The sequence below is a fragment of the Podarcis raffonei genome, chromosome 14, assembly GCF_027172205.1.
Source record: "Podarcis raffonei isolate rPodRaf1 chromosome 14, rPodRaf1.pri, whole genome shotgun sequence".
Taxonomy (NCBI): Eukaryota; Metazoa; Chordata; class Lepidosauria; order Squamata; family Lacertidae; genus Podarcis; species Podarcis raffonei.
Window position 1 is genome coordinate 41,421,873 of NC_070615.1, and position 144,179 is coordinate 41,566,051.

The 144,179-nt window shown below is 45.5% G+C and overlaps 1 protein-coding gene across 2 annotated transcripts; it reads right to left on the reverse strand.

Annotated features, from left to right (window-relative positions):
* Positions 1-17,898: 17,898 nt before the first annotated feature.
* On the reverse strand, positions 17,899-116,175 carry FAM20C (FAM20C golgi associated secretory pathway kinase). 2 transcript variants are annotated; one of them, XR_008327471.1, is made up of 11 exons: positions 114,008-116,175; positions 98,366-98,544; positions 74,730-74,808; positions 36,375-36,467; positions 34,274-34,389; positions 29,198-29,378; positions 26,166-26,275; positions 25,436-25,517; positions 24,390-24,449; positions 20,056-20,826; positions 17,899-20,019 (listed from the first exon to the last, which is right to left on the reverse strand). XR_008327471.1 is itself a non-coding variant. In XM_053364453.1 (10 exons), exons 1-10 carry the CDS (start codon positions 114,805-114,807, stop codon positions 20,574-20,576), a joined length of 1,953 nt encoding a protein of 650 aa, XP_053220428.1. In that variant the 5' UTR covers positions 114,808-116,175; the 3' UTR covers positions 17,899-20,573. The 2 variants fall into 2 exon arrangements, 1 of the variants encoding a protein (XP_053220428.1); XM_053364453.1 differs by having other exon boundaries at positions 17,899-20,826.
* Positions 116,176-144,179: the final 28,004 nt, after the last annotated feature.

Here is a 144,179-nt window from a genome sequence, read left to right on the forward strand (position 1 = left end):
GAGACTATGGGGTTGTGGCACTCATTTTGCGTTCAGGCCGAGGGAGGCGGCGTTTGTCCACAGACAGCTTTCCGGGTCATGTGGCCAGCATGACTAAACCACTTCTGGTGCAACAGGACACTGTGATGGAAACCAGAGTGCACAGAAATGCTGTTTACCTAAACGCCGCAGTGGTACCTATTTATCTACTTGCACTGCTAGGTTATCTACTTTTGAACTGCTAGGTTGGCAGGAGCTGGGACAAAGCAATGGGAGCTCCCCCCATCACAGGGATTCGAACTGCTGATCTTCTGATCAGAAAGCCCAAGAGGCTCCGTGGTTTAGACCACAGTGCCGCCCGCATCCCTTCGCCAGTCAGTGTAGACAATACTGAAGTAGACTGACCAGGGAGTCTGGCTCAGTGTAAAACAACTTCCAATGTTCCTATTAATCTGCAGCCTTTCTCTCCTTCCCGGTGCAAGCATAGCCCCCCAAAAGCCCCAAAGAGAAACCCTGATATCAGCTTTCAAACTCATAAAACCTTTCGTGCCAATTTAGCCAGCTCAGATTTCAACACTTCTTTTTCTTTTTTTCCAAATGTGATTTTAGAAGCAGGGAAGGGAGAAGCGGGGAGTCAGGGGAGGGGGGAGGGAGAGGAAAATTGTTTACTCTGGAAGAGAAAGCCTCATTGATTCAGGCTCCGAGGCAATTATGAAGAACACACGTCCCTCTCCCCCCCCCCATATCCCTGCACCTATCAAACAGAAACAGCAAGAGGCATAACCATTAATCAGACGAGCCGCTGGAGATAACAGTGAATTCAGATCAGCTCTGCTCCCTGAAGCTGCTTCCCTCTGCCTCCCCCTCCTTCATCCCCCCCATCTTTAAATATATAATTAGGCCTTTGTTATTAGTTGCAGAAAGTTCGGGGAGGGATGTTCTGTGGCTGTTTCATTTTCTTCTGGGAAGCCCCAAGTCATTCTGAAGCAAGGACTGAGCATCGAATTAGGGCATCGAATCAGTTGGAAGGGGTGCTAGAAGGTCATCTGGTCTCACCTCTTGGCCAGGATTCGCAATGCAGAATGCAACTACAGATTCCTCTGCTTAAACAGTTCTGGTGATGTAGAGACCACCGCTTCTGGAGGCAACCTGTCAAGAACATAGAAGAGCCTGCTGCATCCGGCCAATGGACCACTCTAGTCTAGAATCCTGTTCTCACAGTGGCCAACCAGTTTCCTGCGGGAAACCCGCAAGCAGGACTCAAGCATAAAAACACTCTCTCTTCCAGAGGTTTCCAGAAACCGGTACAGCAGTACCTCTGGTTACGTAACTTAATTCATTCCGGAGGTCCATTCTTAACCTGAAACTGTTCTTAACCTGAGGTACCACTTTAGCTAATGGGGCCTCCTGCTGCCGTGCGATTTCTGTTCTCATCCTGAAGCAAAGTTCTTAACCCAAGGTACTATTTCTGGGTTAGCGGAGTCTGTAACCTGAAGTGTATGTAACCTGAGGTACCACTGTATTCAGAAGCATTTCTGCTCCTGGCAACGGAGACAAAATTGCATATCACTGGGCTAAAGTGTGCAATGAAATGCATATATTAGTGAAAGCAGCATACAGAACTGCATTATATTAAGGGAAATTTCTTTGCAAGCATGTGTACATTCGGACTTAAACGCTGACAAACTTTCCTAAGGACTTTTTCAAAGGGAACAAAACATTGCAGAAATGGGGTGGACCAAACTTAAGACTACGGAAAATGAGAAACTGGTGGGGAAGGGAGATGAAATGGACAGATTTGCCCAGATTGTCTGGGTTCTTCCCACCACAATCTTCAGCGGATTGATCCCCAAGTGACTCTTGACAGAAAAATGATTTTGCACTTGTGGTGTAGACAGTTCTGGAACCAAGCTTGGCGTCGTGGTTAAAGTGTTGGACTAAGACGTGGGAGACTGAGGTTCAAATCCCCACTCAGCCATGAAACTTACTGGGTGACCTTGGGCCAGTCACTGTCTCTCAGCCTAGCTTACCTCACAGAGTTGTTGTGAGAATAAAATGAGAAGATGGAGGCCCATGTACACCACCTTGAGCTCCTTGGAAGATAAAGGTGGTATATAAATGTAGTAAACAAACAAGGCATCTTCCTGCGTTTCAAAAGAGACTTTACTAAACCCATTTGCACTTGAGAAGGCTGGTGTCTTTTTAAGCAATTACCTCAGCTCAATGCCTTCCTCCTCCTCCTCCTTGAGAAAAATGTAAGAAAAACGAGGAAATGAAGGTTTTGCTTCGCTTTGAAAGCCTTCCCTCTAATTTATGGAAGAAGATGTGTTTGTACGAAGAATGTATAGCCTCCTCCCCTGGGATTCCCTTGAGAACGATATCTATAGCAGTATAATCACAGTGCATTAAAAATAAGAACTAATGAATGAATAAATAAGCAGAGGCATGTGCCAGTTTGTTTGTTTTTTAAAAAAATTATTGGGGAGATTCGAGGAAGCTAATTCATTTTAAGTGCTAGGAATGTATTTGTTATGTGGAGACAGCCGAGCAGAAACAGCTGTTCATCAAAAACAGATTGGAAATCACACCTTTTCTCACAGGGGACAGTTGCGCCGTTGGAACAGGGTGCAACTAATTTATCTTTCCCCCCTCATGGTGTGAACTTATTTGAATATGCCTCCACCTCAGCTGCTTGTACAAGAAGTCTGGGTTTTTTCCCCTTGATTGGGAAAGCAAACTAATTCATGCAGGTCCCAAGCCATAATATCTAAAGAATGCCTGGTTTTAGCAATGCCCTGGGGAGATGCTAGAGTTGGGTGTGAGCAGAAAGGCCTTCTAATAGAAATTCTGGTGCATCAGCTGAAACTCTTCCCCAGGCAGAGAGAGCCTGGCCAATCTTACCCATGCCCTGGTTGACTGTGAGCTATGACCCTATGGAGCATAGGGAAGACAAGGTAGCTCGTCTGCTCTGCATGCAGAAAATCCTGGGTTCAAACATCAGCACAGCCAGATATAGGGTTGCTGGACCTCCAGGTCTAAAGTGAAGTATCCAGGTTTTCCTGGTCCTCATCATGCAGCATGTGGAGGGCTTGAATCTCCATGTGGGCAAGAGTGATATACACACATACATACTTGTGTATGTACAGTGGTACCTCGGGTTACAGACGCTTCAGGTTACTTACGCTTCAGGTTACAGACTCCGCTAACCCAGAAATAGTACCTCGGGTTAAGAACTTTGCTTCAGGATGAGAACAGAAATCGTGCTCCGGCGGCGCGGCGGCAGTGGGAGGCCCCATTAGCTAAAGTGGTGCTTCAGGTTAAGAACAGTTTCAGGTTAAGAACGGACCTGCAGAACGAATTAAGTACTTAACCCAAGGTACGACTGTATGTGTAATTATGGCACATGCACTCTGGAGGGTCTGCCCTCCTTCCCTCCCCTCTCCCAATTAACCTCCGTCTCCAGGGCCCATCCCCATGACATCACCAGGGTCTAGGGCTCAAATTTGGACTCTGCAGTCTCAGAGTCCAGGATGCTCCTGACTGGGCAAACCTATCCAGGTATGGCTGGCTGGCAATGTTCCCTGTCTGAAATCCTGGAGAGCCTCTGCCCATCACTGTGGACACTACTGAGCAAAAGGGGCCAATGGTCTGAATTGATATTAGGCAGCTTCTGCTTCAGCTGCTGCCTCTGATTCTCGACTCTGTGATCTCTGTCACAGAGTCTCTCAGCTCACTAAGCCCTGTTACCTCCTAGCTTCCAACACCCTCCCTTCCCAGTCTTCTCCCTCTGACCCAGTGGCATGGGAAGGGGTGTGTGTTGGATGCAGGCTGCCCCGGGTGTCATCACTGAGGGGGGGTGACAAAATGGCAAAAATAGGTGTTTTTGAAAAAATAACTTCCGCACCCACCGCACGCCCCTTTCTACGCCACTGAAGGAGCATTCTCCCCTTGAGTGATTTCCAGAAGCCATAAGCATTGCAGAGCACAGCCTTTATGGCTAGTAACCTTCGATGGGCCTCTCTTCCATGAATCTGCCTAATCCAGAGGTGTAGCTAGGTGAGGCAGGGGGCACTGGGCATCACACTGTGGGGCCTGCAGTGTGCCTGAGCCACGCATCTCTCCTGAGGGGGATGTGGCAGGCAGACTGCCGGCAAGCTTGGCGCTGCTTTTTCGAGCAGTGTTGGGCTTACGTCTGCCCACCACCTCAGCCACCCTACAGCTGAGGGGGAGGTTGTGGAGAGACTCCATGCAGTGCGCCTTGCCTTGGCACGCCCCGTCCCATGGGCCGCTTGCCCCGCCCCTACGGGTGGCTCACACCGCCCCCGGCTGCAGGGTGCGTGCGCTGCCCCAAGCAACTCAGCAGCTAGCTACACTGCCTCTCTAACCACTCACCATCATCCTACCACCATTCCCCAGGCTCTGAGCTTCTTCCCTTGATGGTTCCCCAGCCAGTTCCTCCTACCATTCCTCTGTATCCAACTAGTCCATGACAGTGAGCCGTAAATGGACACCCTAGGCGTCTTAATTTACCCACAAACACGAATGGCCGTCAGTGTGGTGTAGGGGTGAGAGTGTTAGACTAGGACCTGGGAGAGAAGGGTTCAAATCCCTGCTCAGCCATGAAGTTAAGAAGAAGAAGAGTTTGGATTTGATTTCCCTCTTTATCACTACCCGAAGGAGTCTCAAAGTGGCTAAGATTCTTCTTTCCCTTCCTCCCCCACAACAAACACTCTGTGAGGTGAGTGAGGCTGAGAGACTTCAGAGAAGTGTGACTAGCCCAAGGGCACCCAGCAGCTGCATGTGGAGGAGTGGGGAATCGAACCCGGTTCCCCAGATTACGTGTCTCTGGGTGGGTGACTGACCTTGGGCCAGTCACTGCCTCTCAGCCTAACCTACCTCACAGGGCTATTGCAAGGATAAAATGGGGAGGAAGAGAACCACCTAAACCATCTTGTTCTTCCAGGATACAATTAAATGTAATGATGGGAAAAGATGAAATAAAATGTTTGAGGAGAACCTTGCAATATGGGCAAAACCTACCCAGTACCCTGGACTGCGGATGCTTTGGCCTTTTTATCAGCTGTGATGCTACTTGAAAAGAGATGTTGCATGCAATAACTACTATCGCATTATGCAGGCTTTCCCTCCGACAGAGTTCTGTTAATAAATAATAGTCTGTACTCAAATATGACTTTAAAGTCCTGGTCAGCGAGACCCTCAAAGCCGACGTCTGGTAGGTCTGAGATTATGCAGGGAAGAGGATTATTCATCATTCACTGGGGCTGCATTCATAATGATTGCAGCATGCCTGCAGGCCCGAACAGGATGATATATATTGCAGTTTTCCATAAATCAAGTGGATCGTCGCCTGGGGAAGTAATGGGGCACGAGGGCTCTAGCTGCAATTTCGGCAGCCCCGGTGATGAAAATTATTGTCAGTCACCGTAACTTCATCCTGCATCTTACTTAAATATGATACATGGGAAATTGTGGAGTGGAGGACTGTGGGTTTTCGAATAAAGCTCTTTGTGGCACTAGCACTTGTGAGATAATGGCCAAAGGACCTTGAAATTGCATATGCAGATTTCTGGATAAATGGAAGAAATCACTATCTTTTGGAATCATATAAAGCCAAGGCCAATTCTAGGTTTTGGTGGAAAATATTGCTGGTGGACTTTCCTCATTGCTGTTGTTGCCCAGTCACACACCACCCCATCCCCGTGAGCCCAATTGGCACCACCTCTGGGGTTGCCAGTCCCTAAGATTGTCAACCCAAAGCGTGGGAACCAGAGTCCAGCCATCCTTTGAAATTTGCACTTCTCTGAATTTTGTGATGCAGTTCTCCAACCAAGCAATGCTTACAAAAATGCATGTATTAGACTAATTTGTGCATAAAAATGCAATATATTAGCAAGAACGACATAGAAAAATGCATACTGGAAAAGTTATCCATTAGTCAAAACTGCATACAAAAACGTGTCATTTGCACTAAAACATGGAGGAGTTTTCACGAGTTGCTTTTTTTAAATAGCAAATTACTTTAGAATTCTGGAGAAATGAAGTTACTTTCAAAATGTTTGAGAAATTCAGAAAACTGAAATGGACAGATTATTCCATACCTAAGCACAGGACATGCCCATATCATATGCCTCTCCCCATATGAACTGACCTGGACCCTGTCATCATCATCTGAGGCCCTTCTTCATGGGCCCCCTCCACAAAAGTTCCAGAGGATGGCAACATGTAAGTGGTCCTTTTTTTGTGGTAGCTACCTGCTTGTGGAATGCTCTCTCCAAGGAGGCTCACCTGGTGAATTCATTACATATCTTTAGGTGCCAGGCAAAGACATTCCATTTGTCCCAGGTCTTTGGCTAATTAAACACCCTAATGGCCTTTTAAACTGGGGAACGTTATTGTTTTTGTTTGTTACTATGTTATGTATTTTTGTGTTTTCATACTGTAAACTCCCCTGTGAACCTCATATGGTGGGCTCTATAAAAATTTAATAAAGAATAATTATTCAAAGAGGTGTTTTCAATGTCACATTGTCAATGTCTAGCTGTTTTGATAAAGGCGCTGTGAAGTCCAGTATATCATCCATCATCATATGAGTTACTGCCTTGTTGTTGTTTAGTCGTTTAGTCGTGTCCGACTCTTCGTGACCCCATGGACCAGAGCACGCCAGGCACTCCGGTCTTCCACTGCCTCCCGCAGTTTGGTCAGACTCATGTTTGTAGCTTTGAGAACACTGTCCAACCATCTCGTCCTCTGTTGTCCCCTTCTTCTTGTGCCCTCAATCTTTCCCAACATCAGGGTCTTTTCCAGGGAGTCTTCTCTTCTCATGAGGTGGCCAAAGTATTGGAGCCTCAGCTTCAGGATCTGTCCTTCCAGTGAGCACTCAGGGCTGATTTCCTTCAGAATGGATAGGTTTGATCTTCTTGCAGTCCATGGGAGTCTCAAGAGTCTCCTCCAGCACCATAATTCCAAAGCATCAATTCTTCGGCGATCAGCCTTCTTTATGGTCCAGCTCTCACTTCCATACACCACTACTGGGAAAACCATAGCTTTAACTATACGGACCACTGTTGGCAAGTTATTGTCTTAGGTTTCTCTTAAAGGGCTTAAGACACCATGATTGTCCACTTTCCGGCTCTTGCCAACACTTTCCGCTTCTGAAGCTGCCTTTGGATGATGATGGAAACATCAGAAAGGACGGGCTTTTGTGGGGCAGGACTAGGAAACGCAAGGTGTCCTTGCAGTAAGAACGTAACATTCAATTGCAAGGGAAGCAGGGAAGCAGAAGGAAGAGGACAAGCAATACAAATAAGTGCAGGGAACAGGAAGTATGTCAGTTGTGCTTCCTGTCCCTTCTCGCCTGCCCATCTGCATTCCATAACAACTGAAGCTCCTTTGAGAAATGGACTTGTTGAAATGTGTTCCTAAGAGCATAAGAAGACCCTGCTGGATGAGGCCAATAGTCCAGCATCCTGTTCATACAGTGGCCAACCAGCTGTTCCAATAAGAAGCCGATAAGCAGGACCTGAGTGCATTAACACACTTTCCCCCTTACAGTTCTCAGAAACTGGTATCAAAAGACATTTTGTCTCCAACTGTACTCTCCTCCTTAGTAGTTTGTGGGCCTCCTCAGAACACAGATCTGAGCTGCGATAGGACTCTGCTCCTTGCCATAGATCTTCCACTTCTTTACCTTTCCTCCGCTGGTACCAATGTATTATCTCATCTGCCAGAACTCCAGAATCCCAGCGGGGCCCGATACACATCCATACAGCCACTCGCATGAATAACAGATGAGTTTCCCTCTTCCTGCTTTCCAGGAATTAACAAGTCGGTTTTCAAAGAGAGTCTCAAAGACAGAGTGATGGCCAAAGGCCAACACAAAGTCAATTCCTGGCAAACAAAAGACAATACAGCTAAGGTAAATGTATAGAAGGCTTTCCTAGCTCCACAAAAACACAACTGATAACTAAGTTTGTGGCTATTTGCAGCCACTTCCCCCAAAGTCCATGGCCATCCCATTTCCCTCCAACATTCATCCTTGTGTTGTTCTTGCCAATCAGGAATCACATACTGGGCATGATGGCATTACAATGGCAAATGACATCACTAAGGTGACATCATTAGACAAAACCGAAACCTACTAGAGGGAGGGCAATGCGGTCTAGACTGGCCACATAGGTCAGAGGTGGATTTAGGGGAGCACACTGGTGTGGTTCTAGTAAACATAGCAAAAATAACACTGTGGTTTTCATCTTTTAGTGGGACGGGGTGAGATTTCTCCTTGTTCTAATATTGTAGAAAGAGCACTAGTTTAATAGTTTTGCAATTCTATGGTTTTCGCTGTTGTAAGTTGTTTTGATACATTTCATAGGTAGTAAGCAACATGTAAATGGAGATAGTGATGATAATGATGATCATAATAGCAAATGCCAGAAATGTGTTCTTTGTTATTATATGTTATATGAATAATTATTCGTCTTGTCTGAAGGAACACTTCCCTCCACAGGTACCTACCTGGATCCGATAATCATCTTCAGAGACCACACACACACACACATACACACACACACACACACACACACACTTTTCAAAGCCGTATTGACAAAAAGAAGAGAGGCTCATTATACAAACAATATCCAGCTGCCGTCATCAATAACTAGCACTCGGATATACTCCAGGTAGCTTACAATAATACACAAATTGGTTCCTTCTTCACATAAAAAAAAAATATTTTGCCTATAATTGTAATCCTTGAATTTTACATAATACATTCATTCTGCCATTATTTACTGTCCCATATTTTATCGTGCCATTCTTTGACATTCCCCAGTGTCTAAGATTCTGGAAGCTGCTGATAAATAATAACTCATTTCTTTATGTCCTTCCTTTGTCAATCTTTCCAAATAATTCGACAGAAATGTTACTGGATTCAGTGGAACCTCATAACCCTAAATTCTTCCTAACTCAGCTTTTATCCGTTCTTTTTCTTTTTTCTTTTTGCTAGCTCGCATTTCCACCACATGTGTGTGTGGGGGGGAAAACATATTTTCAACATGTGAGGGATTTTTTTTTATTTATTTAGATAAATAATAGACCACTTGCACATTATTTTATAACAATTTTCCCCTCATCCCTGAATGTAGGGAGAACTGTGCAACTATCTGCAACTTCTCCCAAACCTCCATTGGTATATTTCCCCCAACTTTATATATATATATATATATATATATGCAATTTCAACATAACAACTTATCAAAACATATCTTATTCATTATTTTCCCCCATTTCCCCTCCCCCCTCAAACCCTCCCCCAGAGACTTCCCTCAGCTCCTCTCTCTGATTTCTCAACACATATTATTCTCTGCATGTTATAAAATTATGCAGATCCTTACGTTATCTATCTACCATATTATCAATCAATAAATTTGTGTATGTTTATTCAAAACCTGCCAAGGAGTCCAATTCATTTTGTTGTCTTTTTAAGTAATTTGTGAAAAGTTCCCATTCTTCGTCGAAGTCACAGTTGTCCTTATCTCACAATTTATATGTCAATTTAGCCAGTTCTGCATAATTCATCAGTTTCTCTTGCCACTGTTCTTTTGTCGGGATTTCCTCATTCTTCCATCCTTGTGCTATTTCCTCCAACTTTCTGAGCCCATTAAACCATATATACAGTAATCTGGACCATAAAGAAGGCTGATCGCCAAATAATTGATGCTTTTGAATTATGGTGCTGGAGGAGACTCTTGAGAGTCCCATGGACTGCAAGAAGATCAAACGTATCCATTCTTAAGGACATCAGCCCTGAGTGCTCACTGGAAGGACAGATCCTGAAGCTGAGGCTCCAATACTTTGGCCACCTCATGAGAAGAGAAGACTCCCTGGAAAAGACCCTGATGTTGGGAAAGATTGAGGGCACAAGGAGAAGGGGATGACAGAGGTCAAGATGATTGGACAGTGTTCTTGAAGCTACCAGCATGAGTTTGACCAAACTGCGGGAGGCAGTGGAAGACAGGAGTGCCTGGCGTGCTCTGGTCCATGGGGTCACGAAGAGTCAGACACGACTAAACGACTAAACAACAACAACACAGTAATCCTTAACCTGATCTGCTCTGTTTATACTTCAGCAGCAAGTTGTATATTTTCACCGATCAATATTTATCTGAGACCATTTCTTTTGTGCCCCTGCCATTTCAGTGGGCCGCTATGTGAGAGGAGGACTTTTTCCAGGATGGCATGGAATGCCCTCCCCAGAGGTTCACCTGGCACATAAGCTTCAGTCTTCTCTATGCCAGGGGGAAATGTTTTTCATTTTCCTGGGCTTTCAGATCTGGAAAACTCTTAATTCTTTCTGTATCTCTTGGGTATTTGGGGAGTTTAAAGAGCTGTTGAAACTTTGAGGCAGGGGGTAGGGGCTGTTGGGAGTTTTGCTATATTGGTATTATCCTCTGTTGCTGCTTATATGCTGTAATGTGCTATGTTAGACTTTTATGGTTTGGGCAACTTGTCGTTTCCTTGAATTTTCATAGCCCATAATGCATAAAACATGAAACAATGATCCCCCTACTTCCCTGAAAATAACAAAAATAATTATAATTACCCTCCCCAGTTGCAAACTTTTATTCGGGTTCACTTAGCGTAAAACAAACAGAAAGCAATTTCTTCAGAGGCAATTAGTACAAATATATCATTCGCTCCTTGTTTCCTCGTCCCAGTTCATAGGCTCTGTTTCCAAATATGTGATTGCTCACCAACTTCCTTCCATAAAACGATCCCTTTTGGAGTCCTAATTTGCCGTGCTAATTTATCCATCATGAATAAACCCCAGATTATTTTTTTTAAAAACCCCAATCTAATTCTGTAGGTGTTTTGATAGATTTCAATTTGCCGTGCTATCTGCACTGATTGGGCAGCTGCTAGCAAAGTATCAATTACGCTTTTATGGTTTTGGTATCTGGCAGTTCTTACTTCTGTTGTAAGCCGTCCAAAGAACTGCCTTTATTGGGAAACATATACAAGCCATAAATAGAATCCATAAATTTGTGTGTGTGTTGTATTATTTATTTAGCAGACTTCTATCCCATCTTTCGTCCATTGTGGAACTCAAGGTGAGATACTAGATGTTATAGTTACTCTATGCTTATCCATCACTTCTTGCCCTCCATAGGGTCCTTGGAGAGCTAATATAATCCTACTGGATGGGACTTTTTCTACAAGAGCTCACACATCCCTGGACTCCTCCTCTGGGCTTGTCCTTTCCCCATTTTTCTTCCCCTACTTCCATGCCCCACAGTTCCCTCAGATAATAAACACATGGACACAAATATTTTAGGTTAATGGGATAAATTAGGCCACAACTTTATTGGTTACAGATGTGAGTGGCTTGGCTTAGGCACTGGGTGAAACCCGGCTATATCCCGACTCCTGCCAGTCTTCAGGGAGTCTCACTAAGGGTAAACCACCAGTAGAAGAGCCTTGCCAACTATACTACAGAAGACATTAAAATAACCAAGGGTACAAGGCAGGGATGCCCATTGTTGCCATTATCATTCATTATGGTGCTGGAAGTTTTGTTAAAATCATTAAGCTGGGGAGGGCGGGGTATAAATAAATTATTATTATTATTATTATTATTATTATTATTATTATTATTACATATGTAAAATTGGGGCACCTCGTGGGGTCCCCACTGGGGTCGTGGCATGGCCCTAGCCCATGCCCAGGCTTTGGACAGGATCCACACCCCCAGATCCCTTTAACAAGATACCCTTATCGCGGAGGGGCAGGCGGAGGCTACAACCTCCTCTCGCATAAACAAAGGCTAACCCAATGTCTGACCTTACAAAGTTGTGACGATTGCTACAAGGGTGTGACACGACCGGGAGTCAGTATGACACGGACGGCATCCCTCCACCCCACAGCCGGGTCACTGAAGGTGCTGGATGCCCAGCCGCAACACCGCCCACTGTGGAAGGTGGGCAGTTTCCTTATGTTCCATCTCCTGTTATAGGCTCACAACAGGGACTTTGGGTCCCAGACCCTGACTCCAATAACACTATTTCTTGTTCCCTAATTATTTGCTCTAAAGTGTCAGGGCTCTCCCCTCCAAATATATTTTCTCCTTTCTATCTTGGCCGGCAGAAACGGGGTGGTGTGTGGGGGGGTTTGGTAACTCTTTCCCCACAGATTTTCCCTGTCCCCCACACTAATAGGATTACTCTGCCCAACACCTCTTTCAAAAAGCTGCCCAACTTTGAGAAACCTCTGATGTTGAGAGGTTTATAAAGAAGCATAGCTGAATCCCCCATGCAAGGAAAGAATAAATATATATATATATAAATTAAAGGAGTAAGATGAATGTCAAGGCATATCACAATAATATATATTTTTTGAACAGCATTAAGTAAGAAACCCAGAGAATCGGTAAAACCATTCAGCGGTGAATAGGACAGTCAGAGAAATATAATGGACTTAATCTGGCTTTTATAAAACTGCCACTGACTTTGCTGATTAATAAGAATTATTTAAAAATCAACAGAATGGGCTATTTATAGTGGGAATTATGCCTGAGACAGTGAGAGAGACGTTCAGCTTATTTATTTATCAAAGGCTCACAATAGCAGGCTTTGAGGGCTAGGGAAAAAAAGATTTTAAGTGCCTCTTAGCTTTCTGGGGAATTGTTAACACTGATTATATGGAGATTCTGGAGAGAGTTCTCTTCGCAGTTTAGCACGGAACCTGTCAAAAGGCCTTGCCTTGCATGTGACCCATTGATCTGGCATCTGCCAGCCTCTGGTTTTTAAAAATAAAATAAATACTGACCTTCTGGTGAGTTGAGGGGATGGAGCTGAGTTAGGGAGGAACTTAAAAAGTCAGGGGTTTGGGCTCTGAAGAATCAGAAGTCAGGGCTGGATGGAACTGATCAACAACTGATTATGAAGGTAGTCCTTCTGTAGGCTTGGCAAGCTCTTATTTGACCAAGAACTGCAAGGCAGGAGGGGTGTGAATGTTATTCCTTGATTGGTCCTCAGCTTTGGGTCTGCTTTGCTTCCTGACTCCAGCTGCATGGAAGACGGGCAAACTAATGTCAGTGTAAGGTAAAGGTAAAGGGACCCCTGACCATTAGGTCCAGTCGTGACCGACTCTAGGGTTGCGGCACTCATCTCGCTTTATTGGCCGAGGGAGCCGGCGTACAGCTTCCGGGTCATGTGGCCAGCATGACTAAGCTGCTTCTGGCGAACAAGAGCAGTGCACAGAAATGCCGTTTACCTTCCCGCTGCAGCGGTACCTATTTATCTACTTGCACTTTGACGTGCTTTCGAACTGCTAGGCTGGCAGGAGCAGGGAGTGAACAACGGGCGCTCACCCCATCGTGGGGATTCGAACCGCTGACCTTCTGATCGGCAAGTCCTAGGCTCTGTGGTTTAATCCACAGCGCCACCTGCATCCCTAATGTACTTGAAGCAGTGTACTTGAAGCAAAGATAAGCGGTGGAAGCCGCTTGGGCACCTGGGGTGGCATGCCCAGGGGTGGGGCAAGTCGCCCATAGGGGCTGGGCAAGCTGTCCATAGGCAGGGTGCACTGTGGGGGCTCCGGAGTCTGCCTGCCTCCTCCCACTCAGCTGCCCTACAGCTGGTGGGGGGGGGAGGCAGCAGGCAGACCATTTGGGCAGCACAGAGCCTGCGCGGACCTAAGCCACCACATCTCTCCCAGGAGAGACATGTGGCTCAGGCGCTCTGCAGACCCCGTGGTGAATTTTGTCACACCCCTCCTCAGTGGTGACACCCGGGGCAGCCTGCAGCCACTGCACCCCCCTTCCTCCTCCCCTGGCAAAGATCACCAGTCTCAAAACAATGATTCTTCAACATCAACTTCGTTGGACTGGCCATGCTGTTCAGGTGCCTGATTATTGTCTTCCAAAGCAACTACTCTATTCCCAACTTAAGAATGGAAAGCGAAATATCGGTGGACAACAAAAGAGGTTTAAAGACGCTCTCAAGCCAATCTCCAAATGGGTCCAAACTTCAATGTCTAAAACTCCTGGTAGAGGACAAGGATCTAGAGATCACGCTAAGGGTGGCCAAATTCTGTGCGACTGCCATAAAACTTAGGGAACAAGCTGTACTACCAAAATGATTAAGGTTTTAAATGACAATTTTAGGTTGTATTTTAGTGATCAAGATTTAATATATATATTTAACTGCCGCTATATCTGAATTGTCTCTGTTATACCCAATTGCAATTAAATGTATTCCTGTTGTGTTTTATGATTTTCCTGATATTGTAAGTGAGCCGGAACTGGTCTGTGACCGTAATAATAAAATTCAAAACACTCTCAAGCCAAATCTTTTAAAAATGCAGTATAAACACCAGTAACTGGGAAACACTGGCTTGCGAGCGCTCCAATTGGAGAATAGTGTCTACCAAAGGCATCATAGACTTTGAAGAAGCATGAACTGAAGACCAAAGGGTGAGATGAGCTAAGAGGAAGACATGTTTGGCAAACCTTCACCGTGATCAGCTCCTGCCCAGAAACCAATGTCCCCACTGTGGAAGGATGTGTGGATCCAGAATTGGCCTCCACAGTTACTTATGGACTCACCGTTAAGACCGTGTTCATGGAAGACAATCTTACTCAGCTACAAGTGATCACCAAATAAGAAAATGCAACTCCCAGTTTGTCCCCCCCCCCCAGTTTGTCTCTTGCCTTCTTGCTTTTTGTCCCAAGCCTCACTCCCTTTTAAGGAGGCTGCAGGCAGTTCACACAGTGGCTTGCTAAACCACTGAGTGAAGCACTTCCCTCCTCCGTTAAACCTCACTAGGTAAAGGTAAAGGGACGCCTGACCATTAGGTCCAGTCGCGACCGACTCTGGGGTTGCGGCGCTCATCTCGCTTTATTGGCCGAGGGAGCCGGCGTACAGCTTCCGGGTCATGTAGCCAGCATGACTAAGCTAAACCAGAGCAGCACACGGAAACGCCGTTTACCTTCCCGCCGGAGCGATACCTATTTATCTACTTGCACTGGTGTGCTTTTGAACTGCTAGGTTGGCAGGAGCAGGGACTGAGCAACGGGAGCTCACCCCGTCACGGGGATTCGAACTGCCGACCTTCTGATCGGCAAGTCCTAGGCTCTGTGATTTAACCCACAGTGCCACCCCCGTCCCTTAAAACCTCACTATAGGCACATTAAACATCTCACCTGGCCCTGCCTGCCATTTCTCATGCTGCAGTTAGCTTGGCTGCCAGAACATGACGACACCTTACATTTTCACATGTATTGGAAGATATTCTTAGAATATCATCTCTGCAATTGACATTGTATATGATATTTGATTTCCCGATTTGATATTTGGACAGTAGGCATGCAATGCTCTTTAGCCTTTAATCCCGACATGCAATGGCAGCAGCCTGGCAGTATTTGACTTGATGGCATTGCAATGATATTTAGCACTGGAGACAGTATTTCTTAGCTGATGTACAATGGATTTTAGTATCTGACAGCATCTGAAGGTCGGTGTGCAATAGTGTTTAATATTCAAATGTTATTTGACAGCTCTGTGAAATATTTAATAACTGACAGTGTTGGACAGCTTATGGAGGTTTCATATTTGATGTCTGCCAAAACACAAAGCCATAAAGCCAATACCACTCTGGGAAAGGGCCACTGCTTAACGCCAGAGAATCTACTTTGCACGTAGAAAGGCCCAGGATCAACCCCTCACATTTCTAGATAGGTCTGGGAAAAGACTGAATTTTTTGAGACCCTGCAAAACCACTGCGTGTCGGTGTAGACAATACTGAGTTAGGACAAATGCTTTTGACTCTGAATATGGGCAGAGACATCTTTTTTTATTGTACGTTCATGATTATTTGTGTTCATGATGGTATTGGGGCAGTTATACTCAATCCCACTTTCCACTGTTTTGCCTGCAAATGTTTCAGGGCACACATACCACTTCTCTTCCATTCAGTGTAAATCTCGCAGCTGCCTGCTGAAATTCTGTAGAATTGTTTGCACTACAAAACCTTCCATTGCAGAACAACTAACAAAGCCTCAATGGCATGTTGCCTACATTTCACATTTGAAGTGTAAATTCAGATTTTGAATCTGAAGAGGCACATCTAAAACTCAAGCAGCGACACCAGAACATTTGCCGAATTTGAAAGAACTGCGAATCCTAAGTTTCGCTTGATTGTGTGCTGGGTATGTGGAGGAAATTTTTCACCTCTATAATAATAATAATAATAATAATAATAATAATAATAATAATGATGATGATGATGATGATGATTTATTATTTATACCCCAACCATCTGGCTGAGTTTCCCCAGCCACTCTGGGCGGCTCCCAATCGTTAAAAACAGTACAGCATTAAATATTAAAAACTTCCCTAAACAGGGCTGCCTTCAGATGTCTTTTAAAAATAGGATAGCTGCTTATTTCCTTCACATCTGAAGGGAGGGTGTTCCACAGGGCGGGCGCCACTACTGAGAAGGCCCTCTGTCTGGTTCCCTGTAACCTCACTTCTCGCAATGAGGGAACCGCCAGAAGGCCCTCGGCGCTGGATCTCAGTGTCCGGGCCGAATGATGGGGGTGGAGATGCTCCTTCAGGTATACAGGACCAAGGCCGTTTAGGGCTTTAAAGGTCAGCACCAACACTTTGAATTGTGCTTGGAAACGTACTGGGAGCCAATGCAGATCTCTCAGGACTGGTGTTCTGTGGTTCTTGATCTGAACAACTAACAAGCAACTGAACTCCGTTTTGTGATAGCACACCTTATTGAGAACCAGTGTGGTGTAGTGGTTGGAGTAGGACCTGGGTTCGAATCCTCCCACTCGGTCATGAAGCTCTCTGGGTGACCTTGCAACAGTCACAGTCTCTCAGCATTAACCTACCTCACAGGGTTTTTGTGAGGATAAAACAGAGAGGGGATGCATGCCCCCTGGAGCAAAGGTGGGGTGTAATTAGAAATAACCAGTTCTATTTTTCTAGAAAAATACCTGCTAGAATTCACCATGAATGCCTTCCTTGTTCTCTTAGAATGGCAATGGCACCCACCTGAAAGTTCCAGTCAGTTCTGGCTGGAAAAATGCCCTGTAAATAACAATAACCATTGAAGCCCTGCAACTTTTCTTATTCCTATGGAAATTTCCTCCCCCTGATTTAAGGTGCACTCAAGCAACCGTCCCCCTCCTTTGGAAGGATGTGTGCTGAGCTTCCAAGAGGACATTGCGCTTCGTCATGTTAATTCCCCTGAGCTCTCGGATTCCTGATCTAATAAACAGTGACACCCTTTCAGAGCCGCTGAATCTTCTTCTGCTAATCTGGCTGTCACACAAGCAGAAAAAGGTGTTTCGACCTCCCAGCCATGCACGCACGCATGCAATGCCCTCAGCACGAAGTGCCGCTGCCAGAGAACACTTAAGGTGAAATTCAACCCTGAATGCAGTCCCGGGACTTTGCACCTGTGACTGAGGGCTCCGTTTGCACCCAAGCTGTCAGGGCTGAGCTGTAGGTAGCTGTCGGAGGAGAGATGATAAGTAGGAACCCAGAGAGGAGCCAAGAAGTCGCAGCCAAGAGAGGCAGAGAATGCAGCAGAGCCAAGAAGAGAATCTCATTGCTGGGACAAGTTCCCAGTCCAACAGGAAGCCCTTCCTGTCCAATGGGGACACGGGCTGGGCAGGGCCAGCTCAGAGCCTGTTTCCATAGGGATATCTCTCTGATTATACAGCAGGGTGGAGACGCTGGAGCTCTCCAGATGTTGTTGGCTGGGGTGATGGGAGCTGTGGTCTAGCCACATCTGGAGGGGGGAAGCCCTACTACACAGTGAGTTCGTTCTCCCGAGTTTTCGTTCTCCCTTATTTCGTTCTGCTGAAATGGACAAAATAAGCATCACATAGACTTTCTGGCTACACATTTGCCATATCTTTATTGCACTGGGACCACATTGCAAACAAATCCACCAAAAAAAAAAAAAATTGCTGCAGAAGTAAGTCTATCACTGCCAAAAGCAGCCTTTTTTTTGTCTGTTTTTTTCATCTTCAGGTTGTTTTTTTAAAACTCGTATATGTATATATTTACACAAAAACTATCAAAAGCAAAGTCTGGAAAGCAGCTGCTCTGCTATGACAGTCTAGAAAGATAAGAGCCGCTACTTTTCCTTATGGATAAATAGTACAATTTGTCATATATCTTTTTTTACATCACTTTGTAAAACCACATTCAAGTATTCCTGTCAATGCACAAATTATCAAAATCCGCTTCTTGACTATGTTGCTGTAGAGCTTTGACTATGTCTAGGCGGGTTGCCGTTTATCGAGTGGGGCTTTCTGCCTTTGAAAACAGTTTCTGAGATGTCTCCATCCTTGAAGCGCTGAGCAGACATGGGTGGGGTTGGGGCGGAAGCAATTTAAATAAAGTGAAGGAAACAACCCGAACACAAGAATCTTAATGGCACATTGAGAAATAAACGCAGAAGGCATAGCTAGGGATGGGCGGATCTCTCGATTTCGGTTTCTCCTCATTTCTCATTTCTGCCAGTGCTGAGTTCATTTCTTCACATTTCCACATCAGTTTGCAATTTTTAAAAAATAAGTCCTCATGAAAATCCACCAGCATCTTAGTGCAAATTCTTCCTAGTAGACACATTCTGGTTTGCAATTTTACTTAATGCACATTTTTTCCCAAGCGATTTGGACCAACAAAATGATATACTAATATGTGCATTCTGACCCAAGCTTTATGGGAGCATACATACTTTTTTTGCACATTTTGCACTTGCTTAGAGAACTGCCCTGCAAAATGCAGAATTTCGAAAGATGGCTGCATTTTGGTTCATGCAGCATTGCGGTAAGTAGGTTCACCTTCAAATATCAGCTGAACCAAATTTCTTCCCCATCAAGAGAAGTAAGTAATAGTACCATTCTAGTCTGCCTTGGTCAGACCACACCCAGAGTACTGTGTGCAGTTCTGACGCCACAATTTAAAAAGCTGGAACATGTGCAAAGAGGGATGGCCAAGATGAATGAGGGTCTGGAAACCAAGCCTTATGAGGAATGGTTGAGGCAACTGGGTATGTTTAGCCTGGTCAAGAGCAGACTGAGAGGAGATGTTATAGCCATCTTTATATGGAAGATGGAGCAAGCTTGTTTTCTCCTGCTCCAGACGGTAGGACCCAAACTAACGGATTCAAGTCACAAGGAGATTCCGACGAGACATCAGGAATAGCTATCTGACAGGAAGAGCTGTTTGACAGTGGAACAGATTCCATCAGGAGGTGGTGGACTCTCCTTCCTTGGAGGTTTTTAAGCAGAGGTTGGATGGCCACCTGTCATGGATGCTTTAGTTGAGATTCCTGCATTGCAGGGGGTTGGACTAGATGATCCACAGAGTCCCTTCCAACTCTGCAATTCTCTGATTCTTTGATTCCTAAGCATGTTCTTCTATAAGACTGTACCATTTAAATAAGTCTCTCTGGGTGTGGAGGGGGAGGAGAAAGCTTTTTCCATGTCGCCAATTCTTTTGCACTTTGAAAGCTAGCATGCCAGGAACAATATTGATAGGCCAAACCTTCCCCTTGACATGTTGCATTTCCTATGCGCATGCAGTTTTGAACTTGGGGAGCACATAATGGTTCGATTCTCTCCCTGCTTGGGATTCTTAAGTGGAAAAGAGTCCCAGGATAGTTGCAAACAGTGTTGAATTATTTCTGTATGGCCCTTCTTTGACAGTAAATCGTGAGCTGTGAACATGAGGCGGTTGCTTTCTCCTTCCCTCCCTCAGGCTTGCATTTTTTAAAACAAAACAAAACAAAACAAAAAGGACAACTTTTTCCATATATAAATACAAAATATTAAATAAAGATCTGCTTTCTGTACAAACAAGATAAGCTCAAAAGGAAAGGAAAGAAGTGCATTTTGCCACCAGGCAATTCATGTTCTCAAAATATTTTTCCAAATCACGTTTTGGGGATCGGCTCTTTTTAAAAGTGTGGCAATGAGTGCATTTCTTTTTCTAATCACTTAATCCGGAGATAGACAACTATTCCTTTACCCACCTCAAAATTTCCTGCAAGTCCTTCCCCACATTGCTGGTATGCTTCGCCCATGCGCCCCGCATGCCTGTGTGTCTTGTGTCTGCGCATAGGTTGGAGAAGGCTTGGCCACAACCACATCGCAAGATCTACAGCAACACCACACAAGGCGGGGCTTGCCAGAAGCTCCGCCCACAAGGTGTAACCCTTGCGCCGCCACGGGCAACGGGAAGAAATAATTTAGGGCTGAAGGGAAGCAGGACTGCATGGAGGCCGTGGCAACTGGGAGGCCGCATCTGCCAAAAACTTGTAGATTCCCCAAGGGGCATCCAGATTGGTCCATCTGGTTGCACCCAAGCCCCAGAGCTAAATCCTCTGCAGAGTCAACGCCTTAGCTACTTTGAGAATGGTTATTATCGCAATTTCTGAATTCACTGAATTCACACAGCGGCATACACAGTCCCTCGCAAGACTGTTCCTCCTTCCCCGGCTCCGGTTCTTTCTTTCACGGAACCAATAAAAAGGTGGTCCTGCGATCTCCACTACCTCTTGGTAGCCATCGTGTTCACGTCGGAGACAAAGTCATTTTCGACGACGTTGCTGTAGCCATCTTTCTCTATACAGTCACTGACGGCCTTGAGGACTATCCGGAGCCTTCTGTCCATTGCTTCCAGGTGAAGCTTGTACAAGATGGGTGCGATCTTGTCCATCAGTAAGGATTCTTCCATCAGGTGGCTGAGCTTGTATTCCTCCTTGGCTAACAGCTGCAACCGCAGGTAGGTGGACTTCCGTATTCTAAGGAAAGAAAGAGGCAAGCTGAAGGTGAGGGAAAAGGACCGCATTTAAGGTTTGCCGCGGTGAGTGGCACATGGAGTTCTGCCCATGCTGCTGGCTCTGGCAGTAGCAGGGGAAGAGAGGCATTGCGGTGGAGTGGTTAGAGCAGCAGTTCCCAAAGTTTTTCAAGCCACCTCCCTACAGGCCACCCTACCTGACAAAAACATTACAGTGGTACCTTGCTTCTCAAATGCCTTGGTTCCCAAACGTCGAAAACCCGGAAGTAAGTGTTCTGGTTTTGGAACGTTTTTCGGAAGCTGAATGTCTCTTAGCTACTGCTTCTGGGGCACCTGCACTAATCAGAAGCTGCACCTTGGTTTTCAAACATTTCAGAAGCCAAACAGACTTCCGGAATGTATTAAGTTTGGCACTTTTGTTTTTGCTATTTATTTGCGTTTTTGTTTGCGAGGCTTTTTCGGTTAGTTTCTTTTTCTGACTGTGTGGAACCCAGTTCAGCTACTGATTGATGGTGTGACTGCGGAAATGGATAACAATGACTATCATCAGTGCAGTTAACAAAATAATTAATTTGAATTTTTTTATCATCTGCAATACTGTCTTATTTATTTTATAGTACAGTACATTGATTATTGCTTTAATTTTATGGATCAATGGTCTTGTTAGATAGTAAAATTCATGTTAAATTGCTGTTTTAGGGGTTGTTTTTAAAAATCTGGAACGGATTAATATTTGTTTTGCATTACTTTCTATGAGAAAGCATGCCTTGGTTTTGGAACGCTTTGGTTTTGGAACGGACTTCCGGAACGGATTAAGTTTGAGAACCAAGGTACCACTGCATTCAGAACAGGGGTCTGTATGACTCACTAAGGACGATCACAACACAATAAAATGCAAGTTTTGTTGGCATCTGTCTGTCTCGAAGGACAATGGCGTGCACCTCCAGGGGTGAAGTCAAACGGCTGGAGAATCACAGCGCCTGCTGTGGCTGCAGAGATTGGTAGCTTGTAACTGCTGCACATTCATTTGAAATTCAATTAAAACTCTTTAGTTTAATTAATTCAACAAAATGAACACAGGCTTGAGGCTGAAAAAGCTTCCCCATTCTGATCTGATCCCAGAAAGCAGCAGAAGCCTTGAAGTGGCAGCTGGAGGCAGTTGTGGTCTCTGGAGAGCAACCAAGCCACCAGCGTAGTCTGGGATCCAGAGCTTCTGTGTCAATGTCACCCAAACATTTCTGAGAACTGCTGATAGCCCTAATGATTTTTCTGCCTCTGTCAGATGCCGCACAATTTTTAATTGCATTTTTATGGTTTCTCTTATTTCTTATGCTGTGTTGCAATTTGCATGCGGCAGAATTGAAGCTGCAATGCTGTGAAATGCAATAGAAGAAACAGAAGAAGCAATAAAAACGCAATTTCAAAATAATTCGGGTGTTTACTGTGAACACGTCACGGACCACCGGAGTGAAACTTGCAGATCACTGGTGGTCCGTTTTGGAAGCCCCTGCCCTGTGCTGTATGCCACTGAATACTAAACAGCTTAGGAGCAACAGCAGGAAAGCGCTGTTTGTGTTCCAGCCTCCGCTTGTGGCTCTCCTGAAAGCCTCTGGTTAACCACTGTGGGAACAAAATGCTGGACCTTTGGTTTCATCCAACAGGGTTTTTCTTACATTCTTCGCTTACGGCCCTCTTTCTTCCTCACCCTTGTGCTCTGTTCTGTAAAAGCCAGATTTAATTAAATGTCAAGTACTAGTCATCTAATTCCAGGGACTGGAATGCACTGAATCCAAGGTACATTTTGTGCCCTCAGAAAGAATCAGGTAACCTGAGATCTCAAAGGGCTGTTTCATTTCTCAGTAGGCATCACCTTGGTTTTCTAACGGCTGGTCCAGGAAGGACAACACAATGGAAATTGGGGGACGCTGCAAGAGTAAGGAGGGAGGGAGGGGAGGATAAACTAGGCATGGAGCTGGAACAGCTCCAAAATACCAAATGGATATGAGTTTCTACAGGGCAGCGAGAAAGAGGGGCTTTCACAAATGTGCTTCTCTCCCCCCAACAGATGCTCTGGGCCACGAGTCTCTGACAAAGTTTAGATTGTCGTGGTGGGTGAAAACTCCTCCTCCATCATTGGGTACATGCCAAGTTTGCTGCTTTGATGGAGCGATGTACAAAGGCCCTATTTTGCAATTTTTCTCTGGTCAGTATAACTCTAGGTTGGGAACCTATGGCCCCTCTAGATGTTCCTGGACGACACAGACTATTGGCCATGCTATTTGAGCCAACATCTCTATTCCAGCTAAGGGCATTTTAGTATCCCTGTAGGATAGGCTTGTACCTTAGAAGGGGGCCAAATATGAGAGAACGGCCTACCCAGTGACTTGACGCCTGAGCAGATATTTCTAGGGGTGACTTGAAACATAGAAACAATGGCTTGCATCTGATGTGGTGCTAAGTAACCATGCTGCACTGACAGGATGGTTACCTAAGTGTTTTTGTTTCTATTATGTATTTTTTTATCTTGTATTTTTATGTTATGACCCAACCTAAGATCTGTGGATAATCAGAAGTTTATTTTATTTATTTCATCTTTTATCTTTTACTTTCTTCTTTTTCGTCTCTTCTCTTCTTTTCTTTTTCTGTAAAGTATGTGTATGTAAAAAGGTAAAGGGTAAAGGGACCCCTGACCATTAGGTCCAGTCGTGACCGACTCTGGGGTTGCGGCGCTCATCTCTCTTTATTGGCCGAGGGAGCCGAGGTACAGCTTCCGGGTCATGTGGCCAGCATGACAAAGCCGCTTCTGGCGAACCAGAGCAGCGCACGGAAACGCCATTTACCTTCCCGCCGGAGCAGTACCTATTTATCTACTTGCACTTTGACGTGCTTTCAAACTGCTAGGTTGGCAGGAGCAGGGACCGAACAACAGGAGCTCACCCCGTCACAGGAATTTGAACCGCCGACCTTCTGATCGGCAAGTCCTAGGCTCTGTGGTTTAACCTTTGTATATATTGTACTATTGTGTATTGTTGTGTAAGTTAATGTTGAATGTTTAATAAGGATTTTTTTTAAAAAAAGAGAGATCTGTGGATAAAGGGCAGTACAGTGGTACCTCGGGTTACAGATGCTTCAGGTTACACACTCTGCTAACCCAGAAATAGTACCTCGGGTTAAGAACTTTACCTCAGGATGAGAACAGAAATCGCACGGCAGCGGGAGGCCCCATTAGCTAAAGTGGTACCTCAAGTTAAGAACGGTTTCAGGTTAAGAACGGACCTCCAGAATGAATTAAGTTCTTGACCCGAGGTACCACTGTATATAAATTTAATAAATAACAACAACTACTTCCCCCTGGTGAAATCAAAATGGCTTTTGGGCACGTGGTTCATGTCTCTATCACTCTCAGCTGTTCAGGGAGGTTCAGTTGTTTCTTCAGTGCCTTAGATAACTGCTGCCACTACAGACCAATCCTCAAAACACTTAGTGTTTCTTGAGACATTGCCCACCCCCGTAAATCATTCCCCATGAGGCTGCCACCGGGCTCACGACTGACAAGGGAAGGCATACCTGCAGCACTGATTTAAAGGCACCAAGATGGATAGCTCGTCGTGGGAATATTTTCCAAACCTATCACAGAGACAGAAACAAGAGAAGAGCGTGTCAGGAGGGCATCTTGAGGCATCAGTTTTGCAATGGAGTTTGTTTAACCAGGATAAACGTAGGCATGCAGTGCTGGGTCTGGAAAACTGCACCTCTTTCCAATGATGCCCCCTGATGGTGGGTGGCTGGAATAAGCTACCACTTCTGTGGGCACAACATCAAGGTGTGTTTTAAAAGCCTGTGAGGAAGAAGAGTCGGCCACCTTCTGAGGGAATCAAACAGTCCTTGCCCTCAGAAAGTTCTTCCTGATGTTTAGTTGGAATCTGCTTTCTTGTCATGTGAATTCACTGGTTCGAGTCCTGCCCTCTGGAGCAACAGAAAACAAGCTTGCTCCATCTTCTATGTGAAAGCCCTTCAGATATTTGAAGACAGCTATCTGTCCCATGCACTCTAAGTCTTCTCTTCTCCTGGCTAAACATGTCTGACACCCCCAAGAATTCTTTCCAAGTCTTGGTTTCCATATCCTTTATCATCTTGGTTGCCCTCCTCTGCAAATGAGTCCTTCTCAGCACTCATTGGAGATGCTCTGAATACGAAGTATATGCCCTACCACTGAGCTATGGCCTTTTGCCAGCGCAAAAATCTAAGAAGGCCCTGTAGCTTTAAGGGCAGCTTTTGCTGTGGGAAATCTGTAGTAAGCAGAGTTTCCCCTTCTGTGCAATTCTTAAAGTGACAAGAACTTTCTCAAGATCTATGGCATGGCCAGTTTATACGCTGGTCTGCAGGAATGATAAGGTGACTGGTTGTGGACTTATTTATTTATTGTGACTCCTTACACCTCAGCTTTTAAGGAAAAAGTGGCAAATAAGTAACTTAATATTAATAATAATCATCAGAACCCTTCCCACAGGGCAGATGGTGTCAGATGATTCTGTGAGGGGAGGTGGGTAAAAATGTTGGGGGAAATTAAACAAATATATTGGTTTAAAAGGGAAAGAAACACCAGCAATTACCCTCTTCCGTTGTCTAAGTGGATAATAAATGTCTCATTCCCAAACTTCTCAAAGGTTTCGTAATGATGGCGATCCATATTGCCTATAAAAGGGGAAAAAACGCAGGAGGGATAAACACAAATGCACACAAAATACTTATTAAATGGCTCGGAGCCTGGAAAAGCAACGCTGCAAATATTTCCGTCAAACTTTGGTTGCGTTCACACATGACAGTGAACTATGGATAGGTAATGGATCCCTAACTCCGCGGCCCCCCACAGGAACACCCACCTGTCAATCACAAGACGCCATAATGATATCAGGTGATTGGCACCTTTCACAGTTGAGAGGAGGTTGTGTGCAAACACCAGTCTGGTGGGCTCCCTTCCAAGTCCATAATTCTATTCTATGATTTATGGAAGATCATCTCTGAAGAGGGGGAAAGGCTCCTTCAGGAGTCGAAAAGGAACATTTCCCCCTCTGCTGAGAAAGCACTTTGCATTTGAGCCGCTTCCTCCAAATGGAGCACGATTCCCTCCACAGCAAGCCCGTTGCCCCACGACTGAGGGGGCCGCACATCAGAAGAATAATTACATGCCAATCTATGTATCAGTGCAGGCTGTGTGTGTGTGTGTTTGCTTAAAAATGAAATGAATTTTTGCTCCATCCGTCCGAAAGGCCTGCTAACATGTGCAGGACTGAGTTGGGATTCACACGGTGCCATTTTTATTTTGAGATCTAGGATACCTACCCATGAGGAAGTCAAAAATGGTCATGTCCATTATATCCAGCACTCTGGTCCCCCTGTCGTAGGGCGGTGTTTGCTTGACCTCTTCGCAATAGTCCGGGTCAACTTCCCACCTGGGAAAAGCAACAGCGTTAGGAGAATGTAGATGGAAAAACACACCGCTCTTATCTTTTCAATATTAAAGTCAGCAGGAGCTTTCTCCTTGAGTTCAAAATAAACAGGAGAAAATCTTCAGGGCTTTCTGGCATGCGTCCCAATTTTATTTCTCTCTCTCTCTCTTTGTGTGTGTATTACAGTCACCCTTACAAGAAGCTGACAGCCAGTGTAGTGTAGGGAACAGTTTTAGACTTATTTATTTAGCAAGATCTGAAGGAGAAGGAACTGATTAGTCATCTTTTCACAGCGAGAGCGACAATAGCTAAATACTGAGGCAGGAGAATTAAGTTCAAGAATCTACAGTACTTGGTACTTTAGGGTTTGGCAAATAGTTATATTGGAGACATCGTCTCACAGACTTCAAGTAATGAAAGGTCAAAGGAAGACGGATGTACTTTAGACAGGATGGCACTTGCCTATTTATTCTATAAATAGCCAGGAATCTAAAAGATCACTTCCAATTACATATAAGATGGTTCGGGACTTCGGTACCAGACTCAGCTGCCTGGGTGGGGCAGAGTCACTATACTGGGTTCCCAGCAGGCAGAAGGCTGTTGCTTTCCGAGAGACAGATGAAGTGATGAGGAGGTCAGCATGGTGCAAACACAATGGAAGGAGGATCCAATCCAGCACTCCTGCTCCTGCTTTTCCACCACACTGACCTCCCTGCTTACCTCTTGCTCCAGGTAAGCAAGCGACCCACCTGCTGGTAAGGTAGCGTAGGAGAATGTCCCCATTTTATTTCATCTCCAAATTCATTTTGTGCATTCAGAACTTTGCAGTCTGAAATCTGTACATGAGCTTTACTAAGAAACAGGCTGCTCTTAAGGAGACGTACAGGCAAGCTGTGGTTCTTTTATAGTTCCTACCCCAACTGGAAGGGATAGAATACGATCTGGGAAGATGTGACACAAAGAACCAAACGCTAGGAGGTTGGCTGAGCAAAGTAAATACACTAAATCCTAGGTCAAGAAGAGACCCCAAATGTCTACACAGATAACTGACAGCAGACATTGGCTGACATATAATATACAGAACTATTAGAGGACAACAAAGAAAGACGTTGAAAGATGGTTATGTGTATTTACATATTAAAATGAGAAGGTTGGGGTAGGCTAGTCAGAAGGGTCTAATGATCTCTGAGTGGTTTAAGAATGACAACAATGTGTTGTAGCTGTTTAACTGTGATGGAGACAACTGCTGTGATAACTGTCTGATTGTTTAAGTGGTAATCACTTGTGTAGATGGATATATACAGTGGTACCTCTGGTTGTGCACAGGTTTCGTTCCAGAGCTCCGGTTGAATCCTGAGGAATTCGCAACTGGAGGTGCCTGCTCTGCACATGCGCGCAGCACAGTAGAGCGCTTCTGCGCATGCATGCATGGCGAAACCCAGAAAAATACTTCCAGGTTTGTCGCATTTGCATCCTGAAGGATACGCGACCAGAGGTGTGCTTTGCTTCCTGACTCCAGCTCCATGGAAGATGGGCAAACTAATGTCAGTGTAAGGTAAAGGGTAAAGGTAAAGGGACCCCTGACCATTAGGTACAGTCGTGGCTGACTCTGGGGTTGCGGCGCTCATCTTGCTTTATTGGCCGAGGGAGCCGGCATACAGCTTCCAGGTCATGTGGCCAGCATGACTAAGCTGCTTCTGGAGAACCAGAGCAGTGCACGGAAACACCATTTACCTTCCCGCCAGAGCTGTACCTATTTATCTACTTGCACTTTGATGTGCTTTTGAACTGCTAGGTTGGAAGGAGACGTGACCGAGCAACGGGAGCTTACCCCATCGCGGGGATTCGAACCGCTGACCTTCTGATTGGCAAGCCCTAGGCTCTGTGGTTTAAACCACAGTGCCACCCACATCCAGAGGTACCACTGTATAAAGGTGATGCCTGGCAGTAGTAAAGAACAACCCCTTTCTGATTTTTTTTTTAGGATTAATAAAGGCCTAAGTTTTCACTTAAAACCTGTGTCTATTGGTGCTCCTCTTGGAAACCCCAGTAAAGGTGAACTGTTTACTAATTTCCCCAATACTAGCCTTGTGGCCCCACTTCACCTAGAAAGACACAGCTGTTTGATATAAATTTACTGAAGCTTGCACTCATTAGAGCTGCATCTGGTCAAGTCCTTCTGCACCACAATGCAGGTGTACAGAGATGTGAATGTCTGGGTGGCACGGGGAGAAATCTGGGAGGAAGAAACAGAATACCTAGAAAAAGCAGTGCGGGGCGGGGACACACAGATTTCTCCCTTTCACATCTCCGTTTTGGTACAGCTGCATGTTGGTGTAGAAGGAGGCAGATTCTTTGTCAGTTCTAAAGAATGCAAGGGGAAAGGCTGCAGCTCAGTGGTAGAACACGTGCTTTGCATACAGAAGGTCCCAGGTTCAATCCCCGGCATCTCCAGGAAAAGCTGGGAAATATCCCTGCCTGAAACCCTGGAGAGATGCTGCCAGTCAGTGTAGACAATACAGAGGTAGATGGACCAATGATCTGAATCAGTATAAGGTATCTTCCTAAGTTTGTGATTCAGTACAGCTGCAATGGAGTCCAGAAGCTTTGATTTTGAAGCTTTTCAAGCGGACTCTCCTATGGAGACGATGACATCGGCAGGGGGAAGAAGAAGATCACTTAATTGAATTAAATAAAAGTGGTGTCCAGATGGGGGAACATGGGTTGGAATGGTTTATGGTTTTGCTCTCCTCAAGAGAGCCAACTGAAGCCGATGGAAACGTGCCAGTCATTCTCAGCAGGTTTTGAATCAAAGTCTGGCTACGAAACCACGGAAAACTAATTGCCTGCTGCTCATAAGCGGCCCAGCAAAAATAGCCGCTGGGGTGCCAGGAAGCCTTTTGCCTAAACGGGAGGAGGACTCACTCTGCTTTCTTGCGCTTGTGGTAAGAGCGTCTCCACGGATTCCTCCAGGTTTTCCTTTTGGCCAAAGACAGGTCTGGAAGAAAGGCAGCGAGGGAGCCTTCGATCTGGTCTGGTTTCCCGCAAAGAGCATGCTCCGTGGAGCAGTAGTAAGAGCACTCGCCGTAGAAACAGATGTTGTTGGCTGAGAAGAGAGAGAGAGAGAAAGAGAGGTGGTGAGGGAGCGTCTTCCATGTCTTTGATGTTAAAAGAGCGCATCAGAATGACTAGCCAATACAAGTGGGACCTGCAACAAAATGCTGCGGTGTATCCTCAGCTCCTAGCCAGGCAGACATGCCCTTTTCCAGAATACTCCATTCCGTTCACCACCTGCTTTCCTGTTTTTATGGCTACTGAGCACATATCTTCAGCTCCTAGGAGGAACATTCAGCTTCAGGGTTCCTGCTAGTTGGCCAGCCAAGCCCCTTTTCCAGGCTATGCCATTCCAACCACCTCCTATTTCCTTGTTTTTATTTTCCAAACTGACTATCAACACCCCAGTACTCATGTTTGGCTTGCTCAGTCTTCAGTGAGCTAGGTTTTCCTTCTTTTGTCTCACTAGATATATTTTCTTTTCATTTTTTGAAAAAAATTACTTCTACCAGCCTCAACATCTCCCTGAGCATGCCGATAACTTCCTCTTGTTTTTCAGTGGCCCCATTTTGGCTACAAATCCTAATCAGCACTCACCGACTGAGTTTGCCATTAGAGGGAATTACATATATATATTTATTTTGCTACATTTATGCATTGCCTTTTCTGCCAAAGCATTTCGGCAGTTTCCTGTTTATCATCATGGCTTTGAGACAGATACAAAAGAGGGCTGAGGTGGGGAACCAAAGGAGAAACATGAACAAATTCTCACACTGACTTTTTCAAACAGCTACAGAATGAAGCTACATAATGCCCAGATGAAAGGCTCACTAAAGGAAGCAATTTTGGGAGGTTAAAAGCCAAAAAGCAGTTAGTCCAGTACCCCCAAAATGGAGGAGTGTTCTTCAACCTTTTGGACTACAACTCCCATCACCCTCAGCCAGCTTAGCCAAAGGTCTGGGATAATTGGAATTTGGTCTTGCAACGTCTGGAGAACAAAGGCTGAAGAATACTGTCCTAATGCAACCAGGAGGAAGGGTTGCTGATGGTGGAAGTTTCAAGATGACAGGAGCCTTCAAGAGTCGGAGTCGGGTCTAGGTCAGCGATAAAAAACACGATGCCTGTGAATTTAACTCTTTATTCAAAGATACCCAGACAGCGCAGGCCTAGTGATCCCAGCAACTCTTTCTAGTAGGTCTTGCACAATGAGGCAGTTGTGAGAACTGAAGGTCCCTGCTTTCCCCAAGTCCCCTCTTTTGCAGGGTTTTCCCCAAGCAACTGGGAGACTGCATTTTCTGCTCTCTTTATTTCTTTGTGGGTTCTGGGAGACTGGATGAGCTGGCTGCAGCAGGAGGGGGAAGACTCCCTGGCTTCTTCAGCTGCCTGCCTCATCTCCGTGTCTCCTGCCCCCTCTTCGACCTCTGAGTCTGGACTGCTCTCTGCCACAGCCTCTCCCTGCTCACTAAACCCCGTTGCCTCTTCAGCTTCCAACACCACCTCTTCCTAGTCTGCTCCCTCTTCTCCGTCTGCCCACTCATTGTCGTCCCACCACCAATCCCCAGGCTCTGAGCCTTCTTCCCCTGAGGTTTCCCTTGGGGATTCCCCAACTGTAGCCTCCCACCAGTCCTCTGCATCTAGCCAGTCCATGACAGTAGCCATCAATAGCCCTCTCCTCCTGGAATTTGTCTCCTCCTCTTTTAAAGCCATCCAAGTTGGTGACCATCATTGCCTCCAGTGGCAGGGAGTTCCAACTTTCATTTGTCTGTCCCGAATCTTCCAACATTCAGCTTCACTGCATGCCCTTGAGCTCTACTGTTAATGGGAGAGGAAGGAAAAAAAGCTTTTCTCTATCCACTTTATCTTGCAGAATGGAGAGGGAGGCATCATCTTATATTTTTCCTCAGGCAGTCATATTTTAGGCTTGCCACAGGCTGTGGTGCCCCGTTGGGTAGTTGGGAGAAAACCCTGGGCCTCTTGCTGTGTAATCTGTGGAGAGAGTCCTCTGTGTCGTTGTAGGGTTAGAAATATGGTTTGCACAGTTAGTCATTTATCCTTCTGCACGTTCAAAATCCTGGAGAGCGATACTCATCTAACACACATTCAAAGGAAACACAGAGAGATCTTAATCTATCTCTCCTGGGTAACAGGAGCAGATATGCTATTGTTTGCTTACTCAGAGGAAGGGGGGATACTGGGGTGGAAATCCATAATCCCCTGTGATTGGTTAAAATGAACAAAAGCCCCAGCACTTACTAACTATGTAACATTGATTTCGGTAAACTGCCGCTTCAATTACTCTGGAAACTATGGCAGACATTGTTAATATGTCTCTTTTTGCTGCTAAATTACCACTCATTCGCCCAAGGCCTGGAGTTATAGCAGTCGGCCCAACTGCAAAAGGACGTATCAGTGCATTTAAATAATTACTGACCTATTTCCATTCCTCACATTTAGTCTAAAGTGCTCCAGTCCTCTTTTTTCTTTCCAAACGTAGCATTGTGTTATCGACTTCCCGCCTTCCCCCCTTCCTGCCCCTTTCAGGCAGGTTTCTTCGAACAAAAGGCTGGTGCCTTTGATGGAGAGTAATTCTTGAACAAAACTGCGGTGGCCATTTTTCAGCCCCAAACACCCTGTAGAAACTCCAAAACAGCTATGCGTGTGTTTGTGTGTGTTTAAGAGATGAGGATGAGGAACCGCTTGCCTGTGGGACAGCCTCAGGCCCATAAGGGAACTTCTAGCTTGTCAGGGGATCCAGTTTGATGCATGAGGTCATCTTCCACAAATGGAGTCCACCTGTCAATCAGCTGGAGGAGGTGGGTTTTCATCCTGCTGGGTGCTCCAGTTCATGAAATTGTTTTGGAATTCAATAGTTTTGCCTTTAAATGCAACTCGATCAAATTTCTTCCTCATCCTTACCACCAGGCTTCAGCAAAGGTTGCAAAAGCTCTGTCATTATTATAACAGCCCTGGTTATATACTGAAGCCTAAGGAACAACCTGAGTAATTTCCAGAAGTAAAACTGCAGAGGCAACTTGGGAACTTAAAACAACAGAAGCCCAGGAACTCACTGTTCAGGCTGCCAGCTAAGATAACCGTCTCCTTACGATCCTTATATAATTCTAGACGTTCATAGAACGGTGCAGCCTCTGTCTATTTTTGTTAGCGAGAGGAGTCCAGTTAAGAATTTTAAATATCTGCAAATCGCTTGAAATATTTACGTGGAGGTGATCTAGCTCCCCCTGCCCATTTCTTTGTCAGTCAGCTGTTATTAACAAAACGTCACCAGGGGTCTTTCTCTACGAATGTTGAAGTTCACTAAGCCTCATCTGTATAAGCAGAGTATGGAATGCTGACATCAAAAGGCAGTGATTCAGGGAACAGGATGGGCACAAAAGGTTTGGACCCTGCAGGAAACGGAGAGCCATAAACACCATCCTGCATGAAACATAAGAAGAGTCTGCAGGATCAGGCCAAGGGCCCATGTGCTGGGCCTGGGGGTAACCCGAGTAACATGGTCCAGGTCTGGTCCCGAATCCAAGGGTTCTGCGAGGAGTCCGTACGACAGGACCAAGGCAGGACACGAGGCAGGAAACCAAGCAAGGTCAGGCACAGGATCACAGGCAGGTTCTGGCAAACAGCAATGTTGGGGCAGAGTCCAGCAGCCTTTTATCTCTGTTGGGGTAATGGCTGGTCTTGATCCCCCGGTGACTCACCTCCCTGTCTTGCCTGAAGGCAAGCACTCCTCCTGCGAGTACTCAGGTCTCTCCTTCTCTCAGACCTCAGTCTCTGCAGCTTGGGAGATGTCGGTGGGTTACTAGACCCAGAGGCCGCCTCAGCCTCTCCTGACCCAACTAGTAGTGGAGCAGCTGTAAGTGATGGCCCAGTTGAAGGCAATGAGGTAATCCCTGCATCTGGATCCAGGGCAGGCTCAGGCCCCTGACTCGGCCCAGTTGGTGCTTGTTGCAGGGGAACCTGCGCAGACTGGGGCTCTTCAGAATCAAGTCCCACACTAGGTTCAGATGCCGCCTAAGGCAAAGGATCTGGTGCAGACTGAGACTCCTCTGGCTCTGAGTCCGAGCCTGAGTCTCAGGCCATCACAGTCTACCTAGTCTAGCATCCTGTTCCCACAGTGGCCAACCAGATGCCCGTGGGAAACCAGGGAGCAGAATATGAACACAAGAGCCCTCTCCCCTCCTGTGGTTTCAGGAACTGGAATGCGGAATCATTGATGCCTCCAATTGTAGAGGCAAATCATAGCCATCACAGCCAGTAGCCAGGGATGGTCCTCTCCTCCCATGAATTTATCCAATTCTCTTTTAAAGCCATCCGAGTTGGTGGCCATCACTGCTTCCTGGGGGAATGAGCCACCATAGTTTGAATATAACATCCACACCATACATTTACAAAACATGGCTTTCCCGCAAAGAATCTTGGGAACTGTAGTTTACCTCCCGCAAAGCTTGGCACCCTTAACAAATGGTGGTTCCCAGGATTCTTTGGGGCAAGCCATGTGCTTTAAATATAAGCAGACCTTAGGGGAGATTAACCAACTCTGGGCAGAAAGATGTATTTGCAATGTATTTACATTGTAGTCCACTGTATCTAGAAGGCCGAAGATTTGGTTTCCCTCTTCTAAAAGATGCAGGACTCGGTGGGAACCATCAACCTGACCTGCACCATGTTAAAATAAGACCTGTTTCTATGGCAGTAAGAAAAATATGACCTCCCCCGAGAGGCTCGATTGGTGCCAACCTTGCTTTATTTTCTATGTCAGGCAAAAAAAGCTCATTTTAAATAGTGTAGTTTTTAACTGTGCTGCTAGATGGTTGGTTGCCTTATCCAGTTTGTAATTTTACTTGCTGTATTGCTGCAAAGCCCTCTGGAATATATTGTCATAAAGATTTTTTAATAAGAAAGAGAATTACATTTCAGAACGGAAGTACATACCTGGTGAGATGAAAAACGTCCTCCATAGTTTCTTGTCACGTGTAACGTCCCTTATTTCTCTTGTCATGTTAACTAATCTGCCTGCGACTGGTGGGACACGCCGGAAATCCAGGATTCTGAGCGGTGGGGAGGAAAAAAGAGAGAGAGAGTATGGCATTGAAATGACAATCCTGGCCATTTCAGTTTCTCATTTTTCCTGTTTTGAAATCTTTTTGACCCACTTCTGTACCAGTCTGCAGAAAAGTTCTAGGTGTTTGGGCAGGCAGTTCTTTTAATAGATGCACTTTTGCAAGCCATTTTCCCATATGTAGTGCATTTTTGGTATACAGTGGTACCTTGGTTCTCAAACACCTTGGTACTCAAACAACTTGGAACCCAAACACTGCAAACCAGGAAGTAAGTGTTCTGGTTTGTGAACTTTTTCCAGAAGCCAAATATACTCCATTTTGAGTGTCACGCTTCCGTTTTGAGTGTCAAGCTGAGGTCAGTCTGTTTTTGCTATTTATTTTGCGTTTTTGTTTTTGTGACTGTATAGAACCCAGTTCAGCTACTGATTGATTGATCGATTGATTGTGTGACTACAGTACATTGTTTATTGCTTTCATTTTATGGATCAATGGTCTCGTTAGATAGTAAAATTCATGTTAAATCACTGTTTTAGGGGTTGTTTTTAAAAGTCTGGAACGAATTAATCCATTTTACATTACTTTCTATGGGAAAGAGCACCTTGGTTTTGGAACGCTTTGGTTTTGGAACGGACTTCTGGAATGGATTAAGTTTGAGAACCAAGGTACCACTGTATCACTATCCCAAATACACACACTTTTGGGCACATTCCCCCCCTCCCAAATATATGTGCTTTTTAAACACATTTTGTTTGCTCGTTTGGAACACAGAACGCCAACATTCAGAGAAGTGTTTTGAAGGATTGCTATGCTCTGGTTCGCGGATTGCTTAGGAAATTGTAAAATAGATAGGTTTGTATGAATGTGTGAACCAAACAAACTCACTGCCCTCAAGCATTTTACATACTACTGAATTCAAATGCAGCCTTTTTGCTTGTGTTGTTTATAGACCTCAGCAAGGAGCAGTTGGGTGCCCTACTTTACAATGGACAGTACTCTGTCTGAATGTGTCATCTGTTTGAAAGCCTGCCTGGCCCAAGTCTTGTTTATTAATTTAATTTATACCCCACTCCTTTTCTCCATGGAGCTCAAGGTGGTGTACATGGTTCCTCCCCTCCTCAGGTAATCCCCACAGCAACCCTGTGAGGGAGGTTAAGCTGAGAGGCACTGACTGCCCCCCACCCAGGGCCGGATTTAGGTTTGATGAGGCCCTAAGCTACTGAAGGTAATGGGGCCCTTTATACGTCTGGCTGTCCTTTTGTCAACAACAAATTGTCGCTATTTTTCGTGTTGCTACATGGTAATTTATGGACCTAATAGGTATCTAAAGCAATTTGCACATAACAAACAGGAGCCTACACAACACAAAACACTGTTGCTGTATGTAGGTTTTATTTTATTTGTTTTTTATCTTATATTTTGGAAATGTACATCCAGGTTTTTTCCCTTTAATTTTTTGGGGGCCCCCAAGAGAGTGGGGCCCTAAGCTATAGCTTGTTGAGCTTATATGTAAATATGGCACTGCCCCCCCCCCGAGCTTCATGGCCCAGTGGGGATTCGAACCCTCGTCACCCAAGTCCTAATCCAGCACTCTAACCACTACACCACACTGGCTCTCAAAGAAAAGGAAAGAGAGCAGACGGGGGCTTGAAGTTATCCAACAGCTCAGTCATAGGCAAACTCCCGCCCTTCAGATGTTTGGGACTACAATTCCCATCATCCCTAGCTAACAGGACTAGTGATCAGGGATGATGGGAATTGTAGTCCCAAACATCTGGAGGGCCAGAGTTTCCTATCCCTGCAATAGCTGTTAACACCTCAGACAGTGGACTGAGCAGGAACACAGTTCACCGAGTTAGACTTCACAAGGTGTTTTTTTAAAAATATATATATATATATCCATGCAACATACAAACCTAAAACTCAGTAGGTGATTCCCAGTCATTTTTTTGTTTTTATTGCTCCGTGCTCCTTACCTGTCCAGGTGAAATGCTGCAATTTCCGCATTGTGCCGCTCGTAGTCCGAGAAATAGAAAAAGTCTGGGGGAGTTTCTTGCTCTCTCGTTTGCCTGTAAAAAGGAAGACAGGAGAAGATTGCACACTTGAGGCTAAGCAAAAAGAAAAAGGTTAGTAAGTCTCTGTGGTGGGTTCCCTGATGAGACACCCTTGGAGCCTTTTAAGTAGGGATGCCTGAGGTACATGTTAAGTTGTGGGTGAACATATCAGATGACACAGCGATTCTTCAACAGCTCTTGTTTATTCACAGGCCCAGAACAGAACTGAACTGAAGGGTTCAGCCAACCTGCTTATATAGAGCTCAACTACAAAGCAACAGTAACAACTTTCTGTAACTATCCAATCACTGAACGTCACTTTCAATTCCTTATTTGCATATGTGGACCTGAGTGAAAACTATCTACAGTATCCCCCTGCTGGCGCAGGGTGAGAACTTCAGTACATAACAGTACATGATTCCTGTGACTGCTGGTGCAAACTTACCTTAGCCAGGATCCCAGGTTAAAGGCCCATCTGGTCTTTACATTGAAAGCATTATGGACATGGCTTCTCGCAAAGAATCCTGGGAGCTGTAGTTTCTAAAAGGTGCTGAGAACCCTATTAGGAGACCCCTATCCCACTCACAGAGCTACAGTTCTTGGAGCGATTTAACAACCAATCTCTCTTTCTATGGAACTCTGGGAATTGTAGCTCTGTGAGGGGAATAGGGGTCTCCTAATAGGGTTCTCAGCACCTTTTAGAAACTACAACTCCCAGGGTTCTTTGGGAGAAGCTATGGCTGTTTAAAGTGGCAAGATACTGCTTTAAATGTAGAGTGCAGATGGGGCCTAATCTGAGGGATTCTCCTTCAACATTTGCATTTCCTCAAAATCTGCAATACAGTAAGCTTGCAACTTGCACCAGGGTTACATTCTGGGGATCGTGCCTAGAGCCAAAATAGCATATACAGTTGTACCTCGGAAGTCGAACGGAATCCGTTCTAGAAGTCCGTTCAATTTCCGAAACATTCAGAAACCAAAGCGTGGCTTCTGATTGGCTGCAGGAAGGTCCTGCAGCCAATCGGAAGCTGCAGAAGCCTCATCGGAAGTTTGGCTTCCAAAAGAACGTTTGAAAACTGAAACACTCACTTCCGATTTTTGATGATTTGGGAGCAGGAACATTTGACTCTGAAGGCATTTGGGAGCCGAGGTACGACTGTAGTTACAACCTACTGGGTTCAATGGCAAGTGGGATTGCTGAAGTCATTTTCCCCGGAACCATGCCTCCTTCCCACTCCCTTTTTAATTTTAATGTATATTTTTTGCCACGAGCAAAAATTTTAATGTGCACAAGTTAATGTACATAAGTTGCAGTCTTCCTGTAAAATTCTCAGCTCAAAAGCTGCTACAAAATATGGATCTTGGGCTAAAATACATATAGAAATGCATATATTAAGCTAAAATGGAATTGCTATGTATTTTGAGATGAGATACTACTTACATCTAAATTTCTGTGCAATTTATATTAAAAAGCTGCAAATTAATTTTTATTTATTTAAAAGCATTGCATAAAAACCAGTTAATATTTTAAAAATCTCTAAGTGGTGCTCAGTCTAAAAATTAAAAATTAAAACATCAAAACAGAAAGACAACCTAGAAGACTCAAACACATGAAACAGGGTCCCTGCTCAAAGTGGAAAACAATGTGGAACAGACTTAAGAATCAACACATGGAAAATGGGGCTGGAAGTAGACGGTCCCATTCATTCCTAATTCAGAGTGGCTTTGAACACATTATTTCAGTAATCTTACAACAGCCCTCATACTGCTGATGGAGCTGCAACTTAAGTTACGTCATATGCGCCATGTGACTGCATTGTACAACATTCTCACATCTACAACTGTGCAAACAAGCCCTAATTATGAGAAAATTCCAGGTTCCAAGCAACGCATGTGTATGGGAAAGTCCCCCCCCCCACAAATCGTCCCTTCTCAACACACAAACACTCTGTCGAACAACATCTAAGGAGAGCAGCAGAAAAGATGGTTGCTTTATTAGACCCTTGTGAATCCCAATTACAACATTTCCGAAAGTCATCGTGCTTCTCTTTCAACTTTGGCTGCTGCACTGCTTCCGCTGTAAAACATGACAGTTCCGTTTTACATCTGAGCTCCACCAATGTTCTCTCCATCTCCGAATTTATAGTCACTTGGCATGTGCCGTGCTCTCCTGCATATTAACAAGCTCAAGAGAAGGATGCATTGTAAGAACCTGTAGTTCCTTCATCTCAGGTGCATTTGGGGGCAGGATCGATCCAGAATTACTATTATTATTATTATCATTTGCTTAAAATCAAAATCTTATGTGCATTCAAAGAGGGGTGTGTGGGTCAGTGCAGGCTCATCCCACTCCTAGCATTAGTGTGCCCTGAAGCGCCACCCCACTGCCTGTGGGTGCCCAGAAGATGCTCTATGTCATGTTCAGGCCCCTTCCACATGGAGTCTCTACGAAGCTGAAGTATTGCCAACGTGGCTGGAGAAATGGCCACCCCAGCGGTGGCTAACTTTTTTGGGTCCGTGGGCCCAAACCAACAGGAGGGGCTGTTGTGGGCTCCACTTGCATACAGACTGCAGCGGGACACCAGGAGCCACCTAGGGCAGCTGTGGGGCTTGCTGATGGAGAATTTCTGAGAGACAAGTCTGCAGCTAGACCATTTCTCCTTTCTGGAGTGGGGCCAGATAAGAAAGAACTGGGGAGAGATGCAGAGTTCTAGTAGAGCAAAAGCCCAGCAGGGAGAAGGTGCTGGGAAGGATCTCAAGGGGTTCCATAGGGCCTGTGGTGATATCTCCAACTGTAGGTAAAGGTAAAGGACCATTAAGTCCAGTCAAAGGCGACTATGGGGTTGTGGCGCTCATCTCACTTTTAGGCAGAGGGTGCTGGCGTTTGTCCACAGACAGCTTTCCAGGTCATGTGGCCAGCATGACTAAACCGTTTCTGGCGCAACAGAACTCTGTGATGGAAACCAGAGCACACAGAAATGCCATTCACCTTCCCGCCACAGTGGTACCTATTTATCTACTTGCAGTGGCGTGCTTTCAAACTGCTAGGTTGGCAAGAGCTGGGACAAAGCAATGGGAGATTACCCCATCGCAGAGATTCAAACTGCTGACCTTCTGATTGGCAAACCCAAGTGACTCAGTGGTTTAGACCACATCGCCACCCGCATCCAAGTATACCCAACAAAGAGCCAGTGTGGTGTAGTGGTTAAGAGCGGTAGATTTGTAATCTGGGGAACCGGGTTCGCGTCTCCGCTCCTCCACATGCAGCTGCTGGGTGACCTTGGGCTAGTCACACTTCTCTGAAGTCTCTCAGCCCCACTCACCTCACCAAGTGTTTGTTGTGGGGGAGGAAGGGAAAGGAGAATGTTAGCCACTTTGAGACTCCTTCGGGTAGTGATAAAGCGGGATATCAAATCCAAACTCTTCTATCATGAGAGCAGAGCTATCTACCGAAAACATTAATTGTTCATTGCTGCTGCCTCTCGGACATAGGGAGTGGTCATTACAGCACTGCTGGAATAATATACTCTTGGAAATGTTACTTTTCTATTAACTCCCTACAGCTCCAAGCAACAATATAGATGGCTATTACTAATCTTGACAACCCCGCAACCCACTGCCACCTGCGTCTTAGTTTTGCATTTTTATGTATATTGTATTTAAGAATACAATATACATAAATTCAGAGGAGTCACATGGAAGTTAATGCGCTAAGATAGCCCCAGCTAACTTGTGACCTTTCACCATCCCTGACCATGTATATAATAGAAAACAGAATTATATATACATTCTACAATTCCGCCCTTACATATCGCTCTCTTACATTTTCTAGAGTTGGTCCTGCTTTTGCGTATGAAACAGAATCTCTCCTGTGAAAGAGGCTCAGAGGAGGATGACAGGAGACAGGGCCTTTTCAGTTGTGGCTCCCCATTTGTGGAATGCCCTCCCCAGTGAGGCCTGCCTGGAGCTTCCACTGACACCTTTTCCATGCCAGATGAAAAACTCACTTTCTGGCCTGCCCATTGTTGGATTGCAATTTTATTGTTTGCTAGTAGTTGTGACGCCAAAGCAATTTCGTGTGTTTTCTTTCTTTAAATGTATTTTTTACCTATACTTGTGCTCTTAAACATGGTTTACATTGCTTGGGCACATTTTGTTTGTGTAACAAGCAACAAACAAGCTGTAACAACAACAACAACAACAACAACCATTTCTTAGCACCTGAAAGGAAGGCTGCCAACGTCTTCCAAGCTATTTCCCTGCTTTCCCTGATGTTGACTCTGACTGTGCAGAGACTGAATCGAGATTGCCCCAAGGTAGTGTAAACCTGATTTATCCTAAATGAAAGAGGCAGCCTGTAGACAAAAGGAATGCCTCTGAGGCTGTCGCGCCATTGTCCCTTGCACCAAGCTTAATAAATTTTGCACATAGATTAGAATCACTTGCAAGATTCTTTACTAACACCACTTGGCATGCATTTCGGGGGCTTAGTGCGTCTTTGGGAAAATGAATGGTGCTTGCTGTGCTAATGCATCAATGGGTACACAGTGCCAAAATGACCCAACGCCTTTCTCTAGCGCCGCTGGAATCTGGGTGCTTGAATTCTTTGGTGCCGGCAGTGACATATCTGGTTACACACCAGCCATTTCTAAGAACAGGATGTCACCGACAAATGTAATAAGGAAGGGAGGACAAGTCAATGGGTTAGATTTGACATACACAAGGTGTAGAAGTCAAGCTCACACAATGGAGCTTTCCACTTCCCTCCTCCTGCCATCAAGAGGGTTGGTGCAGGCGACGAAGCAGACCAGCCACAGCAGACTGTGTTGAAGGGGCTGCAGGGAGAGTCGAGAATCCACTGATATTAGGCAAAGGAGACTTTTGTTTGTGTAACAAGCAACAAACGAGCTGTAACAACATCAACAACAACAACCATTTCTTAGCACCTGAAAGGAAGGCTCCACTGACCTAAGATTGGAGACCTTTAGATTGGAACAACCTATGGACAACCACCTCCAAAAATTAACATCAACCTGCATTAGAAAAAATTCTTTTAAGTTAATACATAGATGGAAGTGGGTGGCGATGTGGTCTAAACCACTGAGCCTCTTGGGCTTGCGGATTGGAAGGTTGGTGGTTCGAATCCGCAGGATGGAGTGAGCTCCCGTTGCTCCGTCCCAGCTTCTGCCAACCTAGCAGTTCGAAAGCATACCAGTGCAAGTAGATAAATAGGTACCACTGTGGCGGGAAGGTGAATGGCATTTCTGTGCGCTCTGGCTTCCGTCACAGTGTCCCGTTGTGCCAGAAGCGGTTTAGTCCTGCTGTCCACATGACCCGGAAAGCTGTTTGTGGACAAATGCCGGCTCATTCATCCTGAAAGCGAGATGAGCGCCGCAACCCCATAGTCACCTTTGACTGGACTTAACCGCCCAGGGGTCCTTTACCTTTTACCTAGATGGCATCTAACACCTGTAAGACTCAGCTATATGGACAAAGCCATCCTCTTCCACATGGTGGAGAGGGGACAAGGTAACTGGCACAACTTTCCACATGTGGTGGACATGTGACTTGGTACAACCATTTCTTGTCTACACATCACACAATGGAAACAGAATGTATAGGCAATTGCTTTATCTGAGAAACTAAGTACCTGCCCTGAATGATGCCTATGATACAGACGAGTTTGTTGAACTATGGTATTCTTTTATAAAATACTCCAATGAACACCTTTGTGACTGGCACTCACCAGCTATGTATATAGGTTTATGGGAAAAATTGATGCATTAGTCTTCTGTTCTGGGGGAAGGGATGGGAGTGGCAGGAAACCAATTGTTTTGATAATGTTTATGTTCATGCTTAAATCCTTTTTCTGGAAAATGAATAAAATATTTAACTTTTTAAAAAGAGACCGGCGACCTTTGTCCTGTTCTCCCTGAGCTCCTGAGTCAGTAGTGGACTTGCCAGAAGCAACAGGGCAGCAACCGAAGCAGCATTCAAGGGCAGGTCCAAGGTCAGAGTCCAATCCAACACATTCCACAACAAAGGGTCAAGTGAGAGGCAAAATCTGAGCAGCCTGCAGTCAGGTTTGGCGCAGGCAGATGATCCAGTAGCAGGCAAAGCCCAGAAGTTGTTCCAGAAGCAAGTCCAGCCCAGGACTGGGGTTTCTCAGCTGGAGCTGCTCGAACCCCACAAAACCTCAGCTGACTCCTATCCCTTGTCTTCTGAGAGGAGGAGTTTACTTCTAAAGAGTCCTTTACTGATGAGGAATAGGACTGGGCGGTATATTGTTTTCAACATCGTGATATATCACCATCATGGTATACTGATATATCACAATGTCTGAAATAAGGATGGAACTATAAAGACTAAGGGCATTGTTTTTCCTGCATGATGGCTATTGCATAGCACACACACACAACATGATTTACAATATGTATTGCCAGGACAAACATTATGAAACTGATATCATGATATGGACTTTAAACCAGTTTCGGACGATATATAACCCAGTGCAGACACGCATCATGATTCACAATATATTGCCAAGTCAAAAATTATGAAGCCGATATTGCAATACGGATTTCAAACCAGTTTTGGATGATATATTAATATATCACCCAGCCCTAATGAGGAGTCCTTGCCTGTAGTTGGGTGCTTCTCTGGATTGGCTGGGTTTCCACCTGGAGCTAAAGGGTTTCCCTCAAACTTGAGTCCCATTCCTCCTCGATGTCAGAGGCCAAACTCGCCCTGGGTACAGATGGCCCCTCCTCAGCCTTGTCAAAGGATCCCAGCTCCTCACCTCCGTATGGTGTAAGCTTGGTGTAACTGAAACAGGACAACTTTCCACTGCAGCCCCGGAAGACAAATCCTACAATGTTTGGTTGCCCCCTCCCCAACTTGTGGAAAACATTTTTTTGGGGAAAGGGTATTGGAGGACTGCAGGGAAATGAAAGATCCATTGCACATGCATTGTTCAATATAGCCGAATGCATCAACCATGCACTAAGTGGATGTTCTATTTATGCATGATGAGGGCCCACAGAACAAAGCTAGAATTCTGTACTATACATTTAAAGCAGTCTCACTTTAAGTAGTCTTGGCTTCCCCCCAAAGAATCCTGGGAACTGTAGCTTGTTCAGGGTGCTGAGAGTGGCTAGGAGACCCCATTCCCCTCATACAGCTACAACTTGCAGAATAGAATAGCTGTTTCTTCCCAGGGAATTCTGGGAACTGTGGCTCTGTAAGGGGAACAGAAACCTCTCTATTTTTTTTAAAAAAGAGAGTTCATTTGCCTTCAATATTCTCAAAAAGGCACCTACACTGCTGCTTTGGTCATGCAGCAATTTAGTTAAACTGCACTGATTTAATTGAAAGCCGGTTGATGAATCAACTAAATAATCTTTAATCGGCTGACAGCCTGACTATATATAATTCCCAAGTCAACCATTTCCGATGTACATTGCTTTCTCTCTCCCAATATAAAATTGAAATTCTGCTGACACTAGCGTCATCCAAATGGGCTTCTGTATTCCAATAAGGGAATCAGTTTGGCGGAAAATTTATTGACAGATGAAGACTTCTTTTTCCCTTTCCCTTTTTTTTTTTTTAAAAGAATAGGATAAAAAAGCTTTTATCTACACCGAAATAAAGTGATGTTCAAAAGGGAAATGACATAAGCCGCAGAAGCAATTAAATCAAAGTAGCAACAAGAAAATCAACACTGCAGTAATTTGGGGGGGCTCCTAACCCCCCCGTAGGTGTATTCTGCAACCTGTCCTTAGCACCACAACAGTGAAAGTGGAGGATCTATACTGGGTGGTCCCCAGGCCATCCTACCTCATTAGCATTGTGATGTTCTACCAACCTCACTGAATTATTGCTATCTGGAGGGGAACTCTTGCACTCAAAGTGCAACAAAAGTGGGTCAAAACAAACTAACTGGCACATTTGGTGATAAGAACATAAGAAGGGCCTCCTGGGTCCGGCCAATGGCCCGTCTAGTCCAGCATCCTGATCTCACAGGGGCCAAGCAGATGACTTAGACAAGCGGTTCTCAACTGTGGGTCCCCAAATGTTGTTGGACTACAACTCCCATCATCCCTGAGCTCTGACCTTGCTAGCTAGGGATGATGGGAGTTGTAGTCCAACAACATCTTGGGACCCACAGGTTGAGAACATCTGACTTAGAGCATGGGTCGTCAAACTAAGCCCCACAGGCCAGAACAGGCCCAATTGCCTTCTGGATCCAGCCCGCAGACAGTCCGGGAATCGCTGCGTGAACTGCCATCCCAAAACGTCTGCTGGAGCCAATGGCATTGAAAGGTGGATCGTGTTACAATTGTCCTGATATTATTACTGGTATTTCAGTATGAACACACAAGGGACAGCCTGCTGTCTGTATAACAATGGATATAATCCAACAGACTCTAAAGTTCTGGCTGTAATGCCCACTGAAATAAACAGAAACTGTGGGAATGAAAAGTGTTTCTGAAGTCTGAGGAAGTGCTTACATTATAAAGTGCAAAGAATACAGTCATACCTCTTCTTGTGAACACTTCATGTTGTGAACCTGTTTTTTCGGGTTAAGAACACGGCAAACCCAGAAGTGTTTACTTCTGGGTTTTGCCGTGTGCGCTTCGCACATGCACAGAAGTGTTCTGCACAGTTCGTGCATGCACAGAAGCGCTCTATCGCACTTCGCACATGCGCAGAAGCGCAGAAGCGCTGCTCTGGTTATGTACTTTTCAGGGTGCGAAGGGCACCCGGGAATAGATCGTGTCCGCAACCAGAGGTACTGCTGTACTGCTTATGTTCAGGAAAGCAGAGCGGGGTGTATGTACTTGGACCACTGCCGCTCATGGGTCCCTGCCCCACTCAGCCCCCTTTGCCTGCATGATTGCACCATAGGGAGGGGAGGAGGGTGGCAAGAATGGCAGGCAGCTGATTTGATTCATTTCTATGCTGCTTTTCAGTCGAATGAAACACAAAGTGGCTTCTAGACAATAGCTAACAACAGTGTGATTGAACGCAATAAAACATCGCAAATACAGCATAAATCATATTGAATAATTAATTGAATAATTAACAAATCACCAGAGAAGGAATTAGCATCTATAAAACACAAAGCAACAGAGCAACAAAACTGGGAACTCAAAAATCCAGGGAGGAATTTCACGCAAGCCTCCCGACCACAGACCCAAGAATTCATGTGCTCATGCACCACATCAAATGCAATGCTCTTTTTAGGGCGGCTTGCCATAGGCTGGTTCAGGTATGCATGCTCCCAGCTGATATACTTGCAATGCTTCTATATCAGCATCCAATATGTATTCACCAAAACTATTTTTCCCTTCCTTCCTTCCTTCCTTCCTTCCTTCCTTCCTTCCTTCCTTCTTTCCTTTCTCTCTCTCTCTCTCTCTCTCTCTCTCTCTCTCTCTCTCTCTCTCCTTTTTTCTTTCTCTTTCAAAAACGAGGACTCACAAAGCAGTTTACACACACACACACACACACACACACACACACACACTACAGGAAGAAAAATGTCCTGTAGTTTATTTTTCACAACACCTGAATAGCTCAGCTGGTTAGAGCGTGGTGCTGATAACGCCACGGTTGCAGGTTTGATCCTCGTAAGGGACAGCTGCATATTCCTGCATTGCAGAGGGTTGGACTAGATGATCCTCAGGGTCCCTTCCAACTCTACAATTCTATGATTCATGTTTGAAATTTGGTGGTGGTTGTTTTTTTTGGGGGGGGGAGTTGGGTTTTTTTTTTAGCACAGGCAGATTGACAGTGCAATCCTAGGCTTAAACTTCCCCACTGAGTTAAACTGGGCTCACTCCCAGGAAAGTGTGTATGTGATATAGAACACTTCTTTCTTTTCTAAAAGTCAAAGGCAAAACCAATATTATATAATCTTCAATATCATCTGCTGAAGCATAGGTAGAGATCCTGTGTCCCTCTGGTTGTTGCTGGACTCCAGTTCCCACCAGCCCCTGACAGCACAGCAAACAGGAGTTGTAGTCCAAGAATATATGGAACGCCACAGGTTTCCCATCCGTGTGCAAGCATTTTCTGGACTATACCTCATCAAGCTCTAGTTGGGGGGGGGGGATTGCATGTCTGAATGCTCCACAGACTGCAGGGGGTTCAATGGTGTGCCATCAGTGGGCTAGGGGGACTAGGCTAGCCAATGTTCACCTGGCACCTCTTTCTCAAAGCCTGGGGAACTTCTGCCTGGCTTAGAGAGGGAGGTGCGATGCTCACACATCACCCCCTACCCCAATCGCCCTTGTGAGCTGTTCCCCTATGAAAAATTTCACTGCACTGCACTGAGGGGGTTTGTCACCATGCAGCAAGCTAGCAAGGCAAGGAAAAGGTCCTTTCGAGAGCAGTAGAAAAATGCAGGAATCCAGTTTCCCATTCAAACAGCCCCATCAGTTGGAAGCCACTGACTGATTAGTTGCTGAGTCATTAGCTATTAAAGGGAGTACATGGATGTATAAATTGTTCTTCAGAACTTGTGGATGAGCCATACGTTCTTTTAATTTTGCAGGTACTTTTAATGCGTTTTTTACATTTCCACGTCTTTCGATTACTTTGTTTTATCTGCTGTTACTTGTCCTAAGCCGTTGGGAACAAGGCAAGTTGAAAAACCCGAATAAAAATGTTTCATTTCTCTCTCACTCTCCCCGCCCCCCCATTTTAGCACAGGGGAAGACAAAGAGGTTTGATAAAATGATGTGCAGAAGAGAGGAATTTGATAAGAGTGGTTTCTATCTCTTTCATAACGCTAGAATTCAAGGAGTGTGTGTCCGCCAATGAAACAGATTGGCAGGAGATGTAAATCAGACAGAGAAGTGCTTCTTCACACAATGCAAAATTAATTTATGAAATCAGCTACTATAAGATGAGGCTGCCAACTCAGATAGCTTCAGAGGGGGAGTAGACAAATCGGTGGAGAATAATGCTACACGCAGCTCCTCATCAGGATGGAGATATACTGTCTCCAGGACAGAAAAGCTACAAAGTGTTATGACAATGTGCCCTCACTCGCATGACTCTAGCCAAAAGGAAACACAGTGGTACCTTGGTTTACAAACTTAATCCGTTCCAGAAGTCCGTTCTTAAACCAAAGCGTTCTTAAACCAAGGCGTGCTTTCCCATAGCAGTGGGGGACTCAATTTACAAATGGAACACACTCAACAGGAAGCGGAACATGTTCTGCTTCCAAGGCAAAGTTCACAAACCAAAACACCTACTTCCGGGTTTGCAGCGTTCTTAATCCAAGTTGTTCATAAACTAAGCTGTTCTGAAACCAAGGGGCCACTGTAAGGCTTTGCAAACAAATAGGGAAGAAGGTAAAAGTAAAGGACCCCTGGATGGTTAAGTCCAGTCAAAGGCGACTATGGGGTGTGGCGCTTATCTCGCTTTCAGGCCAAGGGGGCAGGCGTTTGTCCACAGACAGCTTTCTGGGTCATGTGGCCAACATGACTAAACCGCCTCTGGTGCAACGGGACACTGTGGCGGAAACCAGAGCGCACAGAAACGACGTTTACCTTCCTGCCACAGCGGTACCTATTTATCTACTTGAACTGGCATGCTTTTGAACTGCTAGGTTGGCAGAAGCTGGGACAGAGCAATGGGAGCTCACCTCATTGTGTGGATTCGAACCGCCAACCTTCTGATCGGCAAGCCCAAGCGGTTCAGTGGTTTAGACCACAGCGCCACCCGCGTCCACCCTGCAAATCAGCAGACATTTGGCCCAGTCATAGCCTATCAGCAGGCAAGGTGCAGCAACTCTTTTTGTTTGCACAGACCACTGTTCCATCTAGCTCAATATAGCTGACACTGACTGGCAGCAGCTCTCCAGGTCTCAGGCAGGAATTTTTCCCAGCCCTAATTGGAGAGACCAGTGACCAAACCTGGAAACTTTTGCAATCAAGGCAGATGTTCAGCCCGAGCTGCGACCCTGAAAAAGAGTGCACCTCCTCTCCCAGACTGTCTCTGCTCAAAATCCCGAAGATATTTAATAATTATCCTGGCCGTGATAGGAGGCATGTGGTTACAGCGCTATAATCACACCCTAGGGCTAAAAGTGTCTGAATCTTCAGAAGTGCCATTTCCTAATAAAGAACACACACCCTTGAACTTGTTTTACTGCTGCAATTAACATTCTTTAATGCACAGCAAAGGGCGAGGTGCCCAGTGGGGGGAGAGTTTTAATTGTTTCAGGTTCTGTTTTGCAAGAGGGGGAAAAAAGGATAAAAGTAATGGGATTCGCTCTGATACAATATGGTATATTATTGTGTTTCTTGTGCTGCAAAGTTTCCTTTCTCGTTTTCCAGGCCTCTTGCCTAATTGCAAACAAGGTTGCAGAACGTTCCGAATTGTAATCATAGAATGATAAGAGTTAGAAGGGACCATTAGGGTCATCTAGCCCAACCCCCTGCAATGCAGGAATCTTCTGCCCACTGTGGGGTTCAAACCCACAACCATGAGATTAAGAGTCTCATGCTCTACCAATTGAGCTCTGTTGGAGAAGGAGTCTCGCGTTGCTAGAATAGCCAGGTTCAAGCCCCACAAAGCAGAGGTGGGGAAGTTAATTTCTCTACCCACCTCTGGCTGATTTCGACAGGTGTCCAGGACCACCCACCTGCCAATTACCTGATGTCACAATGACACCAGGCAACTGACAGCTGTCAGAATTCAGGAAGCACCAATCCAGTGAATCCCCGCCCCCCCATCCATAGTTGTGAGGGAAGGAAAATTGATGCATGTGGCCTGCTGAATAGACCCTCCTTTCCTCTTGCCGTGTGCTCTCAACAATCAGAAGCTATATCTATATAAACACTTGCCATCTAGCAAGGAACACATCTGGAATGCTGTCATTCCCACAGAGCAGAGATATGGCCACAGGTAACCAGGATCTTACAGCAGACCCAGATATCAACTCTTCCCCTGTGTCTACTCTGGCAGACCTGTCACAGGGCCTGATTATGTCACCTACAACACTAGGGATTCAAGTCATTTGCGGGTCATTCCATCAAATCAACACAAAAAACAAGGGTTTCGCCACCCACTGTCTCAGATTTTGGTGAAACTTTGTGTACACCCTTCCCTTATGGTTGAAAGAAACCCCCTTAAATTTCCCCCCTCTATCTCAAACGGTTTAAATTTTATAGCACTTCAAAGTTTTGTGAAATCTGTGTTTCTGTCCCTCTTGAGATCCCTGGCCTTGTGTGCATTTTATTTTTTTCCTCCATAACCAATGATCAGATCTCTTTGAAATTTTACACAGAGATTGATAACATGATGAGGATTTCAGGAAAAAATACACCAGCACTCAAAAGATTTTATAAATGCCTAAAAAATGTATAAATGTAGCTTTTTTGGGTGGAAAAACTAGGTTTAGGAAACCTAAATTTTCAGCGTTAGGGCACTATGCAATCAAAAATTTTTGATGGTGAAAATTATTGCAAAGACATGCTCTTTCTCAACAAAGAATACAATTTATGGGTCTCTTATGTCTTGTAACAAAATTTAATGTTTTTTGGACATCGTGGGGGGGAAATGGCTACTGGGTACAACTTTCCTACAATCCATAGCTGTAAAAGAAAAAATTAATGAAACATAGTTGTTCATCTTAAAATCTAAAATAATATTGATTACAGAGTTGTTGTTTTTCAAAAGTGCAGACTTGTTTTTCAGTTTTGGGGTATTTAAAACTATGAAAATTGGCTGTATTGTGAAATCAATCTAAAAAAAAAAATCGGTCAGAAACTTTAAATGCTGACATGATTATTTTTTTTAGATTGATTTCACGATATAGCCAATTTTCATAGTTTTAAATACCCCAAAACTGAAAAGCACCCTACACAAAAAGGGTGGCGGTGGATATAAATCTGGATATCAGAAGGGGAAATACAGAAAAACCAGGGCGGGGGGGAAGGCATGTTGACCTTCTAGGGTACTCTGCAAGTGACTTTAAGGTAGGCAACCTCAAGCAAAAAGACATCCAAAGGGAGACTGTAATGTGAAAGCGCTGAATGACAAATATAAGAAGAAGTTCATTGCTATCACTTCTCCTCTGAGTTTATTTTATTTTATAAAAACCCAACCATGCCTATATATAGTCATATTCATACTTGTCTAAACCAGAGTTTCCCAAACTTAGGTCTCCAGCTGTTTTTGGACTACAACTCCCATCATCCCTAGCTAGCAGGACCAGTGGTCAGGGAGGATGGGAACTGTAGTCCAAAACCAGCTGGAGACCCAAGTATGAGAAACCCTGGTCTAAACTGAAGGAGCGTCTCCACCACCATCATTCAGACCAGACACTGAGGTCCAACACCGAGGGCCTTCTGGCGGTTCCCTCACTGTGAGAAGTGAGGTTACAGGGAACCAGGCAGAGGGCCTTCTCGGTAGTGGCACCCTCCCATCAGATGTCAAGGCAATAAACAACTATTTTACTTCTAAAAGACAACTGAAGGTGACCCTGTTTAGGGAAGTTTTTAATGTCCGACGCTGTATTGTTTTTAATATTTGGTTGGAAGCCGCCCAGAGTGGCTGGGGAAACCCAGCCAGATGGGTGGGCTATAAATAAATAAATTATTATTATTATTATTATTATTATTATTATTATTATTATTAACCTCCTCTCTCCTTTCCCAAAGGATGACCTGCTTGAACATTCCGAGTCTTGCATTCAAAGTCCCACAGCAGGTAGAGAAACGGAAGCACTCGGGATAGCTGACGAAAGCGCGGGCCATGATAACTGTGTGAGCCTTCAAGGTGCCCCAGGGTTCTTTGGCATTTTTGCTGCGAGAGGTTAACAAAGGTGCCCTCCTGGAAAAGCGAACATCCCAACTTTGAGACACGCACAGCATCACCGGGAGGAGCAATCAAGGGATGTGTGGACTAGGAGAGGGATGATGCATGAGGAAGGGCGGAGGGTACCACTTTTGATGCACTGTGTTAGCTTTAAGCAGCCCTTGGAGAAGTTATGCTGTCTCCAGGAAGGCTTGCAGTGCTGTTTATCAGCAAGAGGTGGTGATGGCAGAGGTGGGTTAACAGGGACAAGGAAACAGTCACTTAAACGAAGCTAGATGCAGCCTGGTGGGGGTATCTGGAGACGGTGGGAAGGAGCGATCCTAGATTTTTGACAGGAAAGCATAGGGGGGACTGTTTAGCATGTCAGTGGCATCGCAGCCTGCTGTGCGAGGGGGGCTGCAAGGCGTGCAGCCATCAGTGCAGGATTTGGCCTTGCAATGCTTTAGCACAGAACCAGAGGGAGGTGGGGTACAAAGAAGAGCAATACATGCAGGTCCTGCTTACCGACAAAATAGGTTCCCTGGAAATTGTTTGTTAGGTGAGTGTTTGCATAATGAGTCCACGATTCCCACTGATTCCTATGGGAAAGTTTCTAATTCGTGATTTCCCCCCTGTCTCTCTCCCGCCTAAAATGGCTGCATTTAGCATCCAGGTCTGCGGTATCTGTGGTATCAAGTTCAGTCCGGATTTTGTAACTGGTTGGATCTGTAACTGGTTGGTCTGAACGCTGACCAGAGATGGGGAACCTGTGGCCCTCCAGATATTGTTAGCTAAGGATTGGGGATGACAGGAACTAACAGAATCGGGAGAGCTTTGAGTTTCCCCATCCCTGGCACCTACAAACAGCACAGGGTGGCAATACTGATTTGCCACAAGTGTGCGCAGCTAATTAAGGGCTCTAAAATTGTCGCTGCAAAGCACACTTTGAATTAAAATAGCCAATCGATACTTGAACGTCAGCCCGGATTGGCACAGATGGCAGCTACATCCCTTGGCAGGTCGGTTGTAGCCTGTTGAAAACTGCCCTGTCCATATCTTCTTGGTTTGGAGCTTCCAGAGCAAGGATCTCATGAAAGGCCTGGAGTCTAATCAATCATTCGTCCATTCATTCTTCCTTTTTCATTCATCTGAATGACTTATACAGTGGTACTTCAGGTTAAGTACTTAATTTGTTCCGGAGGTCCGTACTTAACCTGAAACTGTTCTTAACCTGAAGCACCACTTTAGCTAATGGGGCATCCTGCTGCTGCCGTGCTGCCGGAGCACGATTTCTGTTCTCATCCTGAAGCAAAGTTCTTAACCTGAGGTACTATTTCTGGGTTAGCGGAGTCTTTAACCTGAAGCGTATGTAACCTGAACCGTATGTAACCTGAGGTACCACTGTATACTGCTTAACAGTCCACACCAACTGCAACCATAAAACCGCAAGCAAAATGCCGGCACAGAAGATAGAAACCGTGATTGAAACCCACCAAAAGGTTCAGTAAGACATCAAAACAGAAACACTGAAATTATGTCTGTGGGCTGTTGCAACACTCCAAAGGCAAGACATAACAAGAACTTAAAGAGTATTTGCAGTGCTAGGCCAGGTGTACTGCTCAAGACTTTTGGCGTCTGCTGCTGGTTTCAAAAACTGCATCAAAAACTGCACATTTCCAGGGCAAAAACAACCTGTCCCACTCCAACTGTCCCTACTCAGCAGAGGCAAGTTTTCCTGACCCTCAAGAATCACTGCAAGTTGTGGACCTGCTGTTCCTCCCTCCCACTCAATGCTCCCAGATTCTGGGGATGTTCATGTGCTGCCCCTCCTCCCATTTATATATAGAAGCCTTTCTATATCGCCATTTTAAAAAATACAAATAAAAACACAGATAATCACTATAGTGACTGGCTAACCAATATAAAAAATTACAGAGCTGCAAAGGCACCCTCGCTTTTTAAAATAATAATAATAATAATAATAATAATAATAATAATAATAATACAGAGTTCTACTAACCTATAGGGACATGGGTGGCACTGTGGGTTAAACCACAGAGCCTAGGACTTGCCGATCAGAAGGTCAGCGGTTTGAATCCCCACGATGGGGTGAGCTCCTGTTGCTCGGTCCCATCTCCTGCCAACCTAGCAGTTTGAAAGCACGTCAAAGTGCAAGTAGATAAATAGGTACCAGTCCGGCGGGAAAGTAAACGGCATTTCCGTGCGCTGCTCTGGTTCACCAGAAGTGGCTTAGTCATGCTGGCCACATGACCTGGAAGCTGTACGCTGGCTCCCTTGGCCAATAAAGCAAGATGAGCGCCGCAACCCCAGAACCGTCCGCGACTGGACCTAATGGTCAGGGGTCCCTTTACCTTTACTAACCTTTACTATACTCAAATTACAGGGGAAGGGCAGGAGATTCCAGACTCCTACCAATTGATATGAATGCTTGTTTTTTTTGGGGGGGGGAAACAAAGAGCATTATTGGTGGGGGTCGGGAGGTGGGGCTTGTGCAAAGCCTTCTACTTCCTTTCCCCTCCCATATTCTGAGCACTGCCCTGATCCTTAACACAATTTGTGGGAGAACAAAGCCCTCAGGTGTGAAGGTGGCTTCTCTGTGGATATTTGTGCAACATGGATGGATGCTCGGGTGGGGGGGTGGAGTCAGAGTGTGTGATGCTGGGGCAAGTGCTAAGCAACATGCCCCATCTCCTGAATAGGGCTTAAATTCCCTTGATTTCCAAGGACTTTACTTCAGCTAATCTTTCAGCTTCAGTTTTCAGCTTTCTACTTGCAGAGGGTTGGACTAGATGACCCTCGGGTTCCCTCCTGACTCTACAAGTCTATGAGCTTTCACCCGCTATGATTCAGTGCGGTAATTAACACCAGCAATTGCCAGTAAAACTACCTGACTTGGCACTTGCAGATACAGGCATCAACTTTTCCCTGCTTCCAGGGCTGCTGATCACTGAAAACAATCTCTCAAATCTCTTTCCATGCTGCATGTCCCTAGCTGAAAGAACAGCAGGAGATTTTTTTAAAATGGCATAATAGATGTGGAAAAGCTGGGCGGTGGGAGTGGGGGAGAGATTACCCACCCCCATCACGCTTTGCATTATTTATACGCAGAGATCTACTGGCACAACAGCCAGAAAATATTGTGGGCTTCTACGATGATAAATATATTCATTATGAGAAAGACATTCAGAAAATACACCGCGTGTCACCGAAGGAATTTAATCACCACCTGGAAGATGTATGCATGCACCCAGATTTACGGGAAGAAAAAATCGGTTATGATGAGATGTTTCCTCCGATAAATTCAACTTATAAAACAATCCCGATGCATCTCCAATTACAAAAATACCTGTGTTGACTGATCCGTCGGTAGAGGCGGAATTGGAGCTTGCTAATCGGGAGAAAATGCCTGCCTTTTTTTTGCTTTGGTTTTAACGGCATCAAATAAATCACAGGCCAACGCTGAATCTAAAAGACTAGCTATATAAAGCATTCGGGAACAGCAATTAAAAACGGAAAAGGGTAAGGAGCAGTATGTTATAGGTCAGCAGAAGTACAGCAAGGAAGAGCTAGTAGCGAAGTACCTTACGTGCAGAGGGTCCTAAATTCAATCCTCAATGGTATTTCCAGGCAGGGCTGGGAGAAGATAACTGCCTGAAACCTTGGAGAGCTGCTGCCAGTCAGTGTAGACAATACTGGCCTCGATGGACCAATGGTCTGACTATGGATAAGGTAAGCTTCCTATGCTCCCAACTGCAGGTGCCTTAACCATACAGAAACTACGGGAAGGATAATGTGTGACTTGGAAACTGGGACTAATCCAGAATGTGGCTGCCAGACTGGTGACTGGGAGCGGCCAAGGGGACCATATAACTAGGGCCAGGGCCTTTTCAGTACTGGCCCCGACTTGGTGGAACGCTCTGTCACAAGAGACCAGGGCCCTGAGGGACTTGACATCTTTCCGCAGGGCCTGCAAGACAGAGCTGTTCTGCTTGGCCTTTAGTCTGACCCTTATGTTTCCCTCCCCTTATGGTTTTGATCTATGGGCTACTTTTAAAATGAGGCTGCATTTTAAATTGCATTTTAATCTGTATTTTAAATTGGTGGTTTTTTTCCTATTATGTTTTTACTGTAATTTTACTGGTGTTAGCCGCCCTGAGCCCGGCTCTGGCTGGGGAGGGTGGGGTATAAATAAAATTTATTATTATTATTATTATTATTATTATTATTATTATTATTATTATTACCACCACTGGCCCTAAAAGATCTATATCGGCTCCCAGTATGTTTCCAAGCACAATTCAAAGTGTTGGTGCTGACCTTTAAAGCCCTCAGTGGCTTTGGCCTTGTATACCTGAAAGAGTGTCTCCACTCCCATCATCCAGCCCAGACACTGAGGTCCAGCTTTGAGGGCCTTCTGTTTGTTTGTTTTTTATAATTTTTTTAATTAATTTTTAGCATACAAAAATTTTAAAAACATACCACACAAATTATTATACACATATTCTTGTTTGGATTTCCTTCAGCATCTCTGATAAGTCTTCCGTCTTGATTATTTCTCCTGCAATTCTTAACTTAATATTGCCTTTACATTTTCTAACAAATCATTTCTCCCTTTCCATTTTTACAATATTCCTTAAGTTACTCCTCACAGAACTTCTTGTAGTCAGCTTTGAGGGCCTTCTGGCGGTTCCCTCACTGCGAGAGGTGAAGTGGCAAGGAACCAAGCAGAGGACCTTCTCAGTTGTGGCACTTATATTGTGGCATGCCCTCCTATCAGCTGTCAAACAAATAAATAACTTCATGACTTTTAGAAGACATCTGAAGGCAGTGCTGTACAGGGAGGTTTAAATGTCAGCTGCTAGCTAGGCTTGATGAGGAGCCCTCACTCATGCAATTGTATTCAGCCAGTCCTTTCCTCAATTTGTGTTTGAGTCATCTCCCAGCTTGTTTCCTCGACCTAAGATACGGAGTACAGTGGTACCTCGGGTTAAGTACTTAATTCGTTCCGGAGGTCCGTTCTTAACCTGAAACTGTTCTTAACCTGAAGCACCACTTTAGCTAATGGGGCCTCCTGCTGCTGCCACACCACAGGAGCACGATTTCTGTTCTCATCCTGAAGCAAAGTTCTTAACCCGAGGTACTATTTCTGGGTTAGTGGAGTCTGTAACCTGAAGAGTATGTAACCCGAGGTACCACTGTATACTAAGGAGCCAAATAGGCTCCACGAATTAGGAGAGAGTGCTCAGGGGAGATCATTTCAGCATCTTGAGTCTTTGGGATGTTGGCCAGGCCTTCAACAGGAGCGTCAGTCATATCAGCCGGAAAATCCCCCAGAGCTGTCTGAAAACCCACTGGACCCATTTGCAAAGGGGGAAAGGTGCTGAAAGCCGGAATCACAACAGGAAATGATCTGACCATGCCAAGGGGCTGATTTGAATATCCCCCACTTTCAGACCACCCTCTTCCTGCCCAGTTGAGAAAACGAAGTCCGAAGTGTGGACTGCCACATCCATTGGGCCAATGACATGTTGGGACAGCCCCATGGTCATCAGGGCATCTACAAAGCCCTCAGCCACCACAGAAGAGGTTCTCAGTGTTTATATATAACAACATAAAAGCTTATTTTGGCATCAAGAAGCCTATAAATTAGTAATAAATATCATCACCACAATCATTTCATGCAAAAACACCTATAAAAGTCAAACATGAATAAGCTACCATGGACCGAGGTTTGCTATCACCACATGCTGCTGTTAAAAGGACTAAATAAATTGACTCATTGTCAGGTTCAGGCTTTTATAATGCAAGCAAAATCAATTTCTTTAAAGAGCCAAGCAGAGTCTGAAACTCTTAACAAGAACCTTCAGCTTTAAATTGGAGGGATAGCAGAATTGCAAGCACCCCAATTCATCCACCTGCACCCCGAAGCAACTGAGGGCAGACGTGAAATTCATCAAAGTTGCAACAGATGGCCTGGGCTTCCCCTGGTGATGGCATAATGAATCCCTTGCAGTTCGTGTTTCGTTAGCTGTTCATTGGAAGCTGCCTTGTATTGGGAACAGGCTGTAGCTCAGCAGTAGAGCATCTCAGTCGCAGGTTCAATCCCTGGCAACTCCAAGATAGGGCTGGGGAAAATTTCCTGCTCTGGAAGCTGCTAAGAGTCCCCCAAAAAACCCTACCACCATGGTACGCCCTAATACCATATACTCTTTTAAAAAAATGTGTACCCTCTCCAAAATAGCTGAATTTTATGGTTAATGGGGTGGGGAAAAGTTTCTGCATGGTCCTTAAAAAATAGTATTTTTTCCTACTGTTGTGCAGGATGCAGGGAGGGCGGGATCAAGAAACTTATTTCGGGGACTGGGCTTTTCCGCTTGTGAGTTACAATCATGTAAGAGCAGTGAGATTTGGAAATCAAAGTGAATGTCACTCTGCTGTGCCAAAAGGAATCATTACTATTGAGCTGACAGCACTGCAGCCAAAGAGCACTTCCCTAATGATGCCAGCATTTCGATGACAAATCAAGCTATTTAAATGGCTCTGGCAAGCACATCCTTTATAGCAAAGTATCTAGGTAACCATCCTCGATGCAGCTTCAAGGGTAGGAGGGAGAAGGGAATGGTGAGCTTCTTCATCTAGGTGAAAAATTAATTCCAAGGAGATTTATTGTTGCCTGCCTGCAGAGGCCAAGTATGAAAAGCAAATAAATTTGTATGTGTTAATTAAACATGTACTTCTAAGTGTAGCTCCGCAAGAAGAGTGTAATCAATTATAAGATTATCCTGCTAGGTTGCATATGAAAGTTGCACAGACGCATGAGAAGTTGCTCAGAAAGGTTTAATCATCAATCCATCTTCCCAGGGAACTCTGGGAACTGTAGTCCTGAGAGGGGGAAAGGGGGGTCTCCAAACAACCCTCAGCACCCTTGACAAACTACAGCTCCCAGAATTCTCTGGGGGAAGCCATGACTGTTTACGGTGGTATGATACTGCTTTAAATATATAGTGCAGATGGGGCCTTAGAGAGGTCAAAGCCCTATATATGTTTAAGAGGCTCTGGACCTTGAACCACATCTCACACGCCACCTATTTGACTGCTTATGGACACCTGGTCTGATAAAATTTAGGTAAAGTTATGCCATTAGGGAGCTTTTTGTCATATCACAATGATAACGTCTTGTTTTAAAGTCAGGTTTCCCCATTCCATCTAAGGATATGAAACTCAAAATTTAGGCTGCATAAGAACCACACATTCCCAGCATGTAAACTCCCCCAAAGAATTCTGGGAATGGTAGTTTCCCCACTTGCAGAGCTACAGTTCCCAGTGCCCTTAGCAAACTACAGTTCCCATAATTCCTTGGGGGAAGTTATATGCTTTAAATGTATGGTGAAGAAGCAGGCTTTGTAATTGTTTTTTGTATTCAGAGGCCTTGGACAGTCCTAAACTGTACCTTGTTGTGTGCATGGGTAGGCAAACTAAGGCCCGGGGGCCGAATCCGGCCCAATTGCTTTCTAAATCTGCCCCGTGGATGGTCCGGGAATCAGCGTGTTTTTACATGAGTAGAATGTGTCCTTTTATTTAAAATGCATCTCTGGGTTATTTGTGGGGCATAGGAATTCATTCTTTTGTCTTCTTCTTCAAAATATAGTCCAGCCCCCCACAAGGTCTGAGGGATAGTGGACCGGCCCCTTGCTGGAAAAGTTTGCTGACCCCTGGGCTTGTGCATTAATCCAGCACTGGCAGCGGTGCTTGGTTCCAAAAGTACATGGGTCGACCACTTTGCTAAGGCTAAGCAGGTCTAGTTCTGGTCAATCTCTGGATGGGAGACTGCCTATGAAGCACATGCCCACCTCCCTGTGACAGAAGGAAGGTGAAATATAAGCAAAATGTTATTTTTTTGCACATCCAACCTGTACAAAAACCTCCTGGGGGGACCTCCTCACAATCACAGCAATGTGCTTGAAGCGCTGGAGAGATGCCAGGGAAGGGGTGGGGGACGGGGTAGCCCCTCTCTCAAGAAAGACATTTTATATGGCTTCAACAGAGCTTTTCAGCAGCGAGCTTATTAAATTCCAGGCTCCTATTGATGATTTCGTCTGCTCGCACAATGATGCTAGTATTTGAAAATGAGGGCCGAAGCAAGGGCGGGAAAACAACAACCCCAGCCCAACATTGCTTAGCTCTGCAAAACAAAACAAAATGGCAAAAACAGCCCCTGGTATGTGCTTAAAGGTTTTGGCAGTCGCAACATCCCTTAATTGAGACGTAACGATCCTGCTGTTTAATGAAACATCAGCGCCTTTCAACCTTTGGCCTAGCATGACTCACGTTGTGTGTGAATGCACAGAAGAGCTAATTTAATGCAGCTGCAGGAACAAACCTCTTGACTATGACACTGATTATGTATCATCGTGACCATCACCTTTCCTCCAAGGAGCTGATGGAAGCATACACAGCTTTCCCCATAATTTAATTTTCACAACAACCCTGTGAGGTCGTTTGGGTTGAGGAACACAGGAAACTGCTTTACGTCCATTGAGCTCAGTATCATCCACACTGGCTGGCAGAAGCATTCTATGGTTTCAGACAGCAGCCTCTCCCAGTGTTCAGAATTAGACAGGCACCGGGTACATTTTGTGACCAGGGATTAGCAGATCGCGAGCAGCTAGCTCAGACAGTAGAGAACGAGGCTCCTAAAACTCATGGTTGTGGGAATAGACCCACGCCGGGCAAACTATTCCTGCAGGGAGTTGGACTCTACAGTTCTATGATTCTACAATGTCTTGGTGCCTCGTGTGGCAACTGAGACTCAAGAAGAAAATGGCCGCCGCTGACCACTGAGGGCATGGAAATGTACGCAAGTTAGATCGCTGGCTGCTCCCTTCTGTGTGACGCTTTGCCTCTTCTCCCCCACACCAAACATGCAAGTTCAAATCTGGCAAAATACTTTATATAACACACACATATACACTCAGATAACAATATCACATTTTAAAATAAGAGTTTTGAAAAAATCAATATAAAGTGTGACTGAATGAGATGGGGGTGTGACTAGACATTCTGTTGTTGCACCTGCAACCTAGGTTCCAGGAGCCATGTGGCAAATAGTTTTTCTGTCCCAGTTTAGAACACTAGTAGTAGTAGTAATAATAATAATAATAATAATAATAATAATAATAATAATAATAATTTTATTTATGCTCTGCCCATCTGGATGGGTTTCCCCAGCCACTCTGGGCGGCTTCCAATAGAACACTAAAATACAATAACCTATTAAACATTAAAAGCTTCCCTAAACAGGGCTGCCTTCAGACTTTCTCCCAGCCCGACCTGGGGATTGAACTTGGAACCTTCTGCATGCAAAGCAAATGTTCTACCGCTGAGCTATATGGCTCTTCCTCAAAGGGACAACAACCTTCACAGCTGAATGCAGATTGGCTACTAGTGTAGATTTGGGGATGAGGCATATCTCAAGGAGCGGAGAGGGGTCTTAGAAATTTGAATCTGGAATATCAGGGCTAGGAAACCTGTGGCCCTGCAGATCTTGTTGCCTGCAATTCCCATCACCCCTGATCACTGGTCATGCTGGCTGCGGCTGATGAGAGCTGGAGTCCAGCAACATCTGGAAGCCAAATGTTCAAGGCTCTCGGGCAAATAAAAAAGGGGGGGTCACTGCATTTTTCCTGTAATTTGTGGATTCACTCTTCTCCTACCCGGTTTCCAGAAGAGAGAAATGTTCAAAACTCAACTAAAAATGAGAGAAGACGGAGAAGGGGTGGGCAAATAGGTCCTCGACAGTTCTGACCCCTCCAGCTTCTATTCCTCTGCATTTCACTTCCAAGGCATATCAATGAATCTTTCCACAAAGGATCCCACTTATTAACGATGGAGCGGTGAAAGATCACCCCAAGACAGATGGTGGGTTCAGCTATGGCCCAATGATCAAAATTCTTCAACAACAGACCTATAGTCTTCCTGCTACCCCTTGCATTCCTCATCAGCTTATAATAGCCTCTAGAAACAGAGAGAGAGAGAGAGAGAGAGAGAGAGAGAGAGAGAGAGAGAGAGAGAGATCCATTTTGGCAATTTACAGACCAGCCGGGCACTCCTGCCCTTCACACCCGCAAGGGACAGCCAGCCAGGCATCTATGCCTGCCAGACGAATGGCATCCATCTGCCCGGATGGCACTGAGCCTGCACACGAGTTGTCAGACAACATCCTGTGTGCCAGAATGGCAGGGGTTTGAGCAGGCAGCTTGGCCACACTGCAAGAACTTTCCTTTCTGCATGGATTCCCTCTTCTCTTGGGCAGCACCAACGCTAGATCCTTTCCTGGCTCACTCTCGCACGGTATAGCGGTTCCGGCTTCGCTATCTCAGTAAGCAACTCTTTATCTCCCTAGTAACCACAGAGAGTGGAGGCTGCATTGCAGGCTGCAGCATGGTTCAGGGGACAATGTGGTGGAGTGGTTAGAGCAGGGAAGGGGAACCTCTGGGTCTCATCGGACTCCAACTCCTATCAGACCCATGCTCAGGAATGATGGGAGCAACATCTGAAAGGCCACCAGTTCCCCACCAGTGGGTTAGAGTGTTGGACCAGGACCTGGCAGAGCAGGGTTCGAATCCCCACTCATCCATAAAGCTCACCTTGGGCCAGTCACTGTCTCTCAGCCTTGCGGTGAGAATAAAAAATGGGGAAGCAGAAGGCCAGCTGGAGCTACTTGGAGGAAAGGTATGGCCATAAGAAGAGACCTGCTGGATCAGACCTGAGGCCCATTTAGCATCCTAGTCTCACAATGGCCAAGCAGATGCTCCAATGAAGAAGAAGAAGAGTTTGGATTTGATATCTCGCTTTATCACTACCCTAAGGCGTCTCAAAGTGGCTAACAATCTCCTTTCCCTTCCTCCCCCACAACAAACACTCTGTGAGGTGAGTGGGGCTGAGAGACTTCAGAGAAGTGTGACTAGCCCAAGGTCACCCAGCAGCTGCATGTGGAGAAGCGGAGATGCGAACCCGGTTCACCAGATTACGAGTCTACCGCTCTTAACCACTACACCACACTGGCTCTCTATGAGAAGCCCATAAGCAGGTCCCAAGCAGAAGATCACTCCCTGCCTCCTGAGCTTTCCAGCATTACTATCTCTGGACGTGGAGGCAGAACATAGCCATTGTGGCTAGTAGCCAAGGTGTGATACAAATGCAATAATAAACAGATGAAAAAAATTACACCAGTCCAGACCCCCTGAGCCTGCTGCCTGCCACATGGTTCAGACCACACCTCCCATCAGGCCCAGCGACTACGGCCAATGGTGAGGGAATGATGGGGTCTGTATTCCAAAACATCTGGAGCACCAAGATACTGCACTAGCTAGGCCAGCGTTTCCCAAACTTGGATCTCCAGTTGTTTTTTTGGACTACAACTCCCATCATCCTTAGCTAGCAGGACCAGTGGTCAGGGATGATGGGAACTGTAGTCCAAAAACAGCTGGAAACTCAAGTTTGGGAAACACTGAGTTAGGCCTTTGGTTTGATCCAACAGGTTCACCCCATGTCCTTTTAATTGAGATGAGGAAGGTTTATTTTCCTTGAAAACATTACTCCGTAAAGTTTAGCCAAGTTAGCTTCCCTTAATGCTAGGACAACACGAGCAGCACAGCTTTCTTGAGTCCTGTTAGAACTAAAGAATTGTCAAACAGTCCTAGAGCCTCAGTCTACAACACCCTGTAATTTCTGCCCTAGCTTTTTCCTCAGCAGAGCTCAGCCACAATTGCAGGGTGAGCATTACGGTACAAGGAAGATTGAGCAAACATCGTCTTTTCCTTCTCCTCTGGCTTCTTGATCCTCAACACTACCCTGCTAGCCAAAACGCTTTCTTCACTACGTAGGGGTGTGGATTGTTTGCACCCGTCCAGTGCTTTGAGGACTGCAGCCTAGTCATTTAGCCTTTAGCAAGGCTTGAACCCCGGGATCCGGAAACCTCTGTATTGGTTTTGCCATCTCCGCAAGAGTTCCTGCTGTTTATATATTTACCTTTGATTTTTAGACATGTCCACAGGCAGGAAGCTGAGGGTTACTAAATAGGCCCTACGGAAAGGATGAGCTGGTCAGAGGCCTTAAGGGTGGGGGCGGAGAGGTGGGATTGACAGTAAATACTGACTGCCAGAGCCAAAAGTGCCCACTTCCGTGAATTCAGAGCTGGACCTTTACCTAGGCCTGACCTGGTGTGGGCAGGACTTGGAAAAGAAACAGGACAACACAGTAAAAGCAAAAATGTGCTTTAGTTCTTTTTTTAAAAAAAAGAGAGAGGGAGAGAAGCAGTTTTATAGTAAACACATCCGCATAACAGGAAGCAACAAGCTCGATTTCGATGGGGAAGATGGGCTGTTATTGTTTTCTGTGAAGAACTTAAGAAAAGCCTTGCTGGATCCACACCAAAGGCCTAGCTACTCCAGCATTTTTGTTCTCACAAGCCACATTCACACAACACATTTAAAACTGTCCCCCCAAAGAATCATGGGAACTGTAGTTTGTTAAGGGTGTTGGGTGTTGTTAGGAGGTGCCTATTCCCCTCACAGAGCTACAGTTCCTAAAGTAAAGGTAAATGGACCCCTGACCGTTAGGTCCAGTCATGACAGACTCTGGGGTTGCGGCGCTCATCTCGCTTTATTGGCCGAGGGAGTCGGCGTACAGCTTCCGGGTCATGTGGCCAGCATGACTAAGCCACTTCTGGCGAACCAGAGCAGCGCACAGAAACACCATTTACCTTCCCACCGGAGTGGTACCTATTTATCTACTTGCACTTTGATGTGCTTTCGAACTGCTAGGTTGGCAGGAGCAGGGACCAAGCAACGGGAGCTCACCCCGTCGCGGGGATTCGAACCGCTGACCTTCTGATTGGTAAGTCCTAGGCTCTAATCCCTCTTCAAGGGAACTCTGGAAATTGTAGCCCTGTAGAACAAGACATGCCTTTGTTCCTCTTGGTGCCCTCCCAGGCTGGTGATATGTGGTAGGAGATACCCAGACCCGGCTCCCCATCTGGTGCTGCTGCAGTTTCTGAATCCGTATCCAGGTCACTGCTGCACACAGGAGCCATGATAGCAGCTCCCCTTGCAAGCATGCGCACACACTGCGTTTGAACCACAGGCTGGATTGTTCTGCTAAATTGCAAGCATGCTTAGCAAGGAATGTCGGGGGATTCTGGTGCAAACGGAAATGGGAATGGATAATGCCAATATCTGCTTGTTCATCCCATGTCCAGAGCAGAAATCAATCCAGTGAATATAATCGGTATTTGCTGTTATTGTTTTTAGTCTGCAAACAATATGCAGCCACCACTCCCTCCAATTTCCACTTTGTCGCTTTTTCATGGAAATGAATGATGTGGAATAACACCATGGCAAGGCAACTTATGCAATTAATTCCGCAAATTACGTAAGTTGTGTATTTTCGCCATGGCGAAACAAATAGCATGATTCAGGGCAGAAGGCGAATTGAAGGGAGACAGTGCTGCACATGGCGAATACAGGGCAGAACAGAAAACAATGATGCTTCTCCATCAAAATATATGCTCACAACAGTGTGTGTGTGTGTGTGTGTGTGTGTGTGTGTGTGTGTGTGTGTGAGAGAGAGAGAGAGAGAGAGAGAGAGAGAGAGAGAGAGAGGCATTTTCTGTTTCCTATCTTCAGACACAAGGCACTTCTCAGTTCTAAACATGCACGGCAGTCCTGAATGTTTTGATTATCAGCTTCTGCCCTTCAGATCAGCTTGTCGCATCACAAATCTGGAATATCAGCCTCTTGTGCACAGAAGGATTGCAACAGCGACATCCTCATGGGAAATTGCTTTAAGCTGTTTCTCCAGCCAGAGTGGCGTTCTCTGCGCATCCACCGTGGCTCCTTCAGCAGAGCGTGTCACAGAGCAATCCCAGTGTTTTTAGAATCACGGTTACTGAACGCATCTTGCATTTAGGAAGATGCTGGAGTGAAGGTGGGGAGCCGCTGCAATTTGAATTAATTGCTACGTTGACTCTGGAGCGGTGTGTTGATGCTGGAAGCCAAGTGTGCCGAATTAATTCCGCCTTCCCCCACCCCCATCCCCGGAGTCAGAAATGCATGCAATGTTATTTTATTTTCCTTTTCAAATGAATCGTTTTCAAAGGGTTTTGGATTTTCACGGGCTGATGTTAGGCTCCATCTAAGATGTCTGCCACTTAACACTAGCCATCGCCCATGCAAGCTAGCAGGGGAACAAAGCAGGCATTTCGTGGCAAACCCAGATCTCCAAAAAAAGGTCTGCACAAAACATTTCAGTTATAGAGGCATGCTGGCAGTGAACAGTTTAAAACAACCTGCCGAAAACACCTAAAATTTCCTTAAACCATCACCTACTGTCAAAATGAATAATTTCAGGGTGGCCAGGGACATGTTTTTCAGCCTTCAAATTCCTGGGTAAAAAGAGACGTTTTCAAATTTCTTCTAAAAGTTAACAATGAAGGAGACTTGACACATCTCACTAGGAAGGCACCTGTAAGTTGGGAACTACCACTGAGAAGGTCCTGTCACAGGTGACTGTTCCCCCCCACCCAATCTCAGCTGACTATGACTATTAACAAGAACCATATGACATTAAGTATTTGGTGTCTGAGCATTCTTGATTTCCTCTTCCCTCTCCATTCCCCTTTCCTCTTGTGTCATGTCTGCAAGGGCTATGCTGGTTTGATTGATTTGCAGCTGCTGTGGGTGATCTTTTGGGTGATGAATGAGGTACAAAGGTTAGGAACAAGGAAGGAGGGAGGTAGGAAGGAAGGATTGTGAATCCCGTTAAGGGTAGGTAGCCACGTTTATGCAAATCTGCAGGCAACTGTGAAGCTGTGTTGCAAACAGCACAGATATCAAGCAGGTCTTGTTTAAATCCAGCTGTCGGTTCAAGTCTCATCCAGCCACAACTTGCTTGGGCTGTTCTCAGGGCCTGGCAACTGTACACCAATTTCTGGCCCTTTGAAAGCAGGAGACACCAATAAATTACTGGACTGTCATTTTTATGTTGTTGTTATTTCAATTCTGCATTGCCTTGAGCACGTTTGGTAGAAAGGCAATTCAAAAATAACTGTGAAGATGGCCACACCCTCGCCATGCTAAATGGAAGGAATGCCCCGCAGCTTCTCCAAGTAATTTTATTTGTCTTTTCCTGGCACGGGTTGAGGAGATACCAACTGAAAACTGAGAAAGTGTGGAGGGTAACACACTTTGGGGAATCTGGGGAACATAGTGTTACAAAAGTTGGTTGCCTCACCCTCTCTCTGCTGGCAAGAGCCCATGGGATTTCAGGCACTCACCCCAGATCTGTGGTGCTTTCAAGAATTGAGACACAGTGGCAACTGCCGTAGCTTTGAGAAATATGGTCTATTCACCCATTTACACCTTCAGTCTTTATGGAGGGAGTCCAGATCTTACAGCATGGGCATTTCAAGAAGCGCTTGCCCCTCAAAGCAGTGCAGCCCTGGAGTCCAAGGCATCTCTCCCAGCCAGCCTTCAGCCAGCCCGCCCAACATGGATCCCCATCTTTCTTCCTCCTTCTTCCTCCCAGAACACCCTGCTAAAAGCTCTCTTTTCCTGTCACTTCACACACCCCATTACCTTGGCAACATCTGTCTCCCCAGGCCAAATGATTCCTTTTAGACGGCTCATCAACACATTTTGTCATGTTAACAATTTGCTTTTTGCTAGGCCAGCCGGGTTGGTTTGCATAAGCCAGCCCAAGGATTCCCTGTCTTGCACAGCTCTGCAGCTTGTACTTTTATCTATATCCCAATTTAAATTTGCGCCTTGGTTTTGGAACGCTTTGGTTTTGAAACGGACTTCTGGAATGGATTAAGTTTGAGAAGCAAGGTACCACTGTAATAAAAAGCCACTTGGTGTTACTAACCTTCCGGCATTTGGCTGGGCTGGCTTTGGGTGGCTTCCCACCCGGTGTATCGAGCCGTTTAAGGAAGCCTGGCACGAGAAATCTCAATATGTGGGGAATATTGCAGTATATTAAGCAAAGCTCCACGCTAATTGTTTGTTAGATACATTTCAGCTATGCTCAGAACTCCCTTGGTGTTTCCTGGAAGCATTCTCATTTGGGGTTGATTCATGCAGAATTAGCAACAGAATTTGCATTGGGCAATAAGGATTTGTAAATAGAGCTGGCTAACCCTGCAACCTTTTATGGGCAATTAGTTCAGGATGGAGGATGTAGATCTTCAAATAAATGAAATAATTGTTGCACGGTGGGCTCCGCTCACGCAAGGGCATTCTTTCAGCCTTCCTTCCCTGCCTTTCATTTGATTTAAGAGGTCGGAGAATAAAGCAATTAGAAGCCTGCAGTCCAAGAGCAGTCTGGTTGGCTCAAATCAATAAGTAAATCTGCCCCTTATCTTATTAACCCCACCATGCGCCCCAGTTTCTTCAAGCCTCCTTCTCCTTCATTTACCCTTCCTGTTTCCAGCCCTGTTACCTTTCCTGTATCTTCTCCTCAACAACTGAGCTTGCTGCCTGTCAGTTTCCCTATCACCTGGAAATTATTTCCACTACTCAACCTGCCCTTCAAAAGGTAATATTCCCAGGCTGTGCCTGAGGTTTCTACCCCAGCCAAAATTACCACTGCCCTTCTGCTAACAGAAACGTAACTGCAAATATTCCGACAGCTTTATTCCCTGAACATTTAGAACATTCAGAAACATTCTGAGCAGATCAGACCATTGAGTGTTGCTTCGCTATCACACACATGTTCTTTATTTCTTGTTTGTTTAAAACTTTTGTATCTCCCTTTCACACAAAAACCTCAAGTTGGCTAGTGGAAAAAGGAGATCCACATATACTTTAAAAATAAATAAATACAAACCTATTTTTTCAATTTGAAAAGTCCTAAAAACTTAATTGTCAGAAAGAAACAAGCAGCAGCAGTCCAGAAAATTAAAAATAATAAGAGCAGCATTTTAAAGCAGCTGGACAGGCTGCAATGAAGTCGCTAAGACTGAACAATGTGCTTAAAAGGAAGATTTGATGACCACCTAGGAAGGGAGATTTAGAGCTTGGGTGTCACCACAAAAACAGCATTCTCCTTCCTCTTAGGTCCTCAGTGCACTATAGTATCATACCATTTTAAACAGTCATGGCATCGCCACCAAAATCCTGGGTAGTGTTACCTTGTTATGGATGCTGCGAGTTGTGGGTGCGGAGAGCTGTTCTTATTCCCTCTCACAGAGCTACAGTCCTCAAGAGTGGTTTAGCAGTCAATGCTTCTTCCCAGAGAACTCTGGGAATTGTAGTTCTATGAGGGGGGTCTCTTAACTTCTCTCAGCACTCTTAGCAAACTACACTTCCCAGGGTTCTTTGGGGGGGAGGCCATGGCTTTAAAGCAGTATGGTACTGTCTTAAATATATAGCATGGATTCAGCCTTAGTCAGAAATTAATTTGAAGGACACAAGCGTCCCCTTAACCTGACAGGAACTCCATAGCCCAGGGATCGTGGTGGCAAATGTCTGTCTTCCTAAGTGAACCTTAGCCTCCGCTACCATAGTGGTCTCCAAAATGCTTCTTTATGCATTGATCTTATTAGGTAGATTAATAACAGACAAGAAGAAACGAACAACTTGCTTCAAATTCTATCCGATGCCTTGCGCACAATGGCATCAAACTGTCCACGTCATAAAACACAGGAAAGGTACAAAACAAGATCACTGGAATAAAAGCAAATGCAAGGCAGCTCAGTTCAAGAGATAAAAGATTCTTCAAAGGTCATCATCATCATAGTCCCTGGCAACTGCCAGAAAGATAAGCTTGTAGGGTTAGGGTTAGGGTTAGGGTCACGTAGTCCAGCCGCCTCCATCTCAGCTAAAGTATCCCTGTCTGATGGCCATCCAATCTCTGCTTCAAAACCTTCAAGGAAGGAATGTTCACCACCTCCTGAGGGAGTCCGTTCCACTGTGGAACAGCTCTTACAGTCAAAAAGTTTTCCCTTCCGTCGGACGTTCTTCCATCAGAATATCCCTTCTTGTAACTTGAATCCATTGGATTGGGTCCTACCTTCTAGAGCTGGAGAAAATAAGCTTACTCAATCTCCCATGTGACAGACAGCCCTTCCAATATTTGAAGATGGCTATCACATCTCCTCTCAGTCTCCATTTTTCCATGCTGAACATACCCAACTCCCTCAAGTAGACAAAATATCATTATAATACTGTATATCATTGTAATTTTGGACACTCACACTAGTATTATCCTTCTGGAATCAAGTAACGTCTCTGGAGAGATAAACGTTCCTGGAGTCCTCCCTTTTGTGAAAACTTCAAAAGGTTTTTGAACTTTATTATTATCTGAGGAAGATCTTTGAAACAGAACCTTGCCCAGAAGCCTTGTTGTCTGCTGCTTAAAGTATTCTTTGATATAATTATTATTTATTTTGTGCTACAGGGCTCCTCGTAAAGCCTAGTGGAAATGTACACTTTGCAAGTGCAATGATACTTTGTCTCCTTTACTGCAAACTTTTTCTCAATATTGCAGTAGTATATTGTTGCTACAGATATAATAATAGCAATAATTTATTATTTATTTGACGCTCATCTAACTGAGTTGCCCCAGCCACTCTTGGGTGCTTTCCAACAAATGAAAACATCAAGCACAGTAAAATGTCAACATTAAAAACTTCCCTATATGGGGCTGCCTTCAGATGTTTCCTAAAAGTAAGATAGTTGTTTATTTCCACAGGGCATGTGCCACTACTAAGAAGGCCCTGTGCCTGGTTTCCTGTAACCTCATTTATTGCAATGAGAAAAACGCCAGAAGGCTCTTGGAGCTAGATAGGGGGCCACCACTGAGAAGGCCCTCTCTCCAGGTGCCAACCACTATAACCCAGTTGGCAGGAGCAAAAAAACCCCAGAGCCTTGATGATTTGGGGCAAGGGTATCTGCCTTATACAGAATCAGACTCAATGGTCCATCTAGCTCAGCATTGTCTTATATGGTCCGACAGTGGCTCTCCAAGGTTTCAGGCAGTGGACATTCCCAGCCTCAACAGCAGATGTTGGGGATTGAACCTGGGACCTTTGCATGCAAATAATAATAATAATAATAATAATAATAATAATAATTTATTTACACACCGCCCATCTGGCTGAGCTTCCCCAGCCACTCTGGGCAGCTCCCAATCAAGTGTTAAAAACAATACAGCAGTAAATATTAAAAACTTCCCTAAACAGGGCCGCCTTCAGATGTCTTTTAAAGATAAGATAGCTACTTATTTCCTTCACATCTGAAGGGAGAGCGTTTCACAGGGAGGGCACCACTACCGAGAAGGCCCTCTGTCTGGTTCCCTGTAATCTCACTTCTTGTGATGTGGGAACCAAAACAGCAGATGCTCTACTATTGAGAACCAGGAGATCCTTTTGGCAGCCTGGTTCCATCATCCCTGACCACTGGCCACGCTGGGTGGTGCTGATGAGAGCGGGAGTTCCAACAACATCTTTAGGGATGCAGGTTTCCCTATCCCTGAAATAGTGGGCTGTCCTCCATCAAGCAGAACACATGCCCCCCTCCCCGCAAAAAATCTGTGACCGAGAGGAAAAAGCCACCAGGCCAGAAAACATGATTTGTGAGCCCCGCTGATTCTCATTTGAAAAATTAAGTACTGCAGTCTTCTGAAGGCTTCATACAGGAAACCTGATGTTTAGCATGGATGTGAGGAATACTAAATAGATACTCAAAGCCACTTATCCTCCCTGACTCTCCTGCTTTATGGACCCACTTGGAGGGAACTAATAATTGAACTTCTGTACCAGGGAAACAAAGCAAGGAAATGAGCCTATGATTGCGGCAAGGCCCCAACACGGCTGCTGAACGGCTTTGTTAAACCTTCGGCGGCCCCAAGTGACTTTGTGAAACCCAGTGTAATAAAACACACCACGCTTCCACTTTAGTGCTGACCTCCTTCGAGTGTGCCCCTGCCTTTATTCAAATTTCCTTACCTCCGCTTTTGATTTCCACCCTCGTCCCTAATTTGAAAGTCCAATCCCTCCTGGGTTAAGAAAACCAAGCCTACGGTATTTATCGCCCCAGGTGGCCTTCTGCTTTCCTCGGCTTGCTTTAGGTTCCTGGAATCCCCTCCCCAAACAGAAATCTTGATGGGTGCATTATCATCCTTCAGGATGACAACCGCAAGGCTCGCCTCCAACACAAGTCACTAATATGGAATGTCCGTCCAAGATATTCTGTTGCACATTCTCCCAACAAAGGAAAGGGCAGCAACTCGAGGGAAGAGCTGGTCTGCAGGTAAAGGGTGCCAAATTTAAGCCCCAGTTAACCTCTAGTTAGGGACGGGGGTGGCACTGTGGGTTAAACCACAGAGCCGATCAGAAGGTCGGCGGTTTGAATCCCCGCGGCAGGGTGAGCTCCTGTTGTTTGGTCCCAGCTCCTGGCCACCTAGCAGTTCAAAAGCACACCAGTGCAAGTAGATAAATAGGTACTGCTCCAGCAGGAAGGTAAATGGCGTTTCTGTGCGCTGCTCTGGTTCACCAGATGTGGCTTAGTCATGCTGCCCACATGACCCGGAAGCTGTACGCCGGCTCCCTCAGCCAATAAAGCGAGATGAGCGCCACAACCCCAGAGTGGGTCACGACTCGACCTAATGGTCAGGGGTCCCTTTACCTTTACCTAACCTCTAGTTAAAAGGATCCGAGATGAGAAAGGCCTAGATCCGAGGCCTGGAGAGCTGTGGCTGGTCAGAGAAGTTTTGTTTACTACAAAACACAGCCTGTACCGGGCACAATCCTGCATTGCACAGGTTGGACTGATCAAGCATCCTCAAACTCTGCCTTCCAGATTATTTTTGGCCTACAACTCCCATGATCCCTAGCGAGCAGGACTAGTGGTCAGGGATGATATGAATTGTAGTCTCAAAACATCTGGAGGACCGAGTTTGAGGAAGCCTGGACTGGATGATCCTGGGTGCCCCATCCGACTCTACAATTCTATGATCAGAACATAAGAAAAGCCCTGCTGGATCAGGCCAAAGGCCTATGCAGTCCACCTTCCCGTCACAAAAGCCAACCAGATGCTTATGGAAAACCCATGAGCAGAACACAGCGCAGGATCTCTCTCCTAACGTTGTTCCCAGCAAGTGGAATTCAGAGGCACAACCCTGCCTTTTCCAGACCTGCAGCACATCTTCATTTTAACCCTAGCATCCAGGTCTGCTGCTGTTCTTCAATCTGATCGCCTTTTGGGTAAGCAAAGATCTGTGAACCGCCCTAAGACCCCCAGGCGGAACTGTAGTTTCCCCATAAACTAGGGCTGCTATACATCCAGATGTTTCTGGACATTGCCGGGATTTCAAAGGCGGGATTGAAAAATTGAATGGTGGTGTTTGGGGGCCTTCCTTAAAAAACAACGACACCTCAACAACGTTCGAGGTGTCCTGGTTTTTACTTTTTGGAAATATGGTAATCCTCAAAACTACAGTTCCCAGGATTCTTTGAAAAGAGTCGCCTGTTTCAAATGCATAGTGCATACGTAGCCTAGGAGAATACAGAAGCCTGACTGGCCACTGACTGCAGCTGCTCCATTTGATACAGGACAAATCAAAAGAGGTCTCTGCCCCGAGGGGCCTCCAGATGTTATTCTTATCATTCCTGACCACTGGGCATGCTGGCTGAGTCTTTTGGAGTCCCAACAGCCTCGGGAGGGCCACACGTTCCCTATTCCTGCACAGGCCTGGACTGTTTGTGACTGAGACTGTTCCTTGCAGGGTCAGGTTGGGGCAGGAAGAGAGGGAAAGGTTGTTGATGGCACCAGGTAAATGGTAGAGATTATCAGAGATTATCACAAGGCCCCAAAAGGTTTTAACTAACACAGATTGGAGGATTAGCTCCAATCCAAAAGGTGCGGAGATGTGAGCAACTGGGCAAGTCTGTCGGTAGGAGAACGTTTTTTCCATTATCTTTTCATCTGCTCTGTTAATCAGAACCAGCAGGGGATTCGGGTTTTGTGAAGGGGGATTGGAGCAGCTATGCACAAAATAACTTCAAGCCACCCATAAAATATCCCCAAGCAGACAGCCAAGCGGTGCTGGGAGCTTGAGAAATGCAGGCGCTTTGGTGCATTTTCTCGACCACCTCGCAGCTTATTGCAAATTCAGAGATCTAAATCAGAGCAGTCAGCCTGTTCCCCCAGGTTTAGCTTGATCTGGGGCCAAGAAGACACTTAAATATCTGGCATATGCAGGATCCCAGCAGCTTGTAGACAGCTGGTTGCATGCAGGTTGTGTGTGTGTGTACACATATATACACATATATGCTGGTTTTAATGTATGTAGGCAATTTTTTTTTTTTTTTGCTTAAAATACTGCACATCACTTTGAGTTGCCATAGCAAAAAAGCAACTAACAAATTTAATTAATTAATTAATAATATAATAATTTGGATTTTATTTTTTTTACTTACTGATGCAATCACAAGCACAAATCACAAATGAATATACAACCAAAGGGAAATCTGGGAGTGGCAGGGCAGGGGGATACGTTTGGCTATTACCATAAATGTGAATCAGTTTTCCTACCATCTGAAGATGAATTATTTTCCAAGCTCATCCGCGCAATGAGTCCAAGGTAAATCTGGAATCTTAAACCCAAATCTAACTCATGAGCCTTGACCCATATTTGACCTTCCCTGAGTTCGTTAATGTCTGGCAGAGGTTCATACAGAAGGCAAGTTGAAAGCAGTAAGACATCTGCAAAGCAAATGAGCTTTTCTGGTTAGTGCATGCTTGCCTTACCAACCTGAGTTGAGTTTATGCCTCTGGTCGTGAATGTATCTGCAGCACAAAATATTATTTCGTTCTATGTCCCCATCCCCCATGCAAATATCATCTACACCTGGCTGGGGGTGGGGGTTGATTGGGACCAAAGTAGGGGAAAGCATTAAAAGTCCATTTTCCTTATGCTGTAGTCTGCACCAGATTCCACCCCCTCCCAGGCCTCCCTTTAATTTAAAAACAGGTAAAGTAAAGGTAAAGGAACCCCTGATTATTAGGTCCAGTCGTGGCCGACTCTGGGGTTGTGGCACTGATCTCACTTTATTGGCCAAGTGAGCCAGCATACAGCTTCCGGGTCATGTGGCCAGTATGACTAAGCCGCTTCTGGCGAACCAGAGCAGCGCACGGAAACACCATTTACCTTCCTGCCAGAGCGATACCTCTTTATCTACTTGCACTTTGACGTGCTTTCGAACTGCTAGGTTGGCAGGATAAAAAAGGAAGGGGCACCCAAACAATCATTGCTCCTTGTGTCATTACTGTCATATCTCTTTCCGCCACAAGCTTGGCTGCGGACAAGAATGCCCATTAGTGATCTCTTCGCAGGCATCAGAAATTTTGTAAACTTGCTTTTTAAAGACAGGGATTCCCCACTTACTTCATTGGCTTAAACAAGGCTTGCCCATAATTCTGGAATGTCATTATCAGTTTGAGCTGGGTGCCTCCAGATTTCATTGCTGTAGAGGAAGGGGAAAGCAGAAGGGGAGAAAGAAAGAGAAAAATAGTTAAACCATGCCCGTACAGTTCAATAGACAACCAGCAAATTTTTAATACTGAAATGTCACAGTTAACCACCTGCAGCGAGAAAGAAGGGTTATTTATAGGGCAGTCAGCATCAAAAACACAGCAGTGCCATTTTTAACACTGGGAAGTTTTTTTTTTTAAATGTGTGGTCTCCTTGAGAGCTGGATGAGCTTGTCAGTTTCGATTTCTCCCAGTTGCTCAGTTTTCAGTCTCAACTTGACCAGATTTCCACATCAGTTTGTGAATTATTAGTACTGTTATTTTAAAAAGCCCTCATGAAAATTCATCAGCCTTTTAGCACACATTTTCCTAGCACATGCAAGCAGACTTCCCTTGCAAGCATTAAAGCACATGATTTCCGCAAATACATGCATTTCTGTGCATATAGCATATGCATATTCCCCTAATATATGCAATATATAAAAACTTCCCTTGCAAGCATCTTAGCACATGATTTCCACAAATACATGCATTTCTGTGCATATAGTATATGCATATTCCCCTAATATATGCAATATATAAAAACTTCCCTTGTAAGCATCTTAGCACATGATTTCCACAAATACATGCATTTCTGTGCATATAGTATATGCATATTCCCCTAATATATGCAATATATAAAAACTTCCCTTGCAAGCATCTTAGCACATGATTTCCACAAATACATGCATTTCTGTGCATATGGTATATGCATATTCCCCTAATATATGCAATATAGGGAAACTTCCCTTGCAAGCATTTTAGCACATGATTTCCACAAATACATGCATTTCTGTGCATATAGTATATGCATATTCCCCTAATATATGCAATATATAAAAACTTCCCTTGTAAGCATCTTAGCACATGATTTCCACAAATACATGCATTTCTGTGCATATAGTATATGCATATTCCCCTAATATATGCAATATATAAAAACTTCCCTTGCAAGCATCTTAGCACATGATTTCCACAAATACATGCATTTCTGTGCATATGGTATATGCATATTCCCCTAATATATGCAATATAGGGAAACTTCCCTTGCAAGCATTTTAGCACATGATTTCCACAAATACATGCATTTCTGTGCATATGGTATATGCATATTCCCCTAATATATGCATTCTTATTCTCTTTTGCTGTTGTTGGGAGAACTGGATTGCAAAATCTGGAAAAGGGGAAATTTGTAAGGCAATGCGCACTTTGGTCTCCATATTGGATAGGTTCACATTGAAGCAAGAAGTGAACCAATATTTATCCCCCAGTCCTAGCTTCCCCTCAAGGCAAGGTTAAGAACAGAAGAATAGCCAGTTGAACTATGCCATTGACCCATCTAGTCCAGCACCTTGTTCTCACAAAAGTAAACCCCAGATGCCTGTGGGAAACCAGGACACAGAACAAGAGTACCCTTCCCATCCTATGTTTTCCAGCAACTGGTACTGTATTTAGAGCATTGCTGCCTCTAGCTGAGGAGGTAGACCATAACCATCATGGCTGGCAGCCACTGGCAGCCCTTTCCTCCATGAATTTACAAAAGTAGGCCACATCTTCAAGTGCCACTTGCTAAGGATGTGCCAAGCAGTGTCTTCAGGAAGGAGGGTCATACTAAGTAAAGTCCAGATCCAGGAAAATGTGGCTTGGCAAGGTATATTCAGAGCCAGACAAGTCTCATCAGGACCACGGATAGCTCCCAGTGGGTTCTTCTGCTGGCTCTATTGTAGGTAATGGGGGGAATGTTGCCTTAGCAAAGAGCTGTATCCATTGGAAGCCCCATGAAGGCTAGCGAGCATGTCTTCTGGAATTGGACCCACCTCCCTGGAGAAGCTTTGCTCCTCAAAGAACCATTGCCAGCTTCTGGAATCACTGGCTTCTACAAGACAGAGGTTAAAGGGGTAGTCCTCAGAGTCTGAAGAAGGCAAAGGGGGTGTTGTCCCTAAGCTGGGAGAGTACAGGAGATGCTGAAAATCCCCCCCCGAAAACCCCACACCCAAACCAACAGGGTTAAGCATCTTAAGAATATTAATAAGAGCCTGTTGGATCAAGCCAAAAACCCATCTAGTACAGCATCTTCTTCTCACTGTGGGTGACCAGATGCATATTGGAAGCCCATAAGCAGGACCAACTCTCCCCACTTGTGATTCTCACCCACTGGTTTCCAGAGGCAAACTGCCTCCAGCAGTGAGGTTGAACATAGCTATGATGACTAATAGCCACTAGCCTCATCTCCCGATTTTTCTTCCTTATTTGGATTCTCTTTGGAGGCATTGCAGGCGGGGCTTGGTTCAGGGGTCGTAACACATATACACAAACACACAAGTCATCACACCAGCAGCAGACAACATGCAACAAGCTGCACCTTAGATTTTAAAAGCACTATCTTCAAAGCTGAATCTGTTAGCCAGCTTAGTGTGTGCAATTTCGTCCTTTCTTTAAATAAATAAAATAAAAAACCCCTTCCTTCCAAAGGTCAGATAACCCACATCTTTTGGAGAGCTGACAAAAAAATAATCCAGATTTATTTTTGGGGGTGTGCGTGCGTAAATAAATGTCACATTATTCTACTTCAGATCTGTTGTCCTTCAGCTTCTTTGGCCTTGTGCGTTTTCTCTCCCTGAACCAATGATATTAGCTACACGTCCTTTTAATTACTCCTCTCGGTGCTGTGTTACTGATAGGTCACCAGCTTGTAATCTGTCCTTTTCCCTCCTCCTTTCTTTTCTGTGCTACAAAATGTTATGCAAATCTGGTCAGTTTAATTACTCTTCGGCTGGAGCAAAAACAGTCCCTCCAGCCTCGCTGTTTTCTGCTGACCCTAGCCTTCTCTTGCATTACTGACCCATCCCACAGGAACAAATAAATAATTAGAAATTAAAGTGCATTAAGCAATTTGCACCGAATAGGCAGAGCAGGAACGCACAGGTTTCACATATTAGATTAAGTTGGTGGTGCTGAGTAGGCCAAAACTCGGAATGCATTTAAGGGGAGAAAAGCATGCTGTCATTTTAAAGAAAGCAAAACCTCATTTCCAGTCCTCGAAGCAGCTGCCTGAAGTCAGATCTGTTGCAAATGCACAGCGCATTGTAACAAAGTTTCGCCATACATTGTCAAGGCTGCTTGAGAACACACCGTGTGTCCTCATTTCAACTCTCTTCACTTGTTTTGAAACAAATGACACCTGAAACAAAATGTTGCTTGGTGGGCTACTTCTGTTCAGGGGTCCTTCTAGGTAGCCAGCCAGCCAGCAATTCCCTTTCCAGAATACTCCATTCCCTTTCATCCTCCCTCTCTGGTTTTTCATGCCCCTCTTGATGATCAATCAGTCAGCATTTCACAGCGCAGTTTGAAAGCACATCAAAGTGCAAGTAGATAAATAGGTACCACTCTGGTGGGAAGGTAAACAGCATTTCCGTGCGCCGCTCTGGTTCACCAGAAGCGGCTTAGTCATGCTGGCCACATGACCCGGAAGCTGTACACCGGCTCCCTCGGCCAATAAAGCGAGATGAGCGCCGCAACCCCAGAGTTGGCAACGACTGGACCTAATGGTCAGGGGTCCCTTTACCTTACCAATTCTCAGTTCCCATTTGCACTGGGGTTATTAGGGAGGGGTCGCCCTAGGGTCTGCCAAAGGTTTTTTGAGTGCAAAATTTGGGGTTTCTCCAAGCCTGCTTATGTGTCCCTATTGCCTTTGGATGATTCTGTGCTGGCTTTATCAACATCCAAACTCAAAGAATGAGTCTGCTGCTGGTGTATGAAGATTATCAGCTTGTAGTACCATGCAGGTGGGCTTTTTCACTGATGGCGCCAGTGTTGCGGAATGCCCCCCTACTGAAATCAAAGAATCATAGAACTGTAGAGGTGGAAGGGACCCTGAGGATCATCTAGTCCAACCCCCTGCAATGCAGAAATATGCAGCTGCCCCTTATGGGGATTGAACCTGCAACCTTGCCATTATCAGCACCAAGCTCTAACCAACTGAGCTATCCAGGGAGTAAATACAAGAGGCATTGTTAATGTTGGTATTCTGCCTCATCCGGAAGGCACACTTGTTTCGGCAAGCAGTCCCCTGAACTAAACTTCTGGTTTTATTTTATTTTTAATTTATTTATTACATTTGTACACTGCCCCTTCACCCACAGATTTCAGAGCAGTTCAGCTTTCTTTAAAACTTTTTAACTGCTATGCTTTTTAATTGTGGATTTCTTATGGTGTAGTTTTTACTATGTATTGATTTCCCTGTTGTAAACTACTTAGAAGCCATTTTGGCAGTATATGAATTAATGAATAATAATAAGAATAATCATGCAGAACAGGAGTGAGAAACCCTTTTTGGCCTAATGACCAAATTCGTTACTGGGCAATCCTTTAAGTGCTATGTGCCAGTGGCAAAATGAGCCAGACAATGGATGCAAATATTGTACACTAGGGTAGTTTTTTACACACAAGCACAAAACCCTCTCTAGCTTCTATCCAGACCAGGGGTCAGCAAACTCTTTCAGCAAGGGGCCGGTCCACTGTCCCTCAGACCTTGTGAGGAGCCAGACTATATATTTTTCTTGGGGGGAGGGAGAGAGAACGAATTCCTATGCCCCACAAATAACCCAGAGATGCATTTTAAATAAAAGCACACATTCTACTCATGTAAAAACACGCTAATTCCCAGGCTGTCTGTGGGCCAGATTTTGAAGGCGATTGGGCCGAATCTGGCCCCCGGACCTTAGTTTGCCTACCCATGGTCCAGACAAGCAAAAGGCATTATCACTGCCAATATGACCATGGGGATTCATTTTTTGGCACTTACAGGCTTGACTATGAAAACACTTGCAGAATCATCCATCCTACCAGATCGATTGTGGACTTTCCCCAGCAAACACAACTGATACCTTCAGCAATCATCCACCCAGCAGCTTAGCATTCTCCTGGGAAGTTTGACAAAAGAACAAAAGCGACAAACCCCTGCCCAAACCTCCTGCCCACAACAAAATACAAAACCATTAACCCAACTACAAATACATCTAGAAAAAGCCAAATATAAAGCTGTAAGAACCTAAGCCACAAGAGATAAGCTCAGGTCAATGTCAGAAAGTCCTTTGGCATTTGGCCACACACAGCCCAATAAATGGGACGCGGGTGGCGCTGTGGTCTAAGCCACTGAGCCTCTTGGGCTTGCTGATCAGAAGGTCGGCAGTTTGAATCCCTGCAACGGGGTGAGCTCCTGTTGCTCTGTCCCAGCTCCTGCCAACCTAGCAGTTCAAAAGCACGCCAGTGCAAGTAGATAAATAGGCACCGCTCTGGCGGGAAGGTAAACGGCGTTTCCATGCACTGCTCTGGTTTCGGTGTTCTGCTGTGCCAGAAGCGGCTTAGTCATGCTGGCCACCTGACCTGGAAAAACTGTACTCGGGCAAACGCCAGCTCCCTCAGCCTGTAAAGCGAGATGAGCACCGCAACCCCAGAGTCGTCTGCGACTGGACTTAACTGTCAGGGGTCCTTTACCTTTTTTTACCTTTTTAGACTGATAAATACACACTCATTTTACATCATGCAATTGGGGGAGGAGGGGTTCCTTCCTACAAAGGGAGTTGACATATAGCAGGAGCAAGCGTCAAGCTGGAATTTATCCTTTTGGTAAATTAGTTGTGGCATTATACCCTTTGAAGTTTGACAAAGAGATTTTCAAACTCTAAGTGTTCCAATCGTTTCCTAACAACTCTCTGCACCCTTAGAAAACTACAGTTCCCAGGATTGTGTGTATTTGGAGTATTTGCCCCATTCCAGCCCCAGGAAAAAAATCATGCAGACTGACAGCATCCCCTAAAAGAACCTCAAAAAGAAAAAAACCCTACAGGAAATAAGAAGAATCTGTGCAGACGTATTTTCAACTGAGCATTATGTATGGCAGGGGTAGCCAACGTGGTGCTCTCAAGCCGTTGTTCATGTTGGCTGCGGCTGATGGGGGTTGGAGGAATGGCACAACAACTGGAGGATGCTACATTGCCAATCCCTGACATTATGGTGCTCAGAGAACTGAGAAGTCCATAAAAGCCTGAAGCCTGCCAGGGTCTGTGTACGTCATACAAATCGACTCAAATATATGCCCAGCCCACCCACGCGTTCCCAACCACACTGAGTTTCATGTTCCTGTTTCCGGTCCTATTTTTATGAACGACACATGGCAATTTTGCTTTGCATTCCTGTGTCAGACCAACCAACGTTTCCCCCCCCCTTTCCTTTCCTTTTTCCCCCTTCTCTTTTACAAGAAAGCCACTCCAAGACTTCCAAGACTCTGTTTGCACATTTGGAGATGACAACTCGAGACTCTCGCTTCTGTCCAAACAACATTGTCATAAGGATTTACAGCAGGCAGAACTGTGTCAACAGTTTTCAAGGAAGCCACATAATAATGACACGAAGTCATTGCTGCCAGTAATAGCCTTGGAATGGCATGCTAACGAGGCCTCAAAATGGGAGGCCAATTTGGCTCTCACCAGAATTTCCAGCTCTCTTTAGCAGCAGAAAGACTACCAAGTTTTTTTGTTTGTTTGCTTGTTTTGTTATAAGAAAAACTGCTCCCTTTCCCTTATGGGGTATTCCGGAGCCTGTACAGAGTCCTTAAGTGGGCTCCTTATCAGTAGGAGAAAATAACAGAGGCCAACCAGAGTAAATTGAAAAGCAAAGCGGCTAGTAAGTCTGATCTGTATTAAAGGAATTGTTGAAACAGGGTCTCCACTCACCACACACAGGAGGGAGGAGAACCCTGAACAATGGTACATAAGCCCTTATTTAGCCTTTTGAAACTGCCCATCCTGTAGCTCAAGACCACTCCCCTAAAACATCATACATACATCACAGAAGGAGGTGGTCTACAGCAGAGGAGTCAGTCTACAGCAGAAATCCTTTCTGCCGGGATACCTGATAATGGTCACTGATTGCATTACCTGGGCAGCCTGGCCATTCTTTTGTGATGGTTAATACTTTAGTTCCTGAATCCAGGTCACAGGCTCACCCTATTCATACACAAATATGCCCTTAAGACAGGATTTGCAAGCAAAAAGACAATGGGAAGGCTTTCCCCATTTGCCTCCCTTACAGCAGAGGAATATTTGAGGTCATTGAGAGAGTCAAAATGGCCCCAGGATTGCTCTCCCATACTATTTCAGACACATGGTTCATATATTTAAATATATTTATTCTATATTTGAGACCCAGAAATTCTTATAACAGTTTTTACTTCTGCTTTCTGCCTTGCAAGAGTCTCATGTGCAGGAATGCAAAAAGGCCTTGTTTCCCTTTCAAACCCTGTATTTGTGGCGCACACCACTTTCCCCCCTCTGCTGCAGTCTCTCTTCCACCAGAAGATCTCTGTCTGGTGGGGTGGGTGTAGCTTGGCCAAAGCAGCCCCCTGGGCCATATAAGAAAGCCTGTTTGCACCCAGGGGCTGGAGGTTCCACACCACCTTGATAAAAGTATTGGTCTTGATAAAAGTATGACTCCATTAAGACACTGGATTTCCCCTACCCAACAGATCCACAAGGTTCTCTGAAAAGCCTCAAAACGAATATAAAACCAGAGGTGTGATGTTTTTTTAAGTGTCCTCTAATCACAGTCATAATCGCCCTTTCCCCCAGAAGCCCTTAGGTATGTATGAATGCTGGAAGCAGAGATTTTATTTTCGTCATAGCCTTTACAACTCCCCAAGGTATATATCATTAACTCTGGCAAAGATTACTCAGAACGTTTACATAGTGTTGAAAGTGCATTCAAATGCAAATGTTACATTTAATCTTTCAGCATCTGAAAAAACACACGCCAAAGAATGGAAAGCAAAGAGTGAGTTAAAGTAATCTTATATAAAGATTAACAAACAAACAAAAAGACCAGCAATCACCTTGACCCCAAAGTCAAGGGAGAAGGGCACAGCCAATTTGAAAGAGTTAGAATTTCAGCTTACTTTTACTTTCAGGTAAAAGAGGGGGGAAACTGGAAGAGTTTCAGGACTGCACTCAGGAAAGTGTTCCATGACTATTTGGCTGTCGATCAGACCTTTAATTATATTCTCCTGCCCTGACCTCCTTCTCATGTCATCTTCCCTTTGGATCATCCGCCTTTCCATTTCCCAAAAACTTTCTACCTTACTGGAACATTTTAGATGACAGCTTGTATGCTGGAGAATAATTTCATATTGCAAAGGATTCTGGGGGATCTTCTCAGATGCATGTTCCAGCACAGGATCCTAGGGCAGGACTCCAGTTCCCATCAGCCCCAGCCACTCTGGGCAATGGTCCTGAGATGATGGGAGTTGTAGTCCAACAGTATCCAGAAGGTAGCACATTGGCTATTCTGGATTTAGGCTTTCCTTAAGGTGGTCCTTAGGAGAGTTATTCAGCCTGGCCCCAACAGATGCAATAGTTACAGAAGAGGAGACATGCACCATTCTGTCCATTCAGCACCTATGGCGAGATGAAGCCAGGAGTGGAGACCCTTTGGCCCTCCAGATGTTGTTGGACTCCAACTCGTATCATTCCCAACCAGCATGGTTGATGGTCAGGGATGATGGGAATTGTTGTCCAGCAACCTCTGGAGGACCACTGGGTCCTCATCCCTGCTGTAGGGTCACATCAATGGATTCTAGCTAGACCTTTGGGGCGGGTTCTTGCTCTGTATCAGCTGACAGTGTGCTCCAGAAGATGTCCAACAGCTGCACATTGCAGGGGAAGAGCAGTTGTGTTTGATAAGACTAAGACATTTATACCATGCATCTGAAGCACTGTGATGCCACTTAAAGCAGCCATGGCTTCCTCCAAAGACTTATGGGAGCTGTAGTTTGTTAAGGGTGCTGAGAGTTATCACGTTGCCCCTATTCCCCTCCCAGAACTACAATTCCCAGAGTTCCCCATGAAGAGAGATTTACTGTTGAGCCAATCTGAGGTGAGTGAAGTGACATTTGAAGCGAGTGGTGCTGAGAGCTTCACAGTTAATACTCATAATCTCAATGTCACACCCACATGCTCTAGACTGGAGATGAAAAGTCACAGTCAAAAGGGGAACCTTGCCTAAGAGGACATCTCATGGTCACGGAGTGGGCTTAATATTACTCAACACACACACCCCGCAGGCCTTTTTCCATAGCCCCAGTTATTTTATTTTATTTTTAATTTCCTAAAAAAAATGTACACTGCTTGATTGTGCAAGCAAAACAAAACCCAAGCAGTTAACCAAAAAAAGCAATAATATTATTGCTAAAAGCAGCAAAAAACAATTATTTAAATATCTTAAAAAAATTAAATCAGTGATAAAACAAAAACAGATTAAAATACGAGTCAACAGTCAACATATCTGGGTAGGCTTGTCTAACCAAAAATGTTTTTTAGCAGGCACTGAAAAGAGTACAGTGAAGGCACTTGCCTGACGTCAATAAGCAGGGAGTTCCGAAAGGTCCTGTCACACTAAAAGATTGATTTCTTACAAAACCAGTAAAGGCATTACATGGCACCTGTAACTAGTGCCAGTTCTGCTGTTCAAAGCAACCGAGTGGGTATACATAGGGTAAGGTGATTTCGAAGGTCCCAAGTTGTTAAGAACTTCATATACTAACTGTGGGACGTGGGTGGCACTGTGGGTTAAACCACAGAGCCTAGGACTTGCCAATCAAAAGGTCGGCGGTTCAAATCCACTTGACAGGGTGAGCTCCCGTTGCTCGGTCCCTGCTCCTGCCAACCTAGCAGTTCAAAAGCACGTCAAAGTGCAAGTAGATAAATAGGTACCACTCCGGCGGGAAGCTAAACGGCATTTCCGTGCGCTGCTCTGGTTCGCCAGAAGTGGCTTAGTCATGCTGGCCACATGAGCAGAAGCTGTACGCTGGCTCCCTTGGCCAATAAAGCAAGATGAGCGCCGCAACCCCAGAGTCGGTCACGACTGGACCTAATGGTCAGGGGTCCCTTTACCTTTATACTAACTGTAGCACATTGAACTTGGTGCGCTAGCAATTCAGCAGCCAGTGCGGATCTCGGAGCACAGGTGTTATATGCTGACAAGGTCTCCCTCCTGCCAGCAATCGCGCTGCAGCATTCTGCACTAACTGCAGCTTGTGGATCAAGCGCAAGGGAAGCCCCATAGTTTGGTTACATCCTTCCCCTATTAGCCACCTCCACACTGCAGCACACAATCTGACCCTTTCCTTGCACCCTCTGTCCATGCAAAGGAAGCCACAAAGTCCCCAACAGCCATGCACCAAGCCACCTCCCTTCCCCAAACAGTGCTTGCCCAGCCTCCTCTACTATCGCATCTCCAGAGAAAGCAATCCTGCTGATGTATCTCATTCCATTACCGAACCGCAATAAACCTGCCTGGACAAGAAATCTCCTTCCCTGTCGTTTAACCTTACTGATTGCCTGGATTGGGTAACAGGCTGTTACTTCACAGCCGTCCTAAAAGTCAGACTTTCCCTCTATTCCTTTCGAAACTCGAGGCAGCTGCAAGTTATCAAGGAAGCCAGTGGTTTATGGAACCTGCAGAGTCATCCTGCTCCGCAGCCATCCTCAAATGGTCATGAGATCCTCATCGGTGGGGGAGCTGCCAAACATCCAAAAACAGCAGAGGCAGCACAGATGTACTTCTCAAGCTGTCTTCTCTCATGGTTAAAGGACGGCCCCGATCTGAAACACTGGAAGCTGCCCCTGGAACTCTTGATCCCCAACCACCATGTTTTCCTGTTTCTTCCAGACTATAACTGTGCCTCTAAGGCTAAGTAGGGCCCATTTTTCTGCCCATCTATCTATACGTATCTGCAAATGAATAGCATGGGACAATCCTTTCCTGGCTGCCTTTCCTCCTCTGTTTCAACTCAATTTGCAGGCAAGGCACTGAATTCCCAGTAAACACCATGAAGAAACTCCCGAAGCACACTTCTGGAGCAGGAGAAAAGTCCATCTAGTCAAGCATTCTGCTCCTGCAGTAGAGAACAAGCAAGACATGGCCCTCTCTCCATAGAATCACAGAATTGTAGTGTTTAGCCGCAACCAGCTATCTCTGATGGTAAAGGTAAAGGGGCCCCTGACCATTAGGTCCAGTCGTGGCCGACTCTGGGGTTGCGGCGCTCATCTCACTTTATTGGTTGAGGGAGCCGGCGTGCAGCTTCCAGGTCATATGGCCAGCATGACTAAGCCGCTTCTGGCGAACCAGAGCAGCGCACGGAAACGCAGTTTACCTTCCCGCCGGAGCAGTACCTATTTATCTACTTGCACTTTGACGTGCTTTCGAACTGCTAGATTGGCAGGAGCAGGGAGCGAGCAACGGGAGCTCAACCCGTCTCGGGGATTTGAACCGCCAACCTTCTGATCGGCAAGCCCTAGGCTCTGTGGTTTAACCCACAGCGTCACCTGTGTTTGCCCCATATATGCATTATGACTTTGTAGCTATTGCTAGCCTTATCCTCCATGTGTTTGTCTAATCCCCTGACAAAGTTGTCTCAAGTTGTGCCGCAATCACTACGTCTCCAGATACAAAACGTCACTGTTTCACGATACACCATGGTTGGGAGAACTCTTATTTCTATCATGGAATCACAGAATTGTAGAGCTGGAGGGGACCCTGCGGGTCATCTATTCCCACCCCCTGCAATGCAAGAATTTCAGCTAAAGCATCCATGACAGATGGGCACCCAACCTCTGCTTAAAACCCTCCAGTGAAGAAGAGTTCACCACCACCAGAAGAGGACCATTCCACTGTCAAACAGCTCTTACTGTCAGAAAGTTCTTCCTGATGCTTAGTCAGAATCTCCTTTCTTGTAACTTAAATCCATTGGTTTGTGTCCTATCCTCCAGAGCAGGAGAAAACAAGCTTGTTCCCTCTTCCATGTGACAACCCTTGAGCTATTTGAAGATGGCTATGATATCTCCTCTCAGTCTCCTCTTATCCAGGCTAGACATACCCAGCTCCTTCAACTATTCCTCATAAGGCTTGGTTTCCAGACCCTTGATCATCTTGGTTGCCTTCCTCTGCACACTTTCCAGCATGTCAACATCCCTCTTAAATTGTGGTGTCCAGAATTGGACACAGTACTCCAGATGTGGTCAGACCAAGGCAGAATATAGTGGCACTCTTACTTCACTTGACCAGGACACTATACTTCTGTTGATCACGTAGCTACCGTTTCCAGAGTGATTTAACTAACATCAGTCCCTCTTCCTGGGGAATTCTGGGAACTGTAACTCTGTGAAGGGAATAGGGGTCTTCTAACAACTCTCAGCACCATTCACAAACTACAGTTCCCAGCATCCTTTGTTGGGGAAGCCATGGCTGCTTAAGGTGGTAGGATACTGCTTTAAATCTATAGCGCAGATGAGGCCTTTAATATATACTCAGATGCCAGAGTAAGGCACTGTATTAGATAACTCTAGATATCTCAGGAAAGGATACCAAACAATGGGGGAAGTCAGTAGGTCTGGCTCAGTCATGTCTTTGACATGGCATGTGATTTATTTTTTCCCATCACCAGAATATCATTTACTTTTTTTTTAATCCGCTGACAGATGGAAATACCAGCTTTTTGTTTTTTCCTCCATTTCCAAGCCAATGACCAATTCATCAGTCACAGATAGAAATAGATTTGGTTCTTTATGGGGCAAACAGTATGTGGGATGTGCCACCCCACCCCCAATTTAAAATAAGCAGGAAAAAATTGCAATTCTATTATTCCCAGGCAAAATAATCCTTGCACAGGGAAATCTAGCATTTCAAGGAATGAAGAGGTAGGGTGGTAGTTGAGAGTGTTGGCATTAGATGAGCCATTGGCCTGATCCAAGAAGACTTTTCTTAGGCTCTTATGAGTAACAGAGCAGGAAGACTGTTGCCTTTGTGCCCTGCCTGTGGTATTCCTGCAGCAATTGGACTGGCCAGGGTGCTGGACAAGATGGGCCCCTTTCTGACTTATTCAGAGTCAGAACATGAACTTTGACCCTCAAGCTGCATCTCTAAGTCAGTGGGGCTGACCTCTGGGTAAATACACATAGGATCTCACACACAGCCAAATATTTAACTGAAGGCAACTTTCTCTGGGCTGAACTCTGAACTCATTTTCATTTCACCAGTGCCCAGATTACTTATCGGTCCCACTCGCTAATTGCTTCCATAACTGCATGCACCTCTTTAATTACTTCGCCCACCCAAGCAAGACGCATTGTAGATTTCAGAAATGAACTGACTCGAGTTATGCACTCGTTTCTTCGCGCAGGGAAATAAAACAAACCACCTTGAGGCCTACCTTCTTCCCTAAGAAATCAAGCTCAAGCCGCCCATTAATTTTAACTCGGGGAAGGAAAAAGCCCAATGTTATTAGCAAGTTGCATCTAACCATTCTACACCATGCCGCGTTTCTAATTAAACAACTCTTTGGCTCATGCAGGTGGCATTATTGCAGATGTAAATTTCAAATTGCACAAAGAAATGGCTAATTATGGTCATTTTTGAGTCTTGATTCTGATAATTATGTTTCTGAGCCTATGGGCTCAGAATGCTCACCTTTCCCAGAAAATGTACTGCCAGTGTTCAGTTCAAAATAATATTAAGGATCTAATTATCCTTTAAGAACATAGCATGGAATGAATGGGAGAGGGGGAGATAACATAAAAAAGGAAACATTAATGGGTCAAACTCTCAACTGCAGTTTCTCATTTCTCCAACCTTAAATTTGGTTCTGCACATTAGTTTGTGATTAGTTTTTCTTTTAAGTCCACATGAAAAATCAGCAGCATTTGACTGCCAATTTCTCCAAATATACACCTATCTGTGTGCAATTTTGCCTAATACCGTATTTTTCGCTCTATAACACGCACCCGACCATAACACGCACGTAGTTTTTAGAGGAGGAATATCTGTAGGCATGCCACCCATAGGCATTCCCTCCATAACACGCACAGACATTTCCCCTTACTTTTTAGGAGGAAAAAAGTGAGTGTTATGGTGCAAAAAATACGGTATATACTTCCTCTTTTTGCAAAGTGACGTTTCCTAATATAATGGTGAAGGCTCAGCAGACATTTGGGCCTGGGGCACTTGTCAGCCATGCAGATGTTGTTCAGCTAGAACTCCCACCATCCCTACCTATTGACCATTGTTGGCTCAGGCTGATGGAATCCAACAGTGCTGGTTGCCACGAGGTCCTAATGCCTAGGACCAGAGAAAATGGAGGAGGTAGAGAAAGGATGTGCATTGCCTGGAGCTCCATAGAAAAGGAAAGGGGAATTTGTGGCCCTCCAGAGGTTGTTGTACTGCAATTCCCATTTGGTGTCTCCCATGCTGAAGGGGGCGGATGGTGCAGTGTGGTGTAGTGGTTAAGAGCAGTGGACTCGTAATCTGGTGAACTGGGTTCGCTTCCCCGCTCCTCCTCATGCAGCTGCTGGGTGACCTTGGGCTAGTCACACTTCTCTGAAGTCTCTCAGCCCCACTCACCTCACAGAGTGTTTGTTGTGGGGGAGGAAGGGAAAGGAGATTGTTGGCCGCTTTGAGACTCCTTAAAGGGAGTGAAAGGTGGGATATCAAATCCAAACTCTTCTTCTTCTTCTTGAGACCATAGAATCATAGAATTGTAGCACTGGAAGAGATCCTGGGGGTCATCTAGTCCAGCCCCCTGGCAAACAGACATTCTGTTGTGATGATCGTAACCTAGGTTTTAAGGTGCCTAGCTTTTATATCTGAGTTTCTAATATGATTCAAGGGTAATGGGACTCCTTAGGGTAGTGATAAAGCGGGATATCAAATCCAAACTCTTCAAATCCAAACATGAATGCCCCCGTAGTTCTCTTATAATGGTGATGGCGCTCCCCATGGATTGAAAGGATGAGCAGACATTTGAGCCTGGTCCAAGTTTCTCTGGCCCAAGGATTAGGACCTTGTGGCACTGTTGGATTCCATTAAGGGAAAGGCAAAGAAGCCATAGATGGTTAAGTCCAGTCAAAGGCAACTATGGGGTTGCTCATCTCACTTTCAGGCCGAGGGAGCCAGCATTTGTCCACAGGCAGCTTTCCGGGCCATGTGGCCAGCATGACTAAACAGCTTCTGATGCAACAGAACACCGTGACAGAAACCAGAGCGCACAGAAATGCTGTTTACCTTCCCACCGCAGCGGTACCTATTTATCTACTTGCACTGGTGTGCTTTCGAACTGCTAGGTTGGCAGGAGCTGGGACAGAGCAACAGGAGCTCACTCTATCATGGGGATTTGAGCCGCTGACCTTCTGATCGGAAAGCCCATGGCCAATAGTTAGGGATGGTGGGAGTTCTAGTTCAACAACATCTGTGTGGCTCACAAGTGCCCCATCCTTGCCCCACACAAAACAAAGTAGTGTATGTCTGGGGTATTCCATATAGTTCAACTAGTTTTACTGTCATGGGGGCCCTTCCCCATTGTAGGATTCCTTGGGATTGTAGTTCTGTGAATGGAATTATCAAATAACTGCACAAAACCAGAATTCTCAGGGTTCTCCAGGGGGCAGGGGAAGTCACTGCAGCTCAACCAGGTTAACTTTCACCCAATCACCTTCAGATTGTCACAGTCATTTTAAAGCACCAATATCTCATGATTAGCAACTACCCTGTAGGGACGGAGGATAAATATGGTTCAATTACTTATAATGCAAACTTCTCTAATTTGCACTTTTGGGAACAATATGCAAGCCGAAACACGGCTATCCCGGCAAATTCACACTTTTCCCAATTTTACAATGCCATTCTCCAGCTAAATGGATACAGTACATTAGGGGAAAGTGTGCATTAAAATAGGTATTTCTGTATAACTTTGAAAACTAGATAAATAGATAAGATAATGAATACATTAGTGAAAGCTACACATACAGTGCATTGTATCAGGGGAAATAGCTTGCAAAAATGGGATTTCACTAAAAAGCAAAGGTATTTTCATGAGGGGTTTTTTTTTATTTTAAAAAAATGAATAAATTGCAAACTGATTGATACGTGGAGGACTGAAGAGAAGACTGGGAAGCTGAGAAATGCAGAGAAACCGAAAATGACAGGCTATCCCTCCCAGCCGGTCACGACTTGCGTTCTGCAGAAGCATCTGGTCTTCTTTTTGGCTTTTGTTTTCATGGCACTCTTTAATTGCTTGAAAATTACACCATATGTAGCAGTGTTAAGTTTAAATATTTCATTTAGTAAAACATTACCTTGCACTGCTATGGCAACTTTCTCTCACAAATACAAGCACCCCCCTTTCCTCAGCTTTAAAAGCCCTGTGTAATTTGAATAGATAGGTGGTACATTGCTGGCTGGCAATCCAAGAATTCAGCAGATCTGTAATCCAGTCCTGAACACTGGGTATGGGGAACCTTTGGCCCTCCAGATGTTGCTGAACCTCAACTCCCATCAGTCCCAGCAAGCATGGCTAGTGGCCATAGAGTTATAGTTCAGTAACATCTGGAGGGCCAAAGGTTCTTCCTCTTCTGCTAGAAGGAATCCATATCTATGAATAAATACATAATTTTCATCCCTGAAAATTGTTAATGAGGCCAATTGTGGCCATACCTGAAACTGCTTTGCAGTCCAACTTTTTTCCTGAAAAAGTGCAGTCCAAAATGATCAACATTTTGTGCAAATCCAGCCTCTCAGGGTAGGAGACTGGGAGAAGAGGTAGACACCCAGGTGAAAGCTTGGGGGGGTCCACCTTCATACCCTCCAACATTTCTCTGATGAAAATAGGGACACCTTATTCCATAAAAATAATCATAATATATATGTTTAGTACCTCGCCCATCTGACTGGGTTGCTCCAGCCACTTTGAGCAGCTTCCAATATATATAAAAAACATAATAAAACATTAAACATTAAAAAGGTCCCAATACAGGGCTGACTTCAGATGTCTTCTAAAGGTTGTATAGTTACTTATGTCCTTGGCTCAGGGGATCGCATAACTCCATACCCTCCTACATTTCTCAGACGAGCATAGGGACGTCCTAAGAGAGATGGACCATAAAGAAGGCTGATCGCCGAAGAATTGATGCTTTTGAATTATGGTGCTAAAGGAGACTCTTGAGAGTCCCATGGACTGCAAGAAGATCAAACCTCTCCATTCTGAAGGAAATCAGCCCTGAGTGCTCACTGGAGGGACAGATCCTGAAACTGAGGCTCCAGTACTTTGGCCACCTCATGAGAAGAGAAGACTCCCTGGAAAAGACCCTGATGTTGGGAAAGATGGAGGGCACAAGGAGAAGGGGACGACAGAGGACGAGATGGTTGGACAGTGTTCTCGAAGCTACGAACACGAGTTTGACCAAACTGCAGGAGGCAGTGGAAGACAGGAGTGCCTGGCGTGCTCTGGTCCATGGGGTCACGAAGAGTCGGACACGACTAAACAACAACAACAAAGAAAAAGTGGGACATTCCAGGATCAAATCAGAAACTAGGACAGCTTCTGTATCCGGGACTGTCCCTGGAAAATAGGTACACACGGAGGGCCTGCAATAATAATCTAGAAAGTTACAGGTTCCCCTCATGTCTCCCATACTAAAACGACCAGCATTTTGCAAATCTGAATAATTCTTAGAGGTGCTCTGTTAATTTTGACACCACTAGATTATACTGTCCGTCTGACATGCTACCAAACATTCTGTCCCATTATTAATTTCAGAAGGCCTTGCTTCTGAAAGTAGTTGGCGAAATATGACCCCACCAAACTCTTGCCTGCCTAATTCAGCCACCAATATTCTGTATCTCGAAAGCAATGAGACAGAAACACAGCTGTATGAGATTTCCACCCCTGCCCTTGTTCAAACGTATTTTGAAAGATGCTTTGTGGGTTGCTGACGCACACACATTTTCACATATGAAAAGTAAAACACTTAGGTGCCTCAAACAGAAACTCTTCAAAGAAACATACACTGCCCAGGAGCTACGCAAGATAAAAGATCTTGAAACTAACGCTACAGCATGTGAGGGTGGTAATAAAAATCAGAATCACAATTCTGCCGGAGCGCTGAAAAGAGGTGCTTGCATTTGATAGCAATAGGCCCAGAATTCAGCCTCCTGCTGAGCTCAAAACTTAAACCAAGGTTCTAGTCCTTGTGACTGTGAAGATTTATTAATTTATTAATTGCATTTATCTACCACCTTTTCTTTTAAGGAGCTCAAAGCGCTGCACACCCAAACTCAACAGGAGGGTTCCCAGGGTATGGGTGGTGATTCTGGTAGATGTTTGAGTGCCGGGCACCAATTTGAATCACAACAGTAGGCCAAAATGTCACTTTGATATGACTTTGCCTGTTTTTCGGCATAGGTTCCGCTGCCTCTCAAGATATCATCGACAAACTCAGCATGAGGGTTCCCAATATGACAGTTTTCATTGCCATTTGGACGCCGGGTGCCATATTGAATTACGATGGCAGACCAAAACATGACTTCGGCGTGACTTCACCCGATCTTTGGTGTGATGGATCCAAACTCACAAATTACACTATCCATTTTTTAAAAAATCAACCAAATTAATGGGGGGGGAGGTGTTTATAAAAAATTTCAGGCAGTGCTGGAAACTCCCCACTAGTATATAAATTAATAAATCATCTCAATAAAGTGAGAGTGAGTGGGGAACCAGAGACCCCCTCAGAGGCCTTGTTTGACTCCAGCTCCCAGCAGCCCCAGCCAATAGAGCAAATGGTCAGGCATGATGGGAGTTGTAATTCAGCAACAACTGGAGGACACTAGGCACCCCAGAGTATGCATTTTAACAGAAAAAAGGACTGAGCAACATTAAGTCTGAATGGAGCCAACAAAGAACCAAGTAGCTGAAGCTGGTTATACTCTCAAAGCAAGTTGTCTGACCTAGTTCAGCTGTGTCTCCCATTCTTTTGTTTGGTTTTGTGTTTAATGAGGAAGTAAGTGGGGCACACCTGACTTATTTTGGCCTACTGACTTCCATTTTATCCACTCCCAAAAGGTCACATTGTCTGCTTGAGGGTTATGTGGAGTTCTTCTTTTTTTCCTGTTGCCATGGCGACGAGGCCTGCCTAATCCCCTTCATCCTTCTGTAGTCCAGCACTGCACATTCAGCTTTACTTCCCCACAAGGGAAGGTCCTGATCTTCGAGCAGATGCCTCAGCAGTGTCAAACTTGGTTCAAGATGGGGCAGAGAGGCACCTGTGGTCTCCAGGTGTTCACCTCTTACCAGCCCCCAGAAAACAATGGATTGCAAAGATTCCCCAGCAACATCAGGATCCTCCACACAAAAAATGAGTAAAGTAGGTGAGGGGAACCCCTGACCTCCCTGGTGCTGCTGAACTACAACTCCCATCAGCTCCATCCAGCACAGCCAATGGTTCAAGGGCAGTGTTCGAAATTCCCCAGGCGCCAGGTGTGTTTTGCTCCTGGTGTGGGTCCAATTTGACTACATAGAGATTTCCAGGTGCCAGGTTCATAACCGCATTTTAAAAACCTGCCTTGGTCCGTAGTAAATACCATCTCCATTGCCGCCATATGTGTTTCTCCTTCTTGCATACGGGGGGGGGGGGGGCGTGAATTGTTTTAAGAGCAAACTACAGTCAAGCAATGTAGTTGAGAGCCAGTGTGGTGTAGTGGTTAAGAATGGTAGTCTCGTAATCTGGGGAACCGGGTTCGCGTCTCCGCTCCTCCACATGCAGCTGCCGGGTGACCTTGGGCTCGTCACACTTCTTTGAAGTCTCTCAGCCCCACTCACCTCACAGAGTGTTTGTTGTGGGGGAGGAAGGGAAAGGAGAATGTTAGCCGCTTTGAGACTCCTTAAAGGAAGTGAAAGGCGGGATATCAAATCCAAACTCTTCTTCTTCTTCTTGTGACCATAGAATCATAGAATTGTAGCACTGGAAGAGATCCCGGGGGTCATCTAGTCCAGCCCCCTGGCAAACAGACATTCTGTTGTGATGATCGTAACCTAGGTTTTAAGGTGCCTAGCTTTTATATCTGAGTTTCTAATATGATTCAAGGGTAATGGGACTGGTAGTCCAGGAGAATCTGGAAAGGTTAGGCTGAGAATTAGTGACCATCTCAAGGTCACCTGGGAGCTTTGCAGCTGAATAGGGATGCAAAACCTGGTCTCCTATGTCCTGGTCCAGTGCTCTAACCACTACACCACACTGATTCTGATTTTGTTGCCGACGTTTCTAGCTATTTCACAGGGTGTGCTGTATGAACCGAGTATTTTTATTATTGTATTATGATTCATTGTTTTCTCCCGGTTTTATGCTATGCTTCATTTTATTGTTTTTAATTTGGCTGCTCCCTTTCCAAGACTGCTTATGCTGCAAGTGATTAATAAATTAAAACAATAGCAGCAACCACAGTTAAGTTATTAAGATTGCACTTTTAGGTTGTCACCCTACCCTCTCAACCTGGAAGTAAGCGCCTGTGAATTCAGTGTTGTTTGCTGCTGAGAAGTTGCACTCAGGGTTTTGTCACTGACTAATCCTAACTAGAATATTCAAGGCTTGTGCAAATATAATATACTAGGCAGTTCCTTAACAGTGCCGAAAATGTGGAGACGTTCCAAAGTTGAATCACACGTCAGAATTCCTGCGGAAAACACTTCCACCTGTTATATGTGCTAATCTCTTGGTTGTCAACTGATAATTGGTGCTACATTCTGTAATCTGTACACCGTTCTCCTAGGTGTTAAGCCAATGACACCTTGTCAGGTCATGATATTAAACTGTGAGAACCAACCCAGGTAGGTTCATAGGGGATCTATCCATCTTTGCAGTGCTGGATCAAACCAGAAAACTAAAAATCTGTGAGAAATAAATTCCCTGGCCCTGGCCTGCATCTCTGTGGAGTCCTCATCAAACCAGACCGTAAGTCCTTGCAGGATCACACATCCCTTGTGCTTTTTGCCTGGCTAGAATATGTCCTTGAACTGTGGCAATGGCTCTTGCTTGCCTGAATGGAGTATGGAGAAAGAGATGTGTTTGTATATATGAAACCTCTGATTCTTGTACCCCACTGAACCAAGGGAAGAATCATCTCTGTTGCTCCTCTCACGTTTGCTATTGGTTCTGCCCTGCACAGTAAGAGGCCCTCCAGAATGTGGCCTATGAACAAATGTGGCCCTAATACCCCCTTCGCATTTATTCCCACCAGGAAACCAACTTTACTGGATTTTTCTCCAAAGGACATGTACATGTTTGAATCCTTTGTCCCTCCTCCATTGCCTGAGTGGCACTCTGATACAGAAGCAAGAAGGGTGACCCAGTATAGAGGGCATGGGTCCTTTGAGTCCTCGGCCCAGTATACCTGAAGGAGCGTCTCCACCCCCATCATTTAGCCCTGAGGTCCAGCGCCAAGGGCCTTCTGGCAGTTCCCTCACTGCGAGGAGTGAGGTTACTGGGAACCAGGCAGAGGGCCTTCTAAGTGGTGGCGCCCACCCTCTGGAATGCCCTCCCATCAGATGTAAAGGAGAGAAGCAACTATCTGACTTTTAGAAGACATTTGAAGGCAGCCCTGTTTAGGGAAATTTTTTATGTTTGATGCTTTATTGTGTTTTTAATATTCTGTTTGGAGCCACCCAGAGTGGCTCAGGAAACCCAGCCAGATGGGCGGGGTATAAATAAAATAATAATAATAATAATAATAATAATAATAATAATAATAATAATTATTATTATTATTATTATTATTATTATTATTATTATGGAATGTTGGTAGGTTCAGCTGGTCTGGGAAGACTGCGAGCTGCCGCATCTGCCAAAACTGTACAGGACTGGCAAAGATGCCAAGAGACAGGTTTGCTTCTCCACAGAGCCTGCTAGTGCTGAACTTCACAGCTCCCATCTGAGGCGACACATGCGCACTGTGCATTTAAAGCACTATTGCATCGCTGTTACAGTCATGGCTCCTGCCCCACCCCCACATCCTGGGAACTGTAGTTTAAGAGTACCGAGAGTGGTCAAGAGACTGTTCCCCTCAAACAGCTACAAACTCCAGTTTGTTTAACAATCAACTCCTCTTCCTCAGTAGCATTTGCAATTGTATTTCTTTGTAAGGAAAATACGGGTCTCCTAACAAATCTCTTAACAAACTACAGTTCCCAGGATGCTTCGGGGAATACCGTTGTTAAGAGTTGAAGTGGTATAAGAGCGCTTTAAATGTCCAGTGCGGATGTGAACTGGGTGAAACAGACTAGTCAAGGAATACATTCTTCAAAACGTGCCAAAGTGGACAGGCATAGATCAAAGTTAGGTGGCGAGATGGATCAATGAAACGTATTAACCACACAAGTCAAACGTGTCTAACCAACTTCTCATAAACCAGCACAAATACATCTGAGAAAGGAGCAAGATGGTGAGACCCCCATCTGTCAGCTCAGGGGGGGCCAGCTCTGTCATTCCATCCACCCATGTCTGAGAAAGAGGCAAAGGAAACAAAGCCCCTTCCATCGGCTTGGCTGCCATCTTGCCTTCTGCACTTAATTATTTATTAAGTTTGTATACCGCTCTCCATCTCAGGAGCGGTTCACAACATAAAAATACAAGATAATAAACGCATAATACATAATAAAAACAGGAACAACAAACCAATAACCACTGGGCATTCCAGCCAGGGCAACATGCAACTTCATTACGTAAAAGCAACAAAAGAGTTAACATCTGGCCTTATTTCTTCTCTACCCTCCTCATCCGTTTTTCCTTTAGTAGCACGTCTCTTAGATTGCACGTCATTGTTATCAGACGAAAAGCACCTTCACTAACAGATACAGGCAATATATAAAAGAAACCTATATGCAGACAATAAATATATAGATTTTTCTCCAAAAAAAAATGGGGGAAGGGAGAAACTCTTGAGGACTAGTAGGGTGGGACTGGGACATATACCAGCGGCAGTGGGATTCTCCTCTATTTAATGTAGTTCAGACACTATCAACAGCAGCCATTCCCTCCAACATGCCCTCCTTTAGAATAATACTAAATAGGATCATTCCAAGGTGGGCATTGTGGGCCAGGCATGAGGACTGGCAGCAAACTACATTTGAAAGAAGAATGGAAAAAGCCAGTGCTCTTTGTCCATGAAAGCCCCTATCCCTAAGAAGTTCTAGATTTTCTCACATGTCCCCACCAACAAAGAGGCCCCATAAGGTTGCTGCCTCTCAGCTCAACACTATGGCTGCATTTTGCCACTAGACTCCTCTAAGGGTTGTTCTTAGGAATTGCTTTTAAAGCCAATACAGAGCTGGCAGAAACTTTGCTTTAAAGCCAATTCACAGCTAGCAGCAAGTTCACTCTAAAGCCAATACAGAGCCAGCAGCAGATTCATTTTAAATCCAATTCGGAGCCAGCAGTAGGTTTGCTGTAAAGCCAATTCATAGCTAGCCGTGGCTTTTCTTTACAGCCTCTCGAAGCAGAAAGCAAACCTTATTGGAGCCATCTTTTAGGAGCAGCCAGTATAAACCCAAATAAAATATCCCTCATCCACAAGCAGAAACAAAAAGAAGAAACGAATGATTTGCACAGTCTGCTGTTAGGAACTGCGTGTTCATCAACCTACCGACACTTGTTATTTTCTGGGAGGCCAGGTCCTGAAGCAAGGCTCCGATTGCGGGGTTGTGTCTGGAATACAGTTCATATCGATTAATGCCAATGTGGAATTTGAGCCAGTTTGGATAGGAATCAATTGACGTTTCTCCAGTGGGTAGAAACTCGTCGTCTTCGTTGCCTTCATTTTGCCTACCAAAATAAGATTGAACGAGAGACGGGAGAAGATTAGGTTTCCTTAAAATGCCAGCAATGCACTTTGCAACATGTCAGTGAGGGAGAGGGGAAATTGGGGAGGGGAGCAAATGGGACGGATTCCAAGCCTGGGGAGGTGCCAAGAAAAGCAATAGGTCAGGGCAGCAATTCTTAAACTCTGTTGTACTGCAGATGAGTGTTCTGGCTTGCTTGTCTTGGAAGTGCAATGGCAGAGATCATTCAATGTGTAACTTATGTGCTGATTCTGTTAGTGTTATAGTCAACTAGCCAAGAGGGGGATGAGTGGGGGTGTTGCTTAGCAACCAGGCAGAGTGGCATGATGTTTGCTGAGATAGCAGATGCTGTACTCTGATTGGCCGTATAGTTCTAAGGGAGCTTTTCCTCTGTGTGTTTGGTTTCATGTCTCCCTGCTGTGTACAAGGCCTGAAGTTAAGTTGCCAGTGTGCAAAAGCTCTCTGCTTATTTCTCCTAAAATTATACACTAAACAATGCAGTAAATAGTTTCCTCATTAAAGCCTTATCAGAGTATTTTTCTTTTCTCTCTGGACTCCATCTGCATTATTTAAAGAGACTTTGCTATCAACCCTCTTTGCGTTTTATCAATCTGGACCAGTGAAGTTTCAAAACTGTCTTCATAGACACCTCTACATAAAGTGCATAATCCTATAGCACCTCACAAAGCAAAATGAAAACACTGCCAAAAATGGTCCTAAACATTAATATTTGCCAGACCTACATAAGCAAACTCTAGGTCTTGCTTTCCTGAGACAACTTCCCTAATAAAACAACAATCAACAATGCTCTAGCTTTTCAAGGGAGAGGGGGAAAGGGGGTACAGTGGTACCTCGGGTTACAGGCGCTTCAGGTTACATACGCTTCAGGTTACAGACTCCGCTAACCCAGAAATAGTACCTCGGGTTAAGAACTTTGCTTCTGGATGAGAACAGAAACCGCGCAGTGCCAGCGCAGCGGCAGCAGGAGGCCCCATTAGCTAAAGTGGTGCTTCAGGTTAAGAACAGTTTCAGGTTAAGAACGGACCTCCAGAACGAATTAAGTTCTTAACCCGAGGTACCACTGTATCTCCCTCACCACTTCATGACCAGAGGAGCAGAGTGTAGGGGGAGGGAGCTGCAAGTCTTAGCTGGCACCAGGGGAAGACTTCAAGGGCACCACTGCCCCCATGGGTGTCACGCTGGCAATCGTTAAGTTGACCCCCAAATAAATGTGAAAGAACTTAGAAACCTCCACCCCATCCCAAGATTGGTTTGGTCTTCAGGAGATGTTCTCACTCCACCCCTCATGACATGCCCCCCACAAGCTGATTTACCTATCTCAGGGGTGTCCAAACTTTTTTCAAAGAGGGCCAGATTTGATGACGTGAACATGCATGAGGGCCGACCAACGTTGTTGAGCTTTTTTCTTTTTTTAGGATTTTACCCCAGGAAATAAACGGCCACAGGGGCCAGATTAAACCACCTGATGGGCCGGATTAGGCCCCCCAAACGGACTTTGGACATGCCTGACCTATCTCATTCCAATATGAATTGATCCCAAGGATGGAAGACTTTTTAAAAAAGAGGGATGTGAAGTTACAAAAACCACCCATCTTGGTTGTCTGCCAGAGCAGGTATAACATACCACAATGCAACAGGGCTGTGTCAGTACATTGGGAAGCGGGGTGCGGCTGGGTTAAGAATCATCTGCTCATGTTGGCAAGTGTGGCATCCACAGAGGAAATCCAAAATGCCCTTTCAGTATTGTTATGGAAATTACGGGGGGCGGCGGCCACATCTTTAAAGTTGTTAAATGTTACAAATATTATGCTTAAATGTATCCTTTCGACATGGCAGCTCAGGGAAGTCACCTAGCTTTAACAATCATATAAAATCAACTCCTTTGCCAGGTTCCTCCATTCCAATACTATTTTGCCCTTGAAAAATAGGGACTCCAGGAAGTGCCCAGAGGTGACAATTGCTGAGCTGATTGTTGGCCAAGGAAAGCCTAATCCCATCACCAAACTTGCCAAGGGGTCCAGACATGCAAAGGGAGTTCTATTGTACTTTGGGTGGTGGGACTTCAGAGGTGTTTGCCTATGCTAATCTTATACCTGGGACTTGCCCTGACATGTTTCCCAAGGTTAAACTAGTGTAACCCCTGTCTAAAAAGGTAAAGGGACCCCTGACCATTAGGTCCAGTTGTGACCGACTCTGGGGTTGCGGCGCTCATCTCGCTTTATTGGCCGAGGGGGCCGGCATACAGCTTCCGGGTCATGTGGCCAGCATGACTAAGCCGCTTCTGGCAAACCAGAGCAGCGCACGGAAACGCCGTTTACCTTCCCGCCGGAGCAGTACCTATTTATCTACTTGCACTTTGACGTGCTTTCGAACTGCTAGGTTGGCAGGAGCAGGGACCGAGCAACGGGAGCTCACCCTGTCACGGGGATTCGAACCGCCGACCTTCTGATTGGTAAGTCCTAGGCTCTGTGGTTTAACCCACAGTGCAACCTGTGTCCCAACCCCTGTCTACTCCTCCCCTTTTTGCGACATGTCAGTGATGTATCAATGATGCTGTACCAACTGTATTCTGGGATATGGTGGGAAAGTTTTAAAAGTCATTGTCACCCCATCCTTGGGGTTCAAAATTCCTCTTTGAACCTGTTGTGACCTACAGCTATTTGATCCAGTTGGTGGCTGGACTCCTTCCTTTATTCCACAGGGACCCGCAGGCTCTGCCCAACGAGCTGGGTGACTGAGCAGCCTCGCACCTAGATTTTTCCGTAACAGTATGAAGCAGAAGCTGGAGACTGCAGTGTTATCAAGCTGCCATTTAGGACATGAGGATAACTCAAAAATCTCAGGGATGGGGGGGGGGGAGAATCCCCATTTAAGCAATCCATACTTGCAAATGGTTTTTCTTTGTGACCTTTGATGCTGATTCTCCTGTTTGCAAGAGGAGTTAATATTCTACAGTACTGCTCTCACATTCCTTTTCCCACTTTATATGTGTGTTTAACTTTGTTAGCTTTCAGGAGGGGGAGAGGATCTGGCATGTGCGGTTTCAACATTTCATTTTATTCCCTGGGAAAGCTCCCATCCCGCTTCCGCCTTGCCAAAGGCTCTCTCCAAGGCAGCTTATGGGCAAATTTTGAAACTGACAAAATATGCCATCAAGACAACGAAAGACTAACATGAAAAGTGTAAAACACTTGATAACAAGAAGCATCTTGGCAGCAGAACTTGCAGCAAATGACCAGAACAAATTCACTGGTCTTCCTCTGTTTAGCTCCTGCTGCCGTTTCCCTTCCAGCTCCAATTTTAGATTGTAAGCTCAATGGGGCAGGGACCTAGCCTCTTGTATGGTGCAAAGCACAATGCGCATTGAAGGTGCTGGGCAGAACGATAATAATTACAATAAATGTCTGCTTAACTTTCATCCAATCTCAAAACAAACAAACAGCAATGTTTTGGAGGTGTTTTTAGTACTTTCATGAGATTTCCGGTGTATGTTGGGGGAGATCTTGGGCCTCAGAAAACGTTTTGTGTCTTGTGCTTTCAGATCCAGTTTGCATGACAAAACCAGAGCCAGGAAGCACTTATTCAGTGGAGACAGAATTGTTCTGTGCAGTAAATGGTTGCCTCTGCCCCTGGATCTGAGTAAGCAACCCAATTTAAGATCCTTTAATAAGCCATTATTTTCATTTTCAATTGCAAACAACGAAAGGTTAAAAGTGTTATGAAGAGAGAGTAAAATACTGTAAACTGTCTAGAAAAAAAACCTACATTTCAAGAGAAAACTAACATTAATGCTTGGGGGGAGGGTGTTTCTCAGCCCATTAAGAAACCTGCAACATAACTGTCCTTGTTCTTCAAACAATATTATATGGTTCATGCCAAGTTGTGTAAGAGCTTGCCCGCTTAATTCAGCTAAGCCACAATTCATGAAACCCACTGGCCAAATGCAGTCCTTTGGCCCTTACTACCTGACCCACAGGACTCCCCCCAGGTTACACACCCTCGCAAACCACACCTCTCACCAGCCTTGTTTTGCAGCCTCAAGTGTTTTTGCCTGGCTGGAATTTGTCCTTGCACTCTGAAAATGCTTCATGCTTGCCTGGATAGAATAGAGAGGTGTGGGTGTGTGTTTGTATGCGTGGAAATTAGCCTACAAGACAAAGGTAGAAATAACAGTAGTTGCTCCGCCCACTTTTGCCTCTGACCCCACCCACCCCTGGCATGTGGCCCCTGAAAGGTTGCTCAGGCAAAAATGTGGCCCTCGGGCTGCTACAGTTCCCCACCCCTGCCTGAGGTGCAAGAACCTTGTTCTGTCCTGTGACACAGTCTCAGATTACCGATACACATATGCAGGGAGACAGGCTGTCTGGTCAGAAGGTTTTGGAAGGCAATTGTGCTACTTTATTGTTTGTTCTTACTACAAGGCAGAGCGAAAGGGAATTTCTCCATTCATCGCAGCAGCTCCTGTTTATTCCTATTAGGTTCAGGCAAAAGCAATCGCCAGTAAATTGTTGCCTTTATTTACAGGGTTTCAAATTTTGCAAATCCATAGGCAACACAAAGCAATGAACGTCTTCTAAGAAGTAAATTCCATTGAACTCAGTAGGACTTACTCCCCGGTGTGTGGTGGCAGCCCAAGCACAGGCATAAAGAATAAATATTTTTAAAAAAAACAAAAACAGGGCATTAAGTTTAATAATAAAAAGCACCTTGCATACTGTCAGTTAACACACAAATACACACACATCAACTCTGTGTTTGGATTTAAAAGTGCAGGTAAATAACTTACAGCATTATCTTGTTTCAGCCCCTCTTGGCACACTCGTAAGCCCTTTCTCAACTGCTGAGAAAATCAAACAGTTCCCCAAATGACAGCATTTCAAAGCTTAGAAGCAACAGTGTCATAACCTTTAAAAAGTAAGCTGAATTGCAGATGCTCTAGATGGAAAAGTATGACAGGAATTCTCTCGCATAACTAAACCAGCACATTTTCTATACAATATATTGGAAACACACACACACACACCCCAGAACTGTGATAGAAAAGTTGCTAAAAGAAGATGTGTTCGCTATGATCTATATAATTGGAGCCCCCCGATGTTAAAATATATTTGACTGAATATGAGAAATACAAGTGGACTTGTAAAAAAAAATGGTACTGTTCAGGATGCTGGCCAGCCAGCTACCTGTGGTCCATTTCCAGGCTACTCCATTGCATTCTATTCCAAACCCTTCCTACAACAGCCAGTCATCATTCTGTAGCCACTAAGCTTGAGTAGCCTTCATTGAGCTGTTGGTCTCAGGGTCTTTGTCTGTCTGTCTGTCTGTCTGTCTGTCTGTCTCTCTCTCTCTCTCTCTCTCTCTCTCTCTCTCTCTCTCTCTCACACACACACACACACACACACACCTTTGCCATATTGGTCCAAATATAAGCCACCCCTGAATATATGCCCTTAACATGAGATTGCTTTGAAAAGAAATATATATACAACCAATCTCCAGAATCATCCATTGGTTTTTGCAATATAAAAATGTGTGCAACTCCTGACTTGTCTCACAATGAAGAACTCACCCAGCACCACCCAGGTTGACCCTTTTACTAAAACTACCAAAGTATACAAAAGTTCCTCATGGTTCCTGGGGTCTCATCTTAAATCACAGCTTCTCCACCTGGAAGAACTCAGGTTCCAAAATACCCAGGTTTGGTGCCTATATGTAGACACGCATACCCCTAAAGGGTTTTGATGTTGTCGATGATGATATGGAAAATATTGGGGTTCCCCTTGACCATGCTGACACCCCCACTTTTTGCATTAGTAAGGATGCCTTGGAGAATGAGTTCTCCACCAGGGGAGAAGTTGATTTGGTATCCCTGCCAAAATTGACTCTGATCTAATTCTTCAGTGGTGCACTTTTGGGATGATATAAGTAAAAAAACCCTGCTCCTTTCCCCTTATGGGGTACCCAAGAGCCCATATAGAGTCCTTTTGTAGGTTCTCTATCGGTAGGAGAAAATAACAGAGACCAACCAGAGAATATTGAGAAGCAAAGCAGCTAGTAAGCCTGATCTTTATTGAACTGTTGCAACAGGGTGCTCCCCCACACACAGGAGAGAGAAGAAGGACCCAGAGCCATGTGGTCAAGCCCTTATATGGACATTTTAAATTGCCCACCCTGGAGTCCAAGACCATCCCCGAGATACATCATACCTACATCACAGAAAAGGCGGTCTACAACAGAAATCTGAGTGCTTGTTTATCTCCTGTCTGGCAAGTTACCTGATTGCATTATCTGGGTTTTGGCCACCCTTTTGTTATTAAAACTACTTAATTCCTGAATCCAGGTCACAGGTCCACACCCTGTTCATATCTTGAATGTGTACTTAAGACAGTATTTGTGAGGACAGGATTTGTGAGGATCGAGACAATGGGGAGGTTTCCCACTTTGACCTTGCAGGGAAATATTTGAGGTCAATTTGTTCAGGCCCTAATCTGTGGGGTTTCAGACATGTGGTTTATATATACAATTATGAACATTTCATTTTTTATATATATATATATGACCTTAAATTCTTATAACAGGATAATGATTCTTATTTATTCGTTAGGGGGGCCTTTCGTCCAGTTCTGAGCTTTCAGGCTGAACTGGTTACAATCCTACCCATGAGTACTCACGAGTAAGTCCTACCAGATTCAACAGGCCTCGCTCCCAGAGATAAGTGGTGTTCAGACTGCAGCCTTCACTAGCAATAGGCCTTTTGAGGAACATGAAAATAGAAGAAGAACTCTGCTGGATCATGCCAAGACCCCTCCCATCCAGCAGTCTGTTTCCACAATGTCCAACCCCTGGGAAGCCAGCAGGCAGAATCTGAGTGCCATATTGTTCTCTCCCTATTTGCAATTCCCAGAAGCTGTAATTCAGAAGCCAGTAGAGGTAGAGCATGGCCCTCCTGGTCCAATTGGAGGATCCCTAGATCCCTTTTCATGTGTGATGAGAGGAAAAGGGAGAAGAAGAGGGTTCAGCGCCTTCATCCTGCCCTTCCTGAGGGAGTCTGCCTAGAGACCTCATTACTATCATTTAGGCGCCAGGCAAAAAACATTCCTGTTTTCCCAGGCTTTGAAGAACTGCTAATGTAAGCGTTCCGAAACTCAGAGCCGTTTGATTTTACCATCTGCTTAAATTGGCTGTTGCTGCTTTAGGTTTCTTTTTAATTTGCTGCATTAGGTTTTTTTGTAGGCTTTCTGTTATATTATGCTGGGTGCGACCCAGCTTGCAGAAGAGGGGTTTTGCATGGGGTTAAAACAGACAAAAGAGTTGGGGACCTCCACAGTCCCAGACTATCCCTGTACTTTTAATCCCTCTCTCTTTGATATTACAATGATATTCTCAGGTAGCAACCTGTTTTCCTGCTCCTGCTCCTGCTCCTTCTCCTCTCTCTCTCTCTCTCTCTCTCTCTCTCTCTCTCTCTCTCTCTCTCCTCCTCTGAGAGAACAAAGGAGTAAGCATGGTTGCCTTGTTCTTGTCTAGTTCAAGGAATTGTAGAGTTAGAAAGGGACCCTAGGGGTCATCAAGTCAACCCCCTGCAATGCAGGAATCTCAACGCAAACATCCAAGACAAATGGCCACCCAACCTCTAAAACTAGACACCTTTTCTGTCCAAGTTATTTATTTCCTACAATAAACAACTTTATTTTACTTTTTACGTGCAGGCATTTATGTGTATGTGTGTGACTGCAATGAACAAAATCTACTCTCTGACCAAGATTCACTGGTTTAAATGCTACTCACTCTGTGTACTAAAAGGGTTCCAATAGGTAATAAACCTTGTTATCCTATTAAATCGTTTATTTCCGGTGGTGCTTTCCCCCCCCTGTAGACCAGCCTGGGAACAACAACAAACAAACATCTATATTGAAGAAGGTGCAGGATATAAATGATGGAAATAAATAAATAGGGTTCAGGTGAGAGGGCAACGATGGTTTTTTACGAGTTGCACAGCAAAGGGATGGGAGTGGGGAATATCCACTGCAGTTTCAACACGTGCACACGCACACACATACCACAAAGAATTATGATGGGCAAAGCCACACCAGGCAAAATCCTCCCATCTGGCCATCATCTCAGGTTCCATGCACTTGGGGGGGATGCCTTTTTGAAATCAGCTGGATCTAAGTAGACATGTTTAGGCTTGCATCTTTAAAGGCTTTCTCAGCTGCAATACTTCACCTATTGACACTGCCTCATACAGACCATCGGGTCCACTTATCCAATGACCAGCCCAGCACTCCAGAATTTCAGAGGGGGGACATTTCTAGCCAGAGACTGGATCTGGGGGTTTCTGCATGCAAAGCAGTTGCTGTACCGCTGATCTGGGGCTGAAAGAGGGTTGGGAGCAGGGCCGGATTTGGGTTTGATGAGGCCCTAAGCTACTGAAGGTGATGGGGCCCTTTATATGTCCAGGTGTTCTTTGTCAACAACAAATTGTCACTGTTTTTCGTGTTGAATATATGGTAATTTATGGACCTAATAGGTATCTAAAGCCATTTGCACATGTTGCCGTGCAACCAGTCCATGCAGAATGTAGGCAGCCTATATATAGAAATGAGCAAACCAGTGATATTTTAGGGAGCAGGCTAGCAAGCGGGGCCCATGACTTACATCATAGGAGACTGCACAACACAAAACACTGTACGTAGATTGTATTTTATTTGTTTTTTCTCTTATATTTTGGAAATGTACATTCAGGGTTTTTTCCTTTAAATTTGTTTGGAGTCCCCAAAGAGAGTGGGGCCCCAAACTATAGCTTTTTAAAAGTAAAGGTAGAGGGGCCCCGGACCATTAGGTCCAGTCGTGGCCGACTCTGGGGTTGTGGTGCTCATCTCGCTTTATTGGCCGAGGGAACCGGCGTACAGCTTCCAGGTCATGTGGCCAGCATGACTAAGCCGCTTCTGGCAAACCAGAGCAGCGCACGGAAACGCCGTTTACCTTCCCGCCGGAGCAGTACCTATTTATCTACTTGCACTTTGACGTGCTTTCGAACTGCTAGGTTGGCAGGAGCAGGGACCGAGCAACGGGAGCTCACCCCGTCGCAGGGATTCGAACCGCCGACCTTCTGATTGGCAAGTTGCAGGCTCTGTGGTTTAACCCACAGCACCACCCGTGTCCCTTAGCTTACCGTATTTTTTGCACCATAACACTCACTTTTTTCCTCCTAGAAAGTAAGGGGAAATGTCTGTGCGTGTTATGGAGCGAATGCCTGCGGGTGGCGGGGGGATCTGCTGCAGTCGTGAGCAGAGGATCCATGGTTCCCCTTCCTTCCCTCCTCCGTGGTTACAAAGCATGGATCCACATGGATCCTCAGGATTTTTGCATTGGGCTACTCCAAACTCACTGTCAGATCACATGTCTGTGGCCACAGCATGAACCACAAAAATCATATATCCACTATTTCGTTTAGAATATTTTTTTTCTTGTTTTCCTCCTCTAAAAACTATGTGCGTGTTATGGTCTGGTGCGTGTTATAGAGCGAAAAATACGGTATATGTAAATCCGGCACTGGTTGGGAGCCTCATCTAGTGGGCACTAGGCTGAGGAAAGCTGCTGTAAAAGGGTGGAGGGGCATCCTTGGGACTATGCATCCAATGTGAAGGGGGAGAGGAGATAAATAAGCAAGCTGCCTCCATATATAATGCACTTACAAGAACAGGGACATGCAGTGAAATAAGAAATGTATATGACACCACCTTGAGCTCCTTGGAGGACAGATGGGGAAGATATGTAACAGATGCATATATCAGAGGCCCTGCCATTTTAAGGGGCAATATGAGGAGAGCAGGAGTCCAGAGAGGAGTTAAGGAAACAGCCTGCCTACCTGCCCTTGTATATCCAAGAAGTCATCCCTCTGTATTGAGGGAAAGGGGGACTAGTTCAATCAGAAAAAGGACCCAGGAATTGCTCCTAGCAATATAAAAAGAAAATAAATAATTCCTTCCAGTAGCACCTTAGAGACCAACTAAGTTAGTTATTGGTATGAGCTTTAGTGTGCATGCACACTTCTTCAGATACACTGAAACAGAAGTCACCAGATCCTTATATATAGTGAGAGGGTGGGGAGGGGTATTACTCAGAAGGGCGATGGGAATGGGTGATTGGCTGATAGGTGTGGTAAACCTGTAGCTGTCTTATTACAAAAGAATTTCAGAAATAGACTGGAAAGAGAAGTTGCTGAATTGCAACTTATTATCAAACTTAAAACCATGGAGAGACCTGGCCTGAATAGAGACATTGGATTCTTATCTCATTATACATGATAAAGCTGTTTATAGCCATCTCACCCCTTGCTTTTTCCTGTAAGACCAATTGCAGTGTCAACAGGTTTACCATACCAATCAGCCAATCACCCATTCCCACCACCTTCCCCACCCTCCCACTATACATAAGGGTCTGGTGACTTCTGTTTCAGTATATCTGAAGAAGTGTGCATGCACACGAAAGCTCATGCCAATAACAAACTTAGTTGGTCTCTAAGGTGCTACTGTAAGGAATTTTTTAATTTTGTTTTGACTACGGCAGACCAACACGGCTACCTACCTGTACAATAAAAATATTATCCACCTCTATTCATTTTTTATGAATGCATTGTTTAACAGCAGGGAAGGGACAATCCTGAATGAGGCCACAAAAGGAGGAAGGAAGGTACAGCTCACACCTTTTGTTATATATTTATGTCTTTGGGGCTACAATTTAGCACATGACATTTGCATACACAAAAAGGGTGTCTTTGTTGGGTGGAGTGTAATGGACAAATTACTTTTATCGGGGGAGGGAATGGAAACTTGCACCTTACCCAGTAGGATCTCTGACTCTTTCAGGGACAATAAAAAAGAGAGCCTGTGTGATATTGTGGTTAGAGTGTCCAACTAGCATACGAGACCAAGGTTCAAATCTCCACTCAGCTATGAAGCTCACTGGGTGAGCCTGGGCCAGTCACTCACCCTCAGCCTAACCTACCTCACAGGGTTGTTGTGAGGAGGAAACGGGGAGGCAGAGAACTAAAGGCATCACATTGAGCTCCTTGGAGGAACAAGTGGGTTATAAATGCAGTAAGCAAAGCATCAAATGGATGTCTGAATACCAACCTCTAGAAATCACAAAGGGGGCGGAGAGAGTGTTCTTTCCCTCAGGTCTTGCTCTCAGGCTTCCCATAGGTTTCTGACTGGCCACAGTGAGAACAGGATGCGACTTTGGCCTGATCCAGCTCCTAATACTCTTACTCGGAGATGGACCCTAGGGATTTGCTCATGCACTTGCTTTTATCTTCATAACAACTCCTAAGGGGTCGGAAGAGTTTTTGCAAACAGTGTTTAGACCACCTGCAATTCTTTCAGCTTTGGAAGTTAGCAGTGCAGCCCTACACATGTCTATCCAAAGGGGCTCACTCTCACTGAGTAAAGGAATACAGCAGTGGTGTCCAGACTTTTTTCAAAGAGGGCCAGATTTGATGAAGGGAAGGGCCGTGAGGGCCAACCACCAAAGCTGTTGACCTTTTTTTAGGGTGGAAGTTTTTTAGAATTTACCCCAGGAAATAAACTGCCACAGCGGCCCTCCAGATGTTTTGGCCTACAACTCCCATGATCCCTAGCTAACAGGACCAGTGTTCAGTGATGATGGGAATTGTAGTCCATAACATCTGGAGGCCCGAAGTTTGGGGATGCCTGGATTAAACCGACCAGCAAGCCGGATTAGGCCCCCAAAATGGACTTTGGACATGCCTGGACTACAGGATCAATTGGCAAATGACCAGAGCATGAAAGGTAAGAACATAAGAGCTCTACTGCTGGATCAGACCAACGGCTGACCTAGTCCAGCATCCTGTTCTCCAAGTGGCCACCCAGATGTCTGTGGAAAACTCACAAGTGGGACCAGAGCTCAAGAGCACTTTCCCTACTGCTGTGGTTTCCAACAACTGGTATTCAGAAGCATTAATGTCTCTGACTGTGGTGGCAGAGTATAACCATCTTGGCCAGTAGCCATCAATAGCCTTCCTCTCCATGGACTCATCTAATCCTCTTTGAAAGCCACCCAAATCGGTAGCCATCACTGCTTCCTGTGGGAACAATATCTAGTGCTGTCACCAAACATCTGGAAAACGGCATCTAGTATAGTAGTGGTCAGTGTTAGAAACTGAGATATGAAAGTTAGGAGCTCAACGGCACCTTAAACCTAGGTTACAGGCGCAACAACGAAATGTCTAGGCACTCTTTTTTATAAGAATACAGAGCTGAAAAATGAATGAACTGCAGCTAAAATATTATGTTCATTTTTCACATGGTCTAGTCCTTCCGCTGCCCACCTCACGAATATTCTTCAAGAGGGTCTCTTCTCCAGTCTTCAGAGAGTAGCTGGAAGTAGGGAGGCAGAAAAAGGTCCTCCTTTCCTTCCACTCTGCAGTTTTAATCTGAAATCTTAGGTGCAATGCTGCACCCAGAATTCATTAAATTCCCTGTTGTGAAATGCGCCTAGAACAATGGGAGTTTCGAACACTGGAAGTGGTAGTAGCGGCAGTGGGCGAGGATGTCAGCGTGGTTATCTCAAATTCTCTGCATCCTGCCAGGGTGTGTCTGGGCTTAAATCTGCAGGAGCTCCCTCAGCATTTCAAATTATTGGACAATATACTAAGATCTTCATCTCTGTTTTTTTTTTTTTTTTTTTAAAGAGAAAGTGGGAAGACAGAAGCCTGAAAAGGTGGGGGGGGGGAGAGAAAGACACACTTTTTTTTCTAACATACCTGGTTCTCTTCAGGAACCCACTACTAGCACAATCCTGTACATGTCTACTCAGAAGTAAATTCCACTATGGTTGATGGGGCTTATTTCCAGGTAAAATGGCCGTTTAAGCTAGAGACACATCCTATATAATTAAAAGTAAGCAATTCATTCAGCAGTTCCAGGAAGGGTTGGAGGTGAGTAGATTATACACTGACAAAGGCAGTGGAGGAACGAGATGGGATTGGACATACTTCCTATTTCACCATCACCGCTTCATCTTTGGTGGATGAGATTAGCAGGCTCCATTCACACAACTCAAACAATCTTCTTTCTTTTTTTTAAGAAAGGTTCCTGAGAAGGGAAGGCTGGCTGTGGTGGAAGTCATAACATCTATGCAGTTCCTCTTGCTGTGGCGAATTAAATCTGGCACCTCCACTGAAATAAAATCCTCCAAATTCTATTTTCTCTACCTAACAAGGGGTAAACATGGGCTGGGAGATCACTGACAGGTGGGAAGACCATGAATATCCTTCTTCTGATTCCTAGCTATTTGTCTTTTGGTTAGATTAACTCTGCAAACACATTTCAGCTCAGATGAAACAATCTAACAACCTTCTTCTCAATAACAGGATTCCTAAAAACACTGTATCTCACCTTCCTTTTTGGGGAGAGGGGGTAACAATTGCACATAGGCAGAGAGATACAGGAGACCAATCAGGAAGTTCAACGTGGTATTTTAAAAGACATTAGTCTCTGTTATTTTTGAAAGACCCACTACCCATTATCTGTTGTTTGGAGGGTGGGGGGCAGTACCAGTGGGAGAATCATTAAGAGTGAGAAGAAGACATGGTAATTCTGCCTCTTCAGTTTTTGGTTGGGTGGGCAAGACATCTCCAGGTGCTATCTTTAAAGGAAAACATTGCCTTTTTGCCCCTGAGAACCTTATCTATTTCCACAGTGGAGGCGGGGTGGTTGGGTGGGAATCAAAGAAGGGGTTTAACATAAACCAAAGCTACCTTTCACAACATACAGTGCTCTCTTAGAAACATTATCTCTGCGTTATTTATCTGGGGGGAGGGGAGGTCAACCAAGACTTCTTCATTTTTACAACAGCTGGAGAGGAGAAATATCTTCCGCAGGAACAACTGACTGAGAAAGCAGCATCATAGAATGCACTCTGGTTTGTTTGTTTTTTGGAAGGGTGACAGTCAGTAAAATATTTGTATTCGTTAATGTTAGCCTTGGCATCAATAACTGCAAAACCAGGAGAGAGAGAGAGAGAGAGAGAGAGAGCAGCCATTGCTATCTCAGGATATCTTATCTAGTTTAAGAAGGGAGTGTCAATCACTATAAGACTCTTATGGGGGGGCATTAACTACTGCAAGAATCTTACCTATATATTTTAGGTTTGAAGGGAGAAGAAAATCAGAAGGGGTGGCATCAGCTGATGCTGTTACAGAACTCAGCTGTCTCTTATATTTTTGTAGGGTGTGTGAGGCCTTTTAAAAAAAATATTAAGGGGGGCTGGTGGTAGCCAATGCAAGACTTGTCCATTTTTTCCCCATAAGGGAGGAAATGTTATCACTGCTGAAATGTTATCACTGCTACTACAACTTCTGCATGGTATTCTTAGGTTGGGGGTGGGGAGAGCAGTAAAAGTCAAGAGGAGACTCTCATCCATTTTTGTTAAGGAAGGAGCTGATAATTTTTGGAAGGAGCTGACGATTCCTAGGGGGCCACATCAGCCAAAGCTCTCTTAGAAAGCCCCATTCCCTGTTTTATTTACAGGGTGGGTGGGCAGGCTGTCAATGTAATATTCTCTTTTTCCTCTCTTTAAGGAAGGAAGGCAAGAACCAGCAAGGTGGTACCGCCAACATCAGCTAATACTTTCTGCCCCCTTCCCTCTATGCTGAAGTGTATGGGTTGGGGGCTTGTCAGCCCATGCAAGCTTCTCTTCCAGTCTTCAGGCTGGGAAGGGGGAGATATTAAACCCTGAGGGTGGAGAAGGGGCAGCAGCACCAGCCCACCCTTTCTCAGAAAGACTCCCTCCCTATTGTAATTTTAGGGGAAAGAAGAGAATCAACCAACGCTGCCTGTTCTTCAGGAGAGAACCAGAAGGGGCAAAGACTCCCCCCTCTATTTAATTGGGGGGGGCAGAGAATCACTCAATGCAAGAATCTGAACGGGCAAAGAAAGACGCCGGTGCGGAAGGGATGGGGGGCGCAGAGAATCAATTAGGACAAGGCTCTTTAAGGATTGCTCCTAAGCCGAGAATCCGAAAGGGCCGCTTCAGGCAACGCTCCCTTAAACCCCCCCCCCTCCTCTATTTTGGACGGCGCGGTGGGGCGTTACCTAAAGCCAAAGCCACTTCTCTCCTCCCCCTCCCCCAGCAACCCCCAACCCCAATTCAGTGGGGAAGCTAGCCGGGCGTTTTTTTTTGCCCCGGGTGAAGCCTCCAAAGGGGCGCTATTGAGACTCCCAGCCTGAGTGTGCGTGCGCGCAAATACGCACGGGGAGTGTGCCAACCTGGGTCTTTGCCCCGGGTGAAAGAAAGCCTAGTTTCACTCCTACCCTAGACCCCCCAATCTCTATTTTCGACGGCGGGGCGGGGCGTTTTCCAGAGCCTCTTTTCTCCGCCCCCCCAGCAATCCCCCAACTCACCATTCCTGGTTCTCCGCCGCTTTGGGGTTGAATCGGATGTCGCTGTTGACGCTGAACAGGACGTCCTGGTCTCCCAGCGGCGGGACGGGCAGCTTGTACAGCGGGTGCTCGAAGAGAGCCGCCAGCTTGGAGAAATACGCGCCTTCCTCGTCCTCCTCCTCCTCGTAGCCCGGCTGCTGGCGAGGCCGGTGGCCTCCCAGGCGGTTCCCCGGCTGCTGCTGCTGCCTCCTCTTGCTCGGCTGGCCGTGGCGCAGCTCCCCATCTTGGATGAGCGCTTTCTGGGTCAGATCCGGCCCCTTTGGCTGCTGCTTCTCCTGCTGCGCGCGCTTGAAGGCTTCGGCCCGCTCCGAGGCGCCTTTCTCCAGCGAGTGCGAGCTCACGTTGGAGCTGGGGTCGCTGCTGAAGTCCTGCAGGATCCGCAGCGTGTGCTTGCTAGGCCAGCCCGCGGCTGCAGCGGCAGCCTCCGAGGCACCGGCCCTCTCCGCCGGCGCTGCAGCTGCCGCTTGCTGCTGCTGTTGCTCGGGCAGCTCCGGAGCCGGCGCCCAGCCCCGCGCGCCTTCCTTCTCCCCGGCTCGGCTGGCTGCAGCGGCGGCGGCCGCGGCGTGCGAGCAGGAGCAGCCCGCTTTGGCGCTGCCTCCTCCGGCTCCGCCAGCGCCTCCTCTGCCGTCTCCGGCTCCGTCGGCGCCCGCCGCCCGCTTCTCCAGCTTGGGCAGCAGGTCGATCATGATATGCATGGTGCAGGCGATGAGGAACACCATCAGGATAAGGATCCGGAATTTGCGCACCAAAATCATCTTCATGGCTCGGTTGGAAAGGAGGAGGAAATAAATAACTATATATATATTGGGGGTTAATTTGGAAATAAATATATGAAGGGACCCCAGCCAGGTGGGAAGAAAGGTTGGCTGGAGTTGGGTGGGCTTTTTCACAGAAAAAGAAACACAAAAGCGTCGGGACTTCCCGGTCCGGTCCAGCCAGTCATTTCCAGAAATAAATAAATCGGTTTTTCTTTACCCCCCCGCACCAGGCAAGTCTTTTTAAAACCGAGGAGCAGCCGGCGACGGAAGCAGCAGCAGCAGCATCGCGATCTGTAGAGTTGCAAATTAAATCTTTTTTTAAAAAAAGTCCTCGGAGCACCTCACGATCGGACGGGTTTAATGCAGGAAGGGGTCAAAACAGATGCAAAAAATAGAGAGTCGGATGTTGGACGTGACCTCCCCGAATGCACACAACATCGGCCTCTTTTTGCCTTTGGGGGGAAAGGGGAGGGAGAAAGAAGCCAAGGGAAATAAAGGCAAAGAAATCAGGAGCATTTAAAAAGAATTAAATTAAATTTAAAAAGGTAAAAGGGGGGTGGTGGATGACGAGATTTCAGAAAAGGACCATAAGAGAGGGGGATGATGGTGGAGAAGGAATCAGCCCATTATTTTTCTGGTCCTCTGTTCGAGCTTCTCTTTTCCTACCCGGTTCTCTGCAAAACGAGCGAGGCGGCTGCTGGAAAAAGGCAGGAGGCGAAAATCTTCCTGCCTTCTCTCTCTCTCTCCTCTGGCCGTTTTCTCTTCGCTCTCTCTCGCTCTCTCCCTCTCTGCGCGACTGTTTCAAAACATTGGCTGGACGCTGGTTTTTTTCTTTAACATGTTTCTTTCCGGAGCTTCCTTCCAGCGCTTGGGCGAGAGCGATCGGCTCATCCAGGAATTGGGTAGCGGGAGGAGAAGGGGGGGGGGTTTGAAAGGACAGAGGTTTTCTCTTAAAAAAATAAATCAGTGCAGGAGAAAAAAGAAAACCCGCACTATATATAAGAAAAATGCAATACTGTCATTTGCTCCAAAGAGGGGGGAGAGAGATAAAGAAATAGTAACCTCCCAGATGACCCAAAATAGAGAATTTAAATAGGGTGGTGCGGGGGGGGGAGGCGAATTAGAAGGGAGAAAAAAATAAAAGATCTATAGAAGCATCACATTCAATAGCGGTCCTTCTTGGAGCAAGGCAGCAGCTGGGGTTGTATCCGCGCTGGGCTGTGCGGATCTGCTTTTCGTGGGGAAGAAGAGGAAGGGGGTAAATAAATGTGAAAAGGCAAAAAGGGAAAGGGGGGAGGAGGGAGAGAGAGCGCGCTCGGAGGGAGCGTTTGGCAGGTGCAGCGCCGTTCCCCCCTCGGAGCCACACTGAATGCAGCAGATTGGCTGGCCGAGAGAGGAGGAGGCAGCGCCGGCCTTCGGTGGGTGTGTTAAAATATTATGAGCAAGCCATCCACCCAGACGTCATAGTTAAGAGATTGGCTAAATAAATGCTACAGTGATAGTAACAGGAAAACCTCAGCCCAAAAGCTCTCTCTCTCTCTCTCTCTCTCTCTCTCTCTCTCTCTCTCTCCTTTCCCCCCAGTATCTCTCTCATTTTTACTGCAGATCCAACTAGGGCAAAAAGAGGGCGTCTTTTTCTCAAAGGTTTGAGGAGGGGAAGGCGCTGGTAGCAGGGGAGAAAGAGAGAGAGAGGAAAGGAAGAAAATCTATGATTGCAAAGTACGAGGGCAGTCTGGCTGCGTCGGATCAGAGGGACTTGAATTATTATTTTAATATATTTTTTTTGCTGTTGTCATCGTCTGCATTACACAGAGCACATTTCGCAAATGAAACACAAAGGAGAAGTGCATCTGGCTCCTTTTGCAAGGTCATTATTTTGGTTTGGGTTTTGTTTTTTGCAGAGAGATGAGAGATGCACAGAAGAGTCCAGGGTGTGTGCGTGTGTGCGTTTAATGCAAAAATAATCAATCCATAAATGCACACGTAATTGCTCCCAGAGCAGCTCTCCAGGGTTAAGTAGGCACACCAGGCCAGATTTTATTGTGGTTTCTGTATGCGATGACTGCAAGACGAATCCAAAAGCCACTGGAATGAAACTGACTGTTGGGTCAGGAATAGCCAACGTGGTGCACTCCTGATGTTGTTGGACCCTGATTCCCATCTCAGACCCTCCAAGTGTCCCTGTTTCCCAGTGACATCCCCAGATTTACAGAAGCATTCCCAGTTTCTGATTTGATCCCAGAATATCCTGCTTTTCCTTAGGACGTCTCTATTTTCATCAGAGGAATGTTGGAGAGTGTGGAGTTATCTGACCCCCGAGCCGCCTGAAGGCAGCCCTATATAGGGAAGCTTTTTGATGTTTAATGTTTTATTGTGTTTTTATATATGTTGGAAGCTGCCCAGAGTCCCTGCAGCAACCCATTCAGATGGGTGGGGTATAAATAGTATAAAAATAATAATAATAGAATAAAGGTAAAGGGACCCCTGACCATTAGGTCCAGTCGTGGCTGACTCTGGGGTTGGGGCACTCATCTCGCTTTATTGGCCGAGGGAGCCGGCGTACAGTTTCCAGGTCATGTGGCCAGCATGACTAAGCCACTTCTGGCAAACCAGAGCAGCGCATGGAAACGCCGTTTACCTTCCCGCCAGAGTGGTACCTATTTATCTACTTGCACTTTGACGTGCTTTCGAACTGCTAGGTTGGCAGGAGCTGGGACCGAGCAATGGGAGCTCACCCCATCGCGGGGATTTGAACCGCCGACCTTCTGATTGGCAAGTCCTAGGTTCTGTGGTTTAACCCACAGCGCCACCCGTGTCCCAGTTATGGAATAGGGTGTCCCTATTTTCATCAGAGAAATGTTGGGCGGTATGTCATCTGCTCCAGCAAGCATGTCCATTCCTCAGGGACAATGGGAAGTGCAGTCCAGACATTGCACATTCACCCTCTCCTGTCTATCATCCAGGCAGGCAGGCAAGAGCCTCTATGAGAGTCGAGGGCACATAACAGCCAGGCAAAAACCCTCACGGAGGCTGTGATGCAAGGCCAGGGAGGGGTGTGGCTTGGGGAAAGGGGGTGTGGCCAGCAGAAAGCCCCAAGGACCAGAGGCTTGGAGGGCCGCAATGAAGCCCTAAGGCTTAGGTTCTCCAACCATGCAATAAATGAAGATAATGTTGCAGAATAACTAATAAGTTCTTATTGGTTTTCCAATATTTCCCCAATAATAGCCAAATTATAACAATATCAATTAATTGTAGCATAGTGATTTAATGCCTGCAGGTCCTTGGTTGAATTGTCAGTTTAGTCTTCGACACACTGGGTTGGTCTCCCTCTGCAATGTGCAGCTAACATAAATTGCCTACTTTAATTTGTTACGGAGATTACTGACACAATAATATATACATGGCATTTATATAGACGCCTCTGCACCCCCATCCCTTCCGATGAAGGTTTGATATGCTTTTGATGAGCAGAACTCACTTGGGGGGGGTGGGGGGAGGCGGAACATAACTATTTCTTTTTAGGAATTAAGCTCAACGTCTTCTCCTGTGACTTTCCCAAACTGTTTCAGGCTCTCAGTTTCTGCTGTGTCAGATGAATATTACCCTTGATAATGCTTCCCCTATTATAAACACAAGGAAATAATGAGCTCTTAATGGAATTGCTTGCCATTAATATGGGTTTTTTGCTGGCTGATAAATGTAATAAAATGAACTCTTTCGTATATGGTGGCACCTATTGTGATTTATCATTATTTTTTGCCTGGAAACAGTTCCTGTTCTCTTTCTCTCTTCCTCTTTCCCCTCTGCCCCCGCATTATTGATATGAGTAGCTAATAGCAGCAAGTCTGGTGTATGATCTTGTGACTGAACAACAAATATAATTATAGAAATGTAACACAGACAACCGTTTGCAACTGACCGTTGCGTGTAAGACTGACAATCAGTGTTCTTTTAAGGAGCAGAAGTTTTTTGTGGCAGATACCTAGTAAGTACCTTATTTTGGCAAAAGTGGATGGTAGTTGCAGGAATCTTCTGTAACTTTTATTTTATTGGGGGAGGGCCGAATTGAATGAAATTCACAGGTAACGTTACCCCTTCTGAGTCGAAGAATCCTGCCAAATTCCAAAAAGATAATTGTCATGGTTTTTCTGCTGGGCCAGCCACCACCTTGGGGAGGGAAGAATTAATTACTTAATCTTCCATGGTATTTTCAGGACAATGGGTCTGAAATTTTTAGCTATGAAAGAGGTTCCCCTGGGCAAGAAACCTGCTACGTTTCAGACAAATCAACCTAGTGACTTTTGTACTAGGTACCTTTAATGTGGTTTTTCTTGGGGCGGGGGCGGGGAGAGGAAGACTAGAAAGGATTCCCTTCAGGATAACATCTTTCCCTCTGACTACAAGCTATACTTGTCAGTTACTGCAGAGCTATCCCTTTGTGTACTCCCCATTCTGATGTTATCTCTTTCTTCACCATGGTGTGATTGCTCAAATGATAGGCTTGGAGAAATTGCTTTTAGCGGGTACTTGTCTGCAGCATTTTTGGATTCCTGGATCACCGAGGCGCCATGAAACAGTTCAGTGGGTGTCTGCTTTGACAAACAGGCTGGGGTGTCCTGCTTCACATCTAACAAGCCCAAAATCTCGCTGAGGTACCTCACCTCTGCTTGACATTTAACTCCCTCCCCACCAAATCTGATGCACACTCCAAGCAATGAGCATTCAGGGGCGGGGGGGAGCCAGTTGATTCTTCTAGGTTCTGGCTAATTCCACCCATCAAGATTCAACTCCAGCTCTCCTTTCTGATTCAAGACTACCTGCCTAGTATGCTCCCTTCAGAATTCAGAACTCAGTCTTGGATCCACCCATGACCTCATTGATGCTGTTTTGTCTGCTTTGATTTCTAAATTGACTTCTGTCCAAACCTTATTGATTCTGATCCCTACCCCAAAGACTAAAATTGACAACTTGGATGATCATGGAGTAGATGAAACAATACCTGCCTCATTTTAGACTCTCTCTTTGCCCATTTTGATCACTATGAATTAGCAGTCAGGGACTATACTGGGGTGCAATTTATTTATTTATTTCTCCATGGGCAGGTATTATTATTATTATTATTAGAGTTTATATACTGCCCTATACCCAGAGGTCTCAGGGCGGTTCACAGAAAAGATCACAACATATATAATCAGAATAAAAGCAACCCAATACAGTGGTACCTCGGGTTAAGTACTTAATTCGTTCCGGAGGTCCGTTCTTAACCTGAAACTGTTCTTAACCTGAAGCACCACTTTAGCTAATGGGGCCTCCTGCTGCTGCTGCACCGCTGGAGCACGATTTCTGTTCTCATCCTGAAGCAAAGTTCTTAACCTGAAGCACTACTTCTGGGTTAGCGGAGTCTGTAACCTGAAGTGTATGTAACCTGAGGTACCACTGTAACACACACACACAGGGAGAGAGAGAGAGAGAGAGAGAGAGAGAGAGAGAGAGAGAGAGAGAGAGAGAAGAGCCACATTTTAAAAGGGTATAGGATGCCAAAGAGATCAGCTAAAGGCCTGGTTAAAAAGGAACATTTTTGCCTGGTGTGTAATGAAGGCACCAGGCAAACTTCCTTGGGGAGAGCATTCCACAAACGGGGAGCCACTGCAGAGAAGGCCCGTTCTCGTGTTGCCACCCTCTGGACCTCTCGAGGAGGAGGCACATGAAGGAGGGCCTCAGAAGATGATCTCAGGGTCCAGGTAGGTTCCAAAGGAAAGAGGCTTCCAGGAATCACAGCCAATATGGTCTCTTGGATAAAATGGTGGTGAGAGAACGATGGACACCACCTTGAGCAAGGTAGGATAAAAATGCACAAACAAACAAATTTAATCCTACCCTACCACCATCAGATGATGTCACAAGTGATATCAGCTGATGTGTGTGGTTTGGCCGGAAATGGCTTTGCTTGGACTCCCTCTGGTGGGCCAAGATTGCCCTGCAAGCTGGAGGTTCTCCACTCCTTGACTAGACAAATGAAAAGGGAATCTGTGGCAATGCGGGCACTGGACAACAGCTTCCATCATCGCTGACTATTGTCCATGCTGTCTAAGGCTGGCAGGGGCTGGCCGGATGTTAAACGGGGATAGGCCAAAGAATGGCAATGTGTTAGATCTGGGGGTGTGGAAATCCACTCATATAATGGGGCTTTTCCATCCCCTCTTCCTCCACATTACATTCCCCGAGCCCCTCCAAAATCAGTCCTGAGGATCCGGCATTCTCCAGAAAGAGGTTTTTGAGATACAGGAAACACTGGAGAGATATGGTCAATGAGACAAGGAATCATTCAAATGCAGGCAGAGAGACACATTGTACCAGCAGTTTTTTGGAAATCTATTGGATATGATGCCTATAACTGTCCTATTAGGCTGCTGGAAACCCAACGTTAAATTGACCCTCTAGGCATCTCCTTGCAAATCTCTTAACCACAGGTACGATTTTAATGGCTTCACTCTCCAAATAAGGACATTTTCCAGCAATTGAGATATTAAAAATAATTGGAGCACTATATTAATGCATAAGGTGACTTGTTTCAAACCTCTCTGGGGTGGAAAAAGTAAATTAAAAGAAGCCTCGCTGAGACAATGGAGCCCATTCATTCAGTACTGGAACAGGGTGATGCCACATGAAAGCATTCATTAGAAATTATTGGCTTTAGAAGCTTATTATGAAGAGGACCAACACAAATTTGGAGTGCTTTCCCACAGGCTTCCAGTCTCTCCATTTTACTCCCCCTTCCTTGTGGTTTTCTGACTTCACCCCATTGCATGGATTCGAACCGCCGACCTTCTGATCGGCAAGCCCAAGAGCCTCAGTGGTTTAGACCACAGAGCCACCTGCGTTCCACATTCTATGGTATGATGTCAATAGGCAGGGAGTTCCAGAGTGTAGGTGCTGCCATGCTAAAATATTGATTTATTACATGATAGAAGAGGAAATTATGTGGCATATGTAAGAGTACATTGAATGGTTACGTGGGCATACCTGGGGCCAGGCCATCTTGCAGGTAAACGGGTCTCAAGTTATTAAGTGCTTTATATACTAATAAAAAAAGTAAAGGTAAAGGTAAAGGGCCCCTGGACAGTCACGTCCAGTCAAAGGTGACTATGGGGTTGCGGCACTCATCTCACTTTCAGGATGAGGGAGCTGGTTTTGTCCACAGACAGCTTTCTGGGTCATGTGGCCAGCATGACTAAACCGCTTCTGGTGCAATGGGACACCGTGACAGAAACAAGAGTGCACAGAAACACCGTTTACCTTCCCGCTGCAGTGGTACTTATTTATCTACTTGCACTGGTGTGCTTTCAAACTGCTAGGTTGGCAGGAGCTGGGACAGAGCAACAGGAGCTAACTCTGTTGTGGGGATTTGAACCGCTGACCTTCCGATTGGCAAGCCCAAGAGGCTCAGTGGTTTAGACCACAACGCCACCTGCGTCCCGAGATTATATCTATCTATCTCTATATCCCTATATCCCTATATCTCTATATCTATATCTATATCTATATCTATATCTATATCTATATCTATATCTATATATCTCTATCTCTATCTCTATCTCTATCTCTATCTCTATCTCTATCTCTATCTCTATCTCTATCTCTATCTCTATATCTATATCATCTATATCATCTAAAACCTTGAACCAGCAGCAGATCAGCAACCAGGGTAGGAGCACAGCTACTATATGCTGACATGGTCTGATTCCCCAGGTGTGTGATCCTCCATCATTGCTCTACGCCTGTGTGTGTACCCAGTGGTAGCAAGGTGGGCACAATGCTTGATGTTTTAGACAGGTCTCCTTGAGAGTCAGCAGTTATGTGAAGTGAAGAAGGTGGAGCTGACCTGTGGCACAAATCCCGCATCTCATGCCTCTGTTGCATTCTTCCCTCTATTGTTTTCATCATTGGCAATTGCGTGGTAACTCTTATCGCTTGTACATGCTTATGATACAGTTTGCTGGAAAAGGCAGCTTTGCCAGATCTCTCCCCCTGATTTATCTATTTGCCTTCGCAGTCACGTTGGCAATGGTGGGAATTTGCGTGATTTGTTTAAATTAAATGAGTCTGGGTTCTCCTGAGTACACATATTAAGCGACTGAAATTTGTTTTCAGCTGGCTTCTGGACAACATGCATGTCTGCACAAACACAATAGGCCCAGCTGGGAATTTTACTACGATTCATGCTTAGAGCTACTGTGTAATAGAGACTATTTATATAGCGGCATCGGTGTTATCGGCACAGCATGATGCGTGGGGAGCACATGCAAACCAAACCCAAGAGTTCTCTGCCCCCAAGGGCTCGCTAACCTGGCAACGGAACACCATGCAAGTTCAATTAATCAGAAGTCCTGCTGTGGAGACTGCTCCCCTTAGAGCAAATGGGGCACTGCCCCACCAACCTCAGTCTAGATTCCAGCAGCCCCACTTGCTTTTGTACAACCAGAGGTGGGTCCTGGCTCTCAGCTTCTTCTTCCTCAGTCTCGGTGTCGCCCTTGTTGAACTCACCACAGAGGAGGAGGATGGGGAGATAACTATAATTAGTGGCTTCTGCCTGTCCTTGGCTCTGGCTCCACCTAGTGTTGGACTCCCCACTTTCTGCCCTACCAGACCCCATAGGCACCAGCAACCCCTGCTGGCAAGTAAGCACAAGACTGCAACTTTGGAATGGCCAGGAAGGAAAACCATGAAGAGATCGGGGCAGAGAGAGAAGAGACTGGAGGGTGTATTTGGAGAAATGCTGTTATGCAAACTTATACTTCACTTCAGGATCCAGCTACATGTGGCATCTTGGTGGCTTAAGGGAAAAATTGTATGTGTGTATCTATTTCAGGGGTCCCCAAGTTTGCGGGTTGGCCAGTGGCCCACCTGGAAATTAAAGTACTGTAACTGTCCTTTGTTTTTTGTTTTGTTTTGATTTCTAATTTTTATTAAATTTTCTGTTTTACAGTTTAGAATATTCATTTATACAACCTTAAAATGTCAATGATACCCTTCTTCTCTTTCCGTTGTTCATTTTACACAGCATAAATCCCTGCATATTTTATTCTGTTTTTAATATTCTGTTGGGAGCTGCCCAGAGCAGCTGGGGAAACCCAGCCAGATGGGTGGGGTAATAATTAATAATAATAATAATAATAATAATAATAATAATAATAATAATAATTTATTGTTGTTGTTATTATTATTATTATTATTATTACCTAAACTAAACCATTCAGTAACCCATTATTACTTCCATCAAAACTTATTGACATTGTTGAATTTATCTTAATGCTGCCAACATTTTCAAGTGTACACAATTTCCCCCCATATATTCGATAAACATTTTCCAATCTTCTTCAAATGAATGTTCTTCTTGTTCTCTTATTCTGTAAGTTAGATCTGCAAGCTGTGCATATGCCATCAGTTTAAGTTGCCATTCTTCTTTGGTTGAGACCTCGCTCATTTCCCATTTTTGGGTTAACGAAACATAGGCTGCAGTGTGTCATGCATAAATAACATTTTTTTTGACACCTGGGAATTTCCATCTGAATTATCCACACACCCCCCAAGGACCTAACAGTCCTTTCTTAATGGGTGCCAGAAAATGCCCATCTTCACAGAAGAAAATTTCTCAGGGCTCAGACCTCCCCCTGGTTCCAGGAAACAGGCAAAATACCTAAACACAACTTTAAACATAGACAAGAAAGCAGGCCGATTCCCACCAACTCCCAAAAGCCAGAAAAAAAAACATTTTAAGAGAGTGGACAGAGGGTTTTGGTGGACACCTAGCGCTGTATCCATTGAAATTAATGGACCCTAGTTAGACACATCCAGGGCTTTTTTTCAGCTGGAACATGCCAGAACTCAGTTCTGGCACCTCTCAGGTGGGCACCATTGCCATTCTAAGAGAATGAGATTCATGGAATGTTCCGGCACCTCTTTTTCTGGAAAAATAGCACTGGTCACATTCATTGTAGGATTAGCATTGAGTAGGGCTATCACTGTCCAGGGAAACTGCTTGACCCACAGGTGGGTCCTCAGATCAATTTATCCATCTATCTATGTACCAGAAATCTGAAAATCTAGTTCATGTTCTTTCCCCCCTCTGTTTTTCTCAGGGAGCAGCAACCTGTCTGCTGCAGTTGCCATCCTGTTCGCATCACCTCTTGCCAGCTGCCGCCTCTCCGCCTCCCCCCGCCCAAAAAAGCAGCTCTGCTTGTCTGGTTAGTCATCCCTTTCCCTTCATCGTTTCGCTAAGGTTCATTGGAGCTGCATTGAGCTAGTAAGCTCTGGCTAGATAATGAAAATAAAAGGAGCAACACAAGATAGGGCTCCATTGTGGAGGGGAGGGACTTCAAAAGGCAGGCTGCTGTGTGTGTGGCATGCCGAGCCAGCTAGAAAATATATCACTGCCTCTCCTTTCAGCAGATCAGCTTTTTCAAGAAGCTGCTTTCTTTCCTTGGCATTTGTTGGCCATGTTCCTTTTATTTGTGTGGACTAGTCACCTTGAGGACTAGGGCAATGATCTTTTTAAAAGACAGACAGACAGACAGACAGGGTGGGTGTATGGGTGGGTGCACAATGAAATAATAATATTATAATAATTTATTATTTATACCCCACCCATCTGGTTGGGTTTCACCAGCCACTCTGGACGGTTCCCAACAGAATACAGTGGTACCTCGGGTTAAGTACTTAATTTGTTCCGGAGGTCCGTTCTTAACCTGAAACTGTTCTTAACCTGAAGCACCACTTTAGCTAATGGGGCCTCCTGCTGCTGCTGCGCCTCCAGAGCACGATTTCTGTTCTCATCCTGAAGCAAAGTTCTTAACCCGAGGTACTATTTCTGGGTTAGCAGAGTCTGTAACCTGAAGCGTATGTAAAACATTAAACATTAAAAACTTCCCTAAACAGGGCTGCCTTCAGATGTCTTCTAAAAGTCAGATGGTTGTTTATTTCCTTGATGTCTGGTGGGAGGGCATTGCACAGGGTGGGCGCCACTACCGAGAAAACCCTCTGCCTGGTTCCCTGTAACTTGGCTTCTCACAGCGAGGGAACCGCCAGAAGGCCCTCGGCACTGGACCTCAGTGTCTGGGCTGAACGATGGGGGTGGAGAAGCTCCTTCAGGTATACTGGGCCGAGGCTGTTTAGGGCTTTAAAGGTCAGCACCAACACTTGTGCTTGGAAACATACTGGGAGCCAATGTAGGTCTTTCAGGACTGGTGTGCTGAAAGCACACTAAGGTTGGTGGAGCATTGCCTCATTCACGCTAATGGATCATCCTCCATTGCTGAGACAGAGTCTTCCTTCAGAGTCTAGTTCAGCACACTAACTAACCAATACACAACACTAGCTCTTGCCTCAGCGGGAAGACTGTGAGGAACTGACCTAGAACCTAGGGCACCAGGGTTTGAATTTCCACTCAGCCATGAAGCTCAATGCTGTTCCACACAATGCCTTTAGTGTGGTGGCACCTGTTCTTTGGAACAAACTCCTGTGACTTATCAGACTGGTGTTGTCTTGTTGCCTGCTGAAGACTTTCTTCCTCCAGCAAGCCTTCTAAGTAGAGATTTCTTTTATGACAGTCAGTATCTCTGTGGAATCTGAAACCGTTTTGTATATGCAACTGCCTTCACCAGTGTGGCGCAATGGTTAGTGTGTTGGACTCTGACCTGGGAGACTGGGGTTCAAATCCCCACTCAGCTGTGAAGCTCACTGGGTGACCTCGGGCCAGTCACCATCTCTCAGCCTCACAGGGATGTTAGGAGAATGAAGAGAACCATGAAGAACTTGAGCTGCTTGGAGGAAAATACATGTAATAGATAATACACAGGTATTTTTATATGTGCAACTGTTTTTAATATGCAGTTGTTTAAACTGATTTTCATACATGTGCTTCTTTAGATATACTTTTATCGTGTTGAGAAATCGCTTCGAAAATCTTCATAGGAACTGATTCTGAAATGGAATGACATCTAAAAGGGTTTGTTTTCTGCTTTCAGAAGACCAAGTTGCCTGCTCCCTGTCCCCTGTCCGGGGTCCTGAAAGACCTGTGCCTGACTCCCCTTTGTTACCCGATCCCTGATTAGGACTGAAACCTGCCTGCCTGCCTTCCCTCTATCTCTCCACACTGGACTGTTGGGCTGCAACTGTATTCCTCGAACATGTCAGCAGAGGCAACTGACTAGTGAAGGCGTGGTTCCCAGCTGTGCAGAGAGAGACCCTCTCGGACATACCCTTGTACAAATGGAGCGTCTCTTCTGACACTTTAGCGAATGCACGCAGGGATGTGGGAGGTCACTAACTCATTCAGACAGCTCTGGTCTGAGTGAGTCCTGCATACATCAGCACACTTGCTTCTGTTTTGGCCATATGTGAAATGCTGGATTTTAAACCTTGCTAATTATATGCCATATGAGGAGGAAATGCATATACTATAACTTGGTATCTCTTTCTGTATTGAATCTGAAAGTGTGTGTGTGTGTGTGTGTGTGAGAGAGAGAGAGAGAGAGAGAGAGAGAGAGATATTAAAATTGTCATATATAATGTTTTACCTGTTTTCAATATGCATATGTACAAGCTTGGTATGCCTCATGGGAAGCAATTCATGAATGAAATATAATGAAGAAGAAGAAGAAATAATAATAATAATAATAATAATAATAATAATTTATTTATTTATACACTGCCCATCTGGCTGGGTTTCCCCAGCCACTCTGGGCAGCCCCCAGCAAAATATTACAATAAAATACAATAAAAGATTATGGTAAAGATGAATAAATAAAACAGTTAACCCCCTTGCAATACTATTTATCTGCAGCATTTTATAGGCATGGGCAAGTAAAGCTATTTTTTAAAATATAAAGTAAAATGCATTATTGTATGTATCTGCTTAAGTGCTAGGTTATTTGAGGAAACTGGGGGTGTTTGTAATATGATATGTCTTATAATGCATATGAGAGTCTGTACTTTCAGTGGCACTGGTAGAAGAAGAAAGAATTGGAAAAACTTGCTTTGCATCAATATCAAGAATCAAGACATGAATTAGTGGGGTGGAATCCATGCGGGTAAGCATGACGACAATATTTTCAGAAAAAACCCATTCCTAAATGTATGGAGATCAAGAGTGGAGCCTAATATTCCTGTGCTGTTTTACATGACCTTCCTTCTGCACTGATCAAAGTGTACAGAGGGGTTGTTTCTTATATGAGTGTCATATAAGAGGCTGACCTCCAAGCCCTCTGAAAACTAGGGAATTCCTGAGGTCATTTGGTCACCTTGTATCAGGCGGAGAGATACTTGGGAGCACGGAGAACTGCCTTATGCCTGATCAAACCATTAGTTCATCTCTCCTGGTATTGCCCATTCTGACTGGTTGTGAGTCTCCAGAGCCTCAGACAGGGGTCCCACACCCCCTGCCACCCAACTACAGTTGCCAGGAATTGAGCCTGGCACCTTCTGCATGCAAAGAATGTGCAGTGCCACTCAGGAAGTGGCGAGAGAGATTTAAGCAACTTCTTCCAGAAGCTGCTAGCTCCTGTGAACTCTTCTTTCTTCTGCTTTACAAAGGTAGGGGGTCTTGCCATCGTGCAGAGATGCCCCTAGGCATTCATCCCCCCACATACCCCAGATCAGGAGTGACGACCATTTTCCAAAACAGTTTGTGAACCAAAACTTAGCTATCCCTTCAATAATCACACTTGGGCAAATTTTGTGGTGCCGTCCAAATCATGTGTACGAAAATGCTTCTATTGTGGAGGATAATGTGTAGACGAAATGCCTATATTTGGTGAAAGTGTGCATTAGAATGTCTTATGTTAGTGAAAGCACGTCCTCCCTAAAAAAGGGCATGTGTTGCGGTGAGACCTGGAGACTGACCTTCTTGTTGTGGGTGGGTATATTGGACAGTCACAACACCCAACTGGTAGGTCCCTCGTTGCTGGGTTTAATCTGGCCAATGGAGTGCTGTCTCAATGGATCGAGGGACCTATAAATATCCATGCACATGACCCAGAGCTTCCTCTTTTGGCTCATGCATCGGAACACCCGCCCACCTCTCCCTATATTTAGGGCATTTTGCAATTGACCTTGCTATGCCATTGTGTGTCGTCTGTCATTGGGACAGGGGCACAACAGGGATTTTCCCCAGTAGGCTGATTGGCTGTTGCCATTTGGGTTTCGCCTGCCGCATAGCAAATTGTCACAGCTTTGCGGATAGGCACTGGTTCAAGTGATAGGGATGGGGGAACAGTCTTGCCATCCCTATGTGAAGGGTATTCCATTAAAGGAATCCAGGGACTCAACTTGGTTTGGTCAACCCCCAAGAGGGGGTTGTGCCTGTGCCTGAGTCCAGGGGAGAATCTGGGGAGCGGACATAGCCTGCACCCGGGCTTTCTACCTACCTCAGGTGTTCACCCTTGGCTGACCTATGATAGAGATCTGGGTCAGAGCTACCTGCAAGGGTGCAGGGAGCTAGTCGAATCAGAGCCTATGCAACCACTCACTTTCTGTTATCAATAAAGTTGTGGCCTAAATTCTGCCAAAAACCAAACTAAAATTTGAGTCGAATGTGTTTTTATTTAGGGGGGGAGGTCTCTGGGTCTGAACACGCAAAATAACAAACAAAAACAGCATTATATCAGGAGAAATTGCTGGGCTGTGTATGGGTCCACCTTCAATCAGATTTGGGGCCTGATCTGGTACTTCCGATCTAATCTTGACCCTTTTCTGGGCCTGATTTGGGATCCTTGCACATCTAAAACCCCAATTAAACAAGCAGCCAGATTTTGTGGAGAAGGAGACATACACCTTCTTCTCCCCCTGACTGGATCTTGAATCAGGGTTTAATTAAAGATGCAGTTAATGGGGGGGGGAGGGGAAGAAAGAGATCCACAAAGGCTACTCCTGCTGCCCTCCTTTCCTCACTGCCAGATTACCACCCCTTTTCACAAATTCGAGTTACTCCAGATGGACCCAATCTGACTTGTAGCAATCCTGGGTTGCCTCAACATGAACCAGCTGAATCCTGGGTCAACTTGAACCTGCCTGAATCAGTGTGTTATTCTGCCAAATCTGGTGCACGGCCCTCCAAAATTGCTTTGCAAAAATGTGTGTTTTAGGAAAATTCAGACTGAAATGCTGATGAATTTTAACAAGGACTTGCTGTAGACCTGAACTTAAGAGAGAGAAACAGAGAGAAATCAAAATTGACAGAGTCACCCATCTTGACCCCACATACAGTCATTGTACCCCGATGAAATTCTGTAGATAATAAGTATCGGACAACTTATCCCCCAGGGCTCCTTTGGGAGGGAGGAAGGGATATAAATTCAATTATTAACTATGACAAATTCCAGTTGTTGTCCAACCTCAGAGACTCACCTTTCTCCACCCATGAGGTCTCTGGACACACCAGAGGATTTAAGGAAGGACTTGGGAGGTCAACAATGGTCACAACGCCTGCCAAAGTTTCCAGGTGTCTTCCCACAAAGTTCTTTTTAAAGCTTCAAACCTATGCTTCCTGCGCCCCCTTCCATCGGTCAACTCTTGGCTGATCTAGTTAAGGTTACCATGGAAATTATGACACAGAAGGAGATAGTGGTGGATTTTGTGCTTTGTTCTGGCTTCTTGGAGTGTACCGTAAGCTGCTCTGTCAACAGAGCTGTTCAGTGACCTTTGTTTTGTGTTAATTTTTGGTTTGGTTTCCCTCCACTCCTACCCTCCTCGAGAGAAAAAACATCTTGACTGAAGCAGTGATTCACTGGTTGGAAGCCAAGCTTCCTGAGTCACAAGCTCAAGACAGGAAGGAAGGCATAAATCGGGAGCGTGGTGAGGTGAAGAAACTCTTGACCACAGAACTCCTCCTTGCTTCCTTCCACAGCCTCCTTTGTTCATTGTGCTTCTTGGCAACTTGCTGTGGGCGAAGATAAGGACACTGAAGATGGCAGAAGCCACCTGGCCTCCACTTCAGGTGCCGGGACAGTGCACTGTCTCAAATCCCTTCATTTTAAATGGTTTCCATCTTTTCCTCTCTTCCTTTAATGGCGTTCATTTCATAATTGAAGCTGTGTCTGCGATCCCCCTTCTTACACAATTTGAAAGCATAGGTCGGAGGAGGCAGATGCTAGATTTGGGGTCCTGTAGAGAATTCAAAATGGCCGCTCATAGTTGTGCTGCCACCACCACCAGGTAAGCCTGAGGTAGGGATGGGGGGGATTTGATTTAGTTCACATTTAAAGGAGAGCGCCCCTAAGTCACACTTTCTGAATAATTTTATTTATTTATTTATTTATTGACTTTATATAATGCCCTATACCCAGGGGTCCAGGGCCGGATTTAGGTTTGATGAGGTCCTAAGCTACTGAAGATAATGGGGCCTTTTATATGCCCAGCTGTCCTTTGTCAACAACAAATTGTTGCTGTGTTTTATGTTGAATATATGCTATATGGTAATTTATGGGCCTAATAGGTATCTAAAGACATTTGCACATAACAAATTACTTTATTTGTTAACAAATTAATTACTTTATTTCTATATTCAATTACTTTATTAAAGTAATTGATATAGAAATGAGCAAACCACTGATATTTTAGGGAGCAGGCTAGCAGGCAGGGCCCCTTACTTGCATCATAGGAGCCTACACAACACAAAACACTGTTGCTGTATGTAGGTTTTATTTTATTTGTTTTTTCTCTTATATTTGGGAAATGTACATCCAGTTTTTTTTCCTTTAATTTTTTTGGGGGCCCCCAGGAGAGTGGGGCCCTAAGCTACAGCTTGTTTAGCTTATACGTAAATCCGGCACTGCAGGGGTCTCAGGGCGGTTCACAGAATATAATTATTAGCATTATTATTTAAATGTATATACTTCATCCAAAGATTACAGGGTGGTTTACAGCATAAAAATGTAAATTAACTGAACTGAAACACAAGACAAGTATTTTTCAGTGCAATTCTCTTGCCAAGGAATATGTACAAAGATGCCTACTATACTATTGTGAAGTGTGCATATAAATGCATAGATTCGTGAAAGCGACACTGAAAACGCATCATATATCAGGGGAAATAGTGTTGCACAAAATGGGACAAAATTGCGTACTGAATTTCCACAAGGACTTTAAAAATTGCAAACCAGTGGGGAAATGTGGAGAACTAACATGAGGCTGGAAAAATGAGAGAACAAGAGAAAACAAAATGGACAGATTTACCCATTTCTATCTACATAGAGAGGGACACGTGTGGCTCTGTGGGTTAAACCACTGAGCCTAGGACTTGCCGATCAGAAGGTCGGCAGTTCAAATCCCCGTGACAGGGCGAGCTCCCTTTGTTCGGTCGCTGCTCCTGCCAACCTAGCAGTTTGAAAGCACATCAAAGTGCAAGTAGATAAATAGGTACTGCTCCGGCGGGAAGGTAAACGGCATTTCCATGTGCTGCTCTGATTCGCCAGAAGCGGCTTAGTCATGCTGGCCACATGACCCGGAAGCTGTACACCGGCTCCCTTGGCCAGTAAAGCGAGACGAGTGCTGAAACCCCAGAGTCAGTCACGACTGGATCTAATGGTCGGGGTCCCTTTACCTTTTTATCTACATAGAAGAGGCACCACCAGAGGTCACTTTGCTGAAGATCTCCTCAAACCTGGAGGCAGTCATGGCCCAAACAACCCTGATTTCACACCTGGCATTTCACCCTTCACTGGGTTAGAGTTGGGAATGGAAGGATCTGTCCACTTTGGAAAAATGAGAAATGAAGTGAACCAATGTCAAATTCAGTTCCTTACATTTTTTCAGCCATTTTTAAAAAATTCTCATGAAAATTCATTAGCATTTTAGAGTGACTTCCCCCCATAAACTCATTTTTTTTTGCATGCAGATTGATTAATGTGCACATTTTTGTGCTCCAGGTCTCTAATATATGCATTTCTGTAAACATTCCTCAGTTGGAGAACTGCATTGCAAAATGAGTTGAGATCTTTGGAGGATTTGTTTTATTTATTTAATATATTTCTATCTGGCCTTTCTCCCAAGCTGGGAATTCAAGGCACCTCACAACATTTAAAAGCACCGGTTGCAAGATGCAGAATAATAAAAGCAAACTAGTTAAAATGCAATGATTAAAATTCATCACAGCACATTTTAAACTAGCAATTAAAATGCAATTTGCTCTGGTTTGGTAATCAGCATCGCCTGCACCTTAGGATGGCTGTGTTTCAGTTCTCATATTGTTTTAGAAAGATTTGGCATTAAATGCAAACTGAATCAAATTTCTCCCCTGTCCCTAATTGGAACATTTGCGGGCTCCCCTTCCTTGTTTGGCGCATGAGCCAGCCCATTGAGAGTGATTGCAGATTGATATGAGAAGGAGCCTGAACGATAAAATTAAAGAATGTTAGAAGGAGAATGGAATGAAGTTATGTGGCTTTAGCAGAAATATTATAAAGGAATAGGGAAAAAAAAAGATTGTTAATGGAGGAAAAGAGGAAAGGTAAAGTTATACTATATTAAGATAAATTATAGGATAAAAATTGGGAAAGATGGAAAGGATTTGCTGAGATAGTTAACTGAACTAGAATACAAAAAGGGGAGGTGCGAGGAGGTCAAGGAAACAAGTAAATGAAAGATAAGCCATGGGAAGGTTTGTTGTGTTTTTTAAATTGTTTTTATTTTTCTGTTCTTTTTATAATTTTTTTTCTTCTCTCTTTTTTCTTTCTTTTTTCTTTTCTTTTTTCTCAATGTGATGTGTATTGTTGGGTTTTTGTTTAATCTGGAATTATCGTTCTTTTTCTTTGTAACATCTAAAACTTAATAAATATTATTTTTTAAAAAAATAAAATGAGAAGGAGCCTGAACGCTTGTGTCTGATCATCCTCGCATTAAAAAAATCCCTCTTCGTCTTTCGGCTGATTCTTCACGTGTGGTTTCAAAAAGATGAGAGGGAAATTGGAACAAGGGAAGCAGCCGTCACTGGAGAGCCAATAAGTGAAGAGCAAACATTTGTTCTGGCCCATTTGAACTTATGCAAATGGCACTCTGAGTGAGCATCCATCACTCTTTATTCCTCTCTTGTCTCATTATTTCATTAGGGTTTTTTAAAAAATTAAATTCAGATGGTCTTATCAAACTCCTTGTTCTTTTAACTTCATTGTTTTTTCTCTTTAATTCACTTGGCTTTTGTTCTTTCTTTGAGGCTTGTCATTTTCATGCTTCTCTTCCTCCTTTTCTCTCTCTATGCGCCAGATTTGCAGCAGAACAATATTCCCATGCACCAGGTTTTCAGCAAAACGCTACTCTGACAATGTTGCTGACAATGTTTGGTATTTTGGAGATCCACATATCTACACAAGTGGATGAATCAACAAGGTGTTATAAGAATTTCAAGGTCTCAAATATAGAATAAATATCCATAAATGCGCACATATCTAAATATATGAACCATGTGTCTGGAATAGTATGGGAGAGCAATCCTGAAGCCATTTTGACTCTCCCAGTGACCTCAAATATTCCTCTGCAGTAAGGGAGGCAAATGCGGAAAGCCTTCCCATTGCCTTTTCGCTTGCAAATCCTGTCTTAAGGGCGTCTTTGTGTATGAGTACGGTGAGCCTGTGACCTGGATTCAGGAACTAAGATACTAGCCATCACAAAAGAATGGCCAGGCTGCCCAGGTAATGCAATCAGTGACCATTATCAGGTATCCTGGTAGACAGGATTTCTGCTGTAGACTGCCTTCTCTGCTGTAGACTGCCCTCTTCTGTGATGTATGTATGATGTTTTTTTGGGGGGTGGTCTTGGGCTACAGGGTGGGAAGTTTCAAAAGTCTATATAAGGGCTTGTGCACCATTGTTCAGGGTTCTCCTCCCTCCTGCGTGTGGTGAGTGGGGACTCTGTTGCAACAGTTCCTTGAATAAAGATCAGGTTTACTAGCCGCTTTGCTTCTCAATTTATTCTGGTTGGCCTCTTGTTTTCTCCTACCAATAGGGAACCCACTTAAGGACTCTATATGGGCTCTGGAATTCCCCATAAGGGAAAAGGAGCAGTTTTTTCTTATAACAAAGGGATCACAATATACACGTCACAGAATGGTAGAGCTTCAAGGTACACCAAGGGCCATCTAGTCCAACCCCAAACAATGCTGGAATCACAGCTGATATGTATGAATAGGTATCTCAGGTTTTTTTTTAATGCTGCGACAGCTATCAGTTGCCTTATGTTTAAAAGAATATTTAGAAAGAAACTCAAGGGGGGAAACTACATGCACATAAAGTGACCAAGGAGACTAAGCATGCTCGGTGGATGTGTAAAGCTTTGGGGAGGTGAAGAGGATAGAAAACCAGGAGAAGGAGGAGTGAAGCATCTGGAATCCTGAAGAGAAGCATGCCATGCTGCAACACTTTGTTGCATGTCCCACTGGCACTGCCTGAAAGAGAGTGCCAGGGGTTAATAACAGTAGTATTAACACAGCCACCTGGCCAGTCAGGCTGTAAATGCCAGGAGGTATTTTACAGTACAAATTGCAGTCCACCAAACTCACCTGTCATGAGCAGCCTGTTTGACTCTGATGGTGTCACCAAACAAACGAGGCCTGAGAGGTTTCCAAGGTCAAGTGCAGTCTCCATAATTAACTTAGAGAGCTTGTTTTATTTTCCAGATGCACTGCATTCCCAGATAGTACATCCCTCCCCCCAATTATAATTCATTCTTATATACAGTGTGGTGTAGTGGTTAAGAGTGGTAGACTCGTAATCTGGTGAACCGGGTTCGCGTCTCCGCTCCTCCACATGCAGCTGCTGGGTGACCTTGGGCCAGTCACACTTCTCTGAAGTCTCTCAGCCTCACTCACTGCACAGAGTGTTTGTTGTGCGGGAGGAAGGGAAAGGAGATTGTTAGCCGCTTTGAGACTCCTTCGGGTAGTGATAAAGCGGGATATCAAATCCAAACTCCTCTTCTTCTTCTACGTAGAAACCAAAAGACAAGACAAAACAGGATGCCATCAAATTGACAAATACCAGAAGAAAATAGATATCCATGACTAAAAACATACAAAACAGATTTAGAATCTGTTGTAGAATAATAGTCTCACTGGATTATAGAGTTGGGAGGCACACCAAAGGTCATCTAGCCCAACCCCTTACAATGCAAAGTCAAATATGGCAGGACAAAAACATATGGTTCTGAGGAATACAGATGGCTTCATGTCATCCTGAACCTTATTACTTCCGTAAATTATAAAAAGATTGTTTTCTCACAATGAAGTTATTTGACTGCATATCTTCCCTGGTTCTCACCATATTTGTAAGTTTAGCAGTAAAGATGATGCCCCTCCCCCCCCCAGTTTGGTTATCTATTATTTCAGGGAGGGTGTCCTTATTTTCTTCCAGTTTTGGCAAATAACCAACCTGGCAGCAGTCAGCAGATGCTGTATAAATTCCCTGTCTTCTGTTAGTGCAATATAATAAAATCATCATCATCATCATCATTGTTAGCAAATAGTAAAATTAGACGATCCACAGGTAAAATGTAGCCTATAATCCCTTCAATTTCAGCTAGTGTATCCTCCCAGAATGTTATGGTTTTAGAACACGTCCAGTAGATTTCTAAAAAAATATCCAGCATGGCAGAGAGGTCAGAGTAGGGAGACTCTCTTTCCAATCCCCACTCAGTCATGAAACTCACATGCTGACCTGGATGCAGTCATGAACACTCAGCCCAACTTGCATCACAGGGTTTCTGTGAGAATCAAGCTGGCCAATGGGTGGAGGAGAGCCAGGCACTCTGCCTTGAGCTCATTGGAGGCCAGAAGGTATAAAAATGAAATAAATAAAAGAGAGGAGAATTTGCCCGTCTCTAAAAACACACCAAGGTAAATTCATATAATTTATTCTGGTTGCGGAATATGGCTTTAGTGCTGCGGAATGTGGCTCATGTCAGCATCAAGTACCCAGAGTTCTGCCAACATGGAACTGGCTTGATGGGCAGCTAACTCTTTCCCTACTACCACCACTTTTTAATGTTTATTTAAAAGGAATAAAAAGGGTGGGGGGAGTTTTCACTTTGAAAAGCTGAGGCCTTTTATGTACATATTTTTGGTCTGCTCCCTGGGGCGAAACACCAACTTCCTGTGAGATTTCTGTCAGACAGCAAGGTCTTTATAAGGCTCCAGACTTCAAATGGATAATCCCAGGTGTTGGTGGGAAGAGCAGCGGTTTTGATATTGCCCACCAGCGGCAGCAGGTCTGACTCCTCTCCAAAATGTTTCAAGATCACGTTTCTCTGTGGTGATACTTGCACATCTCTTGACAGGCACACCTCCCTCCCCCATTCATAACAGCAAGGGATGCAATTGTGCTTTGCTTGGTACCATGGGGTAGGTGATACCTGAAGCTACCGTATTTTTGAATCTATAAGATGCACCAGACCACAAGATGCACCTCGTTTTTGGAGAAGGAAAACAAGGAAAAAAATATTCTGAATCTCAGAAGCCAGAACAGCAAGAGGGATTGCTGCGCAGTGAAAGCAGCGATCCCTCTTGCTGTTCTGGCTTCTGGGATAGCTGCGCAGCCTGCATTCGCTCCATAAGACGCACACACATTTCCCCTTACTTTTTAGGAGGGAAAAAGTGAGTCTTCTAGAGCAAAAAATACGGTATTTGTTCCCTCGCGAGTTGTCACCTGCTGAGCTGCAGTGCCAGGGAGTCAAGGCAAGAAAGCAGAGCAATGGGGGACAAAGAAGCCAGGCTTGGGGATGGAAAATCAGGAGGGAGAACCATGTTGTCCGAGGGTTCTGCTAAACAGAAGCTGCTTTTTCATAGAAACCTTTCTTTCTTTCTTTCTTTCTTTCTTTCTTTCCAAGTTTAATGGTTGGGGGAACTCTTAAAGTGCTTTGCAAAAAAAGGATAAAACAATGAAAATTATCAATGAAAACAATTACCGTATTTTTTCCGTGTATAACACAACCCCTATTTGGGGGGACTCCTATTTGCAGTCCCGTCCAACTCTACAGTTTGATGATTCTATTTGTGGGGGGGGGGAGAAGGAGAGGGAGGGATTGGTTGTCAGAGAATTCCAGTGGAAATGTGAGTGGAAATAGTGCAGCTGATTTGAGGTGCGGGTAATACGCCTGAAGCCCATTGCCCCTACCATCAATCTTGGCACAGCATTTTTCACAATTAGCAATTTCTGGTGTGTCTTCGAGGGCAGCCCCAAATAGAATACATGGCAGTAATCTAGCCTGGACTACTTTTTCTTTCACCCCTAAGCAGTAGTGGAGCAGTGGAGGGGGGGGGAGAGCCACAATGGCACCCCACCAGGATCGCGGTGCCGGGGGCGGTGCGCTCCCCCTGCACTCGTCTTCCTCTGCCAGTGCCCCTAAGAGCTATCCTGAGGAAGAAACCTTCTTCAAAGAACTTCCAACTCAGCTCTAACCTTGGAAACAACTGATACACAAAATGGCCTGGTCCCCCCTACCCCACTCTTAGTATTGCAGCAGCCAGTCGTCTCCTGCCCTCCAGAGTTCAACCAGGTCCTAACGAAGCACATGCAAATGAGTGCTCTGAAAAGAGTCACCGCAGCGATATACCATAATTTTGTTTTGTTTCCCCACCCCGCCTTCAGTAGGCTCCTGCGGTTCAAGGAAACATGCATACGCCACAATTTATTTTGTTTTGCTCTATGAGTAGAAAGTTTAAAAAAACAGAAGGCCTTGGGAAGACAACAGTGGCCCAGTGATGGGCCAGGCTGAGAATTTCTGATGTTGCATCTTGTCTAGAGTTGGTGCCAAACCCCTGGTAGATCAAGCCACAGAAATACACCCTTGTGAGTCACATAGTGTTTTTATTTTATTTGTTATGCCAAGCTAATCTGAGGCTACAGCAGTCTAAACCATCTTACCCTGACCTGGTGCTCTCCAGATGTTTAGAAGTGAATGGAGCAAGCCTGACTCTCTACTGCTGGGGCTCTGTGGAGTGTGGGGGGGTCCACCACTGCACCCCAACCCAGCTATTCATGGCAGCAGTGGCAGAAGCAGAAGGGGACCCAGGCAGACTGGGTCCAGCCCTGTGCCAGTTCCAGGCTGGTGCAGTGATCAGGCCTGAAGTTGGCCACATTTGAGACCAGATCAGGATCCGGTGGTTGGCTCAGGCCGGCCCCCTCGCCACCTTTATGATGGCCTCTCTTGGAGCTTTCTACCAGACTCTGCTGGCAGGGATGCCACCAGGCAGCCTTCCAACCACCCACACGTTTGGCAGCTGGCGGAGACCAGCCGAGCTGGAAGAAATAAGCAGATAGACACCTCTGACGAATCCACACACATTCGGACTGGCTTAAGGGTGGTTAGGGTGGCGGCCAGTAACTCCCACCTGACCCAGTTAGGGATGGCAAGGTGCGATTCTGAAGAAGCACTTGATTTGATCTGCCTAGACGTGTGTGGGCTTCTGGCAATTACACACTCCAGATTCGCACACTGTTATGGATTGGCATCAGAGGTTGTCTTCCTGCCCGTTCCCTCTTTTCGTTGTTTTTTTAAAAGGTAATTTGACTCTCTTGGCCTGGCTAGGATTTATTACTGAAGTCTGATAATGCTCAGAGGCAGTTCTAAGGTAGTGCATCCTGTTTGGCTCCAGGGGGTGCTGCAACAATGGTGTAGAACGGAGTGCGAGAAGCAGGGGAGGGGATACCGGATTTTAGCATCGCACAAGGCGCCACTGAGATTTGAGAGCCCATGGTCTGCCACTGCAATGCTCCTTGCTTAGGTAAATGGACCCCTGACCATTAGGTCCAGTCGTGGCTAACTCTGGGGTTGCGGCGCTCATCTTGTTTATTGGCCGAGGGAGCCGGCGTGCAGCTTCCGGGTCATGTGGTCAGCATGACTAAGCCACTTCTGGCAAACCAGAACAGTGCACGGAAACGCTGTTTACCTTCCTGCTGGAGCAGTACCTATTTATCTACTTGTATTTTGACGTGCTTTCGAAATACTAGGTTGGCAGGAGCAGAGACTGAGCAATGGGAGCTCACCCCGTCACAGGGATTCGAACCGCCAACCTTCTGATCGGCAAGTCCTAGGCTCTGTGGTTTAACCCACAGCGCCACCTGCGTCCCGCTCCTTGCTTACCTGGGTGGAAAATAGAATGTGATATAATAATACCACCAACTTTTGCTTCTGGCCATTCTTCTAACTGGCATGTGGCCCTCAGAAATTTACCCAGAAAGGAATGTGGCCTCTGGGAAAGGTTTCCCACCCCTATTCCGAAGACCCCAGGCTGCAAACTGTCTCAGGGCAGCCTCTGAACCGAAGGAGTGGAAAGCCTTGACGAAACTGTGCATATGCAAAAGAAATTGGTACATTGGAAGGAAAGCAGGTGGGAAGGAGAACAGTAAAATTTCTAGTGCATTTGTTGCGGGTTAGAAGAAAAAAATCAGGAGAGATTGGAATGAGGAAAATGCATCAGTGGTAGCACCAGAGGTGGGCTGTGACCATTTGTCCACCTAGCTCAGTATTGCCTACACTGGCTAGGAGCATGTTATGTACTGAGTTGAATAGGCTCCAAACTGCAGCAGTCTGATTGGTCCTAGAACAATAGGATCCAAAAGGCAGCAGTCTGATTAGTCCTAGAACAATAGGATTCAGAATGCAGCAGTCTGATTGGTCCTAGAACAATGCAGCAGTATGATTGGTTGGAAGGAACCACCCAATCATGCTCCAGATTGAAGTGAATCCACAAGCTGATTGGCTTACAGTAGAATTCCGGAATTAGCCAATCATGTGCAGCCCATTGTGTAAATAATGTATATAAAGCAGATACTTTGAGGGGACATTCATTCATTCCTCCTCACCACTATGAGCTGAATAAAGAGCATGAAATCACTTTGCGACTCTGAGTATATTTCACTGGCGACGAGGATGGGATCCCGCTGAGCTGACTGCCACACACAGCACCGCAGCACCGCCACCTGCCGCACCGCTGCCTCGCACCGTGTATCCAGGCTTCAGCTCCGGGACACAAGGAACTCAGAATGGCAACCGACAACAGCTTCTCGCCGTTCAACCCAGCATCGGGAGACTGGGAAGCGTACGCCTCCCGTTTCACCTTCCTCCTAGAAGCCAAAGGGGTCACCGACGAAGAAGACGCCAAGAAGAGGGCGATATTCTTCAGCGTCTGCGGAGAGGAGACGTTTGAAATCGCCCGGGCCCTCCTTGCGCCTGAAGACGTCGCTACTGTTCCATACAAAACAATAATGGAACAGCTGAAGTGGCACTTTTCGCCACAGCCCTCAGTGGTGGCTCGTCGAAATGCCTTCTACGCAAAGCGGCAAGCCCCTGGGGAAACCATAACTGGGTTTGTGACCTCTCTCCGCCAAGCCGCCCGGTTCTGCAACTTCTCAGAGCTGGAGAACATGCTTCGTGACCGCCTCGTCGGTGGCCTGAAGGATGAGAAGCTGCAACGACGCCTCTACGCTAAGAAGGACCTAACGTTCCAGGTCGCTCTGGAGGAGGCCCTGGCAACGGAAGCTGCCGAGAGGTCGACGCAAGAGGCACGGCCGAGCCAGCTGTCCCAACCGAGGGTCCACCACGAAGACCTCACCGACGACTCAGGATCCGACAGGGAGGAGGTGCACCGAGTACAGCAGCGCACTCAAGCAGCCCACATACCACAGCTGCCTCGACGAGAAGGAGGGAGCTGCGCAAGCTGTGGAGAAAGTCACGAGAGGAGGACCTGCCGTTTCCGCAACGCAGAGTGCAGGCAGTGCAGAAAATTGGGACACATCGCCCGGGTGTGTCGGGCTCGGCCCACCCGACGCCAGGCATCAGATGACCAATCCAAGAGCCCCAGGTCCCGGGGCCCAACGCACCAAGGCAACTCGACAGAGCTCACGGACTTCCAGGTATACCAGTTGCCCCACCCCAACGTAGAGAAAATTTATGTTGACGTACAGATAGAGGGGGCCCCATGCCGCATGGAGCTTGACACGGGTTCAACTCTATCCATAATCTCGGCAAGGACCTTAAGGAAACTGTGTCCTACTGGGGGTCCCAAACTCAGGCCGGCCCCATTCACCCTCCGGGACTTCCAAAAACGTAAGGTCCCCACAATGGGGGTGGGGACCTTCAGGGTGCAATACCGAGGGCGGACGCGGCAACTGGACTTGCTTGTGGTCAAGGGCCCCTACATTAGCTTACTGGGATTGGCATGGTTTGGACCACTGGGGCTAGCCGTCACCGGGGTGAACCACACTAGCTTACAAGTGGACGTGGATGCCATATGCAAGGAATTTCCGGGGGTTTTCGATGGGAAATTGTGACAGTATACGGGCCCCCCCATTGCTCTACAGCTTGACCCCGCAGTACGACCGGTCAGGCTCAAGGCCCGCCGGGTCCCGTTCGCCCTGAAACCCCGTATAGACGAGGAATTGGACCGGCTCGTGGAGCAAGGAGTGCTGGAGCCGGTGCCTAATGCCCCCTGGGAAACCCCAATCGTCACGCCCGTCAAGCCTAATGGTTCAGTCCGCATCTGCGCAGACTACAAATGTACCATAAACAAGGCCCTCACGGCCCATGCATACCCAGTGCCAGTGGTCAGCCATGTTCTTGCCACCCTGGCTGGGTCGAAAATTTTTGGCAAGCTGGACTTGGCCCAAGCATATCAACAGCTGCCAGTAGATGAGGCCACAGCAGAGGCACAGACGATTGTGACGCACAGAGGAGCATTCAGGGTAAAGCGGCTGCAATTCGGTGTCAGCGTGGCACCAGGCATATTCCAGAATCTAATGGACTCTCTACTTAAAGGGATTCCTGGCGTCACCCCCTTCTTCGATGATGTGTTGATTGCCGGGCCCACACCAGAGGAGTTTGAGGACCGCCTCCGCACCGTTCTGCACCGTTTCCAGACGGCGGGTCTCAAGGTGAAGCGGGAAAAATGTCTACTAGGAGTGCCTCAGGTGGACTTTCTGGGATTTATGGTGGACGCAGAAGGGGTCCACCCGACTGGGGACAAGGTACGGGCCATTTGTGATGCCCCAGCGCCCAAGAACAAGACTGAACTTCAGGCCTTCTTGGGACTATTGAACTTTTACCATTCCTTCCTTCCCCACAAGGCGGCGGTAGCAGAGCCCCTACACAGACTCCTGGACAAGCGGGCCCCTTGGGTGTGGGGCCAGCGCCAGGAGGCCGCATTCCAGGCAGTCAAGGACTTGCTTGTCTCAAACTCGGTCTTGGCACACTTCGACGAGAGGCTGCCGGTGGTGCTAGCATGCGATGCCTCGCCCTATGGAATTGGCGCTGTCCTGGGACACCAACTCCCGGATGGAAGAGAGGTACCGGTGGCATACTTTTCCCAGACACTCAACGCAACCGAGCGGAACTACTCGCAAATCGACAAGGAGGGTCTGGCAATCGTGAAGGGAGTAAAAAAATTCCATGATTTCTTGTACGGGCGGCCCTTCACCGTGGTGACTGACCACAAGCCGTTGCTTGGCTTATTTGCCCCTGAAAAGCAGACCCCCCAAGTGCTGTCTCCTCGCGTCCTCAGGTGGTCAATTTTCCTTGCCAGCTACCAGTATGCACTGATTCACCGTCCGGGGAAGGCGATGGGCCATGCGGATGCCCTCAGCAGGCTACCACTACCGGAAACAGGCCCCGACCCAGCACCTGCACAAGAGGTTATGAGCCTGGAGCTGCTTCCCGACCGCCCCATTCAGGCACAAGAAGTTGCACACCATTCCAAGAAAGATAGGGTCATCTCCCGGGTCCTGGACTGGGTGTGGAGGGGATGGCCCAGCAGCAGCCCCGGGCCAGAATTCGCCGGCTACACAACCCGCAAACATGAACTGTCGGCCCACAAGGGGTGCCTGTTATGGGGAAGCAGGGTCGTTGTTCCCCAGCCCCTCCGCAAAAGGGTCCTCACAGCCCTACACGAGACACACCCAGGGGTAGTAAGAATGAAGGCCCTTGCCAGGAGTTATGTGTGGTGGCCGGGGATCGACGGAGAGATAGAGGCCTGGGTCAAACACTGCCAGGCCTGCCAAGAATCCCGCCCAGATCCCCCAAGGGCCCCAGTCCAGTCCTGGGAGTCCGCCCGAGCACCATGGTCACGCCTGCATGTGGACTTCGCTGGCCCCTTTCAGGGGAAAACATTCTTCATAGTGGTGGACTCCTACACCAAATGGCTGGAAGTCGCACTGGTACCGTCCACTTCTACGTCCGCAGCCATCCGGGTACTACGCAGGCTGTTTGCAACCCACGGGCTCCCTGACACTCTCGTCTCAGACAACGGGACTGCATTTACGTCAGGAGAATTCCAAACCTTCACAGCGCAAAACGCCATCCGCCACATCTGTTCGGCGCCATTCCATCCTGCCACCAATGGCCAA

Bases quoted from the DNA above. Each gene is read 5' to 3' on its own strand.
- FAM20C (XM_053364453.1), bottom strand. From the start codon at position 114,807: ATGAAGATGATTTTGGTGCGCAAATTCCGGATCCTTATCCTGATGGTG. The intron at 74,809-98,365 runs GTAGGTTGATGA...CTTCCTCTACAG, and splicing joins CCAGAAAATAACAAGTGTCG to CAATGAAATCTGGAGGCACC. The intron at 25,518-26,165 runs GTAGGTATCCTA...CCCCTTTTATAG, and splicing joins CATTTTTGACTTCCTCATGG to GCAATATGGATCGCCATCAT.